General features: G+C 33.6%; 10 protein-coding genes across 14 annotated transcripts; 7 read left to right on the forward strand and 3 right to left on the reverse strand.

The window, feature by feature from the left end:
- The first annotated feature begins 277 nt into the window (after window positions 1-277).
- Window positions 278-3,642, forward strand: LOC130651520 (zinc metalloproteinase nas-14-like). The gene is made up of 10 exons (XM_057456061.1): window positions 278-342; window positions 433-440; window positions 682-744; window positions 1,069-1,212; window positions 1,454-1,580; window positions 1,939-2,129; window positions 2,360-2,441; window positions 2,498-2,528; window positions 2,581-3,259; window positions 3,350-3,642. The coding sequence occupies exons 1-10, from the start codon at window positions 278-280 to the stop codon at window positions 3,640-3,642; spliced, it is 1,683 nt and encodes a 560-aa protein (XP_057312044.1).
- A 16,008-nt stretch (window positions 3,643-19,650) lies between these two features.
- LOC130640308 (uncharacterized) lies at window positions 19,651-28,481 on the reverse strand. The gene is made up of 10 exons (XM_057447141.1): window positions 27,731-28,481; window positions 26,362-26,713; window positions 25,847-25,964; window positions 25,345-25,524; window positions 24,644-24,848; window positions 23,837-23,957; window positions 22,956-23,020; window positions 21,724-21,848; window positions 20,608-20,757; window positions 19,651-19,757 (listed from the first exon to the last, which is right to left on the reverse strand). Exons 1-10 carry the CDS (start codon window positions 27,754-27,756, stop codon window positions 19,708-19,710), a joined length of 1,392 nt encoding a protein of 463 aa, XP_057303124.1. The 5' UTR covers window positions 27,757-28,481; the 3' UTR covers window positions 19,651-19,707.
- Window positions 28,482-29,685: 1,204 nt separating this feature from the next.
- Window positions 29,686-34,587, forward strand: LOC130640324 (integumentary mucin C.1-like). The gene is made up of 5 exons (XM_057447142.1): window positions 29,686-29,935; window positions 30,012-30,038; window positions 32,256-32,696; window positions 33,183-33,605; window positions 34,217-34,587. The coding sequence occupies exons 1-5, from the start codon at window positions 29,905-29,907 to the stop codon at window positions 34,495-34,497; spliced, it is 1,203 nt and encodes a 400-aa protein (XP_057303125.1). The 5' UTR covers window positions 29,686-29,904; the 3' UTR covers window positions 34,498-34,587.
- A 13,901-nt stretch (window positions 34,588-48,488) lies between these two features.
- LOC130630407 (integumentary mucin C.1-like) lies at window positions 48,489-52,527 on the forward strand. Its single transcript, XM_057443932.1, has 3 exons — window positions 48,489-49,141; window positions 49,437-49,460; window positions 51,181-52,527. Exons 1-3 carry the CDS (start codon window positions 49,096-49,098, stop codon window positions 51,480-51,482), a joined length of 372 nt encoding a protein of 123 aa, XP_057299915.1. The 5' UTR covers window positions 48,489-49,095; the 3' UTR covers window positions 51,483-52,527.
- A 3,905-nt stretch (window positions 52,528-56,432) lies between these two features.
- LOC130640340 (FK506-binding protein 4-like) lies at window positions 56,433-60,782 on the reverse strand. 2 transcript variants are annotated; one of them, XM_057447143.1, is made up of 5 exons: window positions 60,725-60,782; window positions 58,050-58,103; window positions 57,610-57,651; window positions 57,151-57,492; window positions 56,433-56,939 (listed from the first exon to the last, which is right to left on the reverse strand). In XM_057447143.1, the coding sequence occupies exons 2-5, from the start codon at window positions 58,084-58,086 to the stop codon at window positions 56,533-56,535; spliced, it is 828 nt and encodes a 275-aa protein (XP_057303126.1). In that variant the 5' UTR covers window positions 58,087-58,103; window positions 60,725-60,782; the 3' UTR covers window positions 56,433-56,532. The 2 variants fall into 2 exon arrangements, with proteins under 2 accessions (XP_057303126.1, XP_057303127.1); XM_057447144.1 differs by lacking the exon at window positions 60,725-60,782 and adding an exon at window positions 58,460-58,569.
- Window positions 60,783-61,726: 944 nt separating this feature from the next.
- On the forward strand, window positions 61,727-82,488 carry LOC130640366 (uncharacterized). The gene is made up of 3 exons (XM_057447145.1): window positions 61,727-61,871; window positions 66,086-66,144; window positions 73,672-82,488. Exon 3 carries the CDS (start codon window positions 73,679-73,681, stop codon window positions 75,233-75,235), a length of 1,557 nt encoding a protein of 518 aa, XP_057303128.1. The 5' UTR covers window positions 61,727-61,871; window positions 66,086-66,144; window positions 73,672-73,678; the 3' UTR covers window positions 75,236-82,488.
- Window positions 82,489-96,904: 14,416 nt separating this feature from the next.
- LOC130651686 (E3 ubiquitin-protein ligase TRIM56-like) lies at window positions 96,905-98,922 on the forward strand. The gene is made up of 4 exons (XM_057456062.1): window positions 96,905-97,218; window positions 97,679-98,592; window positions 98,685-98,739; window positions 98,862-98,922. The coding sequence occupies exons 1-4, from the start codon at window positions 96,962-96,964 to the stop codon at window positions 98,920-98,922; spliced, it is 1,287 nt and encodes a 428-aa protein (XP_057312045.1). The 5' UTR covers window positions 96,905-96,961.
- A 1,412-nt stretch (window positions 98,923-100,334) lies between these two features.
- LOC130651852 (ankyrin repeat and SOCS box protein 14-like) lies at window positions 100,335-100,939 on the forward strand. The gene is made up of 2 exons (XM_057456063.1): window positions 100,335-100,431; window positions 100,473-100,939. Exons 1-2 carry the CDS (start codon window positions 100,335-100,337, stop codon window positions 100,937-100,939), a joined length of 564 nt encoding a protein of 187 aa, XP_057312046.1.
- A 2,268-nt stretch (window positions 100,940-103,207) lies between these two features.
- LOC130640382 (uncharacterized) lies at window positions 103,208-115,952 on the reverse strand. Its single transcript, XM_057447146.1, has 3 exons — window positions 115,682-115,952; window positions 112,920-114,742; window positions 103,208-104,887 (listed from the first exon to the last, which is right to left on the reverse strand). The coding sequence occupies exon 3, from the start codon at window positions 104,836-104,838 to the stop codon at window positions 103,321-103,323; it is 1,518 nt and encodes a 505-aa protein (XP_057303129.1). The 5' UTR covers window positions 104,839-104,887; window positions 112,920-114,742; window positions 115,682-115,952; the 3' UTR covers window positions 103,208-103,320.
- Window positions 115,953-129,682: 13,730 nt separating this feature from the next.
- LOC130640398 (uncharacterized) lies at window positions 129,683-140,764 on the forward strand. 4 transcript variants are annotated; one of them, XM_057447149.1, is made up of 10 exons: window positions 129,683-129,855; window positions 131,534-132,300; window positions 132,390-132,658; window positions 134,378-136,979; window positions 137,217-137,285; window positions 137,745-138,005; window positions 138,088-138,119; window positions 139,381-139,862; window positions 140,037-140,105; window positions 140,211-140,764. In XM_057447149.1, the coding sequence occupies exons 2-9, from the start codon at window positions 131,543-131,545 to the stop codon at window positions 140,046-140,048; spliced, it is 4,485 nt and encodes a 1,494-aa protein (XP_057303132.1). In that variant the 5' UTR covers window positions 129,683-129,855; window positions 131,534-131,542; the 3' UTR covers window positions 140,049-140,105; window positions 140,211-140,764. The 4 variants fall into 4 exon arrangements, with proteins under 4 accessions (XP_057303132.1, XP_057303130.1, XP_057303133.1 ...); XM_057447147.1 differs by having other exon boundaries at window positions 140,037-140,100; window positions 140,211-140,763; XM_057447148.1 differs by lacking the exon at window positions 129,683-129,855 and adding an exon at window positions 129,990-130,377 and having other exon boundaries at window positions 140,037-140,100.
- The last annotated feature ends 3,415 nt before the right edge of the window (window positions 140,765-144,179 follow it).

Below are 144,179 nucleotides of genomic sequence, written 5' to 3' on the forward strand. Positions count from 1 at the left end.
ACAACAAAGAGCGTGTCCTTGTAGAATTGTATCGTGTCTTTAAATGCCGTCATTTCCTAATAAAATTCCGTTGCGGTTACCCTTTAGGAAATTCATTAGAAGATACATGATAAAAAATATGATAAAGTTTTCACCTGTTTTTTTGAATTTGTCAGGACGCAGAAATAGTAACGTGAGCAACATGATCCGGCTGTGTGTTGATTACCCCTAATTGAACGTAATTAACTGGGGGATGTTTGTAATTAAGGAATCAGATTAGGTATGTGACGCGGAAAACATGGGGAATGCTAAAAGTAGTATAAATACGAGGGTTGATATGTTGGAGAAATCAGAAAAGCTGAAGTCAGCACAGCGAAGATAACTTTGTTTCAATTCAACTTGTATAGAAAGGTTTTCTCGTGTAAAGATGAAGGTTTTTATATTTATAATTAGCTTTCATGGTGAGTTTATATAAAACTGGAATTATCATTTTTTTTGTTTCTATAGTATAGCTCAGCCTTTTTCTTGTTGCATTTCTTTAATTGAATAATGTTGTATTGTTTTTGCCACAGTTCTAACTGTTATTGACAACGTTACGCTAAATGTGTTTTTAATGAGACGTTCTGAATTGATAATTTCTAACTCATAGAATAATGCTGCTATAACTATGTTTTTATTGATTTTTAAAATGTTTATTTCTAGTTGCTACTTGTCTTCCTATTGCTGATAATTCACTATTTAAAGAGCTAGAGAATGCGAATCAAGGTAAAATTGGAATCAAATCACATTTCATTTTTATAGCTAGGAATTATTTTGCTCATCTCCCTAGCTGACCAATTTACATATATGTATAAAACGGTGTGATTGATCCCGGTTTGTTTTTTTACAATTTTACAACATTTTGACGATGCGTTAAAAATATATATAAAATGCTTCTGGAAAATCTGCTGCGATGAGCATTGCCATTAACATTAGAATATTTAAATCTATGATACTGAGAAATTTGTTGACATCATCCATTTAATCAGTCTTTTAAATATGCATGGCGCTCTATATAATTTTTATAATACTAATAATACTTCTTTCCAGGAATGGACAATATTGTTCAAGGAGACATACGAATAAGGGGAAACAACGAGGACAGGCCAGCTGGGGTCTCCAACGCTGCAATTATTGGTGATGAATACAGATGGGAAAACGGCGTTGTGCCATACTTGATTGAAAACACATTCTGTAAGTAGATATTTCGATTAAGTTATTATTCTTTTGATCTGAATGTCCCTTGTACGCTTTTTGCATTACTTGCTTCTGGGGGGGGGGGGGGGGGGGGCATTTCTCCGATGTGTTTCGCTTGGAGTGCACAAGAAATGAAACTTCAACTTTAAAATCCCGCACTAAAGGTTACCACAACAACATAGTTCTCCTTCGGAGAGACTAATCTAGCACTGTGCAACTATTATTTAATTTATTTTAGCTGAAGCTGAGAAAGAGACTGTGATAAAGAAGGCAATGCATGATATCGAGGCTGTTACCTGTATTCGATTTCAGGAATATAGTTCTCCACCCAGTTTTCCATATCTGAACATCATCGACGGTTCTGGGTAAGAAAAATGTATTGTGAATTAAGATCTTAAGATTTTAGGCATATTTCTGATAGTGACAAATAACGCTTCCCATGTTTTAAGCACTGGATGATTTCATATAATTCATATATTTTGTATACACCGCCAATATATACCACATGCTTCATTTTACGATATCCCTTATTACCAATTGGGTTATTTCGTTACTTTTGTACGATGTCAAAAAGAGCTCTGATAAGAAAAAAATCTGCTTATTTTGGGAAATACATTACCATCTTTGAAGCTAGCTAATTTTAAGTTTATAATAAAATATTAAATAAAAGAAGAAAAACAATCTTTTATTGCAGTTGATATACTTTTCTGTTCTATCTTCTAGTTGTTGGTCTTATGTTGGAAAGGTTTTTTACAAACCTGGTTCAAAGCAAAACTTGTCACTGCGTAGAATCGACTGCCTGGCAGATTATCTTGCTATTCATGAGCTTATGCACGCGTTAGGGATGTGGCATGAGCAGTCTAGAGCGGACAGAGACAATTATGTTATTATACACTATGAGAACATACATAACGGTAAGAAATGTTATTCGTTTTAGCTGTTGCTTTTTAAAAAAAAAAAATTAAAATCTTTATGTCTATGTTCTTCCTTGCAATAGGTCAACCTTAAAATAAGTTAAATAGTATAAACTTTGATTCAAGGGAATTTCATTTTTTATATACACACCTACTGTAACTGCTGAGAAACTCCTAAATAAAAAATACCAACGCTGTTTGTGTTACGTTGAAATATTTTGTTGTTTCAGGGAGTGAAGGCAACTTTGAGAAAAAATTAGGCAATAGTTTTAATACACCATATGATCCTAACAGTATTATGCATTATGAAAGGTATGTACTTTATGTAATCGTATATTTACTACATTGCGTGAAGTAAAAATTGGTAGCAAAGCCACAAACTTTGACATTTTAAACAGAGTTTGTGTTGATTGGTTTAGCCTTCTTTGAAACCGAAGACGCATCAAGTTAGAACAAGCGCACAACAACAGCTTCAATATGCACTGAACACGCCCATCTGTTCTTTTCCGTTGTTGAAAAATGCTTTGGGTCTAAAGTTAAGAATTATTTGTTTAGAACCGCTTTCACTAAAAACCATAGACCTACAATTACTTGGAAAGATGATTACTCGCGAGAACTAGGAGGGAAAGTATTAACAGCCAGTGACATTTATCAACTGAATGCAATATACAAATGTCCCTCCATACCGACAACAAAAACGTCAACTACACGCAGCACTACGACGACAACGACAACTAAAAAGCGACCCACTACAACATCGACAACAACAACTACCACAAAAAGGCCAACAACAACAACGACTACAAAACGACCAACTACGACAACGACAACAACAACTACTACGCAAAGACCAACAACAATAACGACTACGAAACGGCCAACTACGACAACGACAACAACAACTACTACGAAAAGACCAACAACAATAACGACTACGAAACGACCAACTACGACAACAAAAACGATCACAAAAAGACCAACAACAACAACAACAACAACAACAACAACAACAACTAAAAGACCGACTACGACAACGACAACAACAACTACAACAAAAAGACCAACAACAACAACTACAACAACTAAAAAACCGACAACAACAACGACAACAACACTCCCATCTGGGCAAGGTAAATAACTTAACTTTTTTGTTGCGTTAAATTCGGTTTTCTTTAATAACTAACTAACTAACTAATTTTTTTACTACCATTCTCTCATAGCATGTGGTGACCTTTCAGCTGTATGCATAAATCTAAGATACAAGACAGATAATAAATGTCATCAACAATACTTCGGAGAAAGGTGTCCCCGAAGTTGTGGCGATTGTACTGGTCCTAAGAGTGAAATTTGCCTTAATCTTAGAGATAAAGCATCAGATTGTGCATTGAAAGCAGCTCAAGGAAAATGCACCTACAATTCTTATTCTTACTATACATATAAGACAAAAAAAGAATGTGCAAGGACATGCTGTGAGAGAGGTGAACTTTATTATTGGCAAAATAGATATGGTTAATTATAGACTGGACAAAAATTTATTTAGTTAGAAGTAGCACTACTCACGAGCTCATTGTAAAAACCTTTTAAATTTAACGATATATTGCATATTTATTCCATTCTATTCTTTCCTTTATTGTGATATTATGCATTTGTTTATTCCTTAGACTTTTTCGTACTGTTCTTGTACTAATCTTATTATCACTATGTAGCTAGTTTTATGACTAACAATTAATTTATCTTATTTATTAAATATTTATAGCTATTCGGTAATTATACAAATATATCTTGAATAAGTATAAAACAAAAGATTTTTATTATTATTTTGCGTTATTTCTACGCCTTATTTAAAAGCAACATCTATCTTTGCAATAATAGCCATCGTCAGTCTGTTTGTCTGTCTGTTACGAAAACACAAATGCAATATATAAAGGACGGGCGACCCAGTTAATTTTTCGATTATATATTAGGCTATGTTTTTATACCCAACTGTCCGTCTGTAAGCCAAAGATGGTAGCTGTGTCTGTTTGACTGTTTATAACGGAAACGCGAAATGCAATATATAAAGGTCACAACTAATTTTTTTTATTATACCCAACTGTCCGTCTGTGATACAAAGATGGCAGCTGCAAGTAGCGGTGTCTAAATTGCCGTGGATTTTCAGGAGCTTACGAGTAGTCTTATGAGCATCATAAAGCTTAAACTCGTTAAAAATAGAACCAAAATATAAACAGTCAGCCTGAAGTAAATAAGTAAGTAAAAATAGAAAAAGAACAAAATATAGAAAGGTTATAAAAAATGAAGTAGTTTTGGAGACTTTTCCAGTTGTAGAGGGCATGTGAGTTTTATGTGGCGTAAAACGTTGTTAAAAAAAGGTTGATTTTAATTGACGTAGAGCCTGAGCAAGCAAGTAAACTCTTACAATTGGTGTTTTCAAAGTAAATAGTCAGCAACACGCAACAAGTAAGGAACAGTTGAAATACAACAGAAACTTAAATAACACTAAACCTTTGCCAAAATTTGGTGTTCCATATTAAAAAGGGCTATTCTAAGATGAAATATAAGATTTTTTTGCGCCTTTTCAACCTTAATTTTACACTAGCACTATTATCACAAGCGCTTTGAATTTCTTAAACTTTTAGTTCATGTGATATTTACAGGGATTAAAAGGACAAGAAACAATAATAATTAAAATAAGCGTTTGTTATTTGTTCAAAAGCGTTTGATTAATGTGCAACGTTATTAATCGTCAGTATGGAAATGTTCGAAGGCAAAAATAATATGGCAACTTTAAACGCAAACACAAATAAACAAAGTAAATATTTGTCCAGATGACACGCTTTCAGACACAACAAAATTAACAACCTTGTTCACTTTAATACTCAAACTTTCTAAAAATCACAAATAAAGCAACAACTATATATTTTAAGTTTTATCTCATTTCACAGCAAGTGTCTCATCAAAGAAATCTTTACACATTGAAGATGGAGAAGTTCGTTTTAAACTTTGTATCAATGCTTACATCAAAATCATTTAAAGTTATTATCGCTTTAATTTTGCATTTAACCCTATCCGGCTTGGGGGGATGGGTCGCCCCCCCCCCCCCCCCCCCCCCCGACGGTTATCTTTAACAATTCCTTAACGTTATCCTGCATGGCTATGATGTTTATTAAGTTTTAATATTTGTCTATTAGACACCTTCATGCCAGATTTTTAGGTCCCATGCTTTTTGGACGGTTTTATGTTGGCTATTACTCGAAATTACCCCTCTAAATCTCTGTGAAACCCTTATTATGGGAAAAGTATAATAATTTTTGTTAGAATAATCCTTAGAAGTTGAAACTTACAACAAAACTTTGTTTCATCAAGAAGAATCATTTTCTATAATTTGGACACGTCATTAATCCGATTACCCAATTTTTTCAGATTTTAACCAAAAATCGGAAAAATGGATTTTCAGGCAATTTTTGGCAACTTTACATGTGATCAAAGTAAAAACTGGAAAATATGTTAAATACAGTAGAGTCTCCATAACTCGAACCTTTATTACTCGAACGTCTCCTTAACTCGAACGAATTCGTTGGCACCGTGAAAGTTTCCTAATAAACTCTTATAAAAAAACCTCTACTACTCGAACCTCCATAACTCGAATGTTCCCTTAAGTCGAACAGATTATTTTGTCCCTTGAAGGTTTTTGACTCCATAACTCGAATTTTGTGGCATTTTGAAAAAAATTGATAAGTTTTCCTGATCATTTAACTCTTTATCATTTTCATATTTTAATGTTTACGTGTGTTGTGGGCCTTATATTGTTCGAATGCATGATTCGAATGTTTTGTTTGTGTTTCGAACGACAACGCTTTCTCAACCAATTTTCAAAAACAGAATTTCATAGCAATCTGACAAGGGCGTCTGTGGCAGGGTCAAAAAGAAGTAGAGCCGATAACAAGTCCTGTAAAATAAAATACAGTACCCTCAAAGAGCTTGAAAAAGGAACTGCTCCAAAGCGTTTTCTCGAAATTTGGAGAAGAAATGTTGGCTTCCCTAAAGGACTTAAATAAAAACATCAAACGAGATTATGATGATACTTGTAAACAATCAATTATAACTGATTTTTTTCGAAAAATTTGAGCAAAAAGCAACTAAAACGCTCTGTTTTTGTATTTCACCAACCCAGAACCCCCAATAAGTAAGACTACGTACTTAATATACTGTTTTTGTTCATCTGGTAGGCAGATAAGGGAAAAATTTTGAAAAAACTTGAAAACCTCTACTACTCGAACGTCTCCTTAACTCGAACGGTTTCCTTTTCCCCCTGGCCGTTCGAGTTATGGAGACTCTTCTGTAACTTTATTATAGCTTTCAGAAACTTTAAACAGAATATAATAATTCACTTCAGAACTTAAGTAATTTTATTTTAAAGAGATGGTGGCATTTTTAACAAATTTCAAGCTTTTGATGACGTCACAGAATTTGTGCTGACGCAAACAAAAAATTTTTGCCGCCATAAAACCCCGGACCGAATAGGGTTAAAAAATTAAATTTACATTTGGATAAAAAAATATTTCTCTGGTTAAGGAAGAGTTTACATCTAAACAAAGTCCAACTACAATTTATTTTTTTGAAAAAATATTGACTGAAAAAAAATATATAATTTCTATTTTTCGCAAGAAAGTAAATAAGTCGCTGTTCTTTAAATCTGGAAGTCTTCGAAAACTAGGCTGTGTTGGATAGTGGAAATGGAAAATCTGTCGACAAAATTTAAAATATTTATACAAATATATCATAAGGAAAAAGTAAACTACCATTTTAAATTGCAGAATTAGGCGTAATCTACAATTTTTGACGATAATTTTGAGACGTAGGCAGTTTAATTCTTCACTTTTTAAATATAGACAAAAGTGTCAAACAGTCAATGCACTGCAGCCGGTTGGTTGCAAATTCGCTACTTTTGAACACACATAGGCCAGGCATACAGCGTTAAAAAGTCGCTAGTCACACTCTCAGCGCGCCTGCATTTTAAGAGTTTTAAGAGTTAAGAGTTACAAAAGTTAGCTCTGAACATTGAAAAATGAACTTAAAGTTCAAAGTGTGTGAATCTAATATAGAACTTGCCTACGCAATAACTTAAAGAGATTGCTTTGACTTTCCTTTTACTTTAAATCGGAATCACTAGAGAGGTCTTAGTTTATTACTAATTAAAAGTGCGATGGATTTTGGACTGTATTTACAGCTAGATTACAAGCCTAAAAGATTAACTACGATACCACGACGTTCTGGTAAGTGCTAATGAGGAAAGTAAAACAAACATTCTCTTTTCAATATTCATAATTCTAACAGACATAAGTCCTGAACACTCTTCAAAGAACAGCTGAAGAAATATTAATGGGTACTCCTTTAGATTAACATTTTTGTGCATATTAGATTTGAGAAATTGATGAGCTGACCGCTAAACTAACTTAAAATTTAACCTCTTAATTACCATATCATAATTAACCTGATTGATTGCTGCTAAATTCCTATTTTATACTAGCCACAAGGAAAGGGCCAATGTCATTGCATTTAAATGTGTGCATTTTTCATAATTTATAATTTCACCCTTAGATTTAATTAATCCTAAAAGGGTTAATAAAATATTTGCTTTTAAAAAGTTATTTTTGGCCTAAAATTACATACAAGATAATTCTTAGTTTCTTCAACAATTCTCTTAGGGCCTAATGTTTTTATGATAAGTATAGATATGTTATATTTACCTATCCATAGTTACTTCAAACCGTACCTGCTTCTCATGTGCAATTCATTTGCCATATCACACCGAATTCCACACAATTTAGTGCTTTGAAAGAAAACCGTAGATTGCCGTGATAAAGATTTCTTGCGTAAGTTTATAAAAATGTTCTGTGTTTTATCTGATCGTGAGTTAGAAAGAATGAAATATGATCGTGACCAAAACGTATTTATCAATGCACTGCTTGGTTGTGCCAAAAGTGAAAAGAGACTCTTAATTACATTCCTGGATGAAACTGCAGAATTTTTAGGGTAAGTACTTAGGAAACATTGAGGTTCCAGTTTGGGTGACATGACAAAGCAAGATATTTTACTGTTTCCGTCATGCCGTTGCTGCAATGTCAAAGGTTGACTCCATCAGCACGGTTTCCATTATGGAATTGAGATTGTAAACTTTTTTAATAATGTTGTATCAAATAATACCCCTCAACCTCAAAAAATCGTGGAAGTGGAATAAATGTAGCGATGGCGATATAAAATTTATAATTTTGACATATCAAAATTTTTCTAACTATGATTTAAGCTCACAATTTAATATTTCGCATTCAATTTTTTGATATAAGTCACGTTTATTTGTAGAAGTATAGTATAGGCTAAAAGCTCACTTAACCATTTTTTTTTAATTTTGAAGCCATTGATAGCTTCGAACTCACCAACCTTGTTGGAATAACAGTCTCCTTAAATTTCAGCAGCATTTAGGCATTATTCCGGAGTTAATGATCACACAATAAAAACAGTACGAATGCAAATATTTTTTAAAAAGTTATCAAATGTCACTTCAGAAAAGAATGCAAGACGTGGGTTATAGTTCCACGAAAAACATGACAAAAGCATCGATTAAAATCATGAAAATGATAAGCATTGCTAGAAGTCAACTGCATAGTTTATGTGTATCCTGATATTACCTTTTCAATCATTTAATGTGTTTACTGTTTCAAAATACCCTTTTCACCACTCCTTTCCACATTTCAAATTTGTTAGAAAAATTCAGGTTATAACTAACCGTCGCGTTTAAGTTACAAAAAAAGTTTGATCGATGTGTTGTTGATGAATCGTCAGTGACTCATACGTTACTCATGTATAACAAGATGCGATGTTATTTCATTTTATCGTGCTTTTTGATTTCATATCAGTGCTAACTGACTTCATTTAAATTTCTGGTAATTTCATTTTGACCGCAAGTAAGCAATTTTGATATTAATACTTGTAGCATTTTAATAAGCATATACATTATCTTAAATTAGCCATCTGAAGCTATTAACCACGTCATATCCACCTAAAAACAATATAACGAAACCTTAATTGACTGTTAATGTTTAATACACTTGGTTAAGAAAATTTTATCTTTGATTATTATACGGCATATTCAGTGATTCAACTTTTCTATTACAATCTGAAAGCATTTTTATTTTTCATAGTGTTTACAACAGTTGGGATACATCAGCATTACAGCTGAACAATCTTTGCCAACACTCGCCGCGCTTATGTTTCTACTTTACCGTTTAGTCATACAGTGTTGGTGCTTAATTACATCATGTAGAAAATTGAAGTGCTGCATAGTCTTCGTAGGTTGCAGATAAGAACTCGTTTTTTGTTTAAGAAAATAACTAAATAAATGAATAAATGAATGACTGAAATGACTGAAATGAATGAATGAATGAATGAATGAATAAATGAATAATTGAATGAATGAATGAATGAATGAATGAATGAATGAATAAATGAACGAATGAATGAATGAATGAATGAATGTATGAATGAATAAATGAATGAATGAATGAATGAAAAAATAAACAAAAAAATAAACAAATAAATAAATAAGACTTCTTTGGCAGTAACAAGTTCTTGTGACGTTCAATTATTGGGATAACTGTTGACAAAAAATAATGAAGAATTAATCACAGTTTTATCCAGAAACATCATCATCTCTCTTGTCAATTAAAAAGTTAATAAACATCTTAATTAAACCACACAAGTTCGGATTTCCTATAATTTCCAACAATCTGCATTGATGTTCCACAGATTTCCTCCCGCATCTTTCATGAACGCTTGCTAGCGTCATTAATGGCACGAATAAGGATTAAGCGCTGTCACGAAACTTATTTTCATATTTTTTTGTAGCAGGAAATTTAGCACTGTTTTGTTAACGTATATTTCATATCAGTTGTGGAGAAGTAGACACCAAACTTTTGTACTTTAGATTTCCAACTGGTTTTATAAGTAACATATACACGTGAAAAGACCTGATTAATATTAATACCTTTCTAATTGTCATTTTGGTTGACTTTAAAAAACATTGTGCTCTAATACAGAAAATGTTAAAAAAATTATCTCAAGCAAAACTTTTTGCATTTTATTACGTTAAACCATCGTGTAATTAGAGTAGTTCGTTTTGTTAAAAATCAAAATGCAGTTGAAAAGAGATCCACGCCATGATTAAAGAAAAATTTTCAGTGCCCTGTTTTGGTAATACTTCAAAATAAGCATCAACAACAATAACAGCTTTTTCTTATCACATTCCCCGCCAAAGAACTGTCTGCTTAACTGTGTCATCATAATGATACAAAACGGCCACCAATTTCATTTGAAGATTAGATAAAGTCAAAGTTTCATTTATATTGTTCAAGTTTGAAAACTGTTTGTGTTTAGAAATACACGTTTTCCTTTTATGCATTCGGAAAAACGATATTTCGTGTCAATGATTACGGAAACGTTTTCATTAGCTACAGAATACCAATTGGTAGAAATAAAATGAATATACATTGGTTGAATTTTGCTATAGACGAAGTTTTTCGACAATGGCTAGCGTTTTAAAATAATCACGACGTTTGGGCAATCAAGAATATTGTTAAGGATTCCTCGCTTTCAAATTTTCTGGTTTAAACATTATTTAATGCCTTGAAATGTAGGTAAAAAGGTTAAAATAACATCAAATGAGGCTCGCCAAATATTTCCTCACTGCAACATAAAATAAAGGAACAAAAATTATAAGTGATCTTAGCTATCTAATCGGGCCATATAGATGAAGGATCTATGATTGGCGTCCAAAGTTGTACAATCATTATGACATTGCATATATTAATTGTTTGTGAGACAAAATACTTTTCAAGACAACAAGAGCTACTTTATATGGTAATTACCATTACTATCTCCTGCTTATCAATCTATATCATCCGCTGCAAATCAATTTTTGCTTTGTTCAAGTAAAAATAAGTTATACGTCAAGCAAAAGAATTGTTAGCTGTACTGTCGGTGAGGCCAACCTTAATATGTTTGACAATTTAGTTTAGGAAATGATTTGTATTATCTGCAGATTGAGATGTTTGCTGCAATGAAAAAAATCGTCAACAGTCAAAAATAGGTTTATGTTCATCATAGATTATCTATACCATTAATCTAAAAGAAGAAGCTAAAAATTTTGACGCAAATCTAATTAAAAGCAATATTACACGTCCTTTTAAATGAACTGAAAACCTTGAAAAAAATCCTTCGAAAAACAACTGAGAGATTGAGCATGGCAAAAGATTGTATAACCTTGTCTTGGTTATACTTTTCATAGCTAATAACTCGTTGTGTTGTATATCTTGAGATTTTCTAAATTGCAAATAACTTTTCATAAGAAAATAGAAGCACATGAAAAAAGAACATATATAAGGTAAACTTAACAATGTGAAACGTGAAGTAGTTGGAAAATATTAAAAAACTGATATTCGTTGATAGTATGATGAGTAATCAGTTACATTAGTCTGTAAAACATTGACAGTATCCTTAGCTCGCCATAACGATTTCCTTTGCCAAATCTGATTTGTGTCCGGTGAATCTGCATCTTCCTATTGTCATTAGTACAATCCAAGACCATCAAAATATAATTACGAATTAAATTACTGTTACGAATCGATAGCCTTTTGTGTAGTCTAAGAACTAATGTTGCTTTTGTATCATTTCCTCCTGGGATGGTATAAAAAGGGGCGACTTGAATTTGAAATTCATCAGTTGAAGCGAAGTTTAACATCTTGAAAGATCACGAAAACAACACACAGCGAAGATAAAGACAGGAAGATTTTTAATTTCAAAGACGTTTGAGAAGATGAATTTTCTGTCAATGTATCTATTAATTGTCGCAGCAGTGTTCTATACCGTGAGGGCTCAAGGTAAGCGAGTTTTTACAAGTGCTCTTAATTATCTGTTTAAATTCTCCATAAATTTTCATGTTGAGTCAGTTTGTACGCATGCTTGTTACAACCACGTTATCGCGTTAGATTTTGTAAGAACGCTCTGCTATGTTAGAAAAGGTTTACATTTTACTATTGAAACTCACTCGTTTTGTTATTTCAACATTCCAAAAAAGTTTAGGTAATTCTTAATGTAGAAAGTCAGGCTTATATGAAGATAAAAGCATTCGGACTTAGTATATAATGCGCATTTATTATTTTAGAGTGTCAAGATACCCACCAATTTTGTCAATACATTCCCGTTGGAAACAGCGCTCTTAAATTGTTCTACTGCCAACAAAAGTACTGGGCAAGATTATACTGTCACAGGACATGTGGCAGATGCAACGGTGTAATAATAACTACATCAACTACCACAAGACGTCCAACATCTTCCTCAACCACCACGACAAGGCGACCAACGACAACAACTACAACAAGACGGCCAAGGACCACGACAACTACTACAACAAGACGTCCAACAACAACAACAACTACCCGAAGTTCGACAACAACGACAACAAGGCGACCAACGACAACAACAACCAGGCGACCAACGACAACAACGACAACAACGACAACAAGACGCCCAACTTCAACTACAACCACAAGACGAACAAGACAAACAACCACGACAATTCTTCCGTCAAATCTTGGTAAGAATCTTTTTCATTTTTGCCCCCTCCCACCTGACTACGAATATATGGATTTATGCGTTTCGAAAAATAACCTTGCTCCTTGAGATTCTATTTACCGTTAACACTTCAGCGCAGCATGCATCTAAACTGTATTTCTTTCCTCTAGCATGTGGAGACAGAGAAGTATGGTGTCGAGTCGTTGCCATGGATACAAACAAACACTGCTCTGCCCACGCTTCGACCTGCCTTGCTACTTGCGGTGCATGTAATGGTTCTGAACAAGAAAGATGTTTAAACTTCCGAGACAGAGCTCTTAATTGTGCAAGTGTCAACTGTAACTTGGCTGATCCTCAGGAGAGACATGGTGTGTTACAAAGATGTACCCGTACATGTTGCTCAAGAGGACAACTCTACAATTAAAATACACTAATACGAAAGTGTGTTGCAATGATGTCTGGCCAACATTGAATAGACACTTTCTTATTTATTTTATACCAATAGCAAAATTTTAATTGGGTATAACTTATAGTTTTTAATTATCTAATGTTATCTTTATTTATAAGTACTTTGACAATCATGAATGTACTTTTTTATATAGGAAAATATATTTTATTATTATATGCAAAATGTCGTTATCAAAATATCTTTGTAACCCCAGCAATCTTTCAAAAAACCCTAACTTCGTTGGTTGTGGCCATCTATTGTTTAGTATGTGTGACCATTAAGTCGGTCATCATGATTTCGATCAGGATGTTTACGCTAGAATCTCAATAAGTTGCACCAGAAAAAAAACCAATTAGAATCGATTAAACTGGTTATCTGAAACTTTTAAATTGGCCATGGCGGGTAAAATAAAATATTTCTTTTTTTCCAAACAAGAGCTAAGATTAGATAAAAGCTATGTTCATATAAACTTGTTTTAGTTTTTTTAGGGTTTGAACAGCGTTGGTACAAATTATAATATATTTTGTTTATTTTACCTGTGTAACGTATTCCGGGCCTTCCTCTGCCAGATTAATTGCTCCACTTCCCCTTCTTTTATATTCATAGTTTTGTTGTTAAAATAAAAACACTAGCATTTTATATTGTTCGAAAGTATACCCAAACAACAACTTATTGTATAGTGTTGAAGACATTTCTTTAGTACTGATAAAAACTCGCATCAATTGGATTGTAAGTATAATCCTAATTCATATAAAACCCTACTCCATGTTTAAAACATGTGTAACACATGCATATTAAACAAAAAGTATTCTTTTTGGAAATATATATTGTATGAACAAACGATATGAGCTACTTCAAAATTTTTAGTTTCTATCTTGAGATTACGCGAATTTGATACATGGGTTAAGCACTGCTGAAGAGGAGGGGGGTTAAATCAGGCCCTGCGGACTAATTTTGGAAATGAAGGGGCTAACCAACTATCTAAGGAGGCCCTGTCATGGCTGGGACCGGCGAGAAAAAATACGTTTTAAACTTAAGCTGTCCAGATTGGCTACAATTAACTTCAAATTGTATTATTTCACTTTCAGGTTCTACAAAATGGCTTATACCCGCCTCACACACTCCGTGGCTCCGCCGAGCGAATTAATTCTTTTTTATAGAATCCCCCATGACGATACTTCAAAGTTAGACGCTCATGAGTTTGCGTGGTAAATATTTTTAGGTTTACTTTAACTGCAGATAGTCATTGGAGTCTAAGGGTTGAGTCGCTGACTGACAAAGTATAAGCTAACAGTAAAACATTGTTTGACATTTGTATCAAACATGTCCTTTTCGTGCCAGTTTATATTAATTACAATTGGCTCCAGGCAATTAATAGCCATTCTAACCGCAAATTAAACTTACATAACTATTTTGCGTTTAACTTTGTTTATAACAATTTACGAATTTTTTTTTTAGAATATATAATTTAAAGACTGTATCTTATCTAGCGAAGGACTAGCATGCGCATCCAAGATTGCAAATTTTGAAATTCATTAAAAATGAATTTTTTGATATTTTTTTTGGCAGGATTGTTTTGTGTTGGGAAATCGCAAGGTAGGAAATTATCAGATTGCGCTTAACCTTAAAAATGAAAAAAATCACTATAAATTTACCACGTAGTTGTTTTAAGAAGTCACATGATAAAAATATCCGTATTTGTCCAAACAAATAATCTGCTTTTACTTTTTTCAGATTGCCGTGATACTTCACGATGGTGTTCCATTATTCCTACAACCTACGGGCACTCGAGAAATATTTACTGTACTAAGACGGTTCTGGGAAGAATTTATTGCCGTAAAAGATGCGGTAAATGTGGCGGAGAAATTAGAATAACCACCATGACGACGACCACGACGGCGACTAAAGCAACAACTACAACAACTTCGACAGCATCGCCGGTAAAAAGAACGACGTTAGCGACAACAACTGTAAAACGACCGATTACAACAACAACAACAACAATAACAAGGAGATCAATGTTAACAACCACGACAATGCTCCCTATAGGCGCAGGTAATTTTTGTTATTCCTCCTTTCCAAAACAAAACAAAAATGATGTTATTTGTGTTTTAACCTGTAGAGCCGTTAAAATAGGGAGATTTTGAGGACTTCTTATAGCTCACATGGCATGCTGTCTCGATATTATGAGCCATCTTACTGCTAAAGGTTTTTTTAATCATTTTACGGATTCAGTAACTACGTAACGAACACCATTTTTGAAAGTTATTTATTTGCTATATCTGTTTAGTTTGCGGAGACAAAGAGGTCTGGTGTCGACTTGTCGCTTTGAATACAAATAAACACTGTTCCGATCATTCAAAGACTTGTCTTTCCACGTGCAATACTTGTTCTGGTACCACTCAAGAAAAATGCTTAAACTTCCGAGACAGAGCATTGAATTGTAGGAATGTCAATTGCAACATGGCGGATCAGGTAAACAAACATCGCGTGCTACAAAATTGCAGTCGAACATGTTGTACAAGAGGGCAGATGTATTGAGGGTGTGAAAAATTAAAAATCTTATTTTTAAGGACGAATAAGTGAGGCAAATATGTGACCTTGCTTACCTCTAAACGCTGGGAATTTTTTTTCTTTTTGCTAAACAGGAATTGTCAGAGAAACAATAAACATTTGCGTATGTAGAATTTTGATCAACAATTCAGTAAATATAGAACTTTAATTCATTTTTTTGTTTATTACGTCACTCCAATTAGAATTATAATTGGATTGATTTTCTTGCAGCCAAAGGACAACCTCCAATAAAAATATGGAAATTGAACCTAAGTTACAATCTTTACTTTTTAATTAATGCACTTGTGGACGATGGCAAATTAGTAATTTACAAATTTCCCCTGTGGCGACGTAGAAACATAGAAACAAAAATAGCTTCCGTGCGAACATGTCTCTATAATTTCCAAGTATAGTTTGGGTTTTTTGGGTTTCCTATATTCTGAGGGTCGAATTCAATTTCGGACGTGACTGCAAAGGGTCGAATTTTTTGTTTCTGTGAATTTCAAATAAACGCTATGATCGAAAGCAAGGGTTTAGGGGTTAAACATCTTACATAAAATTATACTTCTGTCAATTTGAAGCGAAGTTAGAGATCACACGTGCGTTTCATTTTGCTCGAAATGGACTCATGTAAACATTCCTAAGAAACAAACCTAGCACTGAATCGTGTCGCACCGTTATAAGTTTACTTTGAGCTAAATCGCACTTCTACCACAAGTCTGACGAAAATATGTCCTTTTTACCATCCTTGGATTTTGCGTGCTTTTTTGTCATGTGTAGTAAAGGATTTTTTAATTGATTTTTTGGTGAACTATTTCCTAATTAACATGCTTTACTTAACGGTGCAAGTGACGTTGACATACGTGCCCGTTCATGTATCATACGTGCCTGTCCATGTATCATACGTGCCCGTTTGTTAAAATACGTGCCCGTTCGTGTATCATGCGGTCCCGTCATGCATCATGGCAAGACGTAGTTGGTGCTTTATAATAGTTTGCGTTTTATCCTCATTGCGCCAATCTCCCCCTAGCCAAAATTTATTGTACGGGGTTTATACCAAAAAGACTTAGGGAGAAGCAGCTATACGTTTCGTCATCTGAAATGATATATGAGTGCATTTCTTTTCTGAAAAAATATTTAACTTATTCTGCATTATAATTAGCGATGCTTATATCGTTTAGTTATTTAAAAAGTTTAATTTACTTTGAATGAATTTTCCAGAGGTGTTGCCTAACTTGTGTGGAAAACAGCTAATATTGTTGTTTGGTCGGCAGAAAACACATTAAACCCTGATACCCGATGGTTATCGCAAGATTTTTTTAAGAACTGATAAATCTAATAAATAATACTTTTTGTCCGTCTGTCTTTCTATCTGTCTATCTGTCTGGGAGCCATTTTAAAAACTGGGGTTTCTTTTAATAAAAAACGTCATTATTTTCGCACGCATAATTAAAGTAATAACCCCAGTCAAAGCAAGTTGCTCAACTTTTATGTAAACAGGCGGCGAAAATACGCGAAATAACGATGCTAGAAATATGTAAGACGGGCGACCAATTGTGAAAATTTCCAATTGCTAATGACTAGTTTATTAAAATTGCGTGTTTTCGCTTTTTCGCCAATTAGACAAAAATGCTTTTAATCATTTAATTTTTTGGGCGGTACATGTGATGTAACTTTTAATTATACAGATAAGATATCAGTATACTTTTGGAAAGAATGAAAAAAACAGGAAGCGAGGAATCTTTATTCCTCTATTTTTTCTCCAATTAAATAAAAAACAAATAACAACATACATCGTGGGTTCATTTTATATGTTTCATGTTTATTAATGGTATTCGCAATATTTTCTAAAAACGTTTGACAGCGACGTTTTTAATCAAAGGTCCATCACAGAATGTGTTGATGTTTTTTTGTTGTGCGTGCATTTAATTTTTTTTGCATTCTATCTGTTTTCATGGACTAAAAAATAAAATTAGTTAATAGAATATGCACACTTTTTTTCATTAAGAACATATTTTATCACGTGGGAATGCTTTCATAGATAAATGTTTTCTTTTCTTAACGTGCATATTATCACAAAGAGACATTACCAATATTTATCTTTCCATCCAGTCCGATATAAAAACATTTATCGCCAATCGTTAATTTGTAGATTTCCACATATTTTTCTTCTTTGTGCAGAAATACACAAATGAGAGCATTTTAGCCTGGTAAAGTGTTTAAGGAAGAACATCCAGTCTCAGCCGAGAAATCGCATATATTAAAAAAGCATTTTGAGCACTTGCAGGTCTTTAACTAACATCTCCACTTCTTATTGGCTCAAAATTTGTAGATCCTTTCTATAACCTCCTCAAACCAACAAAAACTTTAGCTATTATTAAATTATTGTAATTTATTTAGAAAAAAAGTTTATAGTCTGGTAGCTAATAACACCGGGAAATGAAAGTCAGTTTAGAATTTGAGAATATCAAAAATTTGCCAATTAAAGTTATATCTAAAACTAAAAATTGTTTTCTTTTTTTAATCCGCGAAGCAATTAACTTGAAATGCAGCAAATTTCCGGTAACTTTTTGATCCGAATTATTCTTAAACTGGCTTAAATTGTTCGTCAGTCCTATTATGTGCTTAATTTTTGTCCCTTGCTCAAAAAATTGTGTCTTTGAATACCAAAAAAGTATTGGCCAGATAGAGAGAGAGTAAAAAAATCGATACAATAGCTTTTAACATGAAGGAACAAATTAGCAAGCAGAAGGCATAATTGTTTCTTATCCTCGAGTTCTACTTTTGGTTTGAAATAAACAATATTTCCAACGAATTTACATAAAAGCGTTTTTTTTTTTATTTTCCAAATCGATTATGTTTTTGTTTTAAGATATTTCTTTTATTTTTCATAGACTGATTATGTTTTTGTTTTAAGATATTTTATTCATTCCCCAGATCGATTATGTTTTTGTTTTAAAAAAAGCAGAACATCAGTGAAGTTTTTCTGATGTCATTGTTCTCATTAGTTTCGACATTTACAACCTGCTTGGTTTTGTAAATCGTATTTATCATGCAAAAGTAAGAATAGGAGTGATGTAATGTCGATGTCTTTGTCATTGTACTATTATTGAGGAGTTTAAAATTGCTCATGGTTTTTGTTATTTTGGTTAATGAGTTGAAGCTTTCAAGTCAGATCGGTTAGAATGCTGATAGCGTAGCTAAGAATATCGCGTTATTTTAAAAATATTCATAAAGAAGTTCCTGTCTCTTTAATAATAGCCGTCGTCCGTCTGTTTTCATGTCTGATGCGGAAACACGAAATGCGATATATAAAGGACGGGTGAATTTTGCCACGGGTTGACGACTAGTCTATAATAATAATAGCCGTATTATTTTGTCACTCCGCACTTAGTATGAAATAATGGCGCCTCGGATATGGGAGATGAGCAAAATTCTCAGAACAAAAATATGTAGGACGGAAGAACCCATAGATTATTCCAATGACTAGTCTTATATAACAACAAAAATTTTTCACAGGAAAAAGATAGAAAAAATTAAAATTTAAAACAACAAAAAGTTTTCTTTTCTAAATTATTTTGTTATCTATGTAAATAGGATTAAATATAGTTTGGCTATATGTGCAGAAAATGCAGAAAAAATTTTTTTTGATTGCACAATTTGTGAACTGCTGTCAGCAACATAAATAAAAAGTTATATATTACCATTCTTAGCCAATAATAAAGTTTTACAATATTTACAATAAAAGGGATTTTCACAAAACGAAATGGATGGCCAATTCGCTATTGAAATGTATTTGACCATGTGATTTCGCTTCGGAAAATTCGCTTAAAACAGGTCCTACTTTTTAAAATCGCCACATGTTTTTTGTTTCTTGCGAAGATCGTAGATATATTTCGCAGCTATTCGTCAAATCCGTGCATGTTACCCATAATATTATAATATGCTTCATTAATCACTCTCTTCCTCTTCTAAAGCCTTCAGTTTGTTTTCCAAAAGACCTAAGGTGAAGTATTATGATATATATATAAAAAGATCAAATGTAGTCTACTTAGACACAGAAATGTTTTAGGGTCGTTGGGTTGTTTCACCCATCCAACATTGTTAACATTTTGGCATATTCCAACTCAAATAAATAAATAAACCTAGGAACTACAGATAATTCTTGACTCACAGGTTTTTTTTGCTACTAATTTTTGCCACTCAATATGGCCGATATTTCGCATATGGACTTTGCAAAACATTCTGCCTTAAACATATATAAAGTTGATCTGGCATGTGTTCAAGTCGTGCCTTAACCCTGTCTGTAACGAAAGGTTCTAGCACTAACTCACTTTTTCATTATAAAAGTCCTAAAACATTTAGTGCTATTCTATTTGTCAATTTTCAATAATTTTCTTGGGTTGACATAACTATTGCATTACTAAAGATGAAATTCTGATTGTCTAGAATAGTTTGCATTGTTTGAAATAAACGGGTCAATTTAGAAAAAAATATTTTTTCACGCCAATCAAACCGATTAACTTATAATGGTCAGCAGCACAAGCACGTTTTTACTGATGGATGATGACATCAGTGAATGTATAATTCCGTCAATCATTTTCGTCATGCTGTGCTATATTCCTGCCAAGTTTTATCAGTATAGCATTTAGCAGTTATTTGAGGCGGTTAAATCTACCCGACTTTCAACACATTTAATACACAGAAAATCTAGTATAAATGACGTTAGCTTGAGTTAAACTTTTTGGTGAGTGCAAGGCTCTACTGTTCTCTTTGTGTTGTAATCATACATTTCGTGATAAGAACTAGACAATAACTGATAACAGAGATAATAACCATTGCATACTTTACCTTGCTCATATAAAGGCTGTACTGGGATGAGTTGATCGTAAAAGAACATAAAATCGTCAACCAGATAATATCCCGGGACAGAATTTGCCATATTTGTAGGACTGAATAATTTTAATCCACCTGGATGAGCCGAATTTGATTCTGATACACCTAAATTATAATTTTCCTTTTTAACATACAATGCATTGCAGAAAATATGCGTGGAATACTACTAAAGAAGTTTTTTATCTGGCCTTGTTATGTTAAAATGTTTTTAAGGCATTTTTTTCATTGCGTAGAAATAACATGTTCTCGATGATAAGACTACTTTTGTCTTCTGCGAGTCACCTGGCTTATTGAGGAAAGTTTTAATCAATCCGTTGTATTAAATGTATATGTTACGTATATTATATATGTATAAATGTATTGTAATGTTACGTATATTATATATGTATATATGTACTGTAATGTTACGTATATTATGTATGTATATATGTACTGTAATGTTACGTATATTATATATGTATATATGTATTATGATGTTACGTATATTATATATGTAAAATGTATTGTAATGTTACGTATATTATATATGTATATATGTACTGTAATGTTATGTATATTATATATGTATATATGTATTATAATGTTACGTATATTATTTAAGTCTATGGAAATTTTTGTAACTATACCTTTTTATGCAAAATATGCCTACATACATAAATAAGAATTTTTTTTTGATAATTATTACCTATTAGCTTGAAATTTGTGTTAGCTAAATAACCAATGAAAAGGAAAAAAGAATGAATTTATTTTGGATATTATTAGTAAGGCTTGGACATAATAGCCGAATGGCAGAGTATTATTTATAGCTAAGAAAGTGCGCAAATTGTTCTTTTACGTCACAGGAATAAAAAAACCCATAAATATAAAGCTCATCACTTTCATGGTATTTTATTTTTGTTCATACTTATTTTCAAGATTTCTTCTATTTTCAAAATTATATTTCTTTGTGCAGCTGCTAAAAGTAAGATTTTTGAAGCAAGGTTTTCCGGTCTTTCATGTGTATTGTTTTTATTCTTGCTGAGGTCATTTTGCAAAACAAGACAACAACAAACAATATAAAAAAGTTCTTACTGGTTCCTGTTGCAACGAGATTTCCATTGATATACATCCAAATGGTTGTCGAATCGTACTGAAATCCAAAATGTGTCCAGAAGTATGGGTTGTGCGGACCATGAGACACAACGGTTTTTGTCGACCTGAAAAAGTAAAAGAAGCAGTAAAGAAAGGAATATCGCAAATAATATACATGGAACAAAATACGGTTGCAATAGCAAGATTATTATTGCAGCATTTCTGAAGACGATTATATTACTAAATAGACCCATATCTGTTTCCGTTCTGCGAAATACACAAGCTTAAACAAGTTTTTTGTTGGTGGCGCGAGAGGGTTTCTACATAATCTTTTTTTTGTCAAAGTGCACTTGCGCTGAGAAGGAAGCTGGTAAGTTGAAATGGAAACTAGCCTTTAGATTAAAAAATCATAATCGATGTTACTACACATTTTAAGCTGGTTATTATGGAATAGCTGCTGATTCGTGTCGAAAACATGAAGTAGTGATTTCTCACCATCTTGATCAAAATACGGCTCTTATCATTATTAAATAAATCCACGAGTTAGCTCGTTCTTTATATATCGCATTTTGTGTGTCTTGTTACTTGCGATAATATTTTGTACAGAGGCAGAAAAATGACCGCTATTATTATAGAGACTAGTCGTTAACCCATGGAAATATCCACGAGGTCGCCCGTCTTTAAATCATTTCGTGTGCCTGTTGCATGACACTTTTCTTGCGGACAGACAGACAAAATACGGCTATTATTATACAGATTAGTTCGTGGAAAAATCCACGGGGTCGCCCGTCCTTTATATATCGCATTTCGTGTTTCCGCCACGGGACTCGCCTATCGCGGACAGACAGACAAAATACGGCTATTATTAAAGAGAATAGCCGTTAACCCGTGGAAAAATCCACGGGGTCGCCCGTCCTTTATATACCGCATTTCGTGTTTCCGTAACAGGACGCGGCTTTCGCGGACAGACAGACAAAATACGGCTATTATTAAAGAGACTAATCGGTGGCCCGTGTAAAAATTCACGGGTTTTCGTCCTTTATACATCGCCTTTTGTGTGTCTCGCTACTTGCGGTACCATTTTGTGCAGAGATAGACGAGGTCTAGTATTAAAGAGATAAGTAGTCTATGAAAATATAGTCGTTCACCTGTAATTTCGTGTATTTAGAGCTTAAAGTTGCGGTTTAACAGCAGTCTTGGGCAGACTATTATCATAAAAGTGATGAACTTACGGAGTTCTATAGTTCATCGTCCAATTTTTTGTTTGATAACTGTACCATAAAGAAGGTCCAATATTCTATGATGAAAATATTTCAAAAGATACAAAAGTTTTTTCAATATCTTATTAGCACACTGATGTTGTTAAGGGAATTAATTAATTAGCACAATCAGTGCAAATAATATTTAAGAAGCACTATCAGAGTAATATAAGAAATGTAACAGACCTCAACGGGAGGAGCAATTAAACATACACTCAACAAAACTTCTTTTTTTTTTACCTCGAAGTCCTCCAAATTTCATCCTGCCTAGATTTTTCTGAAGAATCAAGTCTTATTAAGTATTTTTTTCGACATTGTTATTCGTCAATTTTTTTAGTACGGGGAAAAGTTGTGCAATTTTGAGAAAAAAAAGTTATTAAAAGGTTTCGTTGCGTGACCTTGGTAATAATAAGCAATATCACAGTACTATCATGAGAGTTTAGAGGATTTACAAAACCGTCTCCATTCGCAACAAAAACTTGTGGAAAGCATAAGTTATTAATCAAAGTAAATAAATAAATATGACTGCTGTGACGATTCAAGAGTTGCAGGTTCAGCAAGTGGCTTTACCACAGCTAGAAGTCAACCCATGCCATGTGAGGGAATTGGGTGGGCAATGCTGGTGTTACTAATGTAGAATTACAGGACAAAAGACACACATTGATAACAGTGTTTCAACACTGAAGTGGCTATATCTTGTAAAAATATTCGGAATCCAAACATTCTGTTTTTCTTTATTTCGATGTACTTTTTTCATCAAACGTTGATATTTCTTATTAATAATAAATTCAAAAACTTTTAAATGCTGATTATGTAAACTTTTTATGTTAGATACTAAATCTTAACATGCCTACCGGCTCATGAAGCACTGTCGTGATCTGTTCCCCAGGATAAGACGCGATTTGGACCTCCAAATCTTTTTGTAACATCTTCGCCCAAATACTTAGCGTGAGTTTAGAACACGGAGTGAGACCTCTAGAAATTAAATCATAAAATGATATTAAGAGCCTTGAGTAAGTCAAGTTGTACCGTACCAACTCTCTGTATTATACATGCTGACTTGGAAATTAGGAAACTTTCATTCCAATTTAAAAACATTTCTTGCATTTGAAACACAAAACACAAAAAAATTAAGTAGAAAATCTTTGGTAAAGATTACGTTGGATAAGAAAAAGCATAAGGATCTTTTATATTTTCTTGGAATATACAAATTGGAATTTTTGATTGTAACTTGACCCGCAATATAATTTTTATTAGAAGTTTGAACTACAATTGTGCAAGATGAGATCAATACAGACTATTTGTGTTTTGACTATATTTTGTTAATTTAAAGTTTTGTAAATACTTCATCCATGTGTATAATTTGAAATATATCTAATCTGGTCCACAAACACACCACGCCTTGAGCACTTTGGTTTCTACGATTGAATCATTCCACAATCTATTTTAACTCAAATTTTATTCTCCCCCACGATAACTGTCGTTGTAAACTAAGTTATAGATCTTAAAACGTAAGATGTGCTATTTAAACCTAACGTCAGCATAACCTAATAACATTGTTGAAAATAGTTGTAAGATTAAAAAAATATTGTTGTTTATTTATCGAATTTTGAGATTAAAAAACATATGGCTATGTTTACAAAATTACAAAAATTTCTTACATATAGCAAGTCTTAAAGTCAATATTGCTTCCAGAAAACGAGCTAACAGCGTTTCCACCGAATACGTATAACACATTTCCAGGTCGATCTGGTACGGAGACGATTTTGGCGTATGATGCAAGACTTTGTGCAGACTGGTCTGTCCCTGTGTTTTTCAATGCTGTTTTGCTTTCATCAAATGTAAATTTCCAGGCTGGTAGAAAATCTAAAAAGTACAAATATTGGTGTTTTAACACAGTTTCCATCTCAAATCTTGGTCAAATTATGTCGAGACAAAACAACTAATTTCAAAGTTCATCAACACAAGTAATGCGTAGACTTATTTTCTATATTACATACACTCATTATAAACTTGTCAATGTTCCATTCACAGTGGACTTGGGCCATAGAATCTTACGCTATTTGGTTAAGTCAAAATTTCTGAAATTTTTTTATAGTTGCTGACGTCAGCATTGTCATTCTTCACGTATTTCGGGGACTTCAGGCCCCGGCGTGGATTATTTCGTTGTGCAGTAGAAAATGTAACTAGCAACTTTTCAACGCTTATGAGTGTGAAAAAAAGCGACTTTGCAGCAGGCTGGCTGCAGCGCATTGCGAGAAAGAACTTCTATCTCAATGTTTCTGTTAAAAATTGTACCTTAACCGGACAAGAGCTTGTGTGTCGTCTACTTAGAGCTTTATTTGAAAGTAACGTAACGTACCGTATGTGCAGAATCCAAATGTAGTCGAATCTGCAGTAGTACCACACCAAGGCATTGTGGCGCTCAAACTTGGCGGTCCATCCATTGTGCACTCTTTATACACAAGGTTTTTGTATGTGAAAGGATAGTGGCAATACTCTGCAGCTCCAGTCACGGTTCCGCCAGTTGCAAAAGGTCTTTCTGAAAATAATAACTTGATATTCTCATATATTCTATACGACAGGTAAAGTATGATCTATTCCAGCGACAAGTAATGACAGAAACAAAGGATGTTCGCTACTTCATGCTATGTTTCTATGTCACAGTGAGAAAAACTGAGGCAGTTGTAGTAAGGCAATTCTAAAGTACTGGAGAGGATTATCCCAACCTTAGAATGGTGGATAAACCTGAGGAAAAGCGGAAATTTTGAATTGATAACTTTATATTGATCTTCATATAGGTAGGTAGTAATATGTATTGCAGTTCTATCTGCTTATTCATAAATTTAAATGACAAAACTTACTTCTTTCACAAAAATCTCCCCAATGCGACATTGGACACTCGCAAGTAAACGAATCATCTCCATACCCAGGAATGCATGTGCCATTATTCAAACATCCGTCTTTATCACATCCAGTGTTCTACAAAAGATAGGTAAACTTTCAAGTGTAGTGACACATGTGTCAATAATTATAAAAAGCCCCGGATCTTTTCATCTATATTGCTAAAATAGTTCCATCGAAAATATGACGCCATTGTTGATCCTAACAACACCATTAAATATCTTCTCTTTTAATATCAAATCATTCTTCGCACACAGTCCACAAGCCTATCAATAATCAAAGTTCATCAGTAATACGTGAGAAATTCAAGTATATATTTCAAAATGGGGGAAATGGCCCACTTTAGGTATGTGTGACGTCATTTCCAAACCCTGTGACGTTACAAAATATTTTTTTTACTTATATTCTGTAACTAAAACGTTATTAGTTTCGGATTTTCCGAACTCTAGTGATAAATAGAGTTAAAGGAGATTACCTTGAGAGAAACGTGAATCCAATCGTTTTTTTTAACGATTAATGACTTGTTGGAGTACATGTTTTCTTTAAACAGATGACATTCCACAAAGTCGGTCACTTTAAGGCCATCAAATGTGTGCTGTGGGGGTCCTGCGTTTATGGCAAAGCATGTCGCGTTGGTCAAACATTTCGTCACGCAGCCTTCTTGATTCGAAGCTGTGGTGTTTAAAAAACCATCTGTCAAATTTAAGATTGAATTTTCAACAGGTTCACCAGCAAAATACGAAAAAAATGACTTCCCTCCGTCATTGGTTCCATTTCGGCACAGATATGACGTCTCGCATGTCCGTGCATGGGAAAATGCGAAACTTCTGAAATTACAATGAAACAAGAACAAATATAAATTAGAAAGGATAGTAATGAATGATTTGGATGAGAACTAGAACGCAAAATCACATGTAATGCTTAAAATGTTAAAAGAACATTTTTTAGTAATCATATTGAATAAGGTTTAAATAACTTTAAGGAATATAATACTCCTCAGAATAGAGTCAAACTTTCTGTATTTTTACTTTAACCGTAATCCTGATTGGCTCTTTGGGGGATCCTGAATGCTGAACAGGCTGCTTTGTCTTTCCTTTGCATCTCTAAATCTTACTATAAGTGTTGCCCTGGCCTTTTGTAACAAGTTGATTTAAAAAATAGCTAATGTCAACATTTTTGTCAATGACTTTATTAAATTTTCGTATAATTATTTCGTATTAAGTCACACAAATGTGAAAAACCAGAAAATAATTTAGCAATATATAAGGTCCCTAAGGCGATTGTTGCCATGCGACAGCGAAATAAAAGTTTAGAGAAATAGCCAAATATCACGTGCAACTAATTAAAAATATAAAAATTATGGAAACAGTTAAACAAGGGGGGAGGGTGGAGACTGAATAAGCTTCCCAGCACAAGCAGTGTTGGGAAATTGAAAAATTAAAATTAGTTGAATAATATATTTTTTTAAATATTTATGACTCAGTAGAAAAAAAACGGAGTTGACATTCGTTTTTTTAAAGTATTATAAACTTAATATCTTGAAGTAAATAGAGTGAAATATTTTCATTTTACATTTTTAAAAATTATGTTACACTGTCAGTCATATAATGGCGGTTAATTCTAGTAGAGGCAAGCGTGAGAGGTAAAAGCGCTAACTTGAGGGAGGTAGACCAAGGGGAAGCGAGGTGCTTTAAGGCAATTTCTTAAAAATTTGTTTGTGATTGATTAAAACTGTATGAAAAAACTTAAGTTGTGAAAAACGTTGCTACATTCCCTTGTTTAAAGCATTTATTCATTTGTTATTTAAAAACAAAGAAAGAATCAATACAAGCCCTTTTACTTACAAAAACAGTGTCAATATAGGTAACATTTTCTCTTCTCCCTGCTCTACCTGCTGTTGAAAATTATCTTTAAAGTGTTTGAGCAAGAGGAAACTGCATAACTATATTTGTTGCGATAAATTATTCATAATTAGAGCCATCATTCTCAGTGTGGATGGGTATTCATTCAATTATCATCCAATACACACAATTCAGAAATAAGTTAATTAAAATTTGAGTGCATTCAAAAATGAATTTTCGATTAAGGCCACTTTTCTCAGTGTGTATGGGTATTCATTGAATTATGATCCACTACATGCAATTTAGGAATAATTTAATTAAAATTTGGGTGCATTCAAAAATGAATTTTCGATTAAGGCCATTTTGTCCAGCGTGGATGGGTATTCATTCAATTATCATCCACTAAACGCAATTTAGAAATAATTTTAACTAAAGTTTGAGTGCATTCCAAAAATCAATTTTCGATAAATAAGTAAATAAATGGAAATACGCTGGCATTCTCGGAATGTCGTTGTTTCTTCACAAATAAACAAGAAGGAAAAAGAATGAAGAAGAAAATATATACAGGAAGAGCAAAATTACAATAAGAGAGAAGAGCAGCAAGAAACTTTCAAACGAGGCCTAAAATAAGTTTAAAACATGTTACTTTTAGCGATTATGCTATTGCTTATACTTCACTTTAAAAAAAAAATGGAAGACTGACAAAATGTTTTTTTATCATTGAGGGCAGTGTTCTTTCTTCTCCCCACTTTTTTGTTCACAAAATGGCTAAACTTAGTTCTCATTCCTAAATTTGTTAACAAGAAGACCCAAGGGATTTCTCTGCAGGTTAATGATTAGTTTTACAACAGGAAAATTTTTCAGGTTGGGCACCTGTATATTATTTTGTTCGGGCAATACGAGTTTTTAGGCATTCTGATTGGCTTAGCATTATTGACGACGGGCCGATATTTTAAAATTCTATTTTTAAAGAAAGGGACGCTCATTTAAGTGCCTCTTAATTATGGACACCTCTCCTCACATGAATGTCACAATGATTCCATTGTTTTGACTGATGTTATCTTTTACTGTAACAATTTCAAAAAAGACAAATATTTATGGTTGCATTCAACATTTTGTCCATAACTCTTTTTTTGTTGCTTTTCTTCTGAGTATCTTCAACAAGTGCGAACAATATTTTCTTTTGTAGATTTAACTGCATGAGATTTAACTGATTTGATTAACGTGTGATTACCGTCCCGGAGCATTCTGCATCTGCTCTGTCAAAGGGATCTGGGAATGAGGTTATTAAAACTCGTACAGCTCTATAATCATTTCTATAAAACACAAATTAAATTTAAGCCTTTTTATATTAGCTTCCCACGCTAAACCTTTAAATCGTATCTATAGTACTTTAAAGTTGTTTAGTCGTCATATTTTTGTTTCGTTTCAGCTCCTGTTGTAAGTGATCCACCAATTGGAAAAATACTAGATAGACACGTGATATATTTAAACCAATCGCCTCGAATGTAACTCCTAAAAATAGTAATCAAACTTTACAATCGCCTTCTGAAGTATCAAAAACTTAATTAGAAAAATTAATAAGTCAATTAAAAGACTTATTAATTGGATTAGCTTCACTAATTAGCTTTCTACGTATAACTGATTAAATATATATACACGAATTAAAATTGAATAGAAATCAGTATTTAGCATTTTCTTAGTACACGAATCTTTTACGCATAAAAACTTTGTACCCAGCGCCATATTTTCGTTGCCTAACACGAAATCGTAAAAGATCTGGTATCCAGGTTGTCTAACCTTATTGCTATTTCTTTCCCGTTTTTTATTTAGTGTTTTTCAAAACGGGGGAGCTAAGCTGATACTAATAAAAGTAGAATTGCATATAAGCGATACTGCTGGACCTCCGTTGGATAGTTCCTTTGTGTGATTTTCCCGTACGTGCGCTATATCTATAATAATCGTAGGTGTTTTTAGGGGGTGTACAAATGAGAACTTTTGTTTATTTTTTTCTTCTATTATTTTTGTCTAATATTTATTAAATTTGTTGAAACTTGATTTAATTAAGTAAAAAGATTATTTAATTGCATAGAAAAACTAGGAGTTCCGAATCTTATGATACATTATTCAAACGTGATTGATTAACTGAGAGACTAGGCGAAAAAAACAGTGACTTCATGAAGATGTTTCGCGCTTTACTAATTTCCAGTAAGAAAATATTACAATTTAACCAACATTTATTCGCATGGGAGAAACACGTTACAAAGCGTATACTTATTTTTAGGTTGTGTTCTTGGACTTGTCAGAACAGGTATGGGATTTTGATTTTCTACTGTAACATTTTAAATTGCTTTGATGTTATTGTGAGAGAATACCAGTAATGTATGTTTACACTCTATTGATCAGTCTTGCCAAGAAAGTACGCAAGGCTACCTTGCTAATAGTGGCCCAGAGTTTAAGCTTCCATGTGGTAATTTGATTATACTTTTTCGTTTCTACTTAATAGCATGGAGGATGCCATTGAGGTTCTTTACATTCACCATCCAACTTTAACATTTTTTTCGAAGGCTCTGAATCTGAATATCTCCTATATGATCTTGATAATTTACATACATAAAAATGCGTAATTATTTATTGTTATTCTGGGGCTTTGATGTTTAACGTAATTAGCTATAAGAAAAAATTCAAAGGAATTTGCCTGTATCACCTGGCAGTCACCATATTTGATTACGAAAAAAAAGTTCACAGAAAAGCGACTGTCAGTAACTGCTTTGGATTAAAAGGTGTTTTTTGTGATCAATAGTTTTCTGCAACGACGAATAAAAGTTTAACAGAATAAAACACATAATGCAGAGGATAGGATAAAAATGTGAAAAATTTTCATTCATTATACAGACTCACATTTTCATTGCACATAAAAATAATTTATCTAAGGAGAAAAAAGTGTACTTTTAATTTAATGTAACGACAAACTTTTCTACTGATACTTTCTAATTATTATTAAAAAATACCAAATACGCGATTTGCGTAAAGCGTTGATTGCTTTCCATGCAGTAAAAGACATATCACATTGATACACATTGATAAAACATAAAAAATGTTAATTCAATTACAACCACCAACGCGTATTGTTCTAATTAGATTTTCACAAATCAGATTGTAACGTCAAAGGTGCTGATAATAATAAAAACACTTTAAGAATCAGAGCAAACAAATTGTTTCTTTAGCAAGCGCGATCATTGCGGACTGTATTGTTTTAAGATTGCTTTGAATAGAATTCTTATAATGTAAAACAGGACTTAGGAGTTGAGACCGTAAAAAGTTGCTGGTATCGCAGGAATTATAAAGCAACTAAGATAATTCACTTAACTTGTCGGCAGTTTTTGGTAATAACATAGGATAGTAATCTCTCCAAGTCTGTGTTCGTGACAGAAATTCTTCTTTCAAAGTTTCTTATTGATTCTGTGATTTTTTTAAGGAACTTGGAAATTTAAAATAGATTGTTGAGAACATCAAAAAAAAAAGAAAATGAAATACAATGGTTTCCTTTTTTAAGCCAGGACAAAAAAGAAGACCAAAACACCAAGTCCCTATTCAGACTGACCTAGAACGAGAAAAGCGGTCATTTAGGCTGAAATTTGCCCAAATACTTAGAACACATTAGGAAAACCCTGAGAATCATCTTTTAAGCTACAAAAATTAGAGAATTAGTATTATTTCAGTTATATTGAACTCATCTTCTCTATAGGAACTTACAGTTTGAATATTGTGTTATTTGCGGTGGTCTCGCGCTGATAAATATACAAAATGCGCAAACACTTCCAGTTCACTTCAATTTTTTAAATAATTACATACAGCCTTAGACAAAGCTTTAATATACTTACAAAAAAAATTTGTATTTGATTTTGACAATATTTGACCAATGAAAAAGGGATTTACAAAGAGCGTAGGAATATTCACAGCAAGAGGAGGAAAGTTATCTTTAGAATTCTGTCTGGGTACGTTATGTTCAGCAAAAAAACTTACCACGGTGGAATCATTAAAGTGAATGAAAGATACAGTTACCTATTGTTTAACCAGTTTTTGGCCACAAAATTTCTGAAACATCTATCGGTTTGGGTAGGCTTTTGCTTATATTCACAATAATTCTTTTTAATACTCCATCAAAGAAACAAAATGGTAGCCTAAATGCTACATTGCACTGCAGTGAAGGGGGTGAAGTTAAATAAGAACATAAAACAACGCGCATAAGCATTACTAATGCTTTAATAAAATGCTCCTAAGGTATCGTGTCATTATACCACATGCTTTGAAAAGAATGATGAGCTTATATTGATTAGCTTGAAAAGAATTATGTTTAATTCATGTTAATTTATTCAAAAAAGAGAGATACTTCAAAATGTTTTTGGCCTGGCTCACCATTTTGTAAATATTACAAACTGTTTTAATTTTTAAAAAAGCATTCAGAGCATTTAATTAAACAAAGAAAACCAAATTAGTTTGTAGTCAAAGCCTTTCTTTTTCGTAGTGTGTATCGACACACAAGCATGGTGTCCTGCAACTGTCAATTATTGTATTTATAAACCTTTCGCCGTTCAATGCCCTAAAACATGTGGGATATGCTCTGATATGACAACTTCAACTTCAACGACAACAACGACAACAGAAACCGAATTACCTACATCAACAACGACTAAAAAGACGACAGCAGCAAAAACAACGACGAAAACTACGACGACAACGACGACGACGACCAGATCACCAACAATATCAGCGACGACGGCAAAATTATCGTCAACGACAACAACAACGACTACGAGTCCATCGCCAACATCATCAACGACGACGACTAACTTACCCTCGACATCGACGACAACAACAACGTCGACTTCAACTGAAGAGCCTGCAACAATCATATCATCAACGACAGCAGTCACTAAGCCGACAACAATATCGTCCAATTTAACAGGTTTGCACTTAAATTAAAAGTATAAACTTCCCTCTTGTTGAAAAGGACATACTCTTTGGCAGACATGCATTTTCTAGTTTCACCACGTACGTTGTTAGCTAACGTCTAAAATCAGTTTAACACTTGACCTTCTGAACATACGATGATTTTTTTCAAAGTACTGCCTGTTTCGCGGAATATTGGTTTTAATTACAGCACTCTTTCTTTATAAACATTTTAACTTGTCGCGAATTTTAACTTTTTTCTTCGAATTCCAATTTGACCATTGATGTAACCAGTTTATACTGTAGCAAGACACAATAGTAATTGAGAATGGGCCACCAGTTTGTTTTAACATTTGTTATGCTGCATAAAATGCGTCCATGTAAAAACATTTCAGGGTAGAAAACAACTTTACAAAGTCATAGATCCAAACCAAGCGTATACTGTTCATGACTGCATGTTAGATTGGTGGACGTAAATGGGTTTTTTCTCATTTTTTTATAGTTTGTAGCGATTATTACCACTGGTGTCGCATAGTGGCGACAGATACCGCACGTTTCTGCGAGAATATCCACAGCAATTACAAAGTAGACTGCCCAAGCTCTTGCAATGTTTGTGAAAGTGTAACATTGGAAAAAAAATGCGGAAACTTCCAGGATATAACGGCGTACAACTGCGAGACAAGAAACTGCATGAACTTAGATTTACTCGAGCAAGATCGAGTCTTAAAATATTGTTCAAAAACATGTTGTTTAAGAAATGAACTGTACACATATGTTCCACCTCCTTCCACCACAACCAAATCTACAACAACGGTTTCAAGCACGACCATGGCAACTTTAATAAGTACTTCAACATTTTCTTCTCCAACGACCAGTGAGCTGGTAACACCAACTGAAATTGTAATTACCACGCCTTTGTTAAACTGTACGTATTTTATATAAGATCTTTCACCATTTTTAATGCAAAAGACCAACTGTGAGTTGACCATCAAGAAAGGATAGGTTTTGGTTTAATCTTTTAAGTGTATTTTTATCATCCTTATAAAAAGGTGATGTACAAGCATGTGTTTTTTTGGGAAGTTTATTTTTTTGAATATCAAGAGTTGGGGCTGATATTTGCCAAAATGGTAAGGGAAATAAAAGCTAAAATAGTATCAAACACAAACTACATAACTATTTAAAAAAAGAGACGTATCATCCAAACAATATTACTAGAATCTTATTAGGCTAGGCATTGACTCAGTGAGTTCAATTAGACAAATATTAGTCAGATTGAAATTCCTAGTACGAAAAACTTGTAATATGAATTGTTTTCTTCGTCAGGTAATTTTTCTTAAGACAAACAAAAACAAACAAACAAACAAACAAACAAACAAACAAACAAAAAATGTCCACTTTTGGTTTGGCAAAATTAACTGGTTTTTGATTATGAGGGAATGGACGCTGACAAGCTTTAGTTCATAAAAAGTCATTTCCATTAAGTAGGTGAATTTTAATAAAGCTATTTAGTTTAAATTAACTCCATCTTCTTTTTAGTCTGTGGAGACAGGTTCCCTTGGTGTAGAATAATAGCCAGTAATATTACAAGATATTGTCAAGATATGGGCATAAACTATAAAAAAGACTGTCTGTGGACATGCAATCAATGTTCTGGTCCTGTTGAAGAGAGATGTAACATTTTTATCGACAACACAGCGTATGATTGTGCATCAAGAAATTGTGAAGAGGCAAATCCATACGTGCAGCATCGAGTACTTAAGTATTGCCCAAAAACCTGCTGTTTAAGGAGTCAGCTATATAACTTCAGCGCTATGTAACAATATTTTTTTGCTAAACTTATTTTAATGTTATGTGTTCTCGTAAATAACTGTAAAAATGATTTGTTTCAAAGATTGAGCAATTTATCACCGTCGGTGTCCATTTGCTGATATTTAAAGATTTAACAACCCAAAGGATATAACAACAAAGAGCGTTACAGTACATAACGTGCTATGCTCGTACCAAGGGTTGTGGAAAATCTTATCAGATATCTTAATGAACTGTTTAGAAGCATTTCTAACTTGCCTTATTTACACTAACCAAAAGGATCAGCAGAAAACTATATCGTAGAGTCAAAACCTTTCACGTGATGAAATATTAATTAAAACAGCTCTTCACTTAACTGTAAATTAATCTTACTGTGATATACTAATGCGCAGGGGGGGGAGAAGATTATTAATAAACAAAGTTTGCGCAAATTTTGCGAAAAATTATTTTCTTAAATTAATTTTTAATTTCAGGATGGGGCGGGTACGTAAATATCTTACAAAAAAATACGTTTCTTAGCTTATTTTTCCCTGTCTTACCGTTCGTAAAAGTTGTACTTGCCTTGAATAAGGTGTTTTGAATTCTTTTTCTTATTTATGATCAACGTTGGCCACTGTACCGCAAAAAATCCATACTTTTTTATTAGAAAGTTTGTTATCCATAGATGGCCTTAGTTGAGTCACTCGATAAGTAGGGGAAAAGATTGTAGATAATTGTCTCGCATTTATTTTTCTTTAACCCATATAATATTGAGAAAGAAAGGAGAGCAAAGCAAAATCGGAATTTTTGCTATTTTTTAACTATATCTTTTGGTTTTTGAAGCAGTACATGCCTATTTTTCCACTTCTTGAAACTATCATTACATCAGAAAGCATATATATACGCTACAACATAACTGCGCAATTGCGTTAGGTGGGACTCTCACGGGACAGAAAAAAGTGTCCTACCTAGCGAATGTCCTAATTAACCGAATTTCCTTGTAAGTGAGACTTTTTCACAATTTCACCACTGATCGAGAGTTGTTAGATAAGTTAGGAGATAACTCGCGATATTCTGCCAAACGTCCTGCGACCATTTCACGCATAAACACAGTAAAAATACTTGAAAACATTTCTGTCTTTTATTTAGGAAGTCATTTCACTAAAATCCCACTTAAACGAAGCCTTTTACTTAACCTAAGGGATCAGTCCTGCTTAGCGAATGTTCCACCTATGCGGAGTCCAACAGTCCCGTTATATCCAGGCTCTTGCCTGAAACAAGTATGGTGTAATTAGTTAATTGAATTACAACTGAAAGTTCACTACATTAAGGTTTAAAAGCTTGTCTTGATCACTTCCTTGTTTTAATCGATTAAGAACTATTTAAATCGCACTGTTCTCTGGTCAACTAACCGTCACCATAAAGATGTTTTGAATTGCAGTATGGGACAAAGATCAATTAGTAAACATGTCTAAAATCACCGGTTTCAAATGGTATACATAGCTAGACTTCAAAACACTACAAAGGTGAGAATTGACAGCCAAATGCTTTTTTTTGTCGGATGTTCGCTAACCTTTTGGCGATAAAGTATCAAGAACTACTTATTAAAGTAAAAACAATTTTCTGTAAAACAATTAACATTCTAATTTTAGTTTAAAAGGCTCTATCTAAGCCATCTTGAGCTTAAAGATCATAACGTGAGAGGCGAGGAAGGATTTACTATTAATGAATATAGACATAACGAATATCAAGGTCTAAAATAAATAATATAAACACAATCCGAAAAAAATAAAGAAGGCAGTGAACGTAAAGCAACTCTCCGCTACTCTTTTAGCTCATAATCCAATGACTCTTATCTCATATATTCCCAACGTTGGCTACAAAATATAGAGTCTTTTCGCCCGTTTTATTGGTTGTCTTTTTGGTTCACAAAAACAATAATTCTAAAACGTTACGGTAACTTGCTTGTGCTATTATTTTGAATTCCTTTAGTTTCCAGGAAATAGTTTTTTAGCCTTTTCTGTCCGTTTTTCGTCAGTTCATGAATAAAGACGACTTTGCGGACAAATTTAAAGACCAGTTTTGCATCAAGAAATACATTACACTTGAGTACCCTATCTAGCGGGCCATGATTATCCTAATAGCGGCGTGAACAGCCATAAGGAAATATAATAGTATTATTCCTTTTCGCTGTACTAAAATATACTATCAATTATTTATGTTTTTTACCAACACCGACAAATCCAATTCAAAGTCGGAAATCTTTTCTGCCAAATCTAAACAAAATCGTAATTTATTCTCATTGTAAGTACATTGGAAAACCATTTTTATAGTTAATGAAGATCTTAATTATCTTTGAATTGCTAAACAGGAAACGAGGAAATAGCTAACAAGGATCAAGGTGTATACGAAGAAAAAACACAAAAAATAACCGTTTACGTTGAACGATTATTTTCTGTATCATCAGAAGAATGACATTTAAAGTTAGAACTTCCTATAATATTAGGTCAACTGCAATTATACGCGCTTCATTTAAATCGTTGACGAAAGGGCTATTTATGTATCCCTTGCAAGATCGATCGTAGAACATGATTAAACCAATTAGTGAGTATGATGTTCTATAAAATAAAAACCGTTTAGGTAAAAATAAGTACATAAGTAGGTAATTAACAGAAAGTTTAAAATCCTCAGGTAACTAACTGTAACTGTGTTATATTACCGCCAGAGAACATATAGCATTCCTTTAACTCGCTTGCCTGACGCACAAGCTGGTTTGCGATCAGTACATGGCTCTAAATAAGCTGACAAAGCTAAGTTTAAATTCGCTGGAGTGGGTACTCGAACCTAAAACCTTTGTTTAAAGCCGAATGGGCTACTATTACACCATCTCTGCTTTAATATGACTAAAGGACATACAAGAACGCATAACATCCTAACCTCATGAAAATAAGTAAATTTGATTTTTCAGTTCCTTATATGCAGCATTGTTTTTACATTAACAGGTGGGCGGTTTTAGCATGATTTGATACGTGCGTGCATTTTTTGTGAAATGAACTAAACCTCAGAGGAAGCAAAATGTTGGTTGCGTGAGAGGCTGATGCTTGCTCAATCTGCGGCTTCTGCTATCACAACTCTTTTCAAACAGTAGTACATCATCAACAACAAGATAGTGGGTTGGTTATTATGCAATATAATATTTGCGGTCACGCAAATTTTGATCTGTTGCTCTTGGTTCGAAAAGATCGATGAGAATCATGAAAAATGGGGCGGGATGTGTTAATCAGACTAAACAAGGCAAACATAAGTTGAAGCTTGATAAGAAGTAATTTGGATGAGTCATTTATTGAATTTGGACACATAGACAAATTTACTTTATTCGCCGGCACAATAAAAATTTAATTAGAAACGTTTAAACTGACCAGCCCTAAGGTTTCTTGTCCGTGATTAAGCTAAAGCTTTGGCGCCCATAAAAGAAAACGACCATCAAAACAAGGCTTAGTAAAGAGTGTAAAAAATAACTCATAAGTCATTGATTTGAACGTGATATCTTTGCAATCAGAATTAACCCTTTAGATTTAAAACAAATCTTGTTTACGTATTAGCAGAGGATCTTAGGAAGGATACATTATTATAAATATTGGATACAATAACCTTTCCTAATTGAGAATCAAGTGTCATCTATTCCATGATTATTCCTAATTACGATAGGCGGTAATTAAAAAAATGATTTGTCAAGTTTTTTTTTTCATCCTGCACGCTTTTCTTTCTATTAAAGATCTATTTTTTAAAAAGTCTATTTTTGCAGGTTAAAAGTGTTAAAAAGGTTTTTTTTTTTTATTTTAAAGAGAAAACTCGATGTTAAAGGGAAATATGCAGTTGTTTTAATAAATACGACCGTTTAAACACCTTTTTATGGATACTTACAGACTGTGTATTAATCTCGCAAATATATTTCAATAAAACAGATTGTAACTGACGATGCGTCTTTCTAGGAAACTTTGTTGGAAACAGAGCTAGGACCACAATATAGCAATGAAAGTTTGAAGAAGAGAATTCAAGTGGGTAAACAAAGTAAAGTTATCATTTAGATAGCCTTAGACCGGATAGGGATGGGACACATCCCTAATCTGTCATTTACTACAATTTTGTCAACAAAAAGTCGTGCTTAGAGACCGTGCCAAATAAGCTGTCTCTTTAACACGCAGTGCCGACAAAACCGGAGGTAAATGTTCAAGAGTACAAAAGCTCTTTCAAAACAAATTCGCCGGCTCTAAATCATGCTGCACTGAAATATGTTATTTACCAAAATGAAAGTGTTTCGTGTGCTCATGTTAATAATGTAAATTTCCGTGATAAAAAAATTCAAAATGCACCAATATACAGATTACAAATCCCAAAAAAATTATGCCCACACTTAACATTTTTCTAACATCTAGTCTCCGTGGCGTTGTAAGTACCGTTACTGTATGGCAATCATTAAACAAGTACAGTTCGAGACAAAACATATCGGAAAACTATAAACAAAATTTTTATAGAAACGAGCTTTGTTCCTAAATCCTCTCAGGCAATAATCTCCTGTTCAAAATATCTACAGACACAAAACTTAATTACGTCCACTCTTTTTTGTACAGAATCCTTTCTAGTCTTTGTGTCAAAATACAAAGCTTCATTCAGGAATGAGTCACACATAATAAAAAGGAAAGCTGTTTTTCCTTATTATTGTCGATATTTAATGAGCTAGTAGCGTGTTGTTGTAAAAATAAATTTAAATTGCCACATTAACCGCGGCATAGAAATGTTCCGTGATGCCTTTTGACAACTTGTCTGGCAACAATTTTTGCTGATGCGTTAATAAAGTTACATTCGTATATTACTTCGGATAAAAAGCTGTTTTTATGCAAGAAAGAGAGGTCGATTTCTTGTTGTATTTTAAATCGAACATTTGCGGTAAATTCTATAAAGCTTTACGGTACAAAATATATTTTAGATGTTGGATGAGGTAAACTGGTGTAACTCATATGACATGTCCTCATCATTTGAATTATTTTTGCCAATACCACTCTATGAGCATTAAGTCACGACTCCAAACGGTTTGGGAAAAGAACCAGGGCCAACGTCGTTTAGTGGGGGAGTTAGATTTTAAATACTGAATACAGATACCTTGGGAGGAAGCAACTGTAAGACACACAAACCACATTCCCAGATTAACCCACTATCATTAAAACAAAATTAACCGACCACGAATACAAATCAGAATCCACGTTCAGAGTCGTCATCACTTCCTTTTTATCATTTCAGGAAATGTAATTAAATGTTTTCGGAAAAAAATCAATAAACACTTGAATACTTGACATCGTCCGGTTTGTGTGTGTGTTGAATGCCTATTCACCAAACGTGTCATCTAAAACGCCACGAGTCTTTCCTTACCAGAAGCCAGAGGGAGTAATCAATGTCAATATTACTGCCTAATCACTGACTTCCTGCCTGGCAATTAGAGTAATCTACTCATGAAGAAAATTGTATAAAAGGGGCTGTTGAAATCAGGTAGAGTATAACAACAGCGATAACTCTAGCGACAACAACAGCGATAACATCAGCATAGCAGAAGTTGTAAAAAGCAATCGTCTAAAGAAGCTTCAGCATTACAATCCATTGCATTTCACCAAGGTGACATCATGAACTGCACATCTGTAACGAAGGTTTTATTCTTAATCACAATGGGTATGTATCCATTTATCTTAACTAAGACCGTTTCATTTGAATGTTATTCGGTGTTAATTTTGAATTAGTGTTATCTAGAGTTGTTCTGATTCCTGTGTAAGAAAACCATACAATAAAAAGTGTTTTTTCCAAATTATAGTTTTGAATTTTAATTTTATACAGCTTTTTAGTAACTGACTCAATTTCTTTAAAAGCATTATCACCAGTTGAACTAGATAAACTTGCTGTGATGGTAATGACTCATGTTTTTATCTTGATGTATATCTTCTTTTCTTTTTCTCTTCAGGTGTGATGATAACAAATGCACAATGTAAGTTCAATTATGTCTTTTTTTGGTGTATTTATGACTCGGTTCACTAAATTAGTCAACTGCAGCAAATGGTGTCCTAATTAGCGCAATCTCGTTTTAATTGTAAATTGATTTGCCTTTTCATTTGTAAAAGATTGGTGATTTTAATGTAGATTGTTATGACTCGCGGCCAGAATGTTCTCTGATCACAACTGACACTCGAGAGCATTACTGCCGAAAATGGTGGGCTGTCACTTGCAGAAGATGTGGATGCCAAAGAATTGTTGATAACCGTAAGTTTGAAAACCAACAGCATATTGCATTTAAAGGCTGTAGTTAACGTAGAACAGAGAACGATGTCCCTGAAACTACAAAACGGAATATAAAAACATAGTCCACTACATTTGCACTCAAAATAATTTCCTGTATCTTGTGGTTTATCGCGAAAATGTTATTTTAATAAGATTTTATTAGGCAAAAATGTTGCGCTGGCGTGGATAAAATTAGACAAACTATGTAAAAGGTGTTCTCACTGAACATTTTCTTAAACCAGATTGAATAACAAGATTAAAAAAAACAAATAAATAAGAAGGTATTTTTAATCTTTAAAAATATCAAATAAAAGTTCCCTTTGTGGTAATGGAAACCTTATTTCATGTATCTAACTTCAGCTTTATTTTTTTAGAATGTAAGGATCAATTTGCTCTGTGCAGCACCATCCCAGATGATCTTAATGATCCTGTTAACATCAAGAAATGCAGTGAAGAGTTCAGAAAGATTGGATGTCCATCAAAATGTGGTTGTAAAGCAATTCGTAAGATATTTTTTGATACTTTACTTACCAACGAAACTAACTAAAGAAATAATCCGATGCAAAAAAATACTGCAATGAGTGTCTAAATCATGTTTTAAGAAGTAAATTGGACCAAACTGCGTTTTGTAAGCGTCCACCAATAAATATTCATGATAACGTGTTCTTTTTTTTACGTACATGACTCATTTCCTTCTTGTGTTGTAGATAAAAATCATAATCGGAAAGTTTAATCTGTTTTTGTTCTTTTTTAGCCTGTGTAGATGAAGCTGGTTACTGTGAAAGCTTTCCAGGCTCGTATTGTAGGCATGCTTGGTTTAGAAAGGGCTGTAAGAAAACGTGCGGCTTATGTACTGGTAAGTATTGCTTTTTCCTTAGCTAGAAATCTGGATTTTTTTATTTTTTTTGCTTATTTGAGAAAAAAAGATTGATTTAATAGTTTTCTATGTTAGTCATTTTTTCATTTTTCAGGCGTAATTCGAACAACGACTACAACAACACGATCCAGTACGACAACCCGACGACCAACAACATCAACGACAACTACAACCAGAAGACCGACTACAACAACGACTACTACAACCAAAAGATCAACTACAACAACGACTAGTACCACTCGACGACCGACTACAACGACCACTACAACTCGACGACCGCCTACAACAACGACCACTACAACCCGGCGACCAACTACAACAACGACCACTACAACCCGACGACCAACTACAACAACGACCACTACAACCCGACGACCAACTACAACAACGACCACTACAACCCGGCAACCAACTACAACAACGACCACTACAACCCGGCGACCAACTACAACAACGACTACTACAACCCGCCGACCTACCATAACAAGAACTACTACGACAAGATCTACAAGGTCTACAACACCAAGGACACTTCCTCCTAATACAGGTAGCTAGCTATACATAATTCCTTTACTCTATTGCCAAACTTTCTGCAAATAACATCCTATCTAACTATCATTATTTGTTATAGTGTGTGGGGATCGTGAATACTGGTGTGGGGTGGTTGCTACTGACACAAACAAGCACTGCAAATCACATTCAGCTGAGTGTATCAGGACATGTGGACAGTGTTCAGGACCAGCTAGTGAGACATGTGCAAACTTGAGAGATAACGCGTATAACTGTGCTAGTCGAAACTGCAGGAACAGCGACTTGGTTGAGAGATCACGTGTTGTACGACACTGCCCGAGGACATGCTGTCAGAGAGGACAATTATACATATAATTTTTTTATATATTGATTATTTATAATACAATACTATTTTATTTAATATATATGTTCCAACTCAAGTGGAACTAATATTTATGCAGCAATGGTGGAGAGGCAGCTGCTCTTATTTATTGTAGTAATGTCACGGTTCTGTGGAGAACATAGTCTTCGATGACCTATGCCCCGTTAGAACTTATATAGTTATACAGAAAGGGATTAGTTTTATGCCAAAAAAGCCCTTCCGTGCTTCTATGTCATTTGATCAAGAAATACGTTTTTAATATTTATTTAGTTTTTAGATAGAATATATGTATAAACCTTATTGATAAATAAAGCTTCTATAAACGGTGTACATATTTTTTCATTTATCCTAAAGCACTAGAAAGCCTGGTAAAAAAGAAAAAGGAATATTATTTGTTTAGAAATTGCAGAGATTTAAAACTTTACGTCAATGAGACATCTAAAAAGCATTTAAACAAATGTATCGCAAACCAAATCAATTTATTTTGGATCTAGTGCAGATGATTGCAGATTTGTACTTTTTTTACATTCTGAGCAGCAGCAGAATTGAATTGTATTGAAAAGAATTGGATTGCATTTACTTAAGGTCAAGCAACACGTGTTTACATTTCGTTCTGTGCCTAAGTTTGCTATGTACATGCACGTGCGCTATTTTCATTGGTTTAAATAAGAGAGTAACAATACTATATCGAAGCATCTTTAAACATTAAAATATTGACAAATAACTGATATTTTTTGCTTTTACGCCCCTTTACAAAGAAGAGGGAGAGGACTTAACCCACCTGGTGTGAGCGTTTTGTCTCCCAATGAAGTGTGAGGAGGGAGGCACTGTACCCCTTTGATATTTTCAGGTAGGGTTAATATCATGTCATAAGCTTTCGTACAGTAACGCTTCAACATATTGGGAACAAAATTACGGAAAAAAATTTAAACCATAATGGTAGCTTTAATGACGTCATGAATAATCTCGCTAATTGGCAAAATTTATGCCAAAAAATGAAAAAATTGATGTTTTTAAAACAGCCATTAAAAGAGATAGAAAAACACATTCTCCTTTCTTTTTTCTTATTTTTCAAAGCTTATACTATGTACAGAATGAAAATAAATGTTTAAACTAACAATTCTTCCAAATGTTCTGCTACGGTGTACCAAAATTAAAATAAAAAATAAAAAAATTGTAAACCGTGCAAAAACAAGAATTTTTTACTTATTGATTACTTCTTCATGCATTTCATAATTAATTCTTCATAACTTTTTATCGAAAAGTGCTGTTAACCAATTTCATTACAAATGAAATGAGCACTCAAAATACATCTGATAAACAGTAGCAGTAAACAATTAGTTCCGGCTAGTAACAATTGGCAGTTTGCAGTTTACAAAATTTATCGCAGCGAGGCCCACAAAAACATTGTTTTTTGTCACAAAATTATTGATGTGGATTCTATCCATTCAAAAATTGCAAGTTCAATGTTATTTATGTAGGTAAACTATGAGCCTAAAAGCAAAATTAATAGTTACAAGACAAAGAGCAAAAAAAGCTGTCAATGTCAAATTTCTGAATATGCGCAGCAGTCGTAAGATGACAGTGGCCACAAACAAAAAAGCCGCGGTGCTAAAAACACCGGACCAATGAAAAGAATTCTTCATCCAAATGTCCCCTATAAAGTTTGATGAAAAGTAATAAAATTTCAGCTTCATAGCTCTAACGGTTAAAAAATACCGGTCAATTAACTAACAAGTAAAGTTAAAGTCCCTCCTCCCAAAAAGTGATGTCATCATATAGTCAAAAAAATTGGCAAAATGTTCACATTCTTAGCAGTAAAAAAAAAACTTTTTTCAAAATAACCTATAATAGCTAGAGGATTTTAAAAATTAAGCTACCTGCAAAAAAAGAACCTTTAAAATCGCCAGGAAAGATAGATAGAAAGCTAGATAAAGACAGATCTGGGACCGGAAGAGCGAGGTTCAGAATAAATTATTTATCAACGGCCTTAGAAATTGTTAATTTTGGAAAAACCAATAAGATTGCTTTTTTTTAAGCCAATAGACATGCTTCATATTATTATCAGCCAATAGGAACTGAGATTGTAAGGAATCCCATATTCACGGTTTGCTGCGAAGCACTCTCTCAGAGTATTCTTTTTGAGGTAGATGTTACAGAAGTCAAAGTTACTTGCCTGAAACAGTCGGTTACCGTTCCTGTCGATGTTTAAACCTCCAGAATATTTCAATGCAGGACGAAATATTTGGTTGTGGAGTCTTCTCATGTAAAAAATGACGTATGCATTATTACAGAAGGACCACAAATGCGCTTCTTCCAAATTGATTAAAGCTTTCATTAAAGTTAACAAAAATATGCCTTACGTAGTGATCTAACCAATAGCTACCTATTTCAAATGTTGAGGCAAGCAATGTTCTTCTCCTAGGTAAATTTTTTGTTCCATGGTAACAGGAACTGCATGGCGGCAGGGACACCCATGACTGCAACGATAGCTTTTAAAATTTAAACAGACTGATTCGCCATAAGTATGGAAGACTCCCTGCCTTCCATAACTATGTTGCATCACGTTGATTGGATATTTAGGGATGATGGTCTAATGTGGGAACGTTATTAACGTTTTAAAATGATACACAGAAAATTTATTTCAGGTCTAATTTACCGCCGTTTTTATTAAAAAGATTGTAAAATAACTACCGGCTGCAACAATGGTCTCGCAGTCAATGCGTTATAAGGCTTAAGGCATTATTATTAGGGTTGTGGGTCTTGTTTTTAATATTTTGGCCGAGCGATGAAATGTAAATAGAAAACATGGCAGATTTTTCCCAAAAACGTGACGAAGAGAAACTGTAACGGATTCAATTGCGATACTATAATGATTGATGGCTTTGAAAAAGCCACTTTGATTTGTGCTATGGCAAAAATTATTTGTGGTAGGACGAAATTAAACAAGGTTATGCGTGATGACATGAGAAATTTTAGACTTTGAGAGAGAAACATGATTTTTAGCCTAAAATGTGCAGGAGTTTTACCATTTATATCTACTCTATTATCCAGCTTCTCTCTTATTGCTGCCTCCAGTCTCCCCCCCCCTTTTTTAAAAATAAACTTCGCCAATAATTCCTGCATGTAGGGTTACTGTATAGATATAGAGCTGCGTATGTTTGCGAAGTTCTGCTGCACTTTATTGATATTATATTTGTATAAAATACCACATATTTTAATTGGAAAATTACTTCTCTACTTCACCTGGATGTTTTTTAACTTTAAAAGGCTTAAGATTTAAAAAATTCTTTTCAACTTGACTACTACTTTTTTTTTCTATTTTTTTATAGTTTTTTCTACTAGCAGTTAAAAGTACCGATACTTTTAGCCTCGTGTTTCTTTTTCTATCTGTCTCTTTAACAATAGACGTATTTTGTGTGTTCAAAACTCCGACATGCTGACGAATGACTATGACTATTTTGAAAACTGATGCGTTGAGTTCTGCATATTATTTTTTAAAAGTCTTATGTTTTGTAATGTTTGTTTTTTGATATGTTTTTACATAGCAAGATAAATATACATTATTGTTAAAAAAAGTAACAACATTTTTGCTAAGCGACTAATTTATTTGCTGACCAACAATCTCTTTAATAATAGCCGTATTTTGTCTGTCTGTCCGCGAAAGCCGCGTCCTGTTACGGAAACACGAAATGCGGTATATAAAGGACGGGCGACCCCGTGGATTTTTCCACGGGTTAACGGCTAGTCTATATTATAATACCTGTATACGTCTGTCTGTCTGTCACGCAAAATGGTAGCTTAGCTGCGGTATAAAAAGGACGGGCGAACCCGTGGATTTTCCATGGGCTTAACGACTAGTTTTTACCAATTCTTTTAACCTCGACCATAATTTTTTGCCGTTTTTTTCTTTCTTTAGCCATTTTTGGACTTTTTTTAATTTAATATATATGAAACCACGACGGTAATAAAGAAAACACAAATAAACAGCCTTATATCAGCCTGTATAACGTTTTAAGTGAGTGACAAAATTAAAAAATTTATTTGGTTAAAAAGGACTAAATTATGTCAAAGTGACTAAATTTGTTTTTCGGCGGTATTGTCACGTGTTTTAGCCATGTATAAATCTTAAACAAACCAATTTTAAGATACTGAATAAAAAAGTAGGTTGTGAGGGAGCATCCTAAAACCAAGCTAGTTAGCTAGCCTTATTTATTACTATTTTTTAAGGTTCTAATTCCGTTTGGTACAAGTGTTTTCTATCCTGCCATTGTTACTGTTTCTTTTCGTGTTATCTTTACCAAGCTGTAGCTTGGGCTGTGGCTACCTATTAAGCTGCTTTTAGCTACATAGGGCTAAAAGGTTGAAGTAGCGAAATACCAGCTGGAACAAAGTTTTTGAAATACATTTAGATAGCGATATCTTTTACTATAATAAAAGATTTACCTGAGTCTGAAGTATATATTAACTTAATTCAAGGAGACAACAGTCTCAAATAACCTGTGTTACTTAGCTAGGTTTTTTTAACCTAAATTTATTTTGGCACAATTAACTAGCATTAAAAAATCAAAATTGCGATACAGTTTTCAGAAAGGGCATTTTGCCATGTATGACATTGCTTACCTGGACTAAGTGCTTAACTCTGTGACACGATTGGTTTTCGAATTTTCACTGACACTTTTTTCTTATAATACCAAAAAGCTAGTCATAACAGGGTATTAACAGGTTGTAAACTGTGCTTTTTTTCAGCCAAAGTTGAGTGAATTATTTTTTAAGTATGTATTATACTCGCGCTATAACACTGTGTGTGTGTTTCGCTGAATTTGTGACGTACTAACCTGTACTATAGCGCTTCACCTTAGATCACGACCCGGTTTTGCTGCAGTTATTTGGTAAACTTGACTCTCAACGTCAGAAAGCCTCTATTACTAACTCTAAGGGCTTGACTGGATTACTCACTCACCATATAAAGCTCTGCTTTAAGTCGGATCTGGATATGTGACACGGTCCCATCTAGTCCATTTAATAATAGCTGTATTTTTTTCCAAAATGGTAGCTGATCGCCACTTTGTGCTGCGGACGCACAAAAGAGCGATGAGAGAAGAAAGAAGAGAGAAGCGATACGACATTGTTTCGTGGCAAAAGTACTCCAATTAATAGTTAATATTTACAATTTTATCATTTATGCTGGAAACTACTATACACGAAGAATCATGTTATATTCTTCAGCCTGACGAATATAAGGCTTTACTGCCATTTTTTTTACTTTACATCCAATTATAGGCCATGATGTGAACACGTGGGATGTGATTCAAGAAGGATCTTGAGTCACATCCTAAAAACGCAAATTAGTACAAAACTTTTAGATTTCTGGGAAGAGTGTAGCATCTAAATTGCTATCCATTATTTAAATTGGATTCATGATTCAGTAACCCATAAAACGTTTCTCAATGTGTTGTCTCTGCGCAGAAAAACCATTTGTAAAATGTTTTTTTATTCTTCCGTTTTATCAAAACTATATAAAGTTATTCCTTTTTGTTGCTGCAATGTGCAATCTCGTCACTTCTTTGCTTTACAGCCGTGCATTCTGTAATTTCTCACTGGAATAATCTATCACTATCAGATTAAACTTGCAAGTTTTCGATTAGGAAAACAAATAAAGTTCATTGGTTTCCACTGCGTAAACTTTAATTTCAGTACCAAAACTTTAAGTTCGGGACTTCATAAGAATGTTATATTGTACTTAAAATGCTCCACTTTCTCTTTCAATTTGTTTTAAATCAAGTTGAAGTTTTTAACCATAGATGATTACGTTCTGTATTTTAGGGAAGTCAATAATATTGTTCCAATTGGTGCCTTTACCATTATTTTCTTTCCTGAGTTTAAAAGGCAAATGGTTCCAGCATACATGGAATTTATAAGTAGGAATTACCAACGTAAACAGTACTAGTGAATGAATGAGTAGTTTTGTTCATCACTTCCGTCATAACTACGTAAAGAAACTATATGTGACACTTGTGAACCCTCCAGCGACTTTTGTGACATTTTAAGTCTCCTTGTTTCATGTAGAAAATTAAAATAAGAAGAAAAAAAACAGCAAATATATTTCTATTGTTTATTTTACAAAACTTTATAAGATAGATTCTCCTGAGTACTCCATTAAAGGAATTTAGAGCCAAATAACGAAAACACTTAATCTTTCTTTTTCAATAGCTCCCTCATGTATCTGCCTTAATGAAAGTTCAACAACAGTTACAAAATGACGCGTTTAAGCCATTTACTTCTTATGACAACGAAAGCAATTATTGTTATTACTCTTTCCTTCCTAGATTAACCTCTTGACCTGTACACATGGTTAGTCTACTATACAAAAGAATTTGTACGCTTTCAAGAAAATAACAAACACAACAAGGACGACGACGGCAGTAACAGCTGTAAGAGGACAGTCAAAACATAACAGAACATAACCAAGACAACAGCAGTAGAAAATACACTGTGAAATAGATACTTATTTTTAATTCTATTTGTCACTTTTACATCATGGACTACACATTAATAATAAAAGTTTTATTCGTTATAACATTGGGTATGCATCCAGTTTAGTTGTTGTTTGATTTCGTTTTTAAAATGTTTCTAAGATAAAGATTGTGTACTTTTATAGTTTCTAATCCCTGAAACACATCTTTCTTTTTGAGAATAAGGTGCTAAATTGTAGCAATGTGCAATGATTAGCCATTTTGTCAATACTTGCTCTTTCAAAACACGCCAGACCTGAAACTGTCTTAAAACAAGCGATTCAGATTATTGTGAATCAATTATCTAGATGAGAAGCTGATGTCTGCATTAATCTTCATAACAAACGTGTTTATTTTATTTTTTAGGCGCAGTGCTCTCCAACACGCAAAGTAAGTTTTTTGATTATTCTGTTGTTGTTTGTTTGTTTGTTTGTTTTTGCATATATTTTTTTTGCTTACTGTGCATTATTGTCTTCATGTTTTGACATTAACTCTTATATGACGAAGTTTTAAGACTTTGTTAATAACCTTTTATCGTTGAACCCAATTTCCGGCCGCCCGTTATTTCTATATTAATAAGGTTGGGTGTCGATTCAATGTCAAATTCAGTCTCAATCAATCTATCTATCTTAAAACGAGTGGTCATCGCCATACTGCGTAATAGTTCTGTTTGTTAGACATTTTTCTTGTGACAACAAATATTTAGGCTCGAGACTTTGATTAGGATTAAAAAATGAAATTCACCAAATACAGATTTTATTTCTATTTTAACACATACATGTCTTTATTACCATGTGTAAGTCTTTTATTGTTTTTGAACTAAGCGTAACCTATAAGAAATTAAAGAATTTCTTAAAGGTAGTCCCAAAGCTTTGAACTTTTTTATTTTTTCATCTGTAAAAGGGAAAGCCTTTGTTGCTGTTTAAGAAAAATCAACAATGTCTTTTTTTACCAAATTGAGGCTAAGCAAATAACATGTTTTTGTAAGGGGTGTATTAAAATATTTTTTTTGACACCGGTGGCTTTTTTGAAAAAAAATATAAACTTCAATGATTTTTTGCCAACAATCTGTCGTCACTGAACACGATTTCCGGCCACATGTTGCTTCATTGTTGATGGAATATGGCCCTGCTGAAAGGAAATTTTAATTTTCTTACATAGTGACCTGCAATTTTGTTATCATAAAATTGATTGGTCAGGAGTTATAGCTGATAGGTTGTTTGTCTGTTCCTCCGCCTTGATCTGGCGCATATGGATGTCGTTTGGCGTCTAAGAGTCGATATCTTTCAGTATATTCTTTCAAATTATGATTTATAATGATTCATCATAACATTTTGCGTTTTAAGGTTAAGTCATTAGTTATAATTGTCAAAGTTGAAATCTTCTCTGGTTCCTGACATTATGGAGGAAACTCCCTTTTAACCTTTTTCCACAAATTTTTATGTGATTATATTAGTTGAGTTTGCAGAATAATTTCTTTGGAAAAAATGCTGATTTGTTGCCATAGCAACAATATTTTTTGCGATGAGTAAAATCTTGCATAATCCCTTTTGTGAAAAAATTCCTATCACTGATTTAGTACGCTGATAGGGAACTTGCCTGGTATATATTGCTACGTTATTCTTTGTTTCCCGTAGAACAAACTGCCAAGCAATTATAAAAGTAATTCAAATTTTGGTTAATTTTTACCCATTTCTGAAGATTTGATAACATCGTTGGTAAAAATACTGACATCAGCAATTTTTTTTATTACCTTTTTGCTTAAGGCTTGGCCAACACTTGTAGTAAATTTTATGTCTACTGAACTACAACTTTAGAAATTACAGAGGTGGGCTAAATCGGCCCCAGCTTTGAGGAGACTAAAAACTACCCAGTAGGAATAGGGATATGGTATTTTCGCATATCAAATAATTGCAGAAATAATGGTTAGTTGCTGACCTAATGAATTACATCTTTGCAACTGTCTGTATCTCTGGTAAAGTGTGTTTTACAACTAGTGGTAGCTACAACTAGAGGAGATTAGTATAATTTAAAGGGTTTTTGTTTGTTTTTTTCTTTTTTTTATGTTTATGTCGAACAACTTTCCGTAAGTTATTCCTTCCTTTTACAGGTATTGCTTCTACACTGCCAGCGCCAGCTGAGACAACAACCGCCACAACCGCCACGACCCCTACAACCACACAAAAGTCGACAGAAACAACAACGTCAACTACGACAACAACAACAACAACAACGACCACACCACCGACAACAACAACGACCCCCACAACATCAACGACTACACAAAAACCGACAACAACGAAAGAAAGTACGACATTACCATCTTCTTCGACAAAATTTCTATCCAGTGCCGGTATTTGTGTAGCATCGATATTTTTTTCTATGTTATGCTATTTTGCTCGAAATAATTGAAATTAATTAATTTTTCTAACCTAATGATGATAAAAGCTCTGTTTATTGAGTCTAATTATATCGTGAATAGGGTAAAACCAGCAACCCATTACCAAAATCGTGTTTACATGGTATCATTATAAATATATGAACTTTCGCTTTCTAAAGTAACTAGAACTGTCATGAAATAGGCTTGTTATGACCTATGAAACTTGAAGTCGTCTAATAAAAAAAAATGAAAATATATAATGCACTTTCATAGTTGATTTGCATTGCTCCTCCAACAAATACTTTACTTTTTAAAACATTTATGCTATATATTGTAAATTTGATATTCTAGATAGTTATATGTTTTTGGGTATTTAAACGTTTGTATTTTGTGTGCTTGTGGGAAGCTAAAAATAATATAGCGAAGCAAAAAGTTGCCGTAAGATAAAGGTGGATAGCTAGTTTTTTTGGTCTTTTCTCTAGGATAATATAAGTTTAACAGTTGTTAGCCTGTGAAAAAATTCATAGAAATTCTTCCGGTGTACGCAATTTACGCATTAGCGCAAAAGTGCATCCTTTTTCGCCTGTTAAAAAAAGCTGGGGCGCTACTATTTTGAACAGAAAGATAAAATCGATATTATGAAGAATAGACAATTTTTTTTATTCTTATTTCTCCTTGAAATTTATGGATTGAAACAAAGAAGTTAAAATGCAAAATTTTACAAGGTGAAACATGTCGAAACATTTCGTTAAAACTAAGAAAATGTGTTTTATTTTTAAAAATAGTTTTACAATTCTTGCTGCTTAGATCCTTCAAAAACTTACGTTAAATACAATAATTTTACTGAATCCCTATGGTAACTCTTCTAACATATTTCGTTACTTAATACGTATGGCAAAGGTCTTTCCAGCCACGTGCGAAGTTTTTAATCATTAATGTATTTCAATTTAATATATTCATACACTTCGTGAAAAAATTAATTTGAATTAACCATACAAGCTTTGCCGCAAATTACTTAAGTCTGAACCATTTGTAATGTTTTTAAACCTTAAAATTATTTCATTAAATTTCTGGCAACTCAACACCTATTTAGTGCTTGTAGCTTCAATTTTCTCTCTGTCCTAAACCACCTTATTTCTTATTGTTTTTTTATTATTTTTTCACGGACATTTAAAGGTAATAATCACCATTAGAAGTAACGTTTTGGTCAACATAAGAGAACAGAATAAAAAGTGCACATTTTTACTGTAAGTAAGAATTTTAATTATAAGAATCAGCAAGGCTCGTTTTTTAAAATTTTAAGTATACTCCAACAACAATGCTGAGGGTTTTACATTGGTATTTCTATTGAATGTTAGTCTTTTCCTCATTTGTTCAACTTTGTTTTTGTCATTGCATTTTTCATTGATCTAATTAAATCCTTGGTCGATTTTTACAAATCATAAAATCACATTTAAGAATTAAAATTGTCCAAACGAAAGATACAATGTTTACGAAAAGAAACAAAACAAAACAAAAACAACCTCTCTGAAGATTTATATTTTTATAACACCAAAAATAACCATTTTTGTGGAAATTAGCAGTTTCCAGAAACAACCGAGTTTCGGATTAAAAATATATGCAAAACATTATTGTTTGCTTAACGCAACTATAAGCGAAACATTTTGCAGCCATTCTCTTTTTTATAAAGTATAAATTTCAAGAATTTCATCGCTAAGACCGTTAGCTAAGTTTATCACAAAGAAGATGAAATATTTATGATGGATTTTTATTTGAGTGTTATCACCTCCCATCGTTGTGGTTAATACATAAATGAAGAATCGAAATGGAAAGAACTTCATTAGAAATTCACAACATAAGTTGCCATGTGAAATTGTTATCGACAACGTGAAAACAGAAGAAATGGAGCTATATATATGTATATAAAGAACGCTCTGTTTCCGACCTTAACAATTTCAGAAAGTCAATAAAGTTACCAAGATCATGATAACATTAAACTAGTTTAAATAACTTGTTATCTATAAGCTAGTACACTTTTCAAGCAAAAGAACAACAAAGATGGCGGTAAGAGCTGCTATAAACACTGAGAAGATTGAGAATCTCTTACAAGAAAACCAAGTGGAAGAACTTTTAGAACTAGCAAGAACTTACAAAGAAAAAGGAGTATTTGAAAATATGTTAGGTCTCAGGTACGTTTATGGCAGTTGCACCTTATTTCACGCAATGATAAAGTATTCTGACAAGAAAACTATCCGGTCTGTGTTTGATTACGTCATTAAAGTTATGGGACGCAATTATTTTTTGAAAGAAGCAAATAAAACATTAGATAGATACGCGAGAAATATTTTAATCCTAGCTGCCAAACATCAAAACATGGATATTGTTCTTTGTTTGTTAAACGAGTACGAATTGGACCCAAACCAATATTGTCGTTTCAATAAAATGTCTGCCTTGTCATACCTTGTGAAACGAAAAAAATTCGATGTTGCTCAGCAAGTGTTAGATAAAATGGATCCAACAGGGTACTCTGAGCAGGTAAGAGAATGGTTCCATCAAGATTTATCTCAACTAAAAGCAAGTATATCAGATTCGGACTTAGCAACAACGGAATGGTTATCTGCATTGACAAAGAAGCATACTGGAAAAGGGAGAATGGCGAAGTTCGCAGCTCCGGTGTTAGTTGAGAAAGCTAGTTTTGAAAGACAACGACTAAGACAGGTAATGCGACATGTATCAATTCAGTTATTTGAACGCTGGAACGAATTAATTGATAATCATATTCTGGATGATGTTCAATTGATGTGCGTGGAAAAAGCTTCTAGTCGGGAGAATCCAAACCCGAAACCTTGTTTGTTTATTGCGTGCACTCCTCTATACGCTGGAGAAATCATACTCAACGACTTCAAGCTAAAATCATTTAGAGAAATGTTGACAACAGAGTATGAAACAGAATTTGAAATTAATCAGGGGAGGGTCAAGAGAGTGAGAAAGAAGCTAGAGAATCGGGTTTGGGGAAAAGACAACAGCAAAGCGACAAAGGCTTCCAAAAAGATTGGAGAGGCATTAAAAAATGAAGTCAAAAGGCATCAAAAAGTGATTAATACGCGTAACGGAGTGAAGCTGCCATTTTTTGAATATCAGGAAAATACTGTATATTTGTTGACAACAGAAGGTTACGCACGAAAAGGAACACACGCTGAAGAAATTCTCGCAGTAGTAGCAGACTATATAAAGAATGACAGTAAAGTCAAATGCTCCATATTTGGTAAATCTCGTGCATGTATAAGCTGTACCGGACGCATGTTATCATCAGGCATAGACGTCTATAATAAACACAATGGCTTCCTATGGCTGAGTGCAGCAGAACAACAAAATGAAACAGCTGCAAGTGAAACTGTTAACTTGCTTTTTAACACGCCATCATATATCACAACTGTTGGGGAAACCGAAACGCCACAATACGATACTGCTTCTGATTCTGAATGATTAAGGAATATTTATTACTTAACATTCACGCACATTCATGCAAATTATAAATATCACAAGAAAATTAGATCATAGTGGATCTATTTATTTTTTAAACTTGTACTTCTTGATTAGAAATCACTATTCTAAAATAAACTATTCCAATACTTGACTAGACTGTTAAAATCCTCAATGTTTTTGAAGAAAAACAGCTTTGTATATACTTATTATTTTCTACTTTTCTCCAGTTTACGTAGTACTTGAGTTTTTAACATATACCCTACCCTCTAACTTTATAGAAAAGTGGCTTAACAGTTGCTTAGCAAGAAACTAACGGAAACGTTTTGGTAAAATTATTTGTATACTTAGACAAAAAGTTCAACTTAATGTCAAATCAATATCAGAATAAAATGAGATTCCATATTGGACATACTAAAAGAGCATCTCCCAATACCAATGTTTCTTAGGTTATTCCATGAAAAAAGTTGATGTTTTTATCCAGTATAACTTGTATTTAAGTTGCTTAGCAATCTCCCATGTTTTAGTGCAGTTGTTTTTAAGAAGAGCGTAACTTGCGGGACAAAAGTTAATTTTAGTTGAAATATTTACGTTCAACCGAAAAAACTGTCTGCCTTATGGAATGTTTGGTTAATATTGTTTAACTTTCTAAAGAAATTCTTCGGAAAGCAATAAAACTGTCTGTCTTGAGCAGATGTTCCATTTCAAGGATTTCTGCTTCCGGGGAGTTTCACTGTATTGTATAAAGAATATCTCACTTTTTTTTATAAGAAACATGGCAAAAGATTTTACTCAAAACATTTCGTAATTTATAACGCATAATCTGGTGTAAACACTACATTCCTGCCACTTGCTCTTTGCGGCGTAAACACAGGCTTCCTTGAAAAATTGAAAATTTGCGTTATTTTAAGGACTCCATATTATCAAACGTTACAGTCAAGTGTGCTGTAATAGAAGTTTTACGTGCATTTAGTCGTCCACCTGCCTAACACGGACAACGACCGCTAATTTTTAATGCCCTAAACAAGTTAATACCTGTAAGTAAATATAAAACAGGCGACGTCTTTTACTTTTCTGCCAGAAAGGAAAATCTGTTGAGGCGACCACGTTAAAAACAGGCAGTCTTTAGAGTGGATTATTAAAACGATCCTAGAGTGGCAGTACGTTTCTGATTGAACCACGTTTAACCATTTAAAGAAAATGGGCACGCAAGAACCCGCGTTCAGCTTAAGTTTTGGCTAAACAACCGCTACGACAAAAGCACAGAAATACATTCGCCTAGACAAATTGTAGTGCATCAACGCACGCCAATGTGATATCCTGTAGTAAATCTGTGTCACAGGTGTTATGGTCGAATTATACATTATGAAAATACTTTAGCAAAATAGCGAAGGATATGTACCTATAATGAAAGGAAGGGCGCTTATCAAAAAATGTCCAACTGAGATTATTGGACAGTTGCAACAGGTATCCTGTGTAAGAGAAAAAAAACAAGGACGTTAGCAATCTAAACAGGTTTTCTTTGACATAAGAAATTTAAGGAATAAGGCAAAAACGTTATAAAAAATATTTAAATATAGAGAAAATCACACAAAACTTTTACTCTAATGAATGACGATGCGAATACTCTTCCATATTGTTGCCACGTCTTTCCAATGCTGCTACTCTGTGAGTTAACCTCAAGTACTGCATATACAAGACATGCATATAGTGTTTGTTTCTTGATTGCTGGTGAAGAAGATGCAATAAAAAGACGTGCAAGCGGCTTTTTGATGTTGGTTTCTTGGTTGTCTCAGGCGTGCGACTTGTCATGGTTGTGAAATTTGGTTCCTTGGTGGTTTGCATGCGTGGTGTAATGGTTTGGATACGTAATGTGGTGGAACGTGGAGTGGTTGTTTCTTCACGAGTTGGAGCAGTGGTTGTTTCTTTCTGAGTTGAAGTCATGGTTGGTTTTGGAGCTGTCGTTTGAGGTTCAGTAGATGTCGGCTGAGGAGCTGTTGTAGTTTCTAAATTGAAAAAAATATGTAAAACGCATTTGACAACGTCTGGACTGAGTAATTCAGTAAAAAACCTTAAGAGCAGCAACGGATTGGTTTTCAGTTATTTTTATGCTCAAGTCTGTTTTTATTTTTATTTGTTTTCATAGCTTTTATAGTTAGGGTTTAACCTTCCCACCCCGCGAGAATTTAAACGTGGTTACTGTAAAATGTATTTTACCATCAAGAAATTTGATCAAACTTCCGTCATCTTCATCATTCTCACCAGTGTAAAATTTATCTAATTCGCCATCATCGTCGTCATTAACATAATCTTTAACCTTGTCGCCATTATCTTCCTCATCTTCCTCATCTTCATTATCGTCACTTTTCCACGCATCTTCCTTGTCTTCTTTCTCAGGCATATCATCAGCTCCTTTCCCGGTTTCTTCAACATCTTCCTCAACATCATCATCACCTTTATCATCACCTTCATCATCACCTTCATCATCACCATCAAAATCATTTACATCTCCATAATCGAGATGGTTAGAAGCCAGCTCATCAACATCATTGCTGACATCTAAATTCAAAGTACTTTGTTCAAGTCTTCAAAGAATTGTAAAACCCAAGTGCTTTTTTGAATTAAACATGGAAAAAAATCGCACACTAACGGCTGGTTGCAAGTTAAAATATTTACCTTCAAATACTTGATTATGATGTGGAATACGTCTTGCACAAGCTAAATAAGGAAAGGATTACGCATGATAAAAATTACAAGTATATACATATGTAATTATTAAAGGTCAATTTTACACATCTCATTCGAATAATATATTTTTGAAAAAAAGGTTTTTTTTATGCGGGATTATCTCAACGTTCTTACCAGCCTGTCATTAATGTACTTTTTTTATTGCTTTAAGCAATGAATATGCATATTTATGAAAAACCATGTTAAGTTGCAAGCACAAAATAGGCTTCTTTGCTTCATTTATATATCAGGATAATAAATACTCTGAAGCCTAAATGTCAATTATGATAATGAGTCTTAACCCGGTATTTAAACAGGCCAGTAATTGATATTCGTGGTTATTTTAAATCTGCTGACGTAAACAAATTAAAACAAAAACATTCTCATACCTGATGCAATTAGAAATGCGAGTATAATGAGCTTCATTTTTTGCTGTGTTTACACTAAGCATAAAAAATAAAAATAGGTTGACCAAAATTTGTCAATTAAACATTCAATCAAACAACAAAATTGTAATTTTATTCTCGTCTTGTCGGCACAAAAAGATATAGACAAAAATTCCACTTAACATACCGAAACACTAAGCCTTAGCAAAATGCATAGATAGGCAACAAAAGTGTATTAGTGGTCCACGGCAAACAAGTTCGACAAAGAATCACATATAAAAAAAAATCTTTAAAATACAACAAATATTAAAAAAAAAATAAAGTTACTGCTTAATAATCTCCGCCATTAAAAGTATGCGCATTCGACAAAGGAATGACAGAAAATTTTAAGACTCAGGCTTAAGCAAGCAAACCTGTTGCATTATACTTTACATCAATGACTTTCTTATACATCATAGTCGCATCGTCTTCAAAATTATTAGTAATAATGTAATTCTATACTACCCAATCAGACGAAAATGTAATGTATCAAAAACTAAAAAAATGTGTTTATAAGGAAGTTTTAAGCTAATGAGGCGTTACACAAAGTTCGATTTAAACATCCATAAAGTGGTCGTCATGAGAAAAATAGAAGAGATATTGCCCCAAAGGAGGAGAATAATTGCACTCATGACGATCTGATCAGTATAGATAAACATAATAATGGTATCTTTTTACGAGATAAGAGGTACTTAAAAACTCCGGCCTCGTGCTAAGGCCCCAGAAAAAGTACAGTAAAGAATGAGCCTGAAGTAATTATCTGGTCTCTAGCGATACTTTATACTACATATACAACGATCTAACTTTGTTCTCAGCGCGCATGTTGTCTGTTATATCGGAACAGCGAGACGAACCGTACTGATGTTAGAAAAATGCCCTGGCGACGAGGTTGGTAACGACTCAAATAATAAAAAAATAACTACGCTTGAGAGGGATCTGGGGCTAGTTGGTGGAATTGTCATTAGCAAGAATAACTGAAGAAATCAGTCCAGTTACAGCAAATACTACAACACTACATGACAGAAAAACCTGTTGTTTATACTTTTGTGCCGATAACAAAAGAGTCCTGGGAACGATGTTGTATCAATTGTAAAAAAACTAATTTTATTATAAAGTGTTGTCAACATATAGATTAATTCTTGTGACATGTCCCACTTTTAGTTTCTCTTGTTACTTCCTTCTGTGAAAACATTTTCGTACGAGCTTCACAGCGTGTGAAAAATTTTACGAAGGAAGCTACAAACTTTCTTATAATTGAGGCTATGACTTGCTGAAAAAAAAAGAATATATAACAACAATGGCAAGGCTGTAAAATTTTTATTTTTTCTTACAAAAAATCTTATCAGCTAGAACTTTCACAGAATCAATAGCTGCGTTTTTGTAGAATTTTCAAAATTTTACTAAAAACAGATTTTAATTTTCCGGTACTCACTCTCAATGCAATGCTTAACATATTTAGGTGGACTTTCGTGGTTCCATTTTGGCAATAGGGTGTTATTTTGTAGAAATTATACATACGTAGATTTATTTAAGGTCACTAAACTTGGTAATTTTCTGTAAGATAAAATAAAGTTGAAAATGTGAGAACAAGTAAGAACAATTTCAGGCTAAACCCGTGAAGAAAAATAAGAACATTTCATACTGAAATCAAACAACTTATTGTAACAAAAAATGCATAGTTAAATTGTCTGTTGGACAATTCGTAGAAAGAAGTGGATACATCACCCTAAGTCGTGCAGCAAAAAATAGCATTCTTTGATTACGAGGGTTTCCTTATCACGAATACTTGCAAATACTTGAGAATATAATTATTTAGCAATCTTTGGCCAGAAAGATGATCAAAAAAACCTCATTTAAAGTTCGCATTTGTAATGGTGTGGTAAACCTAAGCTTTTAACTGTATTTACACTTCCTCTTTTCAATTTGACTGACAGACAAATTGAAAAAGTATTATTCAACCCTTGGAATACACATCAGCTTTTTGACAAGACTTTTATCGGCCGAAAAATAATAGCTTTTTACGTTTTCAGAAGTTAGTGGCCAATAAAAAGATCTAGAACTTGAAATATGCTTGGTACCCCTAAATAGCAAGTTTATCCTTTCTCTGAAGTAGGCAGCACTTTGCACAACAACTAATCCCCCATCAGTTACGGCAGTATTACAAGGGAATGTCTTATCCCGATCTTTTAACTGTAGACGTACGGGACCCGGTCGTCTGAAGGTTATAAATGGACCACTTGTATTTTGTCGCTTCTTAAATAATATGTAAATAAACAGATATTATAGGTTGTAAACAATGCTTGTAAGTCCTAAGTGTTACCCCTTATACCATTTTTCTGACGTTTTTTCTTTCTGTATTTAAAAGAATCCCAGCACACTGAGAGTTTCTAGCCTGCACCTTGACATGTTTTGTGCATAGTGCCCAGATATTCGATAAGACAAGTGTTTCTAAGCTCAATACAAATGTTTACAAGAAGGTGAGTTCGTCTTGGATTATAATTGCACACAAAAATGTATATAAGTACAAGATAGCCCACTCGGATGGTTAAGAAGCATTGGAAATACCTCCTCTTTATATAATGTAAAAAAATTCAACACACACACTTACCAAACTCTAAAACAATAACTGGTGTACTTACCTTATTTCAATCAAGTTTTAAAAATGATTAAGCTTAGTTTGCTACTGCATACAGGAGAAGGAAGTACTCTTCTCCCTACAGCTTATGTGGTTATCTAAACGATAGAGAGACTCACCGCTATATTAATTAAGTTACCAAGTAAACAGATTAATTTCTCTATTGCAAGCCATTTTCGTCAGTTTCGATACAAAAAAAAATCGTTAGCATTTTTTTTTGCGTTTATAGTCCGTATGATATTATGATCTGCCAGAAAAATCTTGTAACTACAATAATAGACAAAATATGAAACAGGACGGCTAATTTCGACTTTCACCGCCACAAGTGATTGTTTTTCTAGTGGAGTCGTGCATTTTAAAGTTGTGGAAGTTTACCTGTCAAAGTCAAAGCCGACTCAGGACCTTAGGTTATTTGGTATAATAGATACTGTAGAAATAAGCCAACCTCGTCCCCAGGGCTTCGGCTGGTGCATTGCCTTGTGGTTATGGAGTTTGCTTCGTAATCACAAGGTCCGTGGTTCGGTCCTCAGTGCGGACATGTTTAGCACGTGCCTTAACCACAACTACGGGTCAACCCATGCCATGTGAGGGAAATTGGGTAGGTGCTGCTTGTGTATACATAATGTATACATTCCGAACACAGTACCCACATTTGATAACAGTGTTTCCAACACTAAAGTGCCTATATCCTGTAAATTATTCTCGCCGTCCTGGTTATACAAAAGAAAAAACAGGCGCTGAGAACGTGGTAGGAAAAAAAGCTAATTGTTGCTGACGTCAACACGACCGTTTTTCCCGAGACCTTCTTGGGTCCCGTCGTTAAATATTTCGTAGCGCGGGCGCACTGGGGACTTCCACTAACAAATTGCACATAATTTCTGGCTTACTTGAGCTCAATTTCATTGACTAATAGCCTCTATAGAGAATTAGTCGTCTAATGATATATATATCAAAACTTTTGATAAATGCTGAGGGTCACTGATGATGTCGAGGGGTTGTCCACCAGTCCGGTTTTTATATTTTGCGTAAAAATCAAAACAGCACCTATATTGAATTAGTATGCCCGAAGTTAATGAAAAGAAATTACCAATCGCAGTACCGCGGTTTGTGAATGGCAAATATTCGCCATTGAACCTTTATAAGGTGGCGTGGTAAGGGCTTTTTGTGTTGATTTATTCAATTCCGCTATTTGTTTTTTATATTGTGTTAATTTACAAATTAACATATCAATATTTGAAGATTTTTCAGAGTGACTTCCAGTTAGTTGAAACTGTCAGGGAAAAACTGCTATTGACATATAGCTACCCCACTTCTAGCTAATTATGTAGAATACACAAGCTTAATTTGGTTAAAGGGCGTCTAATTACGCTATACAAAAACATAAACTGAGCTTATCTTATATAAGCTCAGATAAGCCAAAGCTACCCTGAAAAGGCACGCCTTTCCAAGGTTGCACTCTCTGAGAAATCGATGACAAGAGTTATTCCGATCGGTTAAGAAAATCAAAAAATTTTGCTGGAGCAGATATCAATATATAACTACTTTGTGATTTAATCTAAATTTTGGCAGATATAATCCTATGCAGTGGCTATTCATACATGACCGTACTTTAATATTTTTTTTCTATTTGCGTCCTCGACATCATCAGTGAATTAAAGATGTTATTCAGATAAGAAGATTGAATAGGCTGGGGCACTTGGAAAGAATGGAGGGGGATAATTGGGTAAGAAAGTGTAGAGACTTGATAGTTCCTGGGGCAAAGCCCAGAGGCAAACTGAGAAAGACTTGGCAGGGATTTTAAAGACAGACTTGATACAAAGGAAGTTGAGTTTAGATCTAACACAGTCAGATTGGAAGAGGGTCATTAATACACCCCGTCCAACCCATGCTAACATGGAAAACGGATGTTAAGCCAAGAAGGATGATGATGATGATTCGTACGTGACTTTCACGTGCTTTATTATTTTTCGCAGTAGGTATTCATGCGTGACTGCACTTTGATATTTTTTTCTATTCGTATGTGACTATCATGTACTTTTTTATTTTTTTCTATTCGTACGTGACTCTCACATACTTTATTATTTTTTTCTATTCGTATGTGACATTTGTGTACTTTTTTCTTTTCTTTGCATTTGTACGGGACACTCACATACTTTCTTTATTTCAAATGAATTTGGGGGAATTAAAAGAAATTTAGAGAATTTCACAGTATGTATATATATATTTACTGATTTTATGGCTGTGGTGTGTCGTACGGAGCAACGTTTGCAGAACCAGTTCCTAGCTGCTGGCATTTTTGTTCTGTCAATAAAAGATAGATGGCACCAGCACAGACAACCATCACATCCCACAGACGTTTCCTCGGAAAGATCGTTATTGCAAACTTCGCAAAACCATTTCTTATTTTTTGTGTTTTTTGTAACATGCTTCCACGCAGCTTTACCACACAAGTGTTGGATCATCGATAAATCGATGTTGTCTTGATCAGACAGTTTTGGATGAATTTCTGTCTGCATCATTTCTTGGGTAATTGTTTTTTTATACGGCGTTGTTGCGATAAATGTTCAAAACATGCCTGTAAGGTAAATTCATACATGTTAGGGTCATAATAAATTTTTAAAACGCCTGTAAGGTAAATTCATACATGTTAGGGTCATAATAAATTTTTAAAACAGTGAACATTTTTTGTTACCTTATTGACAGCGTGGTTATGTTCTTTGTGCATATTTTTCACATATAGTTGTTATCCGTCTTCAATTGTTCTAATTTTTATCATATACATACATCCTTGCTGAAATGTCCTATAAGTAATTTTTTTCATTTTGATCATTATAGAAACCAGCCTTAAATTCTATATACAACTTTTAAGAATATTCTATGCTCAAGTATGCATAAATCATAGATCAAATGTTATGTAAACGAAATATATTTTTTAAAATTATTTTTACTATGAAACGAAATCTAGGTCGGCATGCTGACCTGAAAAGCGACCTTCATTTAATTGAAGTCAACTTGTACATGCCGCCCTACATTCTTTCCATTATCAGCATGCCGAGCAAATTAATGTATTTTATATACATTGGAAAAACTGACCCTTTTTCACAAATATGTAAGTTTAATTAATGTAGCTTCAACGAATTGTTATCGTTTCCATATTTTGCGTGAAGTTTTACTTGTTATTAACAAGATTCTTCAAGAACACTCAGTATAGTGCCTGTATTTTGTCAAAGTCAATCAAGTTTCCTGCGTTTATAATACGTTCGAAAAGCCCGTGACTGAGAATGAGGCGAAAAAAAATCACCCTATTTTTTTATTAGAAAAACCACCCAGAAAGAATTCAGGTATATTTATAAGTAAATAACTTTTCTTTTTCTTAAAATTTAATCTATACATGCTGATTGATAAAAGAATTGTTGAGAGTTGGACACAGTTCGATTTGCCAAGTTTCAGGATAAGTGCATGCTCTGTACTTGCATAACTTGTGGGGAGTTTTGTCCTGGTCGAAGAGAACTGTGATGGTCTTCAATGGCTTGACTGAGTGGCTAACTACAGACTGATTTATCTGAGATAAAAGTATATATATTACATATATCACAGTATTTGATGAGAGGGCAGAAAATAGTAAATGCTGACCTTGCCGACATGTCAGATTGGTTTGCCGACCTAATTTTTACCTTAAGTTGGCAAAATGTTGCTGGATTGATTAGCTAATCACTCCAGCGTTTTTTTCCACATTGCGTCATTACAGGCCCTGGCTTTATTTATGAACATAAAATAATCACTTGATTTTGTATGAAAGGTGTTATATAAGAATTATTCTATGTATCTATATTTTTTGCACTGTCAAATAGAAGCAGTAGTTAAAAGTCATTCAAGTAAAACGCTTTATTTTGGCTGGTTATTTTTTTAGTACTTCAAAAGTTAAACAAGTTTTAGTTTGGAACATAAACCTGTTTTCAAGAATTTGAGAGTTATTGTATCAAGAATGATTGCTGTTCAAAGTAAAGCCAGTTTATTTGACTTTAAAGTCGAGTTTAGTCTAACACCCTATAAATGCAAAAGTTGAAGTCAGAATTCTTTAGAAAAGTTGTTTAATCCTGGAAGTTGCAATAGGCAAAATAGAAATCTGACAGAAAAAGGAAAGTTTTTAAAATTTCAGTATTAGTGACAACTTCATTCTATATTTTGCATTGACAACCAACCTGGTTTGCAACTTTTGTTACATGGGAAGATCAAAAAAATAAACTATTGACAACTGAAAGAAAAGAACAATGTCGGGAGAAAAATAAAGAAGCTGAAAAGAAAAAGGACAGACAAAGAAAAGCTCATAAAACAATTAAAGGTCACAATCAATGAAAAAGAAGAAGAAAAGGCAACAGTACAAAGGATACAAAAGGACGTTTCGAGCAAACAGGTTGTACTAAAAAAATACTTGGGACTAGACTAAGGATCGAAACCGCATGCAGAGAGATGAGGACATTTTATCAATAACTGGGTCTAGTTAAACTAGTGAAACTAGTACATGTAAAGTACGAGGTACTCAGGAGTCTCCAAACCTCTCCTTCATTGTTCAAGGCTGTTTCGCAACAATCAATTGAAGACGTACTTGCTCATTGTAAAATTAAACAAAGGAGTAACAACACTTATTCATTTCTATAGCAGAAAAAGTAACACTGACAAAATTTCAAAATTTCTTGAGTTGTACTTAAACAAGAATGCAATGTGCTATCCAAGTGTTGTAAATGACGCAAATGTACATGAGATTAAGTAAAATTAGTCAAATTTACCCAAAAAGTTGTCATTATTTCTTTGAAAAGAAAAAAAGAGAATGCCTGGGATTGGTTTGCTATTATAGACCAGTGTGCAAAATCAATTTAAAGAGTTTCACTACATAATCATGAGTAGGTCCTATGAGTATAGTAAATACAGGTGATTTTTTTGTGAAAAAAGTTCCTTATTCACCTTTTTTTCTTTTTAGGAGTAAAGAATATTCACCAATTATTACCTCTCTTAGCCCTAGCCCCTACCTCTTTAATATCAAATATCAACGTAATATCAAACTTGCTATTTTTGCACAGTTGACCTAAATTCCAAGACCATAGCCTATGTTTGTAAAAAGATATCTAAAATGATAAAAAAAAGAAATATTTGTCACAACTTTAGAAACATGATTGGGTATGCTGCAATGTATATAATATAAACTTTTGATAATGTACAAAATTAATATGTTTTTTCAAAATTTGTAGGAAATTCTGTCGATGAGAAAGGTTCTATATAGTTTTCTATATAGTTTTTAACGCATACCATCTATCAAAGATATGTGATTATAATTTTTCTTCTTCTTATATTGTCCTTATATTTTTAGTGTAGTACGAAATAAAGTGGTGGACATTACGAGTGAAATATATATTGCTTATCTGTATTGTAAGTCTATATATTATATTATTGTATTGTGAAGGATAGAATAAGCTGCATGTATGTTTTTTTTACTTTACGCACATATTTAACCCATAACAGCACGTATATAACTGTCAGGCCCAATTTAGTAGAAATCTTAGTTTTTCGAAACTCAAATATAAAATGGTTTGTTTTACAAAAGTGAAGCACTTATCCTATTCAGAATAGGATAAAAAAATGTTATTAAATTATTTAAATTCTTTAGGTTTTTAAGTGTATACATACCTATATAATCATGGTAATATGATACATGTATAACGGGCAATTCCTTTTGTTCAATATGAGGCATTACCTTTAGTTTAAAGGTTGGTCATCTTAATATGCATGTGTATCTTCTTTAAATCTATATTATAATAACTGTATATGGCTGTATCCCCAGACAACTGAGTATCTCATATCCTTCCTTTCTAAATGGTCAAGATTTTCCTGCTTCCCTGCCCATGCCTTACTACCAGGCAACACAGGATTACACAAGCTTCATACGACGTAGATTTATCATTAAGACTGATCGTGAAATGCAGTGACTCTCTAAATTTTTGTTCCCTGTCCTGCGAATAAAACTTCTTCCTTGACACCTCCTTCACTACTCAACATATCAGCTAAGTAAGAGCTGATATGCCAATATGTTGAACGAGTCTAACGAGCCACTGTACATAATTAAAGGTGGAAAAACTTTGTTTTGTACAAAAGAAATTTTCTTGTCTATAATCTAACCTATGCAACACTTACTTTGAACTATGCTTGGAAGTCTGACAAACATTGAGATACTCCCAACCCCTTTCTTGTAATTTCAACATGGCAACTTTCTAACTTTACTGCAGCACTTGGTTCTAATGTTAATAATAATGTCGTTAGACTTTACTGCATTTACTCAAAACCCTTAAACCCTTTCTCTTCTAGTCTTTTTTTCTAAAACGTTTTAACTAATTCTTCCATTGACTCCGTTTTGAGAGCCAAATCATCTATCTACTACAACTGCCATGGACATTCTGTTTCGAATTCAATCGACAACGCTTCTAAGATTAAAACAAACAACAGAGGACTAAGAACAAATTAAAAGTATACCAACATTTACACTAAATTTCTCACCTAGTGAAATGTTTATCCTGGCACGACCTCTAGCAATGCTGTACAGAGACTGTGCTCTCTTAACTGGACATTTATCTATACCAATTTTTTTCACAGCTTCCCAGATATCCTCTCGTGTTATTCTACAGATTCTTTCTTTTTTCTAAATAGTTTATACCCAAATAATTTTCTTACTGTATGAGTACAAAATTTGCATCTGTGGTACGACGCCGTGGACGGAAACCGAATTGTGTGCTGATCAATTCTTTCTCTAACTAATTTATCAGTCACTTTTTCAGTAACGTTTGTTACTTGATCTAACCAATTTTGACCCTCTTTGTTTGCATTTTTATAAGTTCGTGTGCTGCCCTTGAAATAATAGGCTATTACGCTCTTCTTCTAGTCACTTGAAGTAGCTCCATTCATTTTAGTTCGATCGGCAAGACTTGTGATAAGCTGAGCTCCAGTGTACCCAGGCGCTTTTACTATAACAGCACTTGATGCTCATGCAGCTTTGCCAATCTCTATTTTCCTAAAACTCTAACTACCCATTGTTTTAATCTGTACAGTCAATCTGTTGCATCAACATCAAGAAGATAATTTTCATCCTAATTTTACTTAGTGTTAAGTAACATGGTCAGAACTCTTTCAAAAGCAGCTCTGTCTATGTCTATAGCTCAGTTTTTGTCCACCCACAGATTATTATCAGAGTTTTCTAGAAGACAAGTCCAAGTACTATCAACATTATCACCACATTGATCATTTTGGACCAACTACTTAACTTTTCAACTAAATTGTTTGCTCAATTTTCTCCTATAGATTACAGACTTTCCAACGGGGCCTATAATTACCCTCGCCTTCTTTAAAACTCTCCAAAGCAATATTACAAACCAACAACCTATGCTGTGTAAAACTCTTCCCCTGGTGTAACTTCCACATCTTTGTCCGACTTTCTAACCAGAAAGTAATCTATCTATATCGGAGGACCAACTGACTCATATCGTTGAGCTCTGTCTCTTAATAATTGATGTCTTGCAAAACCATGCCTATTGTCATTTTTGACTCAAGCAAACTCTCCCCTTCTTTATTTCTGCTCCCTATTCCGTTGTCGCCAAAACAAAAGAGCTTGTACATTGCTCTTCTTCTTTCTGCAAATTTCACTGAAAATCCTCATGAGCTATTTGTGGGAAATATTCGTGTATGCTCTTCGTTTATTCTTCGTAGCATCGTGTCGAAGTATTTTTGTCGTGGCTTTTTGTCACGTCGTAGTGTTTTTGATTGTGGTGTAACATGATTCATTGTGTTGTTTTACGTTTCGTCGTGTCGTAAAACATTGTGTTCGTTGCAGGGGTACTTAACTTCATGCTCTTTTACATGAAATAACTAATTTCTAGAAATTTCCACAGGACCCCATAAGCTTAAGCTGAGCATTTTAAGAGCTAGCTAGCTAAAATGTTAAAAACTGCGAACTTTAAAAGAAAAGAATGAAAGTAGGTTCAGATGTAGTTGAAAGCATATTATTAAATGTGTTCTTTAAGCACACTTCCGGAATGGAATATTCAACATAATTTATGCTAAAAAAATAGCTTGTGCTTCCAACATGATGTGTTTTGCAAACATGCTCAACATAAATGAATACAATTACCCTGCACTATCCAGCTACCACGAACCTCTAATGTCCTCTGTTGTCTGCTTCTGTTCTGCTCAATACAATAAAAAAACAACGAGAAAGCTAGCCAGTCAATTCAGATTTAACGAACAAAAGTGTCTGTAAAACATCTAAATTTATATATAAGTATTATGATAGTAACTCGCCATAGAATAAATGTGGTAAAAAGTAAAATATAAAAACAAGTTCACAATAGCATAAGCTTTTCGGTAAAAGCCATCCTCAGTGCAGCATACTTAGAAACATATAAAGTTACAAATGCAAGTGAAATATCTGTGGAAAGTTTAAAGTTCCGATCAATTATAGCACAGACAGGTTCGTGCAGGTATGCTACTGCCCAAGTGATTGGTGATTATTTAAAACCTCCATGTGATGAGGACAACTACATCATAAAAACAGGACTTTTCTTAAATGATTCATGAACATCCTCTCGATCAAAACGAAGAATACGTATCATATGACTTAGAGTCTCTTTTTACAAACGTTTCTATTGCTAAACGATTGAGTATATTTTGGACGAAATTTATGTTCAACAAACAACTGGCCATCATTTGCAGCAGACTAATTTTCAAGAGGTTGTTGTTGAAACTGACAACTGAGAGCACTTCATTTTTCAGTCAAAGTTTTACAAACAGACTGATGGTTGTACAATGGGAGGCCCTCTCTCTGTCACTTTCTCCAACATCTTCCTAACAAAATTAGAGAAGGAATGTGTTGAACCATTTAAACCACGGTTTTATAAGCGATACGTAGACGACGTCATAAACAGGCGAATAAAGAATCAGCCAGATGAATTGCTTGATAAACTGAATGCTTATCATCCAAAGTTATCGATCACTATTGAAGTTAACCCTGAGAGGTGTTTGGACACCAAATTAGTAAACGAAAATGGTGTTTATCGTGTGTACAGAAAACCATCCAAATATGCCACACATTGGTCATCGCAAATTCCAAAACGATACAAAAGGAATGCTATCAATGGTGATCTCAGTCGTGCAAATCGTATCTCGAATGACTTCGAAATGGAAAAGAATGTAATAAGGAAAAAAATTCGAAATGCAAATTTCCCTTCAGGTTTGTGGAAAGCGTTATTAATCAATTTCAAGGTCGACTTACTAATAACACCGACGATGACGAGTTTATAATTCCACCCAACCTCTTTGACTTACCAAAACCATTCATCCTTTTAGAAGTTCCATTTTGTGAAGAAAATGAAAAAGTTTCCAAATCATTCATTTCAAAGTTTCACAAGTTCGCAAACAATAAGTTCAAAATTGCAATAAAATGGTTTACACTAAGAGATCCATACCGTTCTTGCGTTATTTATGAAGGAATGTGTACCACTTGTAACACATCTTACATTGGCGAAACAAGACGAAATACTGAGGTTCGCTGGAATGAGCATAATAATCCAACCAAAAATTCTGAACCGCCTAACCATATTTACCATAATCCTGATTATCGGTTTAGTTGGAAAATGTTGATAAAAGCGCCTCTGAGAACGAGGTTGAGAAAAAACTTAGAAGCTTCATTTATCACGTTGAAACGTCCAAAATTAAATGAACAACTTGAATCTAAAAAACTTCTGCTTTTTAGAAATGGAGGGACGGGACAGAAATGTATACGTCTACGTTATCACAAAATGTTTATCAGGTGATATACATGCGCGATAACAAAATGTGATTTCGATGTATGTAGTAAATGATAATTGCTTTCTTGAGGGCAGTTAATTTTTATTGTACATATGTAAATTACTTTTTTTTTAAAAAAAAACTCATACTTTTGTAAAAATACTTTCATATTTCATATTATTACATCTATGTATACACTGAGGATGGTTTTAACAGAAAGACTTATACTATTACACACTTGTTTTTATATTCTACTTTTTACCACATTATATATAAGTCATATCAGAGATTATGATATTTTCCAGTTTTCCTTCGTTTCGTGAAACTTCATAAAGGCAGCCAGCACGAATGGTGATTTCATATAAAATTTTCACCATTATGATACACCATGATAAATAATACGATAAAAGTTAAACCACGCAACGAATGATGAAATTCCACGACGGAGAGTAAAACACCACGATGAAGAGAATCGCGATAAAAGTAAAACCACACGATGAAAATAACACACCATGACGAAAACTGTGCACCACGACAAGAAGTATTATGATGACATGTAAAACCATAGGACGAAGAGCATTAGGACAGGACGAAAACCAAACACGAATTTTGTTCTACAAATAACTCCATAGATCCTCTTCACGTGACGTCCCAAAGAGAACACATTTCAACACATCTGCTGTCTTACATTTCCACTACTTTGCCTGCTCAACTTCGCAATGTAGCTATAAGAATTTACACTTGCCATCCTCACCTTCGTGCTATCTACCTGGTGATGTGGTAGCTGGGTAACTGTCTGACCTGTCGTACCGTACGTGACAGTTTCACTCCTTAGAGTTCCAGTCCCATCGTGAACAGTTCTTACGGCAATTTACAAAGAGGTTTTAGTATTGTTTCACAGCTTCACGCTTGTTCTAACACCAACCTTTCACAAGCCGGCCTGGGTGTTTTCGAAAGTGACACCACTAGGTGCCATTTCACAGGTCTTCCCACTCGCCCCTTTAAACTAAGGTGTATGGCCGTTGTTGTTTGCCTCCCTTCCTGTCTCTGGAAGAGATCCGTTTCCCTAACCAGCAGACCGATATCTCTAAAAAATGTTTAAAGACATTTTAAATTACTAGCCGGCGTGCGACGCTCATGTTAGCACGACAAGTAACTTTCGGGATTGGCGTAGGCATGTTAGGGAAGTCTTGAAATAGCGTGTAAAGTTACAACAAAATATGGTTCCTTCCGCGAAATATAATCAGTAAAAATTCTTACGGATTATGTTGTTGTTTGTTTAATGATGATGTGCTGATTTAAAGATAATAGCCTGTATGTAGTTAAATAAAAAAGTATACAGTATTATTATATTTTAATAGGCCTATCAATCCAACATCTAGCTGTGTCAAACCATAGATTACTTATCTATGGTGAAACAGAGTCGTATCGCGTAACTGACTTTACCTATGCTGCACGGCTTGACATGCTTGATTTGCTTGGCTCAATTGTATAAATCCAAATGTGGAGTGATAAAGCATGCCCATAGCGTTCTTATTTAAAACAATATTGTTAATAAAGCTACCAGCTTGGGCATTTGGAAATTGTTTCAGTTCGACCCAGCTATAGGCTCGACTCTTTTAAAGTGGTATGCGAGCAAATCCGAACCGGGGCGTGGAATATTTTATGAGTACGGTCTGTCGCAGCACAGCTTATACAATAGCCGTAAGCGAAGCTGCCTATCAAATAATTATGATAATTATGATATTCCTTAATTATGTTGATTTCAATCATTTAAATCGTTCAAGCATGAGCTTGTTTGTTTTAAACTTAATTGCTGTACCGGGTTGGTTAAAACGTTTTTAAACTTATTAATGCTGGAATTCAGTAAACAAATATAGCCTAGTACCTCAAGTGGATATAAACAGATAAATATTCGAAGAGGAACAATTGTACTTCAAAATTATTTAGTCTCGCTTCCGTCTTAATATTTCAGAGCCTAACTGAATAATTTTGATATTCGATTTTGGCAAATGGAAAATAGGTTTTATCACCCATCCATGAATACAAAAATACAATGCAGTCGGACTGAGGACTTCTTAGATTATTTTGTTAGGTTTAAAAACGGAAAGGGTGCTAATTTTTGCTGACGTCAGCAAGTCCCGATTTCACCAGATTTCGGACCTTTTCGGGTGGTGGAGTGGATTAATCCAGAATGCGGACATTGTGGGAAATGCAACTAGCGCATTTGTGACGTTTGTTACTCGGCCTACACCTCTGCCAAAATAGAATCAAGTGATCATGTTGGCCATTCCAAAAACCTGAAAAAGGGACAATTTCCTAAATATTTTTTCCAGTTTTCTATCTTGCCATTTTCTAAATTATGCACGGAAAAATACCAACTTATTGCATATAAAGCAGGTTGAAGCAAGAACAATGACTTTAACTATTTTTTGGAAAAATTAATTACCTTTTTAAAGTCATTTAGTCCAGCATTTTTATCAAATACAGTCCTTCGTTTTGCCTTTGTTTCTCCCATCAAAACAAATATTTGATTTTTCAGTATAACATTTGGCATACCGTATTTTATTTCACCGCCAACAAGAATACTGAATGGAAAATACTGAAAAATAATGTAGAAGTCAAAAAAAAAAAAAATATTCGTTAACAGGTTGTCTCTATTGTTTCGACAAATATAATATACTTATAATTTCTTGGACCTCGATCTTCTGAATGGTCTGGTTATTAAACAATCTTATTTAGAATGCTTGAGGCTAGAAATAGCATCAATGACGAAGAGCTTCCTTGAGCCGTTTTCCTTAGTCCTTTCAAATTTTATGTCGGAGCAAATTTTGCGAATTTGGGCAATTTTCGCAGAAATAATTCCCGCTGAAAATTTTTTGGGCTTAAAAATACGAGCAAGCGTTCCATTTTTTTTATTCCTTGTCAAGAAGTTTCTCCTTAAAAAGCGCTAAATTTTAAAGATTTGCGATCGCAAAACGTTGGGTTTGTAAAAAAATAAATCTCGGAAGTATATTTCTCATGTCCCCCTCCAATAAAAAAAAATCAACATGATGAAAAATTGGGGCCAGTAAAACATAAAATATTTTGTTTGATCGAAAATGTATTTGTTGACTTCTTGTTTAGTTCTATAATGAAGATTGCCATTGAAGGGTGTGCGCACGGCGAATTGAACAAGATCTACGAAAGTGTCCATTACATCGAGAAGCGTGAAGGCATAAAAATCGATCTCTTAATCTGCTGCGGTGACTTCCAATCTGTTCGCAATCATGAAGATATGATCAGCATGGCGGTCCCACCCAAGTACAGGGAGATGAAAGATTTCCCAGATTACTACACTGGCAAGCGAAAAGCCCCTGTGTTAACCCTGTTCATTGGTGGTAACCACGAAGCCGCCCGATATTTATGGGAACTCCCATACGGCGGGTGGGTGGCAGAAAATATATTTTACTTAGGCTTTGCTGGGGTTGTAAATTTTGCAGGGCTAAGAATTGGAGGTTTATCTGGCATCTTTAAACATAAGGATTTCTATAAAGGCCACTTCGAAATACCGCCTTTTAGCGAAGACACTAAACGCTCCTTCTATCACGTTCGAAGTTCTGATGTTGCTAAGCTTAAGTTGTTAGTCGATGATCCCTTTGATATATTTCTTAGTCATGATTGGCCTAAAAGAATATATCACTATGGCGATAGTGAACAGTTGATTAGGTTCAAACCTTTTTTGAAAGACGAAATCAATAGTAATTCTTTAGGTAGCGAAGCTGCTGAGGAATTGCTGAAGTCGTTGAAGCCCACCTATTGGTTCTCTGGACACATGCATGCAAAGTTCTCTGCTATTGTGGAGCATTCAACTGGAGGAAGAACAAAATTTTTGGCATTGGATAAATGCTTGCCGAGGCGAAATTTCCTGCAGATAATTGACGTTGATCAAACTCAACAGGAAGAAATTCCTAGTCTACGCTACGATAAACAATGGGTGTGTGTGTTGCGCGCCACCAAAGACATTTTTAGCAAATCCAACAAACAAACTTTTTTAACGGAACTTTCTGAAGATTATAAACCTAATAGCACAAGTATTGCTGAAGTTGAAGAACTCTGCGATGGAGACTTCTCCATTTTACCATTTTCGAGGTCTGTCGACGGACGGAATGAACAAACTTCATTGTTTTGTGAACGATTTCAACTTTATAATCCGTGTTCCACAAAAAGTGCTATTGTAAACAATGCTAGTGGTAGCAGCCGTTTTGCTTCGACTAATCAGCGTAGACTTAGTTTGCCGAAGCCAGTTAATTTCGAGGAAAGTAAACCGAAACTACAAAGCACCTTAGATGACGAAGATGATTTTAGCGAACTTACAAATCCGAACATATCGTCGAATCCCGACGAAATTAACATCAGCGGCGACGAAACTTCAAGCAGTGACAGTGGCGTAACCAACGACGACAACAACGATTGTGACATGACGAAGGCGTCTTTCATTGAAACGCCGTATAAAACGACGGATGATTCAACTTCGGTGGATTGCAAAGAAAGCGGAATAGCGGATGTTTCTTCGGGTGAAGGGTGCAGTGAAAGCACTTGTGGTACAGATGATAAGGACAGCTGTGGAGAAACTCCAATCCCGAAAAAAAAGTTTAAATTAGTCCGTCGAAATCAGGAGATCTATACCCCCTCTGATGGTATGGAGTAGCCAACAACTCAACGCTATGTATTGATTAAAACAGCCTCGAATAGCCACTAATTTTAACAAGTTTTCTTATCCGTTTTCCGAGAAAGATAGAAATGTCTCTTGCTTGCGCGTAGCCGGGGAGAGAAAATTTATTTTCTCACGTCATATTGAACACACTCTGTCTACATCTTTTTGTTACGTGCTAGTTAAACCATTTGGGCATGTACCTTGGCTTTCGTAAAGTTTATAATTTAGTATTGACGATACAGCCAGTTTTATTCTTTTGTATTTTAACATAGATGTTTATAAGTTTTAACAATTTTTTACGCTTAACAAAATAATAGAGTTAATAATAGTAGTCTAGCCATATTTATTTCCACGGATCCGCCAGTCCTTAAAGTTTCGCCCGTTGTACATATCGCCTGAATCATTTTATCCTACAATTTTGTCCGCCTGTTAGCATGAAGTAATAAAACTGCGGAGTTCCGAAGTAAAGCTACAGCGTGACCATTTTGAACACACAGAATACGGCTATTATTATCACTACACCAACTTCAAAGCCACGGCTTTCAAAATGGCCGTACTTCTATTTCATATTTCTTCGTCTGTAAAAATTGGGTTCTGCGGGGTTTTGCCGGGATTTTCCGAGAAAGCTGCGCGCAACCATTTTGAACACACGGAATGCAGCTATTAACAGATTTCGTGAACCCGTAACTCAAAATAGCGAATCGGCTACCGTTTTAAACAAATTATAGGTATTAATTGCCGCCCTGTAATGGGCGGCTTTCAGGTTGATGGGCATGAAAAACAGATTTAAATGCTAAGCGAGGCCTTGCGTTTCGTGTTATGCTACCTGATTACATGTAAACAAAATATAGATTTTATCAAGCTCGTATTTGAAAAAATTCTAGTAATTCATGTAGGGGTATTTTATTTTGGTACTGTCTCGTGCAGTCACTTGAGTTTAATATTGTCGAAGGACACTGTCAACAGATGGTAAGAAAGCAGAGAAAATAGTTTGATCATTAAGATATCTATTCTCAGTCGAATTGTTGTTTTTAAATGTGCGAGCATTTTTTAGGTTGTATGATAAAGGGGGAAATTTGGGCTGAAGAAACATTTGGCGACAATTGTTGAATTTGATAAAAATCTGCCAAATTTAATTCCCATCGAAATAAGTTTTATCCAAATTCACCAAATTTTAAATTTCTGCCAAAATGAATCTAAAAAACTTATTTATTTCATTTTACCGTCTTCATTTCTCTGCTTTAACAATAATGCATCGGCTCGGCCTTTAGATAGTTAGAATAGAGAGGATGGTAATTTTATTGATGCTACTGCGGGACGTACAAACATGTAGTTGCCATAACTGTACACATCTTTTTATTTAAGAATCTTGTGAAAGTAAGCAGGCTCAATGTTTCTTAAGTTTTCTCCCATTCCAGGTTCAAATGTTTTTTAAGTAGTATTCCTGTTCTAAAGATTCAACATGGACGTTGGCTGCCATTCCGTATTGCATTGCATTGCGATAAACAATGTATTGCGGTGTTATTTTATGCAAACAGGAAATTGCAAGAGCACACATAAGATTGTTTTGTTTCCTGTTCCTAAGATTTCGCTTTTTTCTATAATGCAAAAAATATTTTTTCTTAATTTCCCGTTTTTAGTCTGCCAAAAGACAGTTGGCCAAAAAAAGTTAAATTAAAAATCTATAAACTTTTATAATTTAAATTTTAAACCAAACGGGATTGATGACGAATTTGTAGATCATTTCCTTATACCTTATCTGAAAATATGTCTTTTACTCCTTGGTCTATATTGAAAGAACAAAATTATAGTAGTTATATGGATGTTTGAATGTTTTTACTAATGCGGTTTTCATCGCTGACTTCCCATTAGTTTTTTTTAAAGGATTTATAAGAGATGCTAAAACCATACCGACCATAAAGTTATGTGGTCGGTGGAATTTAATATTCGCTTGATAATTACGTAATTAAGACAGTATAAGCTACATGCAGTTGTGGCATTTTTATTAACCTTTCGTCCAAATTTGACAATGGTATTTGATGATTGTCCATATCTTCATACTTTCAGCTTGATATTTGATTATCCATTTCTTTGACTTTCGCTACAATTAGCTAGCTCTAATTCTTGTTTGGTTATCCTTATTCTAGGTAGCCACATCCAAGCATAGATTGCATTGTACATATGGTGGTTTTTAGCCTAGAAGGTTGATTAACAAGTACTTTAGTCCATGCTCACTGTCTCTGCAGCCACATAGCTAATACCTTTTTACCATCATCCAACTTTGATCTTTGTAAAAGTTAATACCCGTAAGTTGTTCGTACTTGAAACGTTTTAATAAAGTTAATATACCACAGATAGGATTAGCAGCACCATTTCATCACGCTACTTAAAAGGTCAACGTTAGTATAAAAAGCAAAGAAAAGAAAAAACAGAACGTTACACATTTCTGCCTTTTTCCGTATGACACAAATAATTCTTTGTGAGAAAGTGACCGAGAAACTTGACTGGGCTATCGAGTCAAACGAAAATAGAATAAAATTTGTCCCTACAAGCGCTTTACTTGTGCCCAGACTGCGCTGTATGAAAGTCGGTAATGTTTTTTAAATGTTTCTTACCTTTTTTCGTTTCTGAAGCTCGTGTTTCTTAAATAAAAGAAGATTATGTGGGTTTTTTTTCACAAACCATGTGACCGGGGGAGGAAGCATTCCACCACTTCCATACATTTGTTAGGCTTGAACATGCCTCATGTAAGCAACAAAATGGTTGCAATAAATGTTTGCTTATAAAACCACTTTTCCTATGACGTCGTCGGAACCCAAAATTTGCCTAAATTACCACTATTTGTCTACAATTCAATTACTTTTCCACATTCTGTTTAAAGCTAAATAACGAATAATATACGTTCCGGTTTTTATACAAGTTTGCATGTAAAAACGCTAAAAATTGCCTAAAAATCTGGAGGTTTTCCTTTTTTTCGGGTCCAATATTTACAGAATGATTTCCCCTAATCAAATTTAAAGTTTAAAGTTCTAAGGATAATCCTAATAAATTTCACAAAGTTTTTAAGGGTAGTATCCGTAATAGCCAATATGTAAGCTTCTGAAAGGTATAGGACCTATAAAATTGGTATGCAGGTAGTTAATAGATAATTGTAATAACTGAGTATCATAATTATGCGGCTTAGCAAATAAGAGTTATTAAACAAAAAAACCGGCAATAAAATTGCTTCGCATTCTTGTTCCTCAAAGACTCTTCTCATTACATGTATGTCAGCTTCTCCGACGCTTCCGAGACCAGTACTCACTTGTAATAGACCCGTCACTTCCTGAATATCAATTCTTAGTATCCATTTATTAGTTTCGCCAATGATTCGACTAAGTATCTCTTCTACTCCGAGAGTCTGTATTCCCGGATTATTTTCGTTGAGTTGGACTAGATTACATGTAAAAATACCCCTATAAACTTTATGTGCGCAGAGCCTCTTTCCTTCCAGTTTGCTTTTGTTTGTTACAAGAATGTTCTAGAAATGATCAGCATCAGATAGTGCTGACCTTTGTTTCTTTGGCTGAGATTTTATAATATTCTTAGAAAATACCATTAAGAAGTAGAAAAGCATAAAAAAGTAATTTTCCGTTAACAGTTTATTTATATATTCTTGCAATAAATATAATTTATTTATAATTTTTGTACCTTGACCTTCTGAGCAGTCTGGAGAGTAATATTATTGACGAAGATCTTACTTAAGCTGTTTTGCAGCCCCTTACGAAATAGAAATCAAAAATTATTAATAAACAATCATGCTTAATTGAGTTAAAAATCGACATGGATGTTAATAATTTAACTTTTTTAGATTTAATGATAAGAAAAAACAACTAAAACAGAAGTTTTTTTAGAAAAAATAATCCCATTGTCTCACTTCTCTTTCAAAATAAAGCGTTTTATTTTAGAAAGGCAAGTGAGTCATAGAGGTCATCGTTTTACAGCATATTTTTATAAAATTCTATTTGTGATGTTTTTTCCAATTTTCTAAACTATTGGTTTCTTCAGAATTTTCCAAATTTGTCAAATCTGCAAAATTAAGTACACGTGGAAAATTAGAAAATTCAGCAATTCGTCAAATTTTAAGCCAGAGTAAGTAGAACGCGATTTCCTTCCCTTAAAATATTCAACTGTCTCCATCAATCATAAAGGATATCAATGTAAGTGTACCTTGTATGAATACTTCATAACGAAAGTGTAGTTTATTTTGGTAACATTTTTACGCCATTCCTGCAAATTAATACCCGCGAAATTAACCCGCCAAAATGACTACCATTAAAAAACAACGTGCGTTGTTAAAATAATAAAATGATTTAGTTTTTAAAAAGATAATGTTACGAACATGCAAAGAACAGATGGTAACAATTTTCAACTTGCATTGTTATGCATTCTAGCTGTTAAGATTTATGTTTTGAAAATTATACAAAACAAGAGCGAGACAATCTTTTTATTTCCCACAAAAGATTTATTCTGTGGGATTCGATGAACTCATTATAAATATTACGAAATCCCAAATGATCAATTACCTTGACTTTACCTTTAAGAAATAAAATAGATCCTGAGATTAAGTGAGTTATATTTTGCCTATATAGCTTTCAGAGATACTTATTCATTTTCAATTTCAACCACAACAAAAATATTTTTTTGTTTAATTTTACTAACATTGTCATTAAATAATTTTAACCTTTAAAGTTGCGTTCATATAAAAGACCTTTGAACGCTATCTAGGAACCTTTTTAAATTCTTTTAAAAAACTTTATTTGTTTTTGTATTAATAAGCGTCTAATGATGTCATTATCAGCTAATGATAAGGAGTTAAATCATCAATGTCCCGTATATTCACATTGATATCTGGTGCTGACATTAACATTCTAACACATTCAATATATCCACCATGACACGCATAATGTAAAGGTGTTTCATTGAAAATGTTTCGTACATTCACATCAATATGTGGTTACGACAACAACAACTTCACACATTCAATATGGCCACCACAAGATGCATCATGTAATGGTGTGTTTTTATTACTGTTAACATTGTTAATATTTGTCACGTCATGACTAATTAAAACTTTTAAACCATCATGATGACCATCACCTGCACAGGCGTCATATGCATTCCAGTTGTTTTTTATTTACATCATTCACATCACTACCAGCATCAATTGAACATTTTACTATTGATGGTCTGTTGTACCATGCAGCTTCCATAAGCAGTGTAGCTACTTCCACAACCGTCCATCATTTCAACGATATCTGGATCATCAATAAGAATTGATTGAAATTTCTTGGGATCACCTTTTTTAATAATTTCAACAATTTTTAAACACGAATTATATAAATACAAACAGTAATTCGGAATAATTCGAAATAAGAATGAAATAAATAAAAAATAGATATAGAATACTGAGTGTCGCATTATGCGTATTCCTACATTTTGTGCTTACTATTCGATAGCAAAGGAAAAGTAAAAACAAGTTATCCATCCGAAGAAAAGTCATTAAGTATAACTTATCCGGCGATCATTGCCGAACATTTTTCCCTTACTTTTAAAAAATCATGTCGTTTTTCCTGCAGCATGTATCATGGGCGTTTTTGACTTATAGGCAATGGCACGTTTTAGTTTTTGTCAAAATTGTAAGTATTTAAAACGACATACCAAAATTGATGTGATATAAAACCTTGATCTTTATGTTAGTACTGTTTTTGTTTTAAATCAACAAAATTTAGATTTCTTTGTGATCTAAAAAAATGGATAAAGCTGGACTGCTCTGGATAAAAAAGACATGCCGAACATTACGGTCACAATATTTTTTTTAATACCTCTGTTAAAATTTGCCTAAATATTAAAACTTAAACTTGAACTTAAAGCATGGTACACAAGAACGAACAACGCGGAAAGTGAGAATCAAAACGTCATTTTGTGTCATGTGAAATAAACTGTCGCGGGGCAAGTGGGTAATTATTTCGTATTTTAACGCATGTGTACAACTCTTTCTCCAAATTGTCGGATAAACTATAGTTTATCATATCTAATATTCGAATTTTTATAATTTTTCCTACAGCCTATTTTGCACTCAATTGCGCTTTTGTAAAAGTATTAATCGAAGGCGTGTTGTTTTAAACTGGTTCGTTTTCTTCTTACTTTTTAAAAGTCTTTTCGCGATTTGTAACACTACGAGTTAGTATAATGATACAGGGTTCAAATAAAACAGCAAAAATTGCTATTTTTTCTCTTTTTGAACGGATGTTGAACAAGTTTTGACAAACTAACAAGAAGAAGAACGAAGCATTTAATATACATTACAACAGGTGAATTATACACTTTGGTTTAAAAGTATATACGTGGAAAAGTTGAAGGATATATATATATATAATTTTTTTGCTACAGAATTCTTCGAGTATACTCAAAAGACATTGTATTTTTGGAATATCAGTCCATTCTTCTTTGTCCCAGAAAATTAATTATTCTTTATTTACCTGGGTAAGTTCATGTAGGCAAAATAATTATTTCCAAATTATTTATTTTATATCTCTATAATAATAGCCGTCGTCTGTCTGTCTCTGCGCGGACTCCCGCCAAGTTAGAAAATGATGTTACGGAAACACGAATATCAAATGCGATATATTTTTATCCACTTTGTGGCGACGTGTAAATAAAAAGGACGGACGAACCCGTGGATTTTTCCACCGGCAACGACTAGTCTATTTAATAAAAGCCGTATCGGTGTGTTCAAAATGGTTGCTCGCAGCTGCATTCCGGATCTCCCGCAGAGTTGATAATTTGCTAATTTGCTGCCGTGGATTTTTTCACGGATTTAACGACTTGTCTCTTTAATAATAGCCGTATTCATTTAAAAATGGCTGCACCGCTTCTTTTTTTCGGAAAACCCACAGCGCAGCAGCTGTATTTAAGACTCCCTGCAGAACCTCATTACTGACTATGTGATCAATCACAAGCCAAATGTTTATGAATATCCAACTATGAAGTTTTTGGCGGCTCCGACATTCTGACAAAGGAATCTAAGCTAGCGTGACGGCGGTCAATTTGAAAGCTGTGGCGTTAGGACTGGTTGGTCTGTTTTTCGATGATCTTTTTATACTTGTATTTGTAATACTTGTAATATTTGAGTTTTATACGTTAACATATTAGGAAAAATATATTGTAACGTTTTCTAGCCTTATATAAATCTTATTAAAAACCTATTAACGCAAATTTTTTGTAGATGGGGGAATCCTTAAGGTTGCTAGCTAGCTAGCCTTATTAAATGTTATTTTTAGGTTTTTATTCAGTTTAGTATAAGTGCCGCTTATCGTAGCCATAGTTATTGTTTCTCGGTATTATCTTCCCCTGTCTGATATTTGCTGGACTTAAACTTGGGAATCTACGTAGCTGTTAGCTACATCTGGCCAAAGAGTGAAAGAAACCAAATGCCAGTTGGCTGCAACAAAGTTTTTAATTAGTATTTCTTATGCTAAGTACAGATAGATAGCCATACCTTTTACTCTAAAATAAACTTTGACAAAAGTCTAAAGTTATTTGAATCAAGGGTCTCAATTAACATGAAATGCAACAAATACAATGTCTCAATTACCAAAAAAAAAAAAAATGAGACAAAAAACGATAAAGCGTGTGTAAATATTGACGTCATCATGCCTCCAATAGTTTTTGCAACAACGAAAAATCTCGTTCTCATTTGACTTATGAAATGGCCATAATTGACAGCCTTGGTTTCCAAGAATTTTGGGCGAAAAGGGTAAACAGCAGTTAAGGTGGTAGGAAACCCTTTTTCAAAAATTCTTAAATATAAGATATTTGAAACTTTTTTCGATAAAATGTTGTTGCTTTTATTTAAGTAAATAAAAATAATTATTTTTTTGAAAAAAAATACAAAATTTTGCCTCGCTTGCCCAGAAATAACTCTAAAATCCAAAAAATTACATGCACGTTTTCTCTTGATTGGTTATAGTATTTCAGCTCAAATTTTAACAGCAATTTACAATGACTAAGTTCTTGGAGCTGTGCTAAAATCAAGTTGCGGCAGTAATTATTTCAAAAAATATTCCCAATACCGTAAAATTTTATTTTTTGATCAAAAAACGCGACCGAAACCTGGCAGATTGAACGCCATAAAAATAGACATGAAGTTCAGAACAAGATTGTAAGAAAACATACATATTCGGAGTCTACGATAAATTTGCTTTAAAACAAAGTAAAATAAAAAATGAAAAAAAATCAAGAAAAAGGGTTTCCTACCACCTTAACCTTGATATGAAGGAAGACGCTTAGAATTGCTAAACAATAGGAATAAAATAAGAATGACAGCAAAAACTGAAAATTACTGCGTTTTCTTTTATTTTTGCCAAATGTTTTGCAAAATTTGGCTAAATTATGACGAAAATAGTTTTGAAGACATTATATCGGTTTGTCTGTTCAGTCTATTTATACAATTGCAGAGGATCGAAATTCATAAGAGTTAACTAATCAGGAACAAGCTGTTAAACACAGTGATTTACGTTAATTAATATTTTCCGGACCTAGATGGAAAATAACTAATTCTTCTGTAGGGATAGCAACCAAATCTTGTCAAAAGTTGGGACGGGATGCTACTTATGTGTGTTATCACATTCTACACTATTGATGGTTTTTTTCCCTAGCCGTTGTTCTATTTTCTGTGTCAAAGATGACTTCTGCTCCAACGGTGGTCCACAATTTCGTTTTTCTTAAGCTATCATGTTCAAGAAATTAGAAACCTTAAACAATATTATTAATACTGAACATACAAACCAAAATAATTTCTTTACTAATATCAAACACCAATATGAAGAATCCATTTTGGCAACAATCAGATCGCTAGAGAAATTGAAGATAAAAGACGCAATATAGTCTAACCACCTACGATTTTATCTGCGTTGTCTTCACAACTAAATAACACAAGATCTTCGGCTTACCTTCAGAAAATCTTACACCCTTTAAGCCGTCAGTTGTTGAAAAAAAAGAACCCACCTCAAGCATGTAACACGAAACGCCCTACACCACTAAATACTTGATCTTGACAACACCATCAAATCAAGTGTCCCCATTGATCATATAATATTCACGATACCTGTTATGGGAGGAAATGAGATCGGTTAAAGGCAGACATCTTAAAAAGTTCACCAAAATTAATGGCAGGTACAAGATTCTGCCAATGCGGGTGTAGACAAGAGAAAATGAATTGTAAATGTCAACTTTTGACATAAAAGACAACACTTTTATCGAAAGGGATAAATTTCTGTATGACACCAGCTTCAATCCCAACAAAAGAAATAGTTGCCAAAGTAGAAAAGGCAATTAAAGAAGAGGCAGACACAGTAGGAGTTAAAGTATGCTTCACGCTATAGAATTGCATAACACGAAAGGAACATTTACAAACATATGAGAGACTGCCATTGAAGAATCTAAAGAACAACAAAATCATCATCATCTTGTCAACTGACAAGGAAAGAACAATGGTCATTGTGAATACCTGACTATTTTAACAAATATAATGAACACATCACCAAAACATCCCCAAGGACCTTGCAAACATCTCAAGAAAGATCCTAAAAAAGTTATTAAACGAGAAGCGACAAAAATCTTTATAGAGTCGACGAAAAGCAGCAAATTTAAAGCCAGTGAGCATAGCAATAACTCAAAAAAAACTAGATCAGAGAAATGAGCATAGCAGACGACAAATCCATGGTATATGATGTTACATCACTCTAAAAATCCAAAAGTTTATCCGTCCGCAAATTTTCGTTTTTAATGTGCACAAATGTTTCCATGAAGGGAACTTTAAATATAATCAAACGCCTTATAGAAAACGGAGCTTGGTTATGCGTTTAATTGAACTTGTATTGATAAAAACAACTTCTTCTTTTAAACAGACGGAGTTGCATGGGAAATCCTACATTGTCTAATAGTTCTAGAAATATACATGCAAGCATCTGAGACAACAGTGTTGGTCACATCAAAGAGACTCCTATGGGTTTGATCACAATGGCAGCCACTACTGACAAATCAAATTCACTGTTAAACTTAAACAAGATGTAAGCATCGGTTTCCTTGACACGTTGTTTAAACGCAAGAATGGTACTATTTCAGTTTCAGTATATCGTAAACCAACAGACACTGACAAGTACCTGAACTACGAATCAAACCATAAGAAATCTTAAAAAAGCAACTGTCATTTCTTTATGACTGAATCGTGCCAACAGCGTAGTCAGTGACGAGAAGGAAAGGAAACAAGAGATTGGAAATGTGAACAATGCATTAACCGCAATTGGATTCAATCAGAAAGTTATCACGCAAGTAGAAAATGAAATAAGGAAAAGATCCAATCCAGAGTATAGTGAAACATTTATCGCATCAGCATTTCTATCCTTTATACCAGCTTCCATCGAATCTTGCGTCGAGTTTTAAAGCAACACAAGGTCAAATGCATTTTTAATTCTGAGGATACACTATGAAGCACTTTGTCTTAACCGAAATACGAGATTAACCTGGAATCCAATGCAAAGATTGCGATGCAGTATACGTGAAACAAAAATTAAAATATAAGCAACGAGTTCAAGAACATATGCGCGCATCGAGCAACAGATATGTAAAGAAAAACAACTTTGCGGACCCCAGCTATAGCAGAATTCATCATATTAACTGGGAAGAGAGGAATATCATTAAAAGAGAATTCTGTTTGAAGTTTCTGAAGGCTAAGCTACATAGATTTTATGCAAAATTGCCAAATATTGCCCTAAAATCCGGTTTTTCCGAATTTCGGGTAAAATCCGGAAAAATCGGGAAATCGGATTAATCACGTATCCAAATTATGCAAAATAATTCTTCTTAATAGCGTGTCTAAGAAAGAAAGCGTACCGTTCTTCTCGTGTTCAATTGTAAATTGAATCTTCGGGTGCAAATTATTGATATGTTCATGAAATGGGTCTAGATGTGCTCTTTTTATTATTAAAAAGACGTCATGCACAAATCTTTTCCAAACTCTTGGAGCGTGATCTGCAGTTGTTAAAGCTGTAGTCTCATGAGCCTGCATATATATTTCAGCTACAACAGAGGATGTTGGACCACCCATAGCCACATCGCCAGTTTGCGTAAAGAAGTTACCGTCAAATAAATACCATGTTTTTGTAAGTACAATTTGGACCAAGGACATTAGTTTGTCAATAGGGATGCGTGTTTTGTTCTCATACTCATCATCATTTAGCAGTAATTCCCCGATGATATATAATGTGTCCTTTATCGGTACATTTGTGTACAGTGAAGTAACGTCAAATGATACCATACACTCGTCGTCCTCGATCCGTATGTTTCTGATAAATTCCGAAAACTCTTTCGAGTTTTTACAGTGATCACTCTTTGTGTAATTGCTAAGAATGGAAGCTAGGTATTTCGATAAATTATAAAAAAGTGATCCTGTACACGACATGATTGGGCGTATAGGAATTACAGGTTTATGTATTTTAGATGATGATTACGATCATTGCCCGTCGATGACAGCTGTAGCTGTCGAAACGTAGCCTAGAATAAACTCGCTTGTTCATGACATGATAATATTTATATTATTTAATGACGATGACTGAACAGAAAAGCGGTAATATTTTTAAAATAATGTAACTGTTGTCTATACATGAAACATAAAAAAAACGAAAGTGTCAAGCATGATGGCATCTTTCTTCATACGTTATGGGTCCCATTTTATGACATTTGGCTCATAAATGGTTTCTGTCATTGTACTAAAGCTTTTCATTAAACAAAATCAAATAGCTGAACAAAAAAATTTGAGATTTTGATTAATGCGATCATTTTTTGACAGAAATTTATTATCCCTAAATGCACTGAGCTTTTATCGGGCCTATTAATCGGCAGAATGAAGAGATCAATCTCCCTCCTCCTTTCCTGTACAACTTGTTATAGGCGTTTTACCAACACATATACCTGTACTTCCATCGTGTTAAAGCTCAACAGTGAATTTGATTTGTCGATGTAGGCCGTTGATGTGTTCATGGAACTCTTCTAGATGAGATCTTTTGATTATGGCGAATACGTCGTCAACAAATCTCTTCCAAACCTTTGGACGTCTGTCTGATGTGACTGCTGTTGTCAAGGAAGAAATTCGACGTGTAAGAAATGCATTAATCGCAAATGGATACAGTCATAAAGTCATCACGCAAATAGAAAATAAAATGAACTTCGTCGAGTCTTAAGACAACACAAGATCAAATGTATTCTTAACTCTAAAGACACCCTAAGAAGCACTTTGTCTAAGCCAAAAGACAAAATAAACCTGGAAGAACAAAGCAATGTTGTTTACGAAATCCCGTGTAAAGATTGTGATGCATAGTATAAGGGAAACAAAAAGAAAGTTTAAGCAACGAGTACAAGAACATATGCGCGCAGTGAGAAACGGAGATGTGAAAAACGAAATTGCGGACCACAGCTGGAGCAGAAGTCATCAGTTTAATTGGGATGAGAAGAAAATCATTGACAGAGAATCCAGAACAACGGCCAGAAATATTAAAGAAACCATCAACAGTGTAGAGCGTAACAAACAATCGATCCTCTGAAATTATATAAATACATGCTCAACATCATTTTACTTTGCCCGATGATGAAAGAAGGATCTCCCGAAACGTGGCCTACTAAACTGCCATGTTCAAGAAATGATAAACTTTCCACAGTAATATGTATGAAGTTAGCAGAATCTTCACTTGAAAGTCTTTTTCTTTTCTAATCAAGACAAATTCTTTTGCGTGATCTATATCAGTAATTGCAGCAACCCACATTGCAAACAAAGATAGACCAAAAATTCCCAGAACTATAAAAACATTGAACAAAGATCTTCCCCATTTTAAATGAGCTCTAGCGTTTGTGACAACTAAACATCGTTCAATTGATATTGTCACTGTTGCTAACCATGAAGAACTAGCTGGGAATGAGCTGAAAACTTTAAAAGTAACAAAACTTGCTTAATTACTTGTATCCGCCATGATGTAGAAGCCATATATCGGAACAGATATGAGCCAACAAAGTAATCGGAAATACTTAGAATAGCGAATAACTTTTTCGTCCTGTTTTTCGTCACTTATGATAAGTATGCAGTAAAATGATAAAGGATTCCAATAATAACCCTATAATAACTGTTTATGAGGGCCATAACGGAGAATATTGACCAACGTTGAAGTATTGCCTGAGCTTGTGAGGACAATACGTGACAGAGGTCAATATTTGAAGTTTATGCTTGAAATAAACAGTTATTATATGAATTATTATCCGGGTACTGCATTTCACGACAAAAATATAGCATTATAAGCAGGATGTAGAAACCATGTCTTCATAGAAACTGTTCCCATATGGAACGGACATTCGAATAAAAAATATACTTTTTTAAAATCGAATATCATGTAAACATAACATTTATTGTAGCTACAACATAGAATTCTTTAAAAGGTAAAAATAAGTTTTACTTCTGTTTCGCGTTTTGTTTACGTTTTTCCGTGTTTATTTACATTTAATGCTGCCATATTGAAACTTTAAACACGGTTGATATGGTAGCAGGCAATACCGTGGAATATTGCCCGCTATGACGTCAGTTCTAACCAATCACGTTGCGCGATTTTTGAAAATACCGATGGCGCCCTTTTACCCGGGTAATAATTAGTGAATAGTAGCCCTTAACTTGATACCCATATTTTCTTTGTCGATTTCCTTAAGATGTTTTTCCAAGTAACCTTCCTCATCAAAAGCAAACTTGAAAACTGAAAAGAATTGGTTGAAGTGTTGGATTATATGTGCGTATTTAGATTATATATTGGTGATTTTATAAAAGGTAAAAGAGTGTAAAGCAAATACACGTCGAGTGAATTGATTAAATGTGTAATCAAAATATAATGATAAATTACTGTTACCGGTAATGAAAACATTATAACAAATTGAATTTTTTTCAACAATTACCGGCATGGCTTTTTTTTTTGTTGAATCATTATAGTACATAAAATGAAAGTCAAGTCAAAGAGGAAATTAGAAAAACATTGCTAGTTACGTACTCTTTCCTTTCTTATCTTATAGGCTTACGTACTTTTACCGTGCTAAGAGATAAGCCACGTCATGTGATTACGTTTTTGGAACTAACACGGAAATTGGTCTTGTTTAAAGAGATATCTTATTAGTGACATCGTTTTGATTAAAAAAAGCGAGATACAGTAGACTGTGACGACAAAAATTATTATTGTACTAAAGGGCAATAAAGGGTAGGTGCGTTTCCATAATATATTTTTAATTTTTTTCAAGAATAGGTGCTACAGAAGATCCAAATCAAATTTTCAGTAACCAACTGTTTTTGTGTCTGACATTAAACGAGGACACGCCCAATTGATTTTCATATTAAACAAACAGATCTTTAATACGACGGAGTTGTGAATTTCTTTACGTCAACGATTAGATATTCTAGAAAGCCCAGCTTGTTCTCATGTGTGTACGCGCACGACGAGGCTACGGAACAATAACTACGTGTTTCCTATTTATGTCTGATAAATATTGCATAGAGAGTGTCTTTAGATTCCTAATTTGAAACCTTACTGATCGTGACCAACACTGCTACTTTTAATCTTTTAGAATGGAGTCATACACGTTTGATTTATCCTTACAATGGGTTAATGTTTTCATTTCATGATCTTTAAGACGCCGAGAGGCAACCCCTAGGAAGAGATTTATAGATACATCAAGATACCTTATAACCAACTAATGCTATGAACACTTGCAATCAAAATACAACATGCAGTGCAGGGACCGTAGGTTTCGTAGACCGTCGTTTCATTGCGTGTACTAATACATATGATTGTATTTTGTAGAATTGTTATGCGACATCAAATGGCTATGGCTAACCTCGCAAGATTCAAAATGATTTTGGTACATTTTGGGCAGGCTTGGTGGAGAAGGGGATAGAAATTAATATCAATATGCTTCATGAATACTTTTTTTGCAAGAGAGCCCCTGTTAAAGGCCTCCAAAATGAAATGAGCGCACTGGTAGCCTATTCTGGTAAACACCTTGCACCTGTCCAATATTTGTAAAAGAAAGATAAATGTCAATAGTTTAGTTAAATTTGATTAAATCGCTGTTAACAATCTGATAATTTAAAGTTAAAATAACGATATTTGAAATTGTATACTTTCTTGCTTTTCAAGTCGAAAACAATTTTGATCTAATCAGGCAACATATTTTGAAAACAAATATATTTAAAAAATTGTTTATAACAAATTGATAAAGCGAACGAGGAATGTGAATGACACAAAGTAATGGATATCAAAGTAAAGGACTACCACATTACTGCACTGGTCATCATTATAAGTAACACTGTACTATTATAACATCTGTGGAAGCTGGGATTAAACAGAACCAACATGTTGTTTGTTATTTTAAGTATTTCTGACTTTTTTGTTGGGCTGGCAGCTGTGACACTACATGGATTTGTAATAATAGCTGATTCTAATAATGACTCTTTTTTTGCCGCTTTTATATTTTTCAGCTCATTCCCAACTAGTTTTTCATGGTTGATGATTGTAATAATATCAATTGAACGATGTTTAGTTGTTACACATCCAAGAACACATTTAAAATAGGGACGTCATTTGTTCAATTTATTTTTAACTTTGGGGTTCTTTGGCCTCGCCTTGTTTTCATTATGGAATGCTGTAAATGCTTATATCAACTTTGCAAAGGAATTTTTCTTAGAAAGGAAAGAAAAAGAATTTCAAGAAAAGCTTCAGTTATCTACATACATTTTTGTTCTCACTCTGGGTAGTGGACAAATTATACTATTCACAGCAGGAGCCCTTTCACAATTATACCTGCTGTATTATATTCGAAAAAGATACAACTCGATGAGAGGGAGCCGGCATACCCAAACTAGTTACAGTGAACGTGTTTCGAAAACAATAGCGATTATGTTTTTTTGCATATGCGCGTGTTATCTTCCGCACATTATCTCTTATATATTAAAACACATAATTAAAATTTGGACTTCACCTAAGCTTTATTTGAACAGTTTTTTTAATGCAATTATTTTACTGCGAAGAAGCACACAGATGAGGAATGTACGTGGACATTCCACTAATACGGTTACCAATGCTGTCACATAGAGAAAGTATTTCACTACTCCATCTTTACTTTTTCTGCTAAAATGCAATTTTTAGATGCACTAAACAAACCTACACAGAAGTTTTAGATTTACTGTGTTATTATGGCAACGATAAATGTTTACTTAATGTACATTATATGGGATGTGCGGATAATGCGCTCTAATTCCCTTTGGATTGCATAAGAGCCTTGAGGCAACCGAGGAGTAAATGTCTAACTGATTTTAACATCAATAAAAAGAGACTTTTGAAAAAGTTGGATGCAGCTAACTGCTTTGGACAACTCTTACCTTTTAGCTCTAGGTATAGTCACATTGTCTGTCTGTTTGTACGCGAGAAAAAAGTGTGTTTCAGAAACACGAAATGCGATATATAATTTATTTTGCCTTTTTCGTGATTTTACTAAAGCTTTCGTTTAATTTTAAAATTCTTATACAAAAGTCATAGGTAGTTAGCTTTTATTGTTCCCTCGATGCAGTTTCTTTTGTAAATACGTGCACGGTCAAAGTTACGGACAATTAACATTGCGTTGTCTATTTCGTTAACAGTTTTAATTATTCGCGCCTTTTTGAAGAATTTATGGAGAGAGTTGCATATATAAAAGGGTCATAAGTTGAAAAGGTTAGTTGTTCATGATACACAAATGTGTTGTTTTGGAATTCCTCCTCTACAATGTAAAATTTGCGACTAGGTACTTAAATATTCACAGGGAGACAAGATTATATTTACAGTTAAAAGAAGATTGAATTCGTTGTACCAAAAAAAAGTTATCTTACAAGAAGATTATTTTTTTCAGAAAAAGTTTTCGTTCGTTATATTTCACAAGTATACAAAATGGCTTTAAAGAACAATTATCGAAATGTGCATTTGAAAATATGGAAAAAGAAATTAAACTACAGATTAAATTGCCTGTAACGAACAATAAACCAAGATGATTTTCATTTTTTTTCATTTCAATTATTAGTTAAAGCAAAAACGACCAAAGATATGAAAACTCAAAATGGCGGCGCAACATGAAAAACTGCAGCAAGATACTGAAACGGAAGCAGAAATGCTAAAAAACATTTTCTAACGAGTGGAAAAGGAAGAAAAGCTGTGAAACTAGATCTATTGACACTAAATTAACACAATCAGCATACTTTTCACACGTACAAACGGTCAAAACATTAAATAAAAACACGCCAGCAAAAGCTGTAACAATACACAAAGGTAATAAAGTTGCACAAGTTTTAAAATGAAAGCATACCGAAGCGTGTTCGTCATCTAGTTGATAAATACAAAAACACTACTTAAGCTACTACGAGTCATATTCTAATGATATTGCGTAAGATGAACTTTCATAAATTCGTTCCTGTGTGAACGGTAGCAGGTGTCAGATACATTTATGACAAGTAGTCTTAGAGTAGTGTTAGAATATTTCTTAGAAATTTTTGATTTTGAATTTTATTGTTTCACAATGTGCGGGTTTTTTATAAGACTAGCCGGGGGACCCGACGTCGCACGCCTGGGTAAGCCACAAGTAAAAGTGTTACCCAGCATTGAAAACCCTGTGGTGCAATTATTACGAAGCGTAAACTGTGCCACATGTTCAGGTGGAGCACTCTATTACAGTTATGCAGTATGTCAGTGAAAGTTCAAAAATGAATGTTACCCTTGGCAGCGCGCTTAGTACAGATAAACAATGTTGCACATTCATGTAGGTACAATACCTTTTTCCAAGAAAAACTTTATTGCAACTTCGGTTAAACAAAAAAAAACATAGGAAGCAGACCGTCGTTAACACTGGACTGAGCGCTTAGTACAGATAAACCGTGTTAAACATGCATTATGCTTAATACCCTTTTAGCACAGTTTACAACCCATTGTTATAGCAAAACATTCAGTGAATATTAATTAATTTGCAGAATAAATTTCAGTAAACGTTAATAAATTAAACATGACACAGAACCGATCACTTAGTACAGGAAAACTGTACTTTTCACACACGCGTATAGGCATAATAGCCTTTTTCAAGAACAACTTATCACAACTTCAAAAAGACACAAAACAGCCCGTTGTTAACACCAGGTTGAACGTTTATTACAGGTAAACTATGTCACACACGAGTAGTAGTCGTATTTTGCTAAAAAAAACTATGACAACGGTTTAAATAAAACACAGGAAACAGTCCATCATTAATCTGTCCGGCTAACAAAATTCACTCTGCGAAAGAAGTTTTAATGACAGTAATAAAATGTGTAGTTACCTAACTACATTTAGAATCCTAAAAATTATTGAAAAAGAAATTTGTTGTAGCAAGCCAAAAACTGCATTTAGCTACTTTCACTTTTTAGCCAGAGGTAGCTAAAGAGTTACAGCTAAAGACAGACAGACAGACAGACAGACAGACAGACAGACAGTCAGACAGACAGACAGACAGACAGACAGACAGACAGACAGACAGACAGACAGACAGACAGACAGACAGACAGACAGACAGACAGACAGACAGACAGACAGACAGACAGACAGGCAGACAGACAGACAGACAGACAGACAGACAGACAGACAGACAGACAGACAGACAGACAGACAGACAGACAGACAGACAGACAGACAGACAGACAGACAGACAGACAGACAGACAGACAGACAGACAGACAGACAGACAGACAGACAGACAGACAGACAGACAGACAGACAGACAGACAGACAGACAGACAGACAGACAGACAGACAGACAGACAGACAGACAGACAGACAGACAGACAGACAGACAGACAGACAGACAGACAGACAGACAAACAGACAGACAGACAGACAGACAGACAGACAGACAGACATCGTCATTTGTTGGCGGAGTTAAATAGTCTGACAGTGTTTTGTAAATCTCGTCGCATGTTTCTTTTACAATTTGTGACAATGTTGATTTACCAATACAAATTGTGTACGCAATCGATTGCTGAGCATCCCCGCTTGCCAGATATCGTACAGTTACAACCAATCTTTCCTCCGCTGAAATGGATTTTCTCATGTTCTATCTTCTTTTTTTATACAAGAACCAACTTAAAAGATCTTTAAATCTTTCTGGGGACATTCTAATGCATCCTTGATGATAAAGAGGTAATAAGAATGCCAGTCAGTTTTATTGTACTTGTACCATGCTGTGTCAAATACTTTGATAGTATCAAGAGTTTTGTTTTTACTGTGTAGTGTTTTGGTAATGACTACTTCTTATGTTCACATTTTTATGCTAAACGAAAACGGTGTATCCGTCTCTGCATGACTCGTGTGTTAAACTTTCATAGATGCCATAATTTTGTAATGGCACCTTTCTATTTTGAAATTTGAAGCTGAGATTTTATATTAGGTTTTTATAGTTATATTTGAAGTGAAAATATTTTCCACGAAAAAAAAACTGTTACAGTGGTAATATGTGTATTTAAATATTTCACCTGTCAATTTTTCGTGTTAGTAATTTCTGCCCAAGAAAAATTTGCGAAGTAAATTATGATAATTTCGCTATAATTTTACTAAGTTCAACTCCTTGGCAGCCGCTCGCCGTTGGAGCAAGGAAATGTAAATAACGTAATCCCTTCCCCCCAATCACATTCCCATATTATATATTTGTTGAATGATTGAACAGCTATATTTGTTTCGTTCTGTTTTTCTTTTGCGCGCGCCAAAAGACTGGGGTAGAATTGACGATGTACGCGCGCACGTAAAAAGTTTTTGCGCTTGCGTACGCGCGGGCAAATGGAGGTCGGCCTTTACTAGCATTCATAGCGCTATTCCTGTAATCGAATATTGTGGTAGGTTCCACAGTTCTTTAGCCGCCGGCTTCTTTGTTTTTTTTTAAAATGAGCAAAATTAAAATGGTTAGCGAATGGTAGTAAGATATTGCTTATAGCAAAGCCTTTTGCACTACTTTCAATTCTTTTCAAAATTAACATGCATAAGCCTCTCTTGAATAATTAAGAACAACACCACTTGAAGCTTTGGCCAATTGCGTGTTTTAGAACATATAACCTCAGCGTCCTCCAACAAATTAAGAAAGAAATTTCTTGTTTCTTGTATTAATTGATTAACAGATTTCTGCAAAAAAATGTCAAGATACACCTCCCAAGGATATCGCATAGGAAATGCACTGCCAGTTAATGGTAGGTAATGGTGGGTAGCCTAAAATGACAATTAATTGTATTTAAAAATATATTATCTAGTAATTCTATTTGTGATATTTTTCTTTTAAAACTTGTACCATTTAATAATAATTAGCCGTTCTTCTCTGCCGTATAAATCCTGGATTTTCGGACTTCTCGGTACCCCATTTTATATAATTCTAACACAAAAACGACCTGGCTACCATAACACACAGAGAGGACTAGTAATACAGAAATCTGTCTGTGAAACGCCGATACGATTATAAAATCAATACAAATTTCTCTCTCGTGGGAAAAACGAAAAAATTCCAATTGAGCGGAAGTTTTATGTAATACCTGATTATGAGAATTTCTTTAATACACTTTTAGAATGTAAAGCATTCCGAGGTAAAGCCTGCTGTCCTTTGTGTGAATTTTTTAATCTTAATTAGCTGCTGCTCTCATCCCTATAGCAACAAATATAATGGTATCCAAAGCAGTAATTCGCACTGTTTTATTTTCTGCTCTATACAGACACTATAAGAAACATTTAAATACTGTGCATATAAATTAAGTAAACAAAACCTTATTATAAAGGTTAATAAACATTATGTTTTTTTATTAATTATTCCTGATAGCTTGATTCTTAGTTTATTGATAAAAGTCTGTTGTCGATGAGAGTCGCTTTGTCAATGTTCCTTGCTTTTAGTTGGTTATCCTTTTTCAGATAAAAATTGATACTGGTGCAGGTGCGTATATATTTGGTACATATGTTTCAAGATAAGGTTGTTTTTTTTAAGCGATTTATCTTTGCTTGCTGGAAATATTGAGCCGTCTTAGAAATAATGAAAATAATGAAAGGCTGGAATGAAAATTTCAGAAATGGAAAAACTTTTGCTGCAGGATAATCTTAAGGATTCGTTAACGTGCAGTTAACATTTTTATTCATAAAGAAAGAGTGTGCCAATCATTATAATGTATACTAGTTGTTAAGCCGTGAAAAAAATTATGGCGTCGCCCGTCTTTAAATTACACGCTATTTCGTGTGCCTGTAGCACGAAGTTTTTCTTTTGGACAGATAGACAGTACTGCTATCATTATAGAGACTTTAGCAACAACATGCATTATTATCTGAGCTCTCCTTTCTAGTCAAAAGAGCTTTAAGTAATAAATAGGTTTACTATGAAGACTCCAGGTTGCATTTCACTCAAGTAGTGGAAGAACTAAGAACCATCTTAAATCATTGAATTACTGTGAATGCAGTCATGAATTTAATACTTTTATGTATGATTTTTTAAATTTTGTAAAAAGATATTGCGCATATAGCAAGGATGACCTATACAATGATGAAATAATCGTATTTTAGGTAAACGCGAATTTTCAATTAGATTATGGCTGCAATACTAACAAAACTTAATAGAATGTTGGAATGTCGGATTTGTCTTAATACTTATCACAAACCAAAGCATCTTAATTGCGGCCATACGTTTTGCCAAGATTGTCTAGATGGCATTTTAATTTTTAAAAAAGATGGAAGCGCTGAACTTCATTGCCCATTGAGATGTAGCGACAAAACATTGATAGGTCAAGACCAGACAACATCATCATTGCCAACCACATATTGCTTGACTGAAATTTTGGATGAAATGTAAGTATGAAAATTCTTGACAAAGATCGATATGTTTAAAGTTACAATTCAGTTTATATACATAACAAGTCCTATTTTTTATTTTTTTTATTTCACACAGAGGAATCCCTCAATGTTTATTATCAACTTGGTGTCCACAAACCGGAAGTGCAATATCGGTTTGCCTTTTGTATACATTGCAACGAAATGCTTTCCTGTATTAAATGAAATTATTTATTCGGAAAAAAGGTTTTGCTTTGATTCTATTTCTTATTAGTATTAACTTCGTTATAACTAACACTTTTACAGAACATATAACAAACAAGATACACGAAGTATTAAAAAACCTACAAAAAACAACTTTTTCCATTTAAATAAGAAATGTCGTTATTTCAGCTGTCATATTGTACAGTACTCCCGCAGCTAGCTATGCCAACATCTTAGTCTATAAAACATTCTTAATTATTTCTTGTTGCTGTAGGCGCCGTGGTGATGAAGTTGACTCTACATCAGATGAATGCAAAGATATCAAACAACTATCAATACACTCCAGTGCCAAACATGATGCTGGTAATGGTGACGACTGCAAAAACATAAATACCTTAACCCAAATGTCATCACCCAATGGTAGTTACAGTAGAAGAGTGCACGATATTCAACCATTTTGCGAACAACATAAATTACCTTCCCATAGCGTATGCATTGAGTGTGATAACATGTTTGTGTGTGTGTATTGCGTGCACAGAACACACAAAAACCATAAAACCAAAAGCGTCACTGATTTTGGTTTTGAAATTAGGAACTGGTTTAAGGAACTTATTGCATACCGTCGAAAAAATAATGTCGCATTAGGCCAGTTAACACGAAAGTTTAATGAAGCTTTGATAAATCTAGAGCGTGAGAGAAAAAGATTTGTGCGGGCATTGGAAGAGCGAAAGTTAAAGAAAATGGCAGAGTACCTAAAAATACTGAAGAAAGAAGGAAAAAAGTTGCTGAAAGAATTTGATGAGAAAACGGAGGAGTTTAAAATAGAAGTAAATGCAGCTGTTAATACTGCCAATACTCAAGTAGAAGAATTGTCCGATTGCTTAAGCGCGCTTAATTCAAAATCAGACTTTAAACTTATAACAGACAAAATAGAAATTGAACGAAGAATTCACTGTATAGTTTCTTTACCGAAATATATTTCAATTTTTAATTCACACCTTCGTGAAATTAAAAATGAGGATTTTCTTGCGCATCCATTAGGCGAACTACAAATTTCAATTTGCAATACAAGTAAAGGCAATGTGAATGAATTGTCTATATTCAAAAACTTTATCGAACAAAGTGAGAATAGTTGGGATTATTTGCAATTGACAAAAGATTTGATGGCTTCAGCTGCTCGTTTGAAAGGTATACTTATCATTTCCATTCAACATTGACTTTGTTAAGTGTGTATCCAACATCAGATGGTTGTGGGTCTAATATGTTAAATTCATTTTTAGAGTATGAAGAATCTCGTAGAGAAGAGGACGATTCCTGTCAAAATAAATCAAAAAGGTAATACTAATAAGAGGGTTGCTCTTCCATTTGAATTACTTTATATCTATTTTAAGATAATTAATTTATTTGGAACCAAAAATTGAAAGTTTGTCAGGCATAACTGAGTAACATGTGCTTAGAAAAACGTGTGGACAATACCAAGTTGGATATACAAGTTCCACTTCTCTCTTAGAGATTTAAAACCAATAATTGAGCTGCCGATAGAGAAGTCTTGGTCCTTTAAAGGTTTGATTTTTATATCATCTTGATTTTAAGCAACTTAAACAATGTAAGAACACCCGCTTTTAGTAGAGAGAACTAGCAGAAAAAACAAAGAGGGTTACCATTATTGGAATTGTGTATCTAATTTTTGACCTTAATTGTTATCCCTAATCGTAACCTCATATCGAAATTAAATCTAGGGTTTTTTATTAAATGTTCTTCAATGTCTAAGTTGGTTAAGAATTAAACATTCTAATTGTAACGTCAATGTAGTTGAAACTAATCTAGCACTGGAAGGCAAATTGTATTTTTTACCTTAATTTTACCTTACCTTGAACTTTGAAATCATATTATACACACTTCTGAATGTCGAGGATGATTTAAAGGGGCGGGAAAAACGAGTGTAACCACTGAGAACAAAAATAACAAACCTAAATCATCTAGTACTTTATTAGGATAAATTTTTGCGGGGATTAAATTTCGCAATTTTTGGCCTAATCCGCGAAATTAAGTTCCCTCAGAAATCTGGAAAGTAGTCATCCGCGAAAGTTTGTCCCAGGGAAATTTTTGAATAATTGTCTGATTCGCGAAGTTTAAATAAGAAAATTGTTAGGGCCGAAATCACTTCTACAAGCGTTCGTATTTTCCCTTACTTCCTTTTTCACCTTTCGGTTTTTCCATGGGAAAAGAAACTAGCAAAAGTTATGAGATATAATCTATTCTATCTTTCAAAATAAACTACCTCTAATCATCGATTACAAACAAAGTATCTACTTTTGTAAATTCAATTTTAAGGGGATTTTTTTACAATAGATTTTTGCCTGTTTGCTACAAAACTTAACCGAGCGCTAAAAAAAAGTTTAAATGTCAAAACGCAAAGATAAATGCCCGTGACATGCTCGATTCTTGCGGATGAGCTCAACCACAAAATTTAATCCCTGCGAAGATTTATTACAATAAAACATATTGGACATCGAGATATAACTAAAATTGACAGAAAATTGGCCTACATATATTTGATATATATAATTTTTTCTATATAAGCGCTTTCTTCTAAAATTAAATTATTTGAAAAAAGGAACCTTTTTTACCTTTTTATTCCACTGCATTTATAAGCAATGATTCTGGTACGAGTATTAGCACGTTTACAAAGGAAATTAAAAATAGATTTACTGATTTCACTTTTTTTCAAACTTTGAACCATCAAACAAAATTTGGTTTGACTTCAAGTGGAGTTCAATCATCGGTTAACACGTGATCAAAACATCATCAACAGCTCTGAAGTAGAATTTTAGAATTTTTATGTTTTTATTTGCTAACTTTTCACATCTATTAACAGCTTTTCATGTCCCAAATTTAATGTTCCATCGTTTTAGGCAATTTTCTTTAACATGCTAACAAATATTCGTACAAAGTTCTGTGGTAATGCGATGTCTCCTTCGTCACTATCCCCTCTTCCCACGGCCATACAGAGCCACCAAAAAGCTTGTTTTGAATAGGTTAAAATATTAACACATTATCTGTTTTAGACCTAAGTAAAATCATCGAGATGGGCAACATGGATCAGCTAAAATCAATTTTGCTAATTCAAACAAATGTGGTTGAAATACGGAACAACGATGGCGGTACACTCTTAATGGAAGCTACTCATTACAATAAACCACAAATGGTCCAAATTTTGATTGATGCTGGTAGTGACGTGAACGCTGTGGAAAAGAATAAAATTAATGCATATCACTACAGCGCATGTGTTGGTCATGAAAATGTCTTACAAGTACTTATTCGTCACGACGTTACAAATATTAACAAGGCAATGATGTACGGTTGGACACCATTGCATTTTGCATCTAAAGGTGGTCATATTCAATGTGTTCAGTTAATCCTGTCTGTACCCCATATTAATGTGAATATCAAAAACAATAATAATGAAACTGCTTATGATGTTGCTAATAATGACACTGTCAAACTTTTAATTGATGGACATCAAAAGCAATAAGTGTGTTGGACTTTCGATTTAACGCAGAAAGTTGCTTCCCAGGTAATCCGAATATAATAAAAATTGCTATTAGCATGTTCATATTTAAATAAAATCTCATCTGTAAGTCATCACACGCTTTATTTAATTTCTTCCAGACTTCTTCCGCACTAGTTTTAGTTAATCGGAAAAATGTTACTTCTTCGAAAACTGTGAGAGGTAAAATACATATTCACAATTGCACATGAAACTTGTCGTTCGTAAACGTTGCAGGAAACTGAAAAATCATTAAAATAATGGAAATAGACAGTTGTCAGAAAGGTATAATAAGTGAGACAAAGAACATTGGATTCAGAAATGCAGTTAATCAAGAGTACCGAATATTCCGACCCTCTCTAATTTTTTCCCCAACTGAATTTATTAATTTATTGGGGTAAGCAAAGATGGAACACATTTGACACAGGCATACTATTACCTTGTGCCTGCAAATAAATTGAAACAATATATTAGAATGCAAATAAGAATCAAGAACAATCAAACAGTTACACGCAATTCAACTAAACAAAACAACCATAAAGGCTCTTCACGATATATCCGCCATTATCAGATTTAACGGTAATTCAGAATTACTTCAACACGGAATCCATAAACGTAAGCGTCTGGCTACTGGCAGAATAAAGAATACTTATCAGCAATTTCGTAATATTAAAGCGACAAAATGAAGAACAATTATATATAATTATATATTTTAAATTTTTATGTTAGTATTTCTTTATTTCAAAAACTACATATTTTATTTAATGTAATAATGGTGCAGTTGTATTGTAAGCGAGTTTAATTCTCTTTCAAAAAAACAGTTATCGTTTTCAATTTTGTTGGTCAAGCAAATTTGTGTCTATATTATTTTTATAGTTTTACTACTATAGTATGACATATGTCCACATAAATGATTAAAAATAACATCAGATCTTTCCGGATCAATCTTTAAGGGAAAAACATTGCGGCATTGAAATTAATGCAATAGATCAAACAAATACTGTGGTTTTATTCTATTTTGATAACCCCAAGATAATTCCATCAACATTTTGATCGTTAAGGTGTATGATAACTCTGGAGGCTCTGTGGGTTAATGAACTGAACTGAAACCATCCATCAGCACTAAAGATGAATAACGTTCCATCTAAATTAAAGTAATTCAATTATGCTATTACAAGAAATAACATAACTTTGTGTGTGTCCAGTCTGATTTATAACTGCTTTACTGTTTTACTTTAAGCCTGAAGATGATACTAATATATCAAAATATATCGCGAAAATAAAAATTCAATACTGGTTTGACCTATTATATTAAATCTTTTTTGACCCCTTATTAAAGTCATTAAACATCCATGTTCACACTTTTTTTATATATCATCTAATAAGTATATAGGGCCTACTACAGCCTGGATGAAATATTTTTGGTAAGTGCAGCTTTTGGCTATTCCGCGAAATGTTTAACCATCATCACTTGGCCAGTACTCTGCAGCCTAGGCTGGTAAGTTATACTTTCGAAGATATGTAGGCCGGGTAACCAATGGCAATACATGCGAGAAAAAAATGGTTCCGTTTAATATTTTAAAACAAAGCAAAATTGCAGAAATCTTAAGTTCACTGTGAGCATTGGCAAGGAAAGTTTAGCAATTTCTACGTACGTAACACAAGATACGTGAACGTACGTAAAAACTTTTTGTTCTTTTTCTGTTTTTTGTTTCAATCTTAAAGTTCTTCTTCCTTTCCACCGATTTAATTTATCACTAAGTTCTGGTTCATTGCCTTTTGACATAACAATAAAAAGGTTTATTATTATAAAATTGGTATTACTAGCAAAAAGTAATTTTAAATTTAAAAAGGCAATTAACATTCACATATTGTAGGCATACTTTGCATTTAATTTTGTGGTAGATAAAAAGATAAGGCGTCATAACTAAGGATATGCCTCGTATGTTCTGATGTTAAACTTGACATAAAAAACATAATTTGAGTAATATCACGTAACTATTGACACATTAATGTTTTATTTGGCCTCGAAAAATATGCAGGAGATTTTTTGAAAAAATAACTTTTCGGAGAAATAAAATTACTTATTCGAAAGGATTACAAAGAGCAAAGGAAAATTTTTATGCCTATCTAATCTTCAGGAGCAGAGAATACGAATCAATGACGTAAGAGAAAAAAGTCCTAATTTTCTACACCATAGTTGTACGCACAGCTAAACATTGGTTAGGAAACATTACTTTGTGAGACACTTAATTAAGAAATTAATTTCTTTTTCTTCCCATAATAAGTACACTGTCTTTATACAAAAAAAAAAATGTTTGAATATAATTTCAAAATACAAAACACTCTCACACGTGATTCTGACCTTACTGTTCATCTTCTGAATCAGAAGAGGGAAATCCGTCAAAACGTTCGACTGCTGCTTTCCATTTATATATTTTTTCTTTGATAATTTGTCTTGTGTCTTGGAAAACAAACCTGCCCACCGATAAAAGTTTTTCACCCGTATCTGCAGAGGGTATAGATTTATAATTGGGTTGCAGTTCCAATTCAAACTCTAAAAACGGTATCAAGCCGCGATTGGTGGCTTGAAAGTTCCCTTGAATTGTCAATTTATCTTTGCTTAGCTCTACTGTATGTGAAAAGCCAGTCCACGAGTGTGCTCTAACTAGTCTCTTTTGAGTTTTTCCTGTCACGGTGTCCACAACATCTCGCATTGTACCTTCAGTAAAGGTTATCTCCGCTTCGAAGAGTTGGTGAGCTTTTTCGATTTCTTTAAACGATAACGGTGTAATTCGCAGGCAAAGAACGTGTTTTATTTCGATACTCCTTGCGGTTTCGTATTGATCAAAATCAGGTATTAATTTAACATTGATCCTACATCGTAATGGCATTCTAAGATGTAATTTCTTGGCTTCGGTTGTTGGTTTAGTGAGAGCATTCGCGGTAAACGATTTAGATTGCGTTAAACGCCTGTGTCGTTTCGCGTAATTTATTCGTTTAATTAGGTGACTTGGTAACGGTATGGTCTTTTGATCAAAATATTGCTTTGAATCAATATCTGATTTAGTTCTCCTTCGTGTGTGTTTTGCATTTGCTACATCTTTTGATTCAACACAAGCTTCGCTTTTTGAACGTCCGGGACGTGTATGTACATCCGAAGGGCCGCACGAGTCACTATCCGACTCGTATATAAACACGTTGTCGTTTAAACTAACTTTTTTTTGTTTTTGTACATGCTCTTTCAATCCTATTTGCGAAGACTTCATGCTGGATTTTTTGGTTTCACTTGAACATGTATTACGTCTTGGGGTAAGATTTGGGACTCTTAAATAGACCTTGTTATCATCTTCATTTGACACCTCAGAGCTATCTTCATACTCATTGAGAACATTATCCATTGATTCATTTAGGCAAGTACCCGATTCATTATACCCTGCATTTTTTTCGTGCTCTTCTATATTTTTTTCATAGCATTCAACAGTTCCTAAAACAGGTTTTGAGGTCGAAGTCTCATTGGTTTCGCTTTTAATGTCCTTTTCTCCATTGCTCTCAAGCGAGACATCATTCCTGTTTATTGATATCGTCTCATGTTGAGCTGTGCTTGATTTGTTTTGCAGAGAGTCCATATCTGTAACCTTCGCTGTAGCCGTTTGATGAGATTCTATATTGTTGAGGCTAAGTGTAGTTCGTATGTTTATGCTTTCAATTTTTCGCTCCTCACAACTTCTTGATTTTGTCAGAAGATTTCGTTTTATTGGCACAGGACCAATGATTTTGTTACCATTATTTCTTGCATATTTTGATTCTTGGATTTCCCGTTTTTTCGTCGATAACTTTCGTGTACCTATGGACCTTAGTTCAGTGGAATATTGGTTCCCCATTTGATGCAATCTGTTAGCTGTGTGCAGTCCGAAGCTTACGGGGATAACACTAAATAAAAAATGATAAAAATTTCAAAACCCATGAAAGAAGAACGAATACACAAGCACTGCATAAGTAACTGCTACATCTTAATTATTATAACAAAGTGATTCCCACTACTCACGTCAGCATGCTGAGACCTACATCTAAACTAAACTAACTAAATTTAACCACAAAGACGTTATGCTTCAGAAGATTATTACAAAGAAGTTGGGAGGTAAATAGGATTGAGACCAATAGGATTGAACGTCAAAAGAAGGCTGCTATTAAGAGTAATTTGTAAATAATAATTTATTGAAGCAAGATTTTCGGGAAATGCTTAGTTATGGAGAATAGCTAAGAGTACAAAAACCAACAAAGTTAAAAAAGTTAGAAGAAGTAACAGAATATCAAGGTGTAACTATAATTTTTGGAAGTCTATAATATGCGCGTGAATCAAAGAAAATATAACACGCGAGAAAAGTTTCCACAATTTTTAGGATACCTGATCTTAGTAAAGGCGTCAATATGCCTACACCAATTCATAAAAAAACCTGTACAAAACTTACGTTCTAAAAAGAAGGTGAATAACAGAGCTTAGTACTTCAGTACAGTTACGCCCATGAATTTTTGATTGACAGCTTTTCTAAGTTTATGGAATAGTATGCCCTCTATATTGCTAACGATGCAACATAAGTCATTCTGAGTTGACGTAAACAGTATAGTTAATACTTACTCCAAATGTAAAAGTAAAGATCGAACAGAAATAAAATGACACTAAAAAAATAAACACTATATTTTTGCTCCTTGTTTTCCCATATTTGTTCGTTTTTTGAACAGGTGCGAATATATTCATGTCGAAAATATAAAAAATGAAAACTACAAATATTAATCTTTTAACTTTTTGCGATTCCGATATCTATGCATATTCATTTTTTTAAAACTTGGCAAATATAACGGAAATCTTAACGGAACATCTGCAACATATTTTAATACTTTAGCTAATCATCAACAATTATATTGCTATGGCAAATGAAATACGTTCAGAATTATATAAATCCACTACATTGTTTCTCATAAAAAAACACAACCCATGGAATTGAAATATTTTTAATACGCCCTTGCAATGAGGATTCATTGTAACTTCATTCGCAACTGTTATAAGTAGCCGCTGCGCAGCGGCCACCAAAAAAAATATTCGTTCGTGTTAATGGAGGCTTAAATCATCCGTAGTGCTCCACAAGTGAGAAATTAGAAACGCTAACAGAAAATTTTGACTACCTAGTTAATTAGACCCTTGTTTAAGTTCGTAGTCGGGGCCAGATTTATCCCAGATGCGCTGGCCGTCTACCAAAAACATTTAAACACTCCAAAAAAAATCGAAAAGTTTGACTACCACAGTATTTAAGTTAACCAAAGCTTTTATAAGGAAGTATTAAGACAGAACCTAAGAAAAACACAAAAAACAAGGGACAGCTACACCATCTAACATATACACCATGTAAAATATTTCTTATCTTACCTTATGTGACGGACACCAATTGCGGAAACACAAAACTTCACAAATTTAAAGAATAATTGTTCCAAATCTTCCAGACTCCCAAAGAAAATTATCCTTGTTCGATCCCGCCATAAAATGTTTCGTCAAATTCACACGACGCGCAAACATTTTAAAATAAGATTGTTTATTTAACATTGTGTGTGAGGAGCACTCCATGGAATATTTTATCTTTTAAACTGCCTCTTTACCGCAATTAAAATTTCTGTTGACACAATGATATATTTTTACAAACACTTAAACAAAGCCTCTTATCTGTACTTTAGATATAAAGATAGCCACTTAAAAATATACATGCCTCTTACATACTAAATTCAGTAGGATATGAGATGTAAAGTTGGCCACTTAAAAAAATATAAAAGTCTCTTGCATGCCAGAATCATAACAATATTTCTACAAATCACACACTTACTTTGCACACGTGGTCACGCCCCTAAAGCGTCGTCCTTGTAACTACTATAAAAAAGATATTATTAACTACTTAAATTTTTATTCCTAACCTTTTTTTTAGCAACGGACCAGATCTTACTCTTATAGAAGAATTTAACTTGTAAATCTTATCCCTATTTAGCTCTTCCAGTTTTTCATTAACTACGCAAACCCTTCGTCATATAACTCTAAAATACAAAACATCACGCGAAACGTAAGTTAACATAAAACAGAAAAAAAGCATGCCGAAACTCCTGCTTACAGTTTTGCTTGAATTGTAGCTATTATTTAAAGCTACCCTTAAGTTAGAGTTCATGCCCAGGGAGGTATGATCATTTTCCTGGTCACTACACGTTTATTTATCTGCTAGAAACGTCTGACAGAATGTAAATAACAAATTGTTCAACTTTCATGGCATATTCGTGTCATTAGTGAGTTTTTTATCCTGAGATTTTACTTCTTTTTGCTTTGCGGCACCCCATCTCACGTCAGAAAAAAAAAATAACCAACAAGATTTGAGAAGACACACTGTTTTTTTATCTTCCTGGTGAAATACCATAACAAATGCTAAAAGCCTTGAAGACAGATTTCAAACCAATGTGTAAAACTTGGATGCTAATCAAACATAGACATCTTTAAGACTTTTGATGACGTCGCAACAAAAGTGCTGAGATAAGAAAGGCCTTTTAGCGCCTTGCATACTATTTTAATCCGGACTAGGAAAAGATGTTGAATGTATTGAAAGTAAGGAGCTTAATCGTGATCAAAGAAACTAAATCTACATATTGCAAAATTTCCATATTGATCATAACACTTTTAACAATAAAATAATCTATACATTGCGTTACCGTCACGGATGCAGTTTTTTAGAGGAGTTTAAAGGAAAACTAAGTTCAGGTTTGTGTTATTATACAATGGCAGATCGGAGTCGTCTACACAAATAGTCTACATACATAGTTGTAGATGAAGAAGAATACACTGCATTTTTCAGAAACAAACAAACCAACAAGCAAACAAACAAGCAAACAAATGAGCAGTATGTCCATCATGATTGAATTCCAATAACAAATACTGCTAGTAAAGATATTGTTTTTACCTTTATGTAATTATGCTATTTTTATATCAGTCTTAACAAGTGTTATCAGTCTAAAAAATGAACATATAATAATCCGAAATGACAAATATATTGCAAAAAATTATTCGCTGTTATGGACACAATCTTATATGTTAAAAGAACATTTCAAGTAATCAAATCAACTGTCGAGTTTTAAGTATCTATACCATTCAAGTTGTTTATGCCTCATAAATGACCAGGCGTTAGCCCTATTGGGTCTATCAAAGAACTTTAGCCCACCCACTAAGCTTCTCATAGCCACTCCCTTCGCCTAAAAAAAACCCAGCCCGAAGAGGGTTACTATTAAAGAGTAATGTTATTTAAAGGCCTCCTTTCATAGAGAATATTAAAGATGTAACTACTTCTACAATTAAATTTAATATTATATATTTAAGAAAAAGAAAACAGATAATGTCGTATGTTATTGCAGTGCGTTTCATGCAAAAATAATTTTTAAAGATGATATTTATTATAACTATATACAGAATCTCTATTGTGCTTATTTTCTTTTAAACAAATTACCAGGTTTGATTACTAATTAACAGATTCTATATTACCCTTCAACTTTGATGTGCTTCTTGATATTAAATGCATATTCTCAACACTCAATCCCCTCTATTTTCCTCATTTACGCATACGAAACGGGCAATATCCCAAGTTATCGACATATACGATAAGAATTATATAGCTGTCAAGTCGGATTTAAAAACGACATGGGTATTTTTATTTTGCTAATATCATTAATTAAACAATTAATAGTGTTTTGTTCACAGCTTGACAAAGATTTATTTACTCTCACAAACAAAATAATTTTAGAATAAAACTCATTCAATACCGTTACGCAATAACATATGGTAATATAATCATCAAATGACAACAATCTTGTGTTGAGCTTCATCTTACATCCATCCCACGATTATCCCCAGTCAAATGTTATTGTTACGTACAAGATGAAGGTATTGTTATTAATCATCAGTTGACAACAAAGAAACAAGGCTATGTCGTTAACATATCTGCTTGCGTAATGTTTCAATTAGGGCCTCCTCACTTTAAGTAGACATTTAAATTTCCTCTTTTGGCCCTGCCTTTCTCAATCTTGTGGAAATTATTACACGGTAGGGTCACATGTTTAAGATCGCTCCAACAAGCAATCATTTATGCTTTTAACAGCCTTTTTATGGTTCATGTATAAAAAAGGGCTGGTGTCAGTAGGTCCATTTTCCATTAAGGCTGCGGAGAATATGTAAGGCGATTCTTCTAGAGTACGAATTCTGAATTTTCACTTCCCATGGAATATAATAAAAAAGAAATATAAAATAGAATATAAAAAGTTAAATGTCAAAATGAGACTATTTTAAGGGGAGGGGTGTAACAACAGAGATTTTGGATTTTCTTAACTTTTGTATAAGTTTTGCTGTGTTCCTATATCAAAATGATAGTTCAAATTTTTCGGATAACAATTAGGTCAGCCAGAGCAGGAGTTTTCAGAAGGACTTTCTCATTTTTTAGCTAGCTAGCTAGCTAGCTATAATTTCTTGTAGAATCATACCAGTCGCCGGAACAGTGATTTTAAAATGTTTTAATGAAATATGATTTTTTTAAAACATACATCTTGTTATCGCTTCCTCGTCAAAAAAAAAAAATTTCTGTGATATCGGTATACTTTCCAGGCCCTAGTTTATTCTCCAGCTAAAAAGTGAAAGTACATTAATATCTTTAGGTGGTAAGTAATAAATTCACTACACTTATGAATATATAAAGCAGGTTGTCTGGATGTCTATTGTCTATGGGTTTTAAAGTGTGTATAATTTTATCGCAACTTCACCTTTAGGGAGAGGGATGTAATTACTGGACGTCATTCTTTAAAACAAGCAGGGTTTGAGAGTATTATATAAATGATAAAGATCTGACTTGAATCGTTTCATAGTCCTTGTAATGAAATCACCTTGATAATACATGTCCATTCTTCACTGACTTCTTTAGTCATCAATATATCTCAAGCAAACTTTGCCAAAGGTTGTTAAATTTCAGGCTTCTTCGGTTGTTAAATAAGGAAGGAAAGGGGAGGGAAACTTGTTGCATTTTTACTCTTCGCTTGAAGTGAAGATCGTTATCAATAATAGAAGAAGAACCAAATAAACTGACGACATACGACGACATTCACATCTAGCTGAAATTAAATCATATCAGCGAGCTTTTAACAACTTAATTGAGTTAACAAGAACTTTCCACATATTGTTAGTTACATCTTGCAGTTGTATCATGATGACAGTTGGTATATTTTATAACCAACATTTTAGTTCGAAATGCGAAGCAATTCATGATCAACATTCCAAAAGGGAGAAAGTAACAAAAATTATAAAATCTCTATGTTTTTTGTAGATTGGTGCATTAGCCTGACTGAACAAACAGATTCATGAATTTGATTTAATAATAATTATCAGGAAGGCAATCATTAAGACTGCAGAAGAGAGAAACTTAAACAAAATTGAGCCTCAACCAACAAATTTAAATTGTTTATGGAAAACAAAAGACATAGCAGACCCTGCATCATTGAAGTTTAATTTGTTCCAAAACTAGAAAGCATGGTCGACGAAATGGGAAAATTGTATATGCATGCTCTCCACTTTAATTTCCAAGATAACTAGACAGCATTAAAAAAAACCATTTTCAATAATCTGTGAACTTTCAAAATTTGAATGGTGTTTCAGTGAATTTAGAGATCTTAGATTTCTAATTTCTTTAAGGCAGCCTCAACCATGGTGTGACCTCCTTTGTCAATATATGAGCCTCTTTACTTAAAAAAAATCGTTGGCCTTGGTAAGAAGCTAGTATAGGCTTTCTTTATTACTAATGTACTTAGAAGACACCTCACTGTAAATTAGTGTGGTCAACGTTATACTAAAGCTATGCTATGGAAAAACATAAAGCAAATTAGAATGTTAAAAAGAAATGGTGCTTATGTTTTGAGAGTGTTGTCTATTTTCTGTTTTTATAGAATATTGCTTCATCCTAGGTAAAGTAGCAGAAGTGCTAAATATTTATTTTTTAGTAAACGTGGATAAATATATCCGCATTGTGACGTCATTTCTACCATAGGTTTCTTAGGAAAATATTAGTTTCAAATCTCACTTAACATACCTTCTGTTGTTTCCACGCTAGTCAATAGCTAATTTGTAGACCAATAAAACTACCACCAAGCAAGTTTAAAGCAAAAAATGACATGCGAGTGAAGTTATTTTAGTGTTGCTTATTTTTGTAAACAATTCCAGCAAGACTTATTATTAGTTTCGGAAACAACAACAACTTAAAACAAACATTTTAAACATACATCTATATTAAATTTCTTATTGTCTGTTTGTTAAACAAAAATGATAGCTGCAAGTAGCGACGGTAAATGGACGTAGATGCTTTCACAAAATACTTACTAGTCTCTAACAGCCGTATTTTGATTAAAATGGTAGAAAAAATCGTTACTTTGTGATAAGGGTACTATAATAGCAATGCCTAGGAGATGGGATACGGACTATAATCTGTGGACGGTAATATATATGCTAGCATTTAGTCTATATCATGCACGTTGTCTATTTGTGACCCGAAGACGGTAGTAGCGGGTATCAACTTGCGAAAATCGCTACATGGCGTATACCATTGCCCTGTGAAAATGTAATTTAACATCATATTTTAGCCAGTCTAACACATACTTCATGATCAATTGGAAAAAAACTATTTGAAATATCCTTTGTTTCACACCGAAAAACTGTGATTTTCGTTTTCTTTTAAATAAATAAATTTCAGTAGACTTTCCACATACCTTTTTTAAATACCACCAGAATGCACAAAATACTCTCAAATACCTAACAGGAGGGCTTTAACGCTGCATAAAGACTATAATATATGCCTAAGCATTTCCTTGTTGGTGGATAATAACTTATATTATCATATTATATTCAAAAATTATAAGTTACTGAAAAAACCTTAAACAACACTAGTATTTCTATGTCAAATTCCGGTTTTTAGATACGCACATTCAAACCCTACCCTTATAAATTACACACGGTCGCTAAAAGGAAAGAAGCGCCATAACTATCATCTAAATTATTAGGAGCCATACTAATACATCTTGTTATACCGTAATCATTAAGAAACATGAATGAATTTCTTTGGATTTTTATTGATCCTTGGGGCCGTTTAAACGAGACCAAAGGTAAACAAAACGGGTTTGTCTCTTTGGAGGAAGTGAAACTCAATTTAGGTGCCACTTCACTTTGACTAAAAAGAGTGAAACAGCTGTGAGGTTTCTATTTTTACCCTTGAGTTAAATGCCGTCTTTGAAAATAATAGTAATAATAGTAATAATAATGATCAGTGTACATGCTCGAATAAAACGAACACCACTGAAATGAAATTCTTAGTAAAACATCTTGTGAAGCGTCACACTTTTCATTGTGGCGTGGAATTTCACTTCACATACCGTAATGCTTCGAATAAACCCCCCTTCTATTAAACGCCCCCTCGAATACACGCCCCTCCCCCGTAAGGGAAGTTTATGCGAGGCGATAGTAAAAGTATACTTACTTACTTACTTTTTTCCTAAATCTTAGGTTTAGTGTTGGAAACTTAGCTTTTCGCTGTTGAAGTTCATTCTCTAAAACATGTGAATATCTTTTATTTTCTGTTGTGAAGATTTATATTATAGGTATCCTTAAAAACTACACAAGATACGAAGTGTAAAAAATTTAGTAAACGCCCCCTTCTTTTAAACACCCCCCTCGAATAGAAGACCCCCCAAAATGTCAAAAAATTTAATAAACGCCCTGGGCGTTTATTCGAAGCATTACAGTAGATTTCACTTCAGTCTGATGTAAGCGGCCTGTAACAAAAAGAAAATTCACTATCTCCCTAGTAGTTAGGGGAGTGTTGCCTTCTTAGAAATTTAGCTACAGTTGAAATATACATACCGTTCTGTTTTATCGCGTCCCAGTGTCGTCACCTAAAAACCTTTCACTAATTTTCATGTAAAAATATTTTGTATGTGTGTGTGTGTGTCTAAGTTTGCGTGTTTGTCAGCGCAAAAGTATTTCTATTGTCTTTTATTGACTTTGGCTGAACAAGAAGTTATATTTACCGACTAAACCAAAGTACTACACAACTTTTATCTTGTGCAAATATTAGTCAGGTTTAACAAAAACCATAATAACAACTTCTTACTGTCCTTTTTTCCTTGTTATTGTATATTTTAAAGAACAACATCACTCAATCACAATAAACAAATGGCTAGACTCAGAGATTCAGCTACCTCGATATACACTAGTTTCATTTACCGTATTATAGTTTCAAGCCACAGTTGCATATTATGACGTCACTAATTGCGGCACTATATTAGGCACTTTCGGGAGTTTTAAAGCTTTGGGTAGGAGTCTATAATGTTCTTGTTTTCAGAATGGCTGGGCCATTTGAAATTCAACGAGGGGTCAAACTTCCTTCTACGATAAATAGTTCAAAAGTTATGGCTATTTTAGTATGCGTAATTGGTAGCAAAAATTAGAAAAAATAAGTGCATTCCAAGTAGAACATTTTTGGCACCAAAACGACTGTTTTTAAACTCATTTTGAGACCTTTGCTACATGTACAATAACTTTGGTATAACTAAACATTATAGAATGAAAATTTTAGGGTTGGTAAAATTTATGCTAAGAAAGACATTTGCAATTTTTTTTTTCATATCTGACGTCATTATGCCGCCATTTTCACTTTTTCCATATATGGTAAAATATACATAACATTGGTAAAATAACGGCAAAAACTAACATGAAAATGAAAAAGAAATCCTATCACGTAACTAGAAATAAGTAACTATAAACGTCACTAGAACTTAAAAGAAGAAAACCTATAAAATTATCACGTGATATGATGTGTATTTTACAGGTCAGGCTGTTAACAGGGAAAGACGGGGGTAAAACTAAAAAGAAACCAGTAATAAATAAGCCATTGGCGAAGCTGCATTAAATTAATAAAAAAAAAGAACTGTGATAAAACAGTATATAATTCAAATTACAAAAAATATCATGTGATAATATGTGTATTTTACAGACCAGACAGTTAAATAGAGAAAGACGGGGGTAAAACTAAAAAGAAACCAGTTATAAATAAGTCATTGGCGAAGTTGCATTAAATTGCTGTGATAAAACAGTAATTAAAACTACAAAAAATATCACATGATAAGGTGTGTATTTTACAGACCAGACAGTTAAATAGAGAAAGACAGGGGTAAAACTAAAAAGAAACCAGTTTTAAATAAGCCATTGTTGGCGAAGTTGCATTAAATTAAAAAAAAAACAGAACCATGGTAAAACAGTAATTAAAACTACAAAAAATATCATGTGATAAATATGTGTAATTTACAGACCAGACTGTTAAATTTAAAAAAGGCGGGGGTAAGAACTAAAAAGGAAACCAGGTATATAAGCCATCTGCGAAGTTTGTATAGGTTAATTAACAGAATTGTGATAAAAACAGTAAATTAAACTATATAATATTATTGATGTTTTGCAGACCAGGCTGTTAAATACTGTAGAGGAGAGATGGGCAAAAATCCAGAAAGAAACAAATATCAAAATCATAAAATTAAGCTAAATAAAAACTTTAATATAAAGTCATTGACATAATATAAGCATTTTATAGTCATGCCAGAAATACCATTTTTTTTACAAAGTATATAAACACGTTTAACTGTACAACCACTGCATTCAGATGTTTGGCCAAGATATCTTGAAGTCAAATTCTAGTTAGTAATAAAAAAAAGCATATAGGATAGGCAGAGCGGCATATTTCAAAGAACAAAATCTCAGAACAAAATCTCATACAGTCTACAAATGCCAATACAAAACTTGTATATACTAAAATTAAATGGACTAAAATAGACTGACTTTTTCCCATTAAAATATTATATATCAACAAAACTAATGTATACCATGTGAACATAAACTATTATTATATACCGAATTAACGACATAACATAATTTCAAACAACTCTCTTAATTTCTCATTATTTCTCTTTTTCCTCAATGTTTTAACATTAATGGCTAATCTTTTAATTTTTGTCAATAAACTACAGGAATCGCACTCTACTTGAACATTAAACTCTGTCTGAAAATCTTGAGAAAGCTGTAAATGATTGAACCCTGATCCCACATTCTTCATTTTTAATAAAAAATTTTAATCTATACAAAACACTAAACAAGCTGTGAAAACTAGCTAGACATACCTTAGCATCCATACTAGAGGTAATTATAGTGATAAAATAACAAACACAAAGCTTAACTAGCTAGCTAGAATATAACCCCAAATACCACCTAGCTATATAGTCGCTTAAATCTTTGTTTTACTATCTATCACTATCTAGCTAAACTATAAATATATGCAACTATAAACATTGAACATCTCTTATTGTGAACAGTCTCTTATTAATATACAAAAGTGAACTAGTAGCTATAACCCCATAAACTTATTTTTGAGATTTAGTCCGCCATGTTTGTAGCTGTTGTTAGCTCTGTCTGCCAGGGGGGATCCAAAAGTGTCAACAAAAAAATGTGAAATCCGACAGCTTTTCCTTTTTCTAACTAACTATTAATTTGATAAGGACAATTCTACATACTTTAAACTTTACTACTTGATATGATAGAAGTTTAAATAACACATACAATACAAAAATAATCGCAACCTTAAAATTCAAAATCCTGTAACTCTTCAACGTTAACAGCTACAAACTTCTATCATCAATCAAAACAAACCTCGGCCTATTCTGTGCAAAGAGGTGCCTATCGAAAAATGCCTAATAAGGAAAAACATAGTCGGAAAATAGCTTTGGATGGGCACATACGTATAAAATCTCGGGAAAATCTGTCTACGGTATGCGAGTTCGCTACGGCAAAAAAAATTCTACGGCTTTTGATCACGTGACTAAACAGCCTAACTATATGTAAAGCCACGTTTTCTTTGATTTGTTGTTTTTATAATCATGCTGTTCCAACTAGGAAAAAATAGAAGAACACGAATAAAAAGCACGAGAGTGGGTGATGAAATGTTTGTTCATCACAGGTGCATGTAACATTACAGAATATCACAGGACAGACATGTTGTTAAGAGATTTTAACCTTTTACCGACTTGCAACACGACCAGCTGGCAGATTACTATGTCTTACATTTAATTAACATTATCAGGAAGAAAGTATGACGCATTACACAGGTACTTGATAATCTTTTTAGCAGTTAATGCATATGACGAAACATGTTTTTAATCCAAAACTTATATATGTTGAATTTAAAATAAGGATTAATGTTCCTTATATCCTTAAAATTTTCAAAAAGTAAATAAACACGGACCAAAGGAAACTCAATAAACGCGGAAGATTTGTATCTAAACGCTTGATAAATATAGGTCTGAAAAACACACGATTTTATTAGGCCATGTTCTTTTAACTATCTTGGTAACCTAAACAAGGAGAATCACTGCTCAAATAACATATTTAACATCTCGTGCCAAGTGCCAAGTGTGTCAACTCAAATGTACATCTCTTTTGGATGCACATTTGACTTGGCACACGGTTTTAATCGATGTCATTTGCTGGTCTCCAGAAAATAAGCCTTCTTCTGCGTTTAACATGACGCTAACTCTGCTGTATTTTTACGTAAAATTCTTTACTTAGTTTCTTATTCCCCTGAACTTGGCTTCCCGAAACTTTTTTAATAGCATTGGCTGCAGACATATAGTTATAGTTGGAAAGCAAGGGTTCCTTTAACATTTAATTAAAACAACAAGAAAGTCGAAAAAAGAAATAACAAAAGAATAATTCATTGAGAAGATGACTATCGCTATTTTGTTAGCTATGTTGTCTGGCGTCCGAACAAAGGCGAGTACGCTTTGGTACTTTGGTTATTTGGTCCCGAGTATTTGATTATGCATTTTGGGGGCAAGGTGTGATTCTAGAGGGTAATTTTTACATAACTCGCATAAAAAATGGTCTGATAATCCGACTTTTCCTTCCAAAGGAACTTGTTTTGCACAATTTAAAGTTTGATACTGATAACAATCAATATATTTCTTGCGAGGCGACGTCTGCTAATCTGTAAACTAATTGAATAAATTATAGAAAGGAAACCTGGATCAGAGTTTGTCTATAAAAGTTATCTGGAATCCTGGGAAAACAAAAACTTAGTGACTATGAAAATGATAGCTTATGTTTGTAACTTAAAAGTACGCGTAGTAAATAAATTATAAAGAAGACCAGAGGTCAAAATTTTGTTGTCGTTTTTCACAGAAATGTTTTTGTTACTATCTGTTTTTACTCCAATGTTGAATAAAAACAACTTAAAATTTTCCAAGTTATGACGTCATAGTTGCGTTTGACTTGCCGTATCTTACTCATAATACGTATCAGTATAAGCCACAAAATAAGACCAGCAAAGGTAACAGGTGACAGGAAAATTTGATATGTTGACCCTGTCGCATATTTATACATGAACTGATAATATACAAATAACAGCAGAAAGACGAAAAGCACACCGCGTTTAGATATGTAATTTTATTAAAACAAATTTACATTTTAATTGACCTTTAGAATTTAATTGAGTACAGTTTAGCTTGTTATATTGTGAAAAGCTCTGACGATACATTATGAACGCGGTGAACTTAAATGTAAACAGAAGTCAATACAAAGTCACCCAAAAAAATTAAAATGTCTGTGTGTGCAATCGAGTAGTAAGAAGTAATAAAAAATGTTAACTTGCGATGTATACATTTTAGTTAAACAGCGATTTCCGCCTAATTAGGCTACACGTTTAAGCTGAGCTATCGTATCCTAATTTATCGGTTTCCGTGATTGTCGATGACATTTTATAACATAAAATGAAAGAATAAACGGAGAGACAATTGGCTATATCAAGTCTTTGTTGTTGTCTTTTCGCCTTCCTTTATTGACCGGCTGAGGGCGGTCATTTTCAGCCGGTAAACAGGGGAATATTTGCAGTACGGTTCAAATGAGCTGCTCTTTCCTGTTTTCTATTGTTTTCAAAAAAACTTCGCACGCTTGGGCAAATAACTGCGGTGGTTCAACTACCACTGTAGTAACGAAATTATCTTTGTCCCGGCCCCTCTGCCTGTCCCGGCTCCCTTATGGCGCGGTCAATGCCGTTTCTTCGCAAAATAGTTTAAGCATAGGTTTTAAAATTTATGATTTATTTTTTTCCCATTTTTTTCCCTTTTGTTTTTGCCACAGCGCTTCTTACAGTATTATAGCTCAATAATAAAGCTCACTGCGTGGTAATACTATTTTGGCATCCTTGTGTCCCCAGGGTCCTTTGGGCCTTAAAAAGGCAAAATGCCCTGGGAATTAAGTATTTTGAAGTACTTTATCCTCCAATTTTGTTTTAATCATTTAAGTTCTATTTTCCTTAACGATAATCTTTTATTGTCTTTTATGCCTGTCCGACTTTTTTTAATTCCAGTTGCGCTATCTACACTTTCTATTTTTTACTTAAATTTGTATATTAGAGATAGCGCAAGATATGGCCGTATGATTAAGTATTTCACACTAATAGGCGGTCGTTTAAGAGTGTTTTAGCGCTAGCTATTTTCGAGTATTCGTCTCTCTATAATAACAGCCGTCGTCTATCTGTTTGTGCGTCAAAAGCGACTTGTGTTAACCAAGCACGAAATTGCGCACAGGTATATGATCTTTTTACTACGCTATTTAAAATTTTATTTTATTTTGTCTTTTACGTAGTTTCAAAAAAGTTTAATTTAAAAATTTCCTTATACAAAATCATGGTTAATTAACTTTTATTGTTCCTTCGATGCAGTTTCCTTGTTATAAATAACTACGGTCAAAGTTGCGGACAATTACTTTGCCTTGCCTATTTCATTGAAAAAGTTTTAAATCCGCGCCATAGAAGGAGAACAATAAACGTTAGAAAGATATAGTAAGTGACATAAAAATTTTACTTCATCTTCAACCATTTTTATTATTTTTTTTTTGACAACAATAAAGCTGGATGTACTTATTTTTTGCTGAAACTTATAACTGAACAAAAAGTATAAGAAAATGTCAAATTTAGTTTTTAAAAGCTATTTGCAAGAAAAGCCTCTTTCTTAATCTCAATCAGGTCGTAAAAATGCGCAAATTATTGTTAAATATATGAATTTTACGAAAAAACGGCGTAACGATACTTCGGATAAACAATACTTTAAAAAAATAAAAAAATGTATATTTTATACTGCTTCTGTGCCTATAAGTGTATATTTCCAGGGACCATGACTACCGCAGAGTAATTTGATAACAGGCGCGCGAAATAATTTCATAACAGGTGCGTTAAATAACTACGTTGGCTAATTCCCGTGGATTGTTCCACAGGTTAACGACGTTTATCTATAATCACTGAGTTTTTTCTCCTAATTGGAAAAAAATGTTGTAGGATTCCTTCCCTCTTTATTCTACTCTGAATTTTATTAATATTATCTTGCTACTAAATAAGTCGGTAACTCTTAAGTAAACATACAAACATTCGAAACAATAGCAGTTCTTCAGATTTAGCGACCTTTGATAAACAATGACATCTCGTAGCGATGTAATATATATATCCTTTTGAAAAGTGATATATATATTACATCGCTACTGGTTAAGGTTTGTTATAAGGATATATAATATTAGGGATATATATTACATTGCTACCGGTTCAGGTTTGTTATAGGGATGTGTATTTGGAACATATATTACATCGCTACCGGTTCAGGTTTGTTATAAGGACATATAATATTAGGGATATATATTACATTGCTACCGGTTTAGGTTTGTTATAGCGATATAATATTAGGAATATATATATTACATCGCTACCGGTTCAGGTTTGTTATAGAGATATATATTTGGAATATATATTACATCGCTACCGGTTCAGGTTTGTTATAGCGATATATATTAGGGATATATATTACATCGCTACCGGTTCAGATTTGTCTGCTCAACGTTACCATAAACAACTGATCCATAGTTAACTATCTAATTCACCTATCCCCGGCATGTAATAGTGTTTAACACGCAACACAAATCGCCGGATAGTACTAAATACTGATAGTACTAAGTACTGATAATAGTGCGCTATTCCTTCCAAAACTGGAGTTTTTCTAATCCTACTCGTCCCTTTTGTTCACGCTTTACGTTCTCAAACGGACGTGCACCTTCCTTTACTTGGTAGCTAGCTAAACCTAGCTAACATATTTTATTGTTGCTTGTCCTTTAAAACTCATGTTTGGCAATTTTCAATTTTATTATGGTTAAAGTGAAAGTATATAGGTACCTAGGTACCTAGGTACCTAGTATATTGGTACCTAGGTACCTAGTATATTGGTACCAAGGTACCTAGTATATTGGTACCTAGGTACTCAGTATATATGTACTTATGAACCTAGTATGTAGGTACTTAGAACTTTCATATAGTTTTGTGGGGTTTTAATGTGTTGCTTCATGTATACTAGTTGGCTATAACACTTAATAGTTATAAAAATAAGACCTGCGACTAATAAATCCAGAACGCCGTTCATATTTTCTGCATCTGCATTATAAACACTTACTGGTATGTATCCTTGGTAGCACATCAACATTTATCTACACGCATAGAAAACTATAAAAATATAATACTGTTCTTTTATGACTATCTCCGGAAATAATCCTAAAAAAAGAATATAACATTTGACAAGAAGGTAGCGGAAAGTTCGAGGAAATTATAAAATCGACAAAAAAATTACATTAGAATGTATACTCCATTTAACTAAACTGTGACATCAAATGTCATGCTCAAAGAAAGTTATGCCTAATTGAAAATGCCACGAGCACTTACGCACTCTCGTCCCCGGTATGAAATGTAAACACAGATTACCCAGCCTTTCGTTTTCTCGTCACAGCTTTTTAAGAATGAGTGATTTAACAGCTGTTTACATCATTATAATCGAAAATTTTCAATTTGCTTTCATAGTGTCGTCCGATCTTCAAGATAACTGACGTTTATTATCATATATAAAACATGTGACGTTTAATGGGATTCTTCTGAGTATTCACGCTGGATAAACACGATATTTAGTCATAACGCTCGACTTTTAATGAATAATTGTAAAGATGCACAGATTATCGATGGTTAAGAGTTTCTTTTACTGCACCTACACCTTGTGGGCTGTTAGTAGCTCCAGTTATGCTAGGTAGTTAACATAGTTAAACTCCGTGGAGGAGAGTGAACGAAATATAAACTCTGTTATCATCGTATCTCTAATTGGCTGGCAGATTTTTTATAGGTTTAGGTACGAAGTTTCTTCTCTTGTATTCCGTTGGCCACTGTATACTGTTACACCTTTTAAGGTAGTGGCGGATTTGCTATGCAAAGGTATCTTTCATAATCTTTAACCATGGCTCTATATTCTTTCTTGTGAACGTTAATATAGCCCAAGGTTAACCTCAGCTTTGTAGGGATATAGGGGATATGGCCAACTGTGTGGGCCGTTGGATGTTGCATGGAGTTTTCTGGCAGAGGAGGACGCTAATTGGGTCTATGTAGCCTAAAATGAGCATTGAATACTCTAGGACTCCCTTATCTAAGCCATGGTCCCTCCTGGAAATAATAAACATGGTCTCTCGATATTTGTGAGGCTAGCCATGTAAATTAGGCACACTTATTTATCTATCTATCTTTGTCTTTTAAATTTATATAATTGGATATTAAATCATTTGATACAATGGTGTAGCAAGTGTTCTCCATTAATTTTTGCTTTGTCAGCGAATCTCGATTACTTCGCAATGAAAAAATGCTGAAAAAGATAGTAAAACATACCGGCAATAGGTGATTTTTTTCTCAGTTTTCATCACACCAGGTGAGCAGAACCGACACACCAATTTTCAGCTGTGGCGATATCCTTCTTGTCTAGTTACTAAGGTATGCCTCAGTTAATGGTTCGTCTTTCAAAGATACCAGATCATTCGATTGTTGCTTATGAAACACCATGAGCTAAACGTGCACTCTCAGCCTACTGATGAAGTTTCCTTTAACAACAAGTACAGGTTAGTTGCCACCATTAAACCACTTGGCTCCATTGCAACGACCGCTACATTCCTGAAGTCCATTCATCTCACTGGAACAACTCCTCCTGTTAAATATTATTTTTAAGCAGACGTCAGCTTGTTTCACTACCAAAACAAATCGGGGAAGGAAACAACATTATCAGAAATCGAATGGGGGGATCTATGGGCAGCATCTTATCTTAATGAATATACTGAAAAGAGTTATCTCATACTCAGGAGCGTTTCCTTGAAATCTCATTGAAATCTTTTCGGTAGTCTCTTAAAATACAACCTAAAGTTCTTCGCCTTTGCTATCGGGCTTGCACTCTTTCGATCTTGGAGCGTGAAAACGGTAGTCGTCATGCAGTATATATTATCTGGACACAGATCGATGAGCAAAATCTTGACTCTCTTAATGTCAAGGCCTATCTCATGTCTTTGGGACGACAAATCTATGTACATCTACTAGAGCCCGGCAATAACTCTACCTCGAACGTTGTCTAACCAAGATGTCAACACAATCACCGTTTCCGATATTTTGGTATCCATTGTGTCAAACATACACACATTCATACTAGTAAAGGTATAAACACTGGTCATGTGTGATTGGGAACTCTATTAATTTAGAGCCATAAATTATGCTTTTTATGCATGGCAAATGATCCACTGCAAGAATTGCTCTCTTTCCCACCATCTCGTGTAATTCTAATTTTACTAATTTGTACAAAGGGAATTTTGTATCCTTTGACTACAGACATAATTTCGAAATCCTTAGTCAGTATGTCCCAAGATCCGAGGAAGTGAATTAATCTCCCAGCTAGTGGGATGTGTTTAGATATTTCTTTTGACAAGAATAATTGCTTTATTAGACGATGTACATGTTTTATGTCCTGTGGTGAAATTAAAACTACTTGCTTGGATTTGATGAGAATGGTTTCCATTTCTAAATAATAAAATAGAATTAACGGATGATCTTTCTTGGCTATTTCGCTGCCATGTTTTTTGTGGGTGAAAATGTCGGATAATGTTTTGACGGACTCATCCATTGTTGTTTTCTCTGATCCACTGCTGCCAGGAGGTAAAGTAGAAAAGGCTTGCGTATTGGCGTTTTTTCTTCTTACCCACTTCTTAGAACAGTTCCAAAGCTTGTTTAATGTTGTTGGTGGTATCAAGGACATGCTGCTGAACCAAACAATTCCATGTCATGTTTCTACAAGAGATCTCAATTTGTATTTAACATACCTCTTGCATCTGCTTTGATTGCAACGTAACATTTAAAATGTTCAGGCGTCGGAAATAAACAACCTTTAGCCAAACAATATTTTGTTACCAAGCTGTACTTGTTGTTAAAGGAAACTTCATCAGTAGGCTGAGAGTGCACGTTTAGCTCATGGTGTTTCATAAGCAACAATTGAATGATCTGGTATCTTGGAAGACGAACCATAAAGTGAGGCATACCTTAGTAGCTAGGCAAAACAATATGTTTTTTTTAACATGAGCTAATAAATCATCTAATGACACCTCATTCTTCTTGGTTTCGCCTTATCTTGCCTTTTCAAGAGTAGACTATACTATGCTAAATGGTACCGTAGCATCACGTATGTTGGATTGGACAACTTCATTTCCTGCTTGCTTCGTTTCACCCTTGTTTGACTAACCCAATATCAAGTGATTTAACAGTTATCAGATGCTTTTTCAAAACATTTTTCTTCAGATCTTTGTCCTGTATGAAAATTTCAAACTGTTCATTGACCATGCTTTTAGGTAGTTTGTGCTGAAACTGTTTCTTCTCCGTAGTAATTCGTTAAGGCATCGCAGGAGTAGGATTTGATCTGCTGCCGGAGGACAAATTTCTTTATTCTAGATGATCTATGTCTAGAATGTTCTCTGTCACAACTAGAGTTGGAATTTGACGAAGATGAACGTAACCTTAACTAGGTTGATATGAGTTTGATCGTGTGATCTTAACTCTTTTTTATCTTGACCATGTTAGAGGCGGGAGATCGTTGTTCTGGCTTAGCTGCTCCCCATTCTTAGTTAAATCCGTGCTCTGCAGTTTTGTCTGCCAGTTCTGCCATACTTCGGTCTCGGACATTTTTTAAATTACTGTGCGAAGTGCATTGAGTTGATGTGTTATCTTAAAACCAACAAAGAAGCCGGTTTTACAACATTTGGAAGTGGGGGATCAATAACGGTTTCGTCATTATTTGTAAGGTTAATTTACCGGGGCATTGTAGGTTATTTTTTTTTCATTGTCAAAGTCATCATGACCCACTGTCGAAAGATCTTGTAATGTATTCTTCTTACATAAAAGGTAAATCCTGAAATGAGAGTACCTCATTCATACTAAGTTTTGCGTGTATTAATTATTTATTAATTATTGAACATTATTAATAAAAAGATTTATTTCCACGCAAGTTCAAAAACTCACATCTTAGAAGGAAAAGTAGTTAAACTGTAAAAATGATTTCTTGCGCTTGATTGTTTAGCGCAATTTCTATACTACATTTTGCCTAATAACAAAACTTTTGGCGTGAAGCATGACATTTTTTATGAGTAAAGTGTTTAGTTTCAGTGACATCGAAGGAAACGCTCCTGAGTATGAGATAACTTTGTGTCGCTATCACCTTTCATGTACGTTTCTTCTATGACCGTGCCAATACAATTAACAATTTTAAGAGTAACATAAAACATCTCGCCAAAGGGGGGCATTCGGAAGAAAATTCTTTGGTTTCCTAGTTGCAGAGCCTGTAAAGGACATGGCGCTCCGACAACAATATCAAAGCAGAACACAGTTATTAATAAAATCATCTTTTAAAGCTTTAACAACGTATATAGACATTAAAAAGTTGTCTTCTTTCGCTTGCTCTTAAATTATATGTAACAAAATACGCAATATCTCTTTAAAAATAGCCACATTTTGTCTGTCTGCTCGCACAGAAAGTGTCGTGCAACGGACCCACAAAAAACGTGTTATTTAAAGATGGACGACCCCATGGATTTTGACTACTCTTTATATTAATAGCCGTCGTCTGTTTGTTTGTTTGTCTGTTACGAAAACACGAAATGCGATATAACAAGACGGGCGACCCCGTGGATATTACACGGGATGAAGACTACTCTCTATCAAAAATGGTAATGGCAGTAGCGAGACACAACAAATGCGGTAAAAAAAGACGGGCGAAACCGTGGATTTATCCACGGGCCACTGACTACTTTATATATTATAATACTCGTATGCGTCTGTCTGTCTGTCACACAAAATAGTATCGCAAGTAGCGAGACGAACGCAGCCCGGTATAAAAAGAACAGGCGAACCCGTGGAATTTTCCACCGGGCACCGACTAGTATAACATTTATTTGTTTTTGCCATAAACCTGTGTTGTAAAGTCCCTAATTGTCTGTTGGATGCGCGTTCTAGTGCCTTTCCATTCATCTAAATAAAAACAAGATGCAGGCGCTGCATAAACTATCTCGCTATTAAAAATGCACAACTATGAAACATCCACAATGCGACCCAATTCTACAATTTCTGCTAACAAAAATACAGCCTATCATCCATGGTTAAAAATCGCGCGATTGAAACGTTTATGGTCTTAAACGGCATTTAGGTGACAAAGAATCAAAATTTTGATGTCACCATCATGTTAGCATACTTTTTTTGTTATCTGTGCCAAATTTTGTCGAAAATAAAGTAGTTTTAATTTCGAACCAATTTTGGCCTAAAATGACATTTAGGTGACAAAAATCAAAATTTTAATGTCACCATCATGTTCAGCATACGTTTTTTGTTAACTTTGCCAAATTTTGTCTAAAATAAAGTAGTTTTAATTTTTGGACCAATTTTGGCCTAAAATGACATTTAGGTGACAAAAATCAAAATTATGATGTCACTATTATGTTCAGCATACCTTTTTGCAATTGACCATTTGGGACATTTAGTTAGTTACGAGTTGGAAACCTATCCTCGCAGGCGAGATAGTAAAAAGAAAAGAAAAAAGTAAAAATAGTTACCAAGATGAGATTCGAACACACGACTACTCCCGTGTCGGTGCTCAGAGAGCCAAAAAATTCCATTTTGGGACGGAAAGATGTATTTGAATACTCCTCGCAGGCGAGATAGTAATAAAAGTGATAGAAATATTTAAATAATTAAGTTAATTTATACCAGAGGGAAAGAAGTAATCATAACTCACCAGCTATTAAATTCTATGGTGACGTCAAATTGGTGAATTCATAGAAGATTTTATGTCCTAAAACATTTCCATGTATTCATAGAATATCCGGAAATGACAAAAATTAAACCACCGTATAAAAATGATATTTTCGGCTTGCAAAAAATGTATTTCGGGCGTGTTTGTTTTCGCCCAAACTTAAATCCCACGAAAATATAGATGCGTTTCTTCCATATAAACTATACAACAATCTATTTTATAGCTATTGTTATTGCATGGCAATGTAAACAAAAAATGACAGTTAAAACATCTTTCCTTAACCACACTGATGAGGTGCAGAAAAGCATGGAATGCTAGAGACAAGCTAGGTAGAACCCGCATAGAAGACTACTGTTTTTTATTTTAAACATTTTTTGTGACAACCCGCAACACTAAAAGCTGAAAAAATTAAACCACAGCATCAACCTTTGTTTATAATATCTTCCGAAAAAGACTGAGATTGCAGGATTCTAATGGCTAAGGGCTATGACTAAATAAATAGATTTTTGTAAGCTTTTGCACTATACAAAATTAATGCAGTTAACTATATAGTCTATAAATTAGCCCTATCATAACTTTATATGCAAAAATATCTGTATTACTTTTACATTATGATTTTATGTAACTGTTTTCCCATTAACATTTTGAGAATGTCAATAACTCTCTCGATACTTTACGTAGCATAGTGAATACTGAGTGTAATTAAAAAAGAAATGACACAAAGTAAAAAGAAACGTAATTTAAAAAAAGCTTGACTTGGAAATTGTTGAGAAAAAATAAACTCTTGAATAAAAATGCATTTCAAAAAGTCAACTTAACATAAAATTTTTGTAAGTTTGTTGATTTAACAAAGCTTTTCGGCACATAGTGAGTTGAGTAGAGTGACTTACGAAGTTTTACCCTAAAAGGCAGACTTCAGAAAATTAAGTGCATAAACTTCGTAAATGGGAAAATTCAGCTGCGTCGTATTAAAATTTTTTGCAAACTTTAACTAATCCACCCCTTAAAATTTTGCTAAATTTTGTTAATCACAAAAAGTTATCCATTTTAAAGCATCAGATTGAATTCTTTTATCATGAAGGCAGAAAATTGAAACTGAAATAGACGACTTCTTGTCATGACATAAACTTGACATGATTTTGGCTAAAATTTGCGTGCATTTGAGAATTGAGTGGGCCTTTTTAACCCGTATTTGAGGCCTGAGTAGGGTTAAACTATGAAAGAATTCAGACTGGGTACGTTCTTATGTTTTTAATTTAAGTGTCTAAATTAAAAATGTTTGGATCATGTTGTCAAGACTAAGACGTAAAATTAACTTTGCTTTTAACAAAAGAAAACAATAAAGTCAATTCCGAAAAAGTGGTATTATTTTTAAAGACAAACTGCTTTGTAATGCCAGGTTAAACGAAATATATGTACTTAAAAAAACTATATCTAAAACTGAGAAGATTATTGCAGAACACACGTTTCCCGAGACCATGACTCGTAAAATATGAATACCATATTTGAATTCAGCATAGTTTGTTTAATTTATGTGTAAACTTGATACGCCAACAGAAAGTGCTATTTTGAGGAGATATATATCACAGTTAAAGTCTTCTTAATGCTCAAGTTACCATGTCCCGCTTCGTTTTCAAAAAGAGGTTGGACATGCCACAAATCTTTAAATTAGAATAGCAGGTTGTTAACTAGCTGCATTGTTTCGAAATTTTCTGTGTTTATGACATTTTTGATAAGGAATACAAATCTGTTGTCCGTTTTTTCATAAAACTCAACAGAAAAAGTTGCGGCACATCAAAAGAATAAGTCTCGGGAAAGGTGTATTATATTTAAAAATTTCTGATAAACAACGAAAAGTTTTGCTAACGATTATTTTCGTCAATGCTACGATTGCTAATGACAACCATGAAATAAGATTTAGGTTTGTCAATACTAAAAATAGTGTTTCCAATTAGAATTTATTTTGTTTTGTGCAAAACAAGTAAAAATGAACTGTATTATATGTCGCGTTTTATAGTGTTTTTTGTTTCTTTGGCTACCGCTATTCCATAACAAGTTATAAACAATTAGAAAACAAGTTTATACTTGTAGTGTATGATTTCGAAATATTCGTTCAAAGAACTAAAAAACATAATTGTGTCAACACAGAATGTAATTCACAGAACAGTTACAAAAACCGCGTCATTGTTATCCGGTGACAGCTGTCGTGTGAATAGAATCTCGTGTCTGCATTTAAAAAGAGGTGGTCAAAGTTCTTACTCGGAAATGTTTTTATATGGCAAAAAGAAAAAGAAAGTTTAGCCTCCATGTGGTTCAGTTTAAAATGACAAAAAGCATTCACGTGAGCCTAATTGCTGGGAGTGTCGGATTCAGATCTTTATCGGAGACTAGAGTCAAACTTGAGGATCAACATTAGCCCAGGACCAAAAATCAGGACAAAGGATAACATTTTTAGACTAAGAGGATTCATAATAACTCATAGATACTAACAGGGTAAAGAAAACTTATAAATTAACATCATATAATATCTCTAACTAAAGCATACATCTCTTGTGTGTTTAAATTTTCGCACTTTGAATAGAGAAGAGTTACACCTAAGATTTATAAAGGCAAAAAACAAATGAATAAGAACCGTCAACTTTAAAGAAATCTCGACATTTTAAAGATGTGAGAGATGTGTCAAGAAGTAAATAAAACTTGAAGGAGACAAAAAAAATCCATAACAGAAATAAAGATATCAATCATACCCTTTTATAAAAACAATTATAAAATGACATGAATCTCAGACTTTCCTAAAAATAAGAAAACAGTAAGAGCAGTATAAGTTCAATTTTTTTCTAAACGAACTGAAGTTTGAATTTTGCCATTAAGTGTGCGATTCCCTCTTAAGCTACGGGTATCTTTATTGTTTCTTCTACAATAACTGCGATATAATATTCGTATTGGCGCGATTGTTGCAGTTCACGAGAACTTTTGTTGAAAGTAATAATATAGTAATTACACTCAACAAAGAAGTCAAAAGTAATTCAAAAATTTTCGGAGAATTACTGAATCATCAAGCTCGATCCCAGCATCTTTTACCGTAGTAAAGATTTTTGCTAGAACTGTCGTAAAGCTCAGCGCTCTCTCAACTGGTTTCTATTAGCACAGTGGTACGTGCATACATTTCTATTATAAGAACAATTTTATAGAAAGAACAATGACTGGTTGAAAGTTTTAATAATCTCTTCTTTTTTTTGAAAAAAGTCCCGAACTTGGTCCTACTCTAGAGTCCTGGATCCTACTTTTACGGTTTGCCCAACTTTTGTGCTATTATAAGCAAGGAATAATATTCCTGTGGAGGAGGGTGTTTGTGGTCATATGATCACTTAGCTTTATATCTGTGACCCTTTTGATAAATTAAATGAGAAGAAGACAATGTTGACAAAAATGATAGTGATAGAAAAATAAAGTGTCAGAGAATAAAGTTCAAAATCAAACTTTTTTTAGTGTGCATGAGTAAATTGGTTGAGGTGAACGAGTTACATTAGATATGTTTGTAGCAGTAAGAAGGACATATATACACTGCAAGCACAGTTAAGGTAACTAACTACTCGATTATAGTTTAAAAATAAGTAGCTAGAAGACTCGGGTAACTTTCCTTACCAGCTGTAAATAAGAATAGTATGGAAAATAATTACGGAAAGCCGCGCGCAAATTTTCTGCGACCAGCATACTAAACAAGCTTTTTTATTGGTATTATTCTCTGTTTGCGTGATCATTATCGAGAAACGTTTTATTCTCAAATGTTTTGGAGGCGAATGATTTCACCCTTCCCAAACAATTTCGTAACTGGTCATAAGGGTAAGATGTGTCAACACTTGTCCATATGGTCTTTTTTAAATTCGATATTATTCCGAGAAATGTTTCTTTGTGTATTGGTTTATTAGAATTGGGGGTTTTCCCTGAGATATTTTTATACATCCTAAGCTTTCGTATTAGACAAACAGAATTTTAATATCCTCGAAGAAAGCTGAGTTAATTAGGCTAAAGTAGAAGTCAAACAAGTTATGATATTATTTTGTATGGAAGAGGTTTTAAATGGTTGTTCCACTCACATATAGGTAGGCATATGTTAGGAAAGTTTGTTAATTATTTATCAACATCGTAAATGAAGATCTCAATTTTACCTAAACGATTAAGACCTTAACTTTGGGCCAATTTTAAATTTTTTTTTGTTTACTTGATTGAAAACGCAAATGCAAAAGTACAAGATGTCACGTCAACGTGTTCTATGTATGTAGCTCAATAAGTAAATACAAAAACATGCTTTCTCTATGTTAATAACCGTTATCTGTCAGTCACACGGGCCGATTTCGTGCTAAAGATGTACAAATTGAGTGAAAGTTCTCTTTTATTGTAAGCAATAGTAAAGCAGCCAGGTCGGAGTGTACTTTTTTATGCTTCACATGAGGAATGTCGTGGTAAGATGGAATGCTCCATTAGGTGACACTGACATTTCAAATAAGGTAATAAAAACTGGATGCACAAGTAGCAAGGATGATCTAAGAAGCTTGTGTATGTAATTTAATAAGAGGGAAAACAGATAAACTTTGATCTTAAAGAAACCGTTAACGGAGGAACGTTAACGGAGGAGAGTGTTTATCAATATTTTTAAATTCTCTTTTTCTTTTTCACACGCTTTTTGTTTTATAAGAATATACTATATAAAAATATCAGGCTGGGATTCTGGTTTAAAAAAATAGGTCTATTGTTTAAAGTAGTAGATAAATTAGAACAATGACCAACCTGGTTTGGGTTTTGATATTCTCATAACAGGTAGCCTTATGGTATAGCATCCACTTCCAGTGCAGAAGGTTTTGGGTTCAAACTCCGGCAAGTAATGCCACAGACTATAAAAGTGTGAATCTATTCTTTTTGCTTAGCGCTCAGCATAAGAATAGAATTGATATCTTAGGCGGTTATTTAGTTGAGAGATCGCCGTTCTTGCGCGAATTTCGTAGCTCAAATGGGAGCTTTAGGTACACCCCCCCTCCTTCGCAGGACTCTCGTTGATAGCAGTACCAACAGGAACCGAAGAGGCTATCCTGGGTAAATAATTTCAATAAGGGACACCCCTGTATAACAAAAAAGGTGCAAGACCTTGCCTTTACTTCGACAGCAACACATATATAAAAAAAATCTTGTTGTTAATAAGGGCTAAAACAGAAATTTAAGAAATCTCGTTCATTATTGTTGAAAGTTCTAATTTTCTTTTAGGGAAAAATTATGGCGGCAGCAGTGCCTGCAACAGGATGTAATTACCAATCTTTGATCGCGAAAAACGAATATCAAGTTAAACTAGTCACATTCATCAATGAAGGCGGTGACCACTTGCGCTCGATGCTGCACGACCCTGCACGTGGGAACATGCCAAGTGACGAAAATCAACTTTATTTAGCATTGGTACCATTTAAGAAACAACTAAACCATTTAAAGAAAGATCAGTTGGAGATTGTGTTTCCACAGAATAAACAAACAAATTCACAACTTTTTGACATCCCTTTGTTATGTGACATTTTAATTAACTGTTGTCCTGGTATAAAAGCACCAAATGGTGGATGGAAAACTAAAAAGCCACAGTTGAATGACTTCAGTGATGGTGCTGATATTATTCGCATCAGAAATGCAAGAAATAATGTTATGCATGCAAGAGCACTGACTTTGGCACAATATAACCAATTATGGAACACCATAGAAGGTATATTACAAAGACTTGGCTACGACATAACAAAAACCCAGGACTTGAAGTCTGGTTGCTTAAAGGATTTGGACTTATTTAAGGTTAAAATATTGAAAGCAAACATTGAAGTTGTAGAAGACGTCGTCAAACAGAATAAAGATGATACTAAACAAAATCAAAAACAATTGGAAGATGAAATTAAACGATTAAAAGATGAAATGAAAACAATAAAACTTATTGTTACTTCACCGTCGTGTCGTCCGAGAACATCTCTGGTAGAAGAAACTACGAAGGAGGAGGCTAGGTAAATAAAATATTTCCTTTCTCCATTTTTATTCAGTGGTATGTCTATTTTTTTGTTACCCCTAAATTATATTTCAACCTCTTTTTTAGTTATGTACTGTTGAAAAATAACCAAGGAAACATTGTCATGCAATTTAAGGACGCATATTCTAACTGGACTATACAAAAGATAAGCGTCACAACACTTGATAACTTTACAAAACAATTAAAACAGCTTCAACTCAACGAAGATTACGTTGTGGAAAAGAAACAAAGAAAATTAATCCTGGTTATTTATAAACAAATTGTGAAAGTGATTATCGACTTGTCAATCATGTTAGTTGACAACAACAATACTTCTCAATTGATTTCAATTGAAGGTGGGTTTTTCATTTGTTTTATCTAGACCGTTATATTTGTTTATTTGTATAATTGCTTTAAGTATTAACTTTTTTTCTACATGACCCACATTTGATGAGCAAATAAGATATTTTCTTCTTTGCTGATTAAATGTTGTTTTATGATCTTTCGATGTAGTTTGATGGAAAAAAAAGCTGTAAACTTGATAGAAAGATAATTAATTTGCGAAGGACGTTTATTCAGAATTTACAGCTTAGTCCAAAAAAATTTCGTAGACTCAGAAGTTGGCATTACTGGATAAGAGTCATCCACACACGGTCCACCTTAAGCTAACAGTGTGCCAACGTAAAAATGCAGCAATGGAAAGTAACTGCTCTTTGTAAAAGAAAATAAAGGGTTTTACCAGTAAAAAATAAAAGCATTACGTAGGAAGAGTCTTTTTTTTTTAATTTCATGTTTAAAAAACATTTGGTGTTATTTACATTTTTAAAGGAAAGCGCTTTTCATCAATGCGAGGTTGGAATATTATCTTCATCATGAGTTAGCTATAAAAGAAATGAATGAAGATGTACATTTATAATTTTTCTTCTTCATTTGATGTTTAAACATAAGGCGTCAGAGCTACATCACGAGTAAACAGACACTACAAAAAAGATTGCTTCAATTCCAACAATTAATCGCACATGCTTTTTTGAATCGTTTTGAAAACCTTTTACTAAATTTCGTCCAGCGATTTATCCTACGATTTCATTTTAAAACCATGGTAGTTTATGACTTCCTTTTTTAAATCACTTAACATTTAAGTGAAAATGGTTTTAAAATGAACCAACCATTTTCGTTGTTTGCCACTTCTTGCAACACAAGTCCCTCTTTGACGACTTGTGGCATGTTTTAAATAGTCTCTTGCTCCAGTTTAAATATAACACAACAGCAAAGCATTATAGTGTTAGCATGAAAAATGGGAGCTATCTTTAATACAGCCAACTACGATTATTTTATTATTTGCATTTATAAAAAAACCTTGATTTTTTTTCTTTATGTTCAAACGTAACAATGTTTTGGCGCATTCTTGAAGACGCTAAAGTTAGTAACCGAATTCGCAAGCAAAATCCTTTTTTATTCATGTTCTTAAATTCTGAAATGCTCATTTGTAATTTTTAAATTGAATGAAATGGTGAAAGCTTTATGCTCTTAACATTGCTAGGTATGGAGGACGAGAATGGATGCCTCTAAAATTAAACATCACTAGAGAATTGCAATATTATTTCTGTCTGTCTTTTAAACGACATCAGAATCACTTTTAAAAGTCTAAAAAAAAAATAGAATCTCTCTAAAAACTCTTTAAAACGTTCATCTACAATGAAACCTTTTTTACCATGTTTTTGACAAAAAAATGCGTAAAAACATCTATGTATGTACGAGAGAGCTTGACTGCAGGAAACGTTGCTCGTCAAAAATGCTGCTGTCACTACACACACGACCAACATAAGTCCTTGCATACTTGTTTTGGGAAATTCATTTAAATGGAAACAGGATTTTTATGTTTACCACTGCTGTATTCCATTAATTACCGAATATAGGATGCAATCAGCAATAATTTGTGAAACTAGCTTGACCAACATAATTCAAGTTAGGATGAACAATAACATCGTTTGCTAGTTGACACTTTACGTAGGTTAAATGTAAATTATCTGTGTAGGAATGCTGCAAATAAAATTATATCTATGTTTTCACTCTAGATATAACATTGGCAATGGCACATCAGTGTACCATGAATCATTTGAATGTGATAACTCACAACAGTGGTACATTATCTAAACAGATCGATTTCATTGTCAAAACAAATACAGATGAAGCAGATATTGAATTTCTATGTGGTGGAAGTCTGCAACGAATGCCAGGTGCAGAATATGAAAAATTTGAAAGAGGCTACACTCATCGTTATTTTACAGTCAAAGACATGTGTCTGGCCGAACCACTACAGTTTCCACCTCCAATGCCAAATCAGAAAAATTCCACTGTCGCACAAAGGATAAAAGACCTTATGATTAAATCACAACATAAGTTATTTACAATATTTACGCATTATAACACGAAAGAACATATCAAATTCTTAAAACTAGATAAAGAATTCCCTACTGACTTAGGAAGAACTGTTCCTGAGAATAATAGAATTCTACTGGTACTCCTTGATTCTATCATAAACATTCGTTATACAGAAGCAACAGATGCATTCAGTATACAAGCTGAATTTAAGTCAGGAGAAGAAGACCTAAAAGATCTATCCATTGTCAACAAAAAATATCTTAAAAGTGGTAACATGGCAATGATAAACGTTGTAGCAGCTCCTAATTTTGAAAACACTCAGGACACTTGCATATGCTCTGACTGCGACTTGCTGTGTAAAAGAACTTGGTCTGAGGATAAAAATATACAGGATTTCTTTTCTAATATTTTACAGAAATCAGAAGCTGAAGGTAGTGACATAAGTGGAAAAGAACAATATGTTAGCATCGTCAGTAGAATTATGTGTTTTATGGCTACAAGAGAATCGCTGTATTCAGTTCCTTCACTTAGCAAAAACACCCACGAGCAGATAAGTTCGCTAATATTATCTCCACAACAACTACGATATCTTTATAGCAACTCCTTAAGAAAAATCATAATCGGTCCGTTGGGCAGCGGTAAAACGGTGTTAGCCCTATCTCACCTTGAACTTACTTACAAACTGTCAGAAAGTGCCAGTGTCATTTATTACGTGATTTGGGACGATAAAACATTGCTGACACAAGAAATTGCGGGGCACGCTAACAGATTTGATTACAAAGCCAATGTCACAGTTGTAGTCAAAAATATTGTTGAGTTGGCAAAGGATTTAAAGATGAAAAAAACGCCGACCCTTTCTTATTTGCTGAAGTCGTTAGTTGAAAAGCACGTTGATGAAAAGCTGCATCTGATTATTGATGAATTGAACGGAGAACTGCTTGATATCGACGAATCTTCATCGTTCAAACAGTATTTGGAGACTGAAACCAAATTGCAGGATTCCCTTATTGTTTTCTTACCACAATCCATTGAGAAGCATAGAACGTTTATTTCACACGAGAAAGTCACAAGACATGACAAGTATAAATTTGCAGAAACAGGAATGAAGGTATTGAAACTTAACAAGGCAATGAGAACAACCAAATTAATTTTTCAATTCTTACAGGCTTTCGAAAAAGAAGTAAGTCAGAAGAAAGTGACTATTAAGCTTCCAGAACAGGAATCTAATAAAATCGATGATAAAATGACGGTTCGGATTTTTACAAAAATATCGAGTCCCTTATCAAAAATTTGTCGACAAATCAAACAACCACAGCAGCAACCGCAGGCACAACAACAACCACAACAGCAACAACTGTCACAGCAACAACTACCACAGCAGCACAACCTACAGCAACAGCACCAGGAACAACAACAACAACAGCAGCAGCTGCAACAACAAGAAAAAGTTATCAGTAGCAACACAGAAGAAGAAGAAATATTTGAAACACCAATTGATATTGATGTTGTTGCAGCCTCCATGCACGACAAGGATCTTTCAGAAAATGTTAGGAGTGACATAACATTAAATTTCAACACGGCAGATTTGATTGGTCATAATATCGAAGGTACAAAGCCCTGTTTAATACATCCATCAACTAAACAAATAACAGAAGAAGAGTTTATTCCAATGTTAGCTTTTGTTTTACAAGATGCATGCTTACGTCGCAGCACAAAGCGTTTGTTTATTTATAACACAATCCGTCAGAAGACTCTATTTTATAAATTGCTAAAATTATTAAAAATCGATTTTGTCCACTACGATCAGTCCACTGGTTGGAAAGTGTTGAGCAGTAAAGATATTAATGTTTGCGGTTTTCCACATAGTCAAGGTTATAACTTGCTGACTACTCCGGAGGGTAGCCGTGGTATTGAAGCAGCTGAATGTATCTGCATAATCGAAAGCAATGATTGTACGTTAAAACATTTTACGTTGGAAGCAATGTCCAGAGCGACACAAAAACTAGTCCTTCTTTCAACTTCGAACGTTTATTCCTCAGATACAATAGAGTCATCAATTGGTCATATCATCGGCAAACTAGCACCTGAGTATCTAGTAGAACTCATTGTGGGGCCTTCCAGCGACGGGGAAACAGAAGTACCGTTCACCAAGTTCCGCGAAGGTGAAAACAAAATATTTTTCAACATAAACACCTGCTGTTGGAAATTTGAAGAAATGGTGAATGATTTGGAAGAAACAGTTGATTTTCAGCTACCATCCGAAAGCACAAACGCGCACGAGATCGTTATTAAAAAGTAAGTTATTTACTCCAACCAAAAAAGGAAGAACATCTTGCAAATATAAAAATACCAATTTTTTTTAATTTTTGGCTGTGTGATAAAAAAGGACTGAAAGATGACGAAAATAAAAAAAGATCGAACAAAGCATGACCATAATGCCACCCCTTCTAAAAACCTTATGTCTGTAGGGTACAGAAAGTGAAGGATGCAGAGATGTAGCTTTTCACATCCTGTTTTCTTTTTTTTCTCCAGAATAAGTTGCCATCGAGCTATTATGACTAGTATTAAGATCGAACATTTAAGTTACTTCAGCTACCTAAGGTAATTTAGCTTTGTTTATTATTTAGCCTATATCTTGTCTTAAAAAAACATTTCTTAAAAATTTATTCCTTATTAAATTCGAGCAAAAGCTACAGAATATGAAGTTCTATCTAATACATGGGAATTTTTAATAGCTTTAATTGTAGTACGTAAAAATTTTTGAAACTTTTTGTCAGGTTTAATAGGTATTATTCGTGTCAAACAATATAAAAAGTATTTCCATCTATATTGTAAACGAACACATAAAATTTCATAGGGAAGAATTTAATTGTCAAAAATAAAAAAATAAGAATGGGTAAAAGAAGGAGGCCTAAATGGACAAAAGTTTAATCAATCGAAGCCATGTAAATATATTTATCCGTAGCCACAGTGAGAATTCCAGTTTTCAACAAAGCTTTTTATTAAGCAGAAATAAACAAATAAAAATGTTTTGTACTAAAAATGCTTTTTAAATTTTAGTCTTCATCCTCCTGGAAAAGTCGATAACACAATCTGCTCATATGTGTCTGAAACATCATGTGCATTAAGTTGGAGAAGTGATGCCGACAAATACACAGTTAAAAAACAAGAAGGAAAAGTTTGGAGCACATTGGCTAGTGGTATTACTTCTAACAAATACATCGTGGATGGTGTGAAGATTGATGAAGGATACAAGTTTTGTGTTATTGCTAGTAATAAGGTCGGACAATCAGATGACAGCATATTCTCTTATCGTCACAGGTAAGGTTTTGTGACGATAATAAATAACCTGTTTCAAATTTGGCAAATTTCAGAGGTACTTATTTTTTCCTTATTATTCTAGGCATCTAAAGGTTAAAGGTATCACATTTAGAGGTAAAAAAAATATTTATTGTTAATGAACCACGAAACCACGAGAAGTCACTCTTTTAAACAACCTTGTTATTTGACAGTAAAGAAAGCTTGGAATTGCTACTAAAACTCATAATCGGTCATTCATACTAACATATAAGCTTTAGCAAGATCATTATTCCTAATATAATCCCAACTATATATTTATGATATAACCTGCAAATTTAACTAAAATACAACTAGGTAATAAAATCTAGTGCATGCTTATAAATGTGGAAGGTTCATTAAGCTTGAACTTTTATTATCTGTGGATGGTGCAAAGTAATTATTGGTACCACAAAAAGGGGGAGAGGGCTGGTTGGCAAACGAAAATGGTCTGGCTTGTTCGGGTCATTTTCTATAACGCTTTTCTATCCTAAAAATTACTAGTGTTACAACTGATTTTATTTTCCCTCTAGGTTTATTTATTTTCATTTATTTTTGTTTGCATGCCCAAATTTTGTAAACTAACTGCGACCATACGCAGCAAATCAGTGGACAATAATCGACCGTTTAAAGAAGTTAGAGAATGCAAAGAATTTCACCGTTTAGCACATAATACTAATAGCCATTCCCTAAATTGTAGCAGAATTTCAAAAATCACTAACTTATCACCTAACAAATCACTTATAAATATTTTTATAAGCACCCTTCTCGAATAAACGAATATTTTGAAAACTAGAATACAACGAATTTTACAAAAAACCAGCTTTGTTCTTAAAATCATTTGAGCATGATATTTCATGTCAAAATGTCTATTGGTATTTCTATCTCTTTGGATAATAATCTTTTTTATGAATTTCTCTTTTGTAACAGAATACGCGTTGTGGCTTAACAGTGATGTAAAGCTATGTAATGCGGAGAATGCAATACACGTTTCCCGAATGACATTGCTAAGATTTTTAACTACTTGCTTATGATCTCATACATGCAAGGTGTTGTGGGTAATGTGAACTCTTGTTTAAAAGACCTAATTTTCCTCAGAAAGCAAAGTCCTTGCCTGGATCTTGTAAAAAAAGTCCAGGTGGCGTAGTATAAACGAACGCCCCTGAGAGTTGATTAGATTTTGCTATCTTAGCGTTTACTTGAACATGGTGGTTTCTTTATAAATCGACGTAATTTAAATTCTCTTTGCGTTGCGTTGCAATTTATTGATTCATTGATTCATTGATTCATTTATTTATTCTTTTATTTTTTCATTCATTCGTTTATTCATTCATTCATTCATTTATTTATTTATTTTTAGACATTAAAACGCTTATTCTAAAAAACGAGATCAATAAGTTAAGACAAATACTCTCAATTCACTCAAGCATCGTCCACATGAGAGACCAGTACAAAAACACACCACTAATATGGACAGCACGTTACACTGATTATCCATCTGTGATACAACTTCTTATCCAACATGGTAGCGATGTTTGGGCTAGGGAGAATTACCAAGCAAACAGTTTCCATCATGCTGCATGGAATGATCGTCCCAATGTTTTACAAGTTTTGTGTCGACACGATGTGACACACATCAACCGAGCAGATATTTTCAACCGAACACCGTTGTATAGCGCTGCATTTTATGGTAACCCCTCGTGTGTCGATGTGCTGTTACATCATAATAATATTGACGTCACAATTACAGATAAATTTGGAAGAACTGCGTATGATGCTGCTGGGCTATGGAAAAATAAACAAAATCGTGAAATAATTAGACAGAAGATTAAAGATTACGAAGTAAGTTATTTTTATTAGGAAAAACAGCTACTTTTCGTGAAAGTATACAAGTTTTTGAAAACATTGAAAACATGTTCCAAAATAAAACAATAATAAGGCTGTTTTCAAAAGTTGCAATTTTGTTGTGAAGAAGAAAAGAAAAAAGGATATAGAATATGAAACTTTTTGTTTTAGATGTCCTCATAAATATGTCAAGAATGAAATTATTATGTTTGGAAAATAATGTCCGCTTCATCACGTAAGGTTGTACTTTTATACATTGATGAAAATGTCTCAAACAAAACAAATAAATTTTTTTCTTAGATCTGTTATGAAGTTAATTTATAATTTTTATTTTTTATATTTCAGGCGAGAACTGCTATGGAAATTTTTATACAATTTTGTTTATTGTAATTTATATATGTATTTGTATTAATTATTAATTCAATTTAATAAAGGATATATTCTATTATAATATAATATATTAAAGGAAATAGGGGCTTAAAGTTAGTCGGGAAAAATTTGGACACCAATGACCAATATTAGTTAATTTTACCCTAACGAGAGCTTCGTTTCTTATTTCCGAAAAGAAATACATTTAAAATTATATGGTTTGTTGTTTTTACATTTCTTACATTTTTTGTTTCGATCATGCATTGGCTAAGATGTTGATACACTGGTGTACTTTATATAGCGCCGGATACACTCAGAACATTATTTTTTTCATACCCGCAAAACGACGACATAAGGCTTTTCACTAGAAGTTTCTTAAAACGAACTGAGTGCAATTCAAGACTGTGTTTACATGGGCGCTCATTCGTACTAAGTTGAGCGGTCTTATAAAAAACATTTGGATGACTTTAAATATTTTGAAAAGACTCTGGGTTTTAAAATTTAGTTTTGTTTACAAATACGCGGGTAAGTTTAAAAGACCTTTGTTAATCAAGTAACAAGATAATTTGTTTTAGTATAATCTGTGGAGGTGAGAAAGGTGTAAAAGTTAGTAAAAGCGCAAAAACTTATACTTGCGCAAAAAGAAGGCATTAGGCAGAAGGCATTTTTTTATTGATTTGCTTGTTTGTCCAAATGTTTAAAAACTCCAGAGATAGAAATATGTTCGCAGAAATATTATTGTAATAACTTGGCTAGCCGGAGAGTGATAAAACATAAAGAGCTAGAAATTGAAGCGTCACATTTACGGGTAAAGACGTTATGAACTTTTCCTTTATATCTATTTGTGCTTACTCTCCAGGTAAATACTTTTATTAACTATGTTGACATTCTTCCTGTCCTTTATCTAACCTCGTTTTCCTGCTAATACACAATTTTTTTGGAAATTGGTTTACCTATTGATTATATAAATAACGATAATAAAAATAATGTATTGAATAATATGTTTTCGACGAGACATCAGGATTTAAAAAATTTCTGACATCAGCAAAGACTTGCCATATTACAGAAATAATTAATAAATTTCGGATACTCATTGCCTTCATCGTGCATATCTTAAAACGCAAAATGAAAAAATGTGTAAAATCACGCAATTTTGACGAACGGTTGCAGAGATATTGGGGTTTAAAGGTATTTTGATAACCTCTTCAACCTGTCCATTCCAAAAAGGATTCGGGGACCCAGGTTTCAGAAACTCACCCAATTTGTCTCTAGTTACCAGCGTGGTGAGAAATGACTGATGTTACCAAGCTCGTTTCCAAGTTAATTGGCCTTAAAGTTATATATACATAGCATACCTCTATTGATTATTTATTTACAGGTTCTCAATGGTAAGACTAGTTATTTGTCTTCTGTGAGTTTCCTTGTTTACAAAGGTGTTTCGTTAGTTAGCATTATTACATATTTTTAATCTTGTAACAATTCATTTTATTGAATTTAGTACTGTAACACTTTACTACTGTATATACCTTTGTTTACGAAAAAAATATCTTTCTATATAGATTAAAATAAAGATATTGACGATAAGTTACTGTTAATGACGTCAATATTAATGACGTCAATACGTTGAATTTGTCGGCTAACATTTGAGACATAATAACGTCAGCAATTTATCCGTTAAGATACAAAAAACATTTAAAAACTTTAAATGACATTTTCATGTAAACGTATGTTAATAATTACAACACATATACATGGCCGAACAAGATGAGAACATTACATACACGATGGAAGTTGAAGATCCAACAAAATCACTACAGTTCTTATATCTGTACATCCAAAATTGTGATGGATGCTTCAAATTCAAGATCCACGGAAAAATCGCTATTACCAATGCACAGATAAAACCGCACTCTGGGCACGACACTAAAATCTTGAAGGGTAACTTTATAGGTTTCCTCAACAGGGCCTATACCATCCGCGAGGGGAACATCTGGAAGAGGAAATTCAATTCCTAATTAAGTGCTTCACAGAATATGGGTATAAGAAACTGGAACTATAACAAATCGAAAGTTCCTATCGACGAAAACGAAACGAAGAGCAAGACGGCAGAGATGGATTACGTTCATTCTTCAAAAAAGTTGAGAAAGAGCTGAACACATCAAAGAAAATAAATTCGGGAAAGGTCTGTTATTTAAAAACTCATTTATGCGTTGCCTCTGCTGTGTGGAGCTTAAATTTTCTTTAGAAATTCGTATATTTGTTGCCTACGATGGCCCAGAATTGCGTAAAATAATTCTAAACGGCGTAAACAAGTCTTTTAATTAAGTAAAATAAACCTTAACTACCTAAAATAAATCCGTCGCGTAAAAAATAATTTCAACAGTATAAATCACATCTGTAAAAGGCTATTTATTTTCAAGAGATACATAATTGTCTTCTAAATCAATAGATTTCTTTATGAATTTTTGACAAAGACAAGGGATTAGTTTAAGGTGACGGTTTTTTTAAATCGCGATTTTTTCAGCGATACTTAATCAAAGTTTATTCATTCATACATCACCAAAAAGCATTTTCAACCACCTATCAAATGGTATAAAATAATTTGAAACTTTTTATCTCGTGAAAAGTACACAGACATTTTTGAAACACACCCTGGCTTCAAAATCCCATTCGATATTCTATAGAATCGTGAGAGATGTATGTAAAAAACGATTTTTTAATTACTTTTCACAAAGTCCCCGTCTGAAAAAGCCATTTTTTAACTTAAACTTTCGTCTTTAAGATGTAATATCTAGAGAATCGTTGATTTTTTAAAAATAAAAAAAATCGCTCTTAGATAAACACGTTGGCTACAGCACAGTAGCACTTTTCGTTGTAGATCTTCTGTAGTTTTGTAAAAGAGATTTGAAATGTAATAGATGGTATACGAAAAAAACAACACTACGAAAAAGTGTTTTAAAGATTTTTTAAAATATCACACCTTTCAAGCATACTCTTAATGATGGTGATACTTTCACACTTCCGAGGCGATGAATATTCAAAAGGTTGTTCATTTAAATTTTATTATTCGCAAAGAATAATAAGAATACAATATAATTAGAACTTTCTAAGTCGTTTAACATTTCTCTGTGACTTGCAGAAACAGAACAGGATGGCATACATTTCTAGAAATGAAAGTGTTTTTTTTTCAGATGTAATGGTCGTCGTTTAACATTTCTCTGTGACTTGCAGAAACAGAACAGGATGGCATACATTTCTAGAAATGAAAGTGTTTTTTTTTTCAGATGTAATGGTCATTTCTTTTCGGGAAAAAAAATATAATTTATTTTTAAAAGTTTTACTCAAGAGGATGATAAGTTTTACACATTCACTCTTAACTCTTATTAAATTTAAGGTGTGAAAGACCGATCAGAAAAAAAAAGTTAGTTATTTGGATAAAATCAATATTCCCCTTTGAAAATGAAATAAATAGATCGTTTCTTAAATATAAATAACTAATAAAAAAAATCGATTTTCTGATACAATCAAGGTATACCGTCCTTAAAGGGGGATTTTCACGAAGCGAATTGAACGGCAAATTCGACGGCGAATTGTATCTAAGCATGCGCAGTTTTGTTTGTTTTGATTTTGCATCGAACTGCGCATGCTCAGATACAATTCGCCGTCGAATTCGCCGCTCAATTCGCTTCGTGAAAATCTCCTTGAAGGAGTTCTCTCTGGGGCAGATTTTTGGTTATCAAACAAATTTTACTACGCCTCTCATGTGGATTAAAAAAGTTTGTTATGATTTTAACATATCCTGATTGGTTTAAATTCTCGTGAAATCAAGCTGATTGGTTTATAAAACAATACTATATCGGTTCAAAGCGTGGCTAATGTAATAAACAATGCGCCTGTTTTCGATCGCTGATTTAGCATTTCTGTACAGAAAATGCAGCAAACTTT

Source organism: Hydractinia symbiolongicarpus, chromosome 1 (genome assembly GCF_029227915.1).
Source record: "Hydractinia symbiolongicarpus strain clone_291-10 chromosome 1, HSymV2.1, whole genome shotgun sequence".
Taxonomy (NCBI): Eukaryota; Metazoa; Cnidaria; class Hydrozoa; order Anthoathecata; family Hydractiniidae; genus Hydractinia; species Hydractinia symbiolongicarpus.

Bases quoted from the DNA above. Each gene is read 5' to 3' on its own strand.
- LOC130651520 (XM_057456061.1), top strand. From the start codon at position 278: ATGGGGAATGCTAAAAGTAGTATAAATACGAGGGTTGATATGTTGGAG. The intron at 2,130-2,359 runs GTAAGAAATGTT...TTGTTGTTTCAG, and splicing joins CTATGAGAACATACATAACG to GGAGTGAAGGCAACTTTGAG. The intron at 2,442-2,497 runs GTATGTACTTTA...AAAAATTGGTAG, and splicing joins AGTATTATGCATTATGAAAG to CAAAGCCACAAACTTTGACA.
- LOC130640308 (XM_057447141.1), bottom strand. From the start codon at position 27,756: ATGTTACCTATATTGACACTGTTTTT. The intron at 25,965-26,361 runs GTAATCTCCTTT...TATCTTTTGTAG, and splicing joins GGATTCACGTTTCTCTCAAG to AACACTGGATGTGATAAAGA. The intron at 19,758-20,607 runs GTAAAGTATGCA...ACTTCACCTTAG, and splicing joins ACAGCCTTTATATGAGCAAG to GTCTTTTGGAAAACAAACTG.
- LOC130640324 (XM_057447142.1), top strand. From the start codon at position 29,905: ATGAAGATGTTTCGCGCTTTACTAATTTCCA. The intron at 29,936-30,011 runs GTAAGAAAATAT...ACTTATTTTTAG, and splicing joins TCGCGCTTTACTAATTTCCA to GTTGTGTTCTTGGACTTGTC. The intron at 30,039-32,255 runs GTATGGGATTTT...TCTTTTTCGTAG, and splicing joins TCTTGGACTTGTCAGAACAG to TGTGTATCGACACACAAGCA.
- LOC130630407 (XM_057443932.1), top strand. From the start codon at position 49,096: ATGGACTACACATTAATAATAAAAGTTTTATTCGTTATAACATTGG. The intron at 49,142-49,436 runs GTATGCATCCAG...TTTATTTTTTAG, and splicing joins TTTATTCGTTATAACATTGG to GCGCAGTGCTCTCCAACACG. The intron at 49,461-51,180 runs GTAAGTTTTTTG...TTCCTTTTACAG, and splicing joins AGTGCTCTCCAACACGCAAA to GTATTGCTTCTACACTGCCA.
- LOC130640340 (XM_057447143.1), bottom strand. From the start codon at position 58,086: ATGAAGCTCATTATACTCGCATTTCTAATTGCATCAG. The intron at 57,493-57,609 runs GTAAATATTTTA...CTTTGAATTTAG, and splicing joins TCATAATCAAGTATTTGAAG to ATGTCAGCAATGATGTTGAT. The intron at 56,940-57,150 runs GTAAAATACATT...TTTTCAATTTAG, and splicing joins TTTGATCAAATTTCTTGATG to AAACTACAACAGCTCCTCAG.
- LOC130640366 (XM_057447145.1), top strand. From the start codon at position 73,679: ATGAAGATTGCCATTGAAGGGTGTGCGCACGGCGAATTGAACAAGATC.
- LOC130651686 (XM_057456062.1), top strand. From the start codon at position 96,962: ATGGCTGCAATACTAACAAAACTTAATAGAATGTTGGAATGTCGGATT. The intron at 97,219-97,678 runs GTAAGTATGAAA...TTGTTGCTGTAG, and splicing joins ACTGAAATTTTGGATGAAAT to GCGCCGTGGTGATGAAGTTG. The intron at 98,740-98,861 runs GTAATACTAATA...ACATGTGCTTAG, and splicing joins TGTCAAAATAAATCAAAAAG to AAAAACGTGTGGACAATACC.
- LOC130651852 (XM_057456063.1), top strand. From the start codon at position 100,335: ATGCTAACAAATATTCGTACAAAGTTCTGTGGTAATGCGATGTCTCCT. The intron at 100,432-100,472 runs GTTTTGAATAGG...TATCTGTTTTAG, and splicing joins ACAGAGCCACCAAAAAGCTT to ACCTAAGTAAAATCATCGAG.
- LOC130640382 (XM_057447146.1), bottom strand. From the start codon at position 104,838: ATGGGGAACCAATATTCCACTGAACTAAGGTCCATAGGTACACGAAAG.
- LOC130640398 (XM_057447149.1), top strand. From the start codon at position 131,543: ATGGCGGCAGCAGTGCCTGCAACAGGATGTAATTACCAATCTTTGATC. The intron at 136,980-137,216 runs GTAAGTTATTTA...TTTTTTCTCCAG, and splicing joins CACGAGATCGTTATTAAAAA to AATAAGTTGCCATCGAGCTA. The intron at 138,006-138,087 runs GTAAGGTTTTGT...TTATTATTCTAG, and splicing joins ATATTCTCTTATCGTCACAG to GCATCTAAAGGTTAAAGGTA.